Source organism: Rhea pennata, chromosome 2 (assembly GCF_028389875.1).
Source record: "Rhea pennata isolate bPtePen1 chromosome 2, bPtePen1.pri, whole genome shotgun sequence".
NCBI lineage: Eukaryota > Metazoa > Chordata > Aves > Rheiformes > Rheidae > Rhea > Rhea pennata.
The window spans coordinates 35,610,794-35,754,972 of NC_084664.1; the positions used below are offsets into that span (position 1 = coordinate 35,610,794).

The 144,179-nt window shown below is 37.8% G+C and overlaps 4 protein-coding genes, 1 long non-coding RNA gene and 1 other non-coding gene across 13 annotated transcripts in view; 4 read left to right on the forward strand and 2 right to left on the reverse strand.

Annotated features, from left to right (window-relative positions):
- Window positions 1-5,271: 5,271 nt before the first annotated feature.
- Window positions 5,272-9,783, reverse strand: TOMM7 (translocase of outer mitochondrial membrane 7). Its single transcript, XM_062569213.1, has 3 exons — window positions 9,553-9,783; window positions 6,864-6,912; window positions 5,272-5,493 (listed from the first exon to the last, which is right to left on the reverse strand). The coding sequence occupies exons 1-3, from the start codon at window positions 9,653-9,655 to the stop codon at window positions 5,478-5,480; spliced, it is 168 nt and encodes a 55-aa protein (XP_062425197.1). The 5' UTR covers window positions 9,656-9,783; the 3' UTR covers window positions 5,272-5,477.
- LOC134136918 (uncharacterized) lies at window positions 9,758-28,698 on the forward strand. 4 transcript variants are annotated; one of them, XR_009957580.1, is made up of 7 exons: window positions 9,758-10,004; window positions 15,806-15,844; window positions 18,721-18,900; window positions 21,930-21,995; window positions 25,780-25,913; window positions 26,643-27,933; window positions 28,553-28,698. It is a non-coding gene; the product is annotated as an uncharacterized LOC134136918 (long non-coding RNA). The 4 variants fall into 4 exon arrangements; XR_009957578.1 differs by lacking the exon at window positions 28,553-28,698 and having other exon boundaries at window positions 9,758-10,112; window positions 26,643-28,536; XR_009957577.1 differs by lacking the exon at window positions 28,553-28,698 and having other exon boundaries at window positions 26,643-28,536.
- Window positions 16,072-16,159, forward strand: LOC134137653 (small nucleolar RNA SNORD93). The gene has a single exon (XR_009957741.1). It is a non-coding gene; the product is annotated as a small nucleolar RNA SNORD93 (small nucleolar RNA).
- An 11,095-nt stretch (window positions 28,699-39,793) lies between the features above and the next one.
- HYCC1 (hyccin PI4KA lipid kinase complex subunit 1) lies at window positions 39,794-86,756 on the reverse strand. Of its 3 annotated transcripts, XM_062569220.1 has the most exons (12): window positions 86,668-86,756; window positions 65,366-65,445; window positions 63,311-63,412; window positions 59,574-59,753; window positions 56,134-56,214; window positions 55,592-55,707; window positions 55,186-55,281; window positions 51,204-51,320; window positions 50,403-50,490; window positions 49,685-49,844; window positions 44,699-44,993; window positions 43,756-43,842 (listed from the first exon to the last, which is right to left on the reverse strand). In XM_062569220.1, the coding sequence occupies exons 2-11, from the start codon at window positions 65,414-65,416 to the stop codon at window positions 44,725-44,727; spliced, it is 1,260 nt and encodes a 419-aa protein (XP_062425204.1). In that variant the 5' UTR covers window positions 65,417-65,445; window positions 86,668-86,756; the 3' UTR covers window positions 43,756-43,842; window positions 44,699-44,724. The 3 variants fall into 3 exon arrangements, with proteins under 3 accessions (XP_062425201.1, XP_062425203.1, XP_062425204.1); XM_062569217.1 differs by lacking the exon at window positions 44,699-44,993 and having other exon boundaries at window positions 39,794-43,842; XM_062569219.1 differs by lacking the exons at window positions 44,699-44,993; window positions 59,574-59,753 and having other exon boundaries at window positions 39,794-43,842.
- A 23,917-nt stretch (window positions 86,757-110,673) lies between these two features.
- Window positions 110,674-136,945, forward strand: KLHL7 (kelch like family member 7). The gene is made up of 11 exons (XM_062569221.1): window positions 110,674-110,868; window positions 114,829-114,931; window positions 115,831-115,924; window positions 117,147-117,271; window positions 119,149-119,324; window positions 121,885-122,059; window positions 123,505-123,647; window positions 128,978-129,218; window positions 132,087-132,288; window positions 132,599-132,696; window positions 134,342-136,945. Exons 1-11 carry the CDS (start codon window positions 110,749-110,751, stop codon window positions 134,623-134,625), a joined length of 1,761 nt encoding a protein of 586 aa, XP_062425205.1. The 5' UTR covers window positions 110,674-110,748; the 3' UTR covers window positions 134,626-136,945.
- Window positions 136,946-137,187: 242 nt separating this feature from the next.
- NUP42 (nucleoporin 42) overlaps window positions 137,188-144,179 on the forward strand; it is a 10,548-nt gene continuing 3,556 nt past the window's right edge. Inside the window, exons 1-5 of one of the 3 annotated variants that reach the window (XM_062569222.1) lie at window positions 137,188-137,314; window positions 138,174-138,429; window positions 139,782-139,876; window positions 140,304-140,380; window positions 142,452-142,538. In XM_062569222.1, coding sequence (XP_062425206.1) covers window positions 137,200-137,314; window positions 138,174-138,429; window positions 139,782-139,876; window positions 140,304-140,380; window positions 142,452-142,538 — 630 coding nt within the window. In that variant the 5' untranslated portion in view covers window positions 137,188-137,199. Of the gene's footprint in view, window positions 137,315-137,694; window positions 137,890-138,173; window positions 138,430-139,781; window positions 139,877-140,303; window positions 140,381-142,451; window positions 142,539-144,179 lie in introns of those variants that run through there. The other 2 variants (XM_062569224.1, XM_062569223.1) reach the window with 2 other exon arrangements.

Consider the following 144,179-nt stretch of genomic DNA (forward strand, 5'->3'; position numbering starts at 1 on the left):
GGAAATTGTTGGAAGAAAACTCATTTTTGACACAGGGAGATGTTTAGGCAATCTTCTAATCTTGCTAGAAAAGTGACTGCTTTCCAGTTGCACAACTATTAATTGCCCCATTTGGGGGTCTCTACAAGAATAAAGTGAATCCTAGGAAAGAGAATTAGAACTTAAATGGAAATTTCTGTTTATCTCATTTTCCAGACTGATGACTGCTCATTACCTTACAATTACTTGAACTTCTTAAAAAAAAAAAAAAAAAAGATTTCTTACTCAGAAAAATACAAGAGTAAATTTCCTTTTCCCCTAGATAATCATCCCCTTTGCCTTACCCATCTCCTAATCCTGAATTGACATAAGTATAAGCAAGAAACAATGCAGGCAACCCACAAGCTTAACCAAAAAATGGTTATTTGTATTGCATACCATCACGGAAAAGTATTTAGAAATTGCAATTAACTAGTCACTTGTAAAAATTAAATTAGTCATATGACATTTTACCAGGATGTGGTGTTTATTCCCACGGTGAGAAAAGATGTAATGAGCTTTATTTCCAAAATTTATCATGACTGTTACCATAGCTTAAATTCCAAGTCTACAACAAAATATACCCCAAAATATCCAGGGAACATAGTTTCTGTTTTAGGATCTTTTCCTAAGATTTTCCTACTTTTCCTACTGTTAAAAAACAATGTATTAAAGCTCTGTTTCAATTAAATGATGCAATAAAAATATATTTTAAGAAACACTTTGTCATCTACACTAATTTTGTAAGACAGCTGTACAAAGACAAGATGCACTGGTTTTATATATACTGATACAGGGAACTGCTGTAACAAAATGATGAATATCATTTGGGTTTGCAAAGTTTTTAATGTGTTCAAAATCTGTAGGTTTTAGGTTAATGAAACTTTTGCTGAGCAATTATTTCAAGATAAAAACATGTATCCTTTGTTTTGCAACTGTAATGAGATACATTACAGTAACTTTATACTGACTACATCCACTCCGGGAACCAGTAGCAAAAACAAATATTTGTTCCAAATTCCAACTTCATGTTTTGTCCTTGAAAAGGTTTTGTCCTTGAAGAGGTTTTGGAGTAAAACATTAGGCTCCGCTGTAAACTATTTATATTGAAAGACAAGATCTTGCTTTATTCTCTCCTACTAGTGAATATGACAATGCACAGCACAAGAGGTCTTCTCACACCATACTACCATATACCAAGTTCACAAAACCCACCCAACTCACAAGACTCCCTCAGCATCGCACACTAAATATCACAATAGCACAGCAGTCTGCTGCTCCTTGCCTGATACATACATGTCTTTTTCTAACTTGTAACTTTTTCTTACTTCTTAATTTTCACTTCTAAAAATCTTGGCTGCTTTTCCTACTCCTTAGGCTTCTTCTGCTCAAACAAGAATTCTGTTTATTCTCTGTTTTTCTTTATTCTCTGTTTTCAAGGACTTATCCTTCGCCTTTCTTTTCCTTTTAGGCTAACATCTTTCTCCTCCATTATGACTTTGGTTACATCCACACCCTAGGACAGTTTTTCAGAGATGCAAGATGATGCTATGCTGAAATGGCTGTCACAGCAGCAGGTTGAAGAGTAATCCTGCCCAATCCCAACAAGATTACCCAGTCATACCAGGCTGTAATTCACTTTCTAACTCTGGCTAGACACAATGAATAGCAAAGCAATTTATATATATATACATATAAATGAATTATGACTCAAAGGTAAAAGCACCATCAGTTGTGGTCAGTATGACAGTGAGTGAGTGACGTATGCACAAGGCAGGACACCATATAGCTCTTTGCCCATCCTAACCGCCTGATGTTTTCTTAGCAATTCACATGGGACAGGCTGGAGAGATGAGAAACAGTACTCCAGCCCATCTCTTCAGTTCTGGGATGAGGACAATTTCTTCTCCACAGATACCTTCCTCAGAGACCAGACAAGCCACTGTCTGGTGTCACTCTTGAAGAATGAGGCCAACAAAGGTGCTGGCACTCTGGACAAGGAGAACTGTTGTCTTCCACATGTGATAGGACCCTGGGCATGGGATTGCAGTTCACTGCAAGATAGAGAAGCAAGAACAGGGCATTTGCCTCACTTAACATCTTTAAGTTGCAAGTACTTTTGCTTCTGGCAACGAGCACAGTAAGCTAGGAGCCACTGCAATCTTCGGTCCTCCAAAGACTGATCCAGGGGGAAATATTCCCCAAGCCTCACACAACTGTTCAGCATCAAGTACAAGAGGCTCCAGTGACAACCGGCCAATTGGGGTATTTCACCTGATGCTAAGTTAACTAGACATACAATCCACCCTCATCTTCCAGGCAGAAGACCTGCAGTTGAACTGTTCCTATGTCCAAGTAAGGTCTGATGAAAATATGTCATAGTGGGCATATCCTTCATGGGAATACATGGGAAATAAAGTAATCACTAATGCTTTCATGCATCTCAGACTGTAATCTTGAGCTCAGCTGTGGAAGTCACTGCTTGATTTTCAGTAAGTGATATTCACTTATTATTTCAACGTTAAAGTTTATATGTAGTTTCAAAGGACTGAGTCGCAAAGTCATAAAATCTATATGTGGCTAGAAAAAACACTGTTTCACTTGCAAAAGATCTTTTCATCAATACAGTCAAGCAGGGAAGCTCATGTTTGTTTGGCCTTTTTTAAATGCCTCCCATTCCAGTGAAACACAACTTTTTGAAGTTCTATTGGAAGAAATAGGAAAAGCAAAAATTAAACGTTAAGATACTCAGAAGAAGACTTAACTTCAAGCCCATAGCCTGCATTTTTTCACAGCTCTGATACATATTTGAATCATTTCACTTTACCGCAGAGATCTGTCCTCTCCCCCTACCAGCACCATAAAAAAAAAAAAAAAAAAAAAAAAAAAAAAAAAACTTTGCTAGAACTGGCATATTCCCCAGTTACTTTACAGACTTCTTCAGAGCAATCCATTTAACATAATCTGTCAAAAGACACTGATCAGTTCTTAGGAGTACAGCTGAACTTTGTAAAAATGACAGTAACTAAAAATAATTCAGATAAATTCAGAAGTTTGCAACCAAAGGCTCCTTCAGTGAACTTTGAAAACAAAATTTCTCTGACTCTGTTTTTGCTACTTACGATTAGTTACCAAGATTTACGGTTAATGTTTATTCTATTTTTCCAGAGGAAAAAAAAAGTTTAAAGCGTTTCATTCATCTTTTAACTACACAGAGATTTGTATTGAATGAAACATTGCTTTGTTGTGTAAATATAAGAATTTTTATCCTACCTACTGTCATTCAATTTCATTTGGCTTATGTGTACTATAAAGGACACTCCTCAAATGTTGGGGAGTCTCTAAAGGATAAACTCAAAGGTTGTATGCTTACGACTTTCTGAACCATATTTGATTTTTTTTAAGAGAACAGTAATTGCACTTATTTCCACAATAGCAGCAAATTATTAAAAATTTGCTATCCTATGTGTTTAAAATTTAAAAATGCATAAGCAGTATTTATCAAATAATTTTAAGTCTTAACTGAACTACAATTACCTTTAAGGGAAATTTTTAACACAACGAAGTTATAAAATCTGGCCCCATGCTTGATATATCCATGCTTTTGTACATACTTTTAACACAAAATACAAGAACACTTCCCTATTGTCTACTCTTGCCAAATACTATTATTCTTGGAAGGCAGCCAGTGAAACCATGTGGTGGTTAAGACCCACAAACCACATCCCCAAATATGTGACAAAAAATAGGGAATATGAAATATACTTTTGCAGGTGTTTGGGTCCGTCTACCCACTGTTTCAGTTTGGCCACTGTATAACCCTTGTGAAATGCAAAATTTGGCTTTGAGAAATCTGAGTTACTTCACATCAACTACTCTTATGATATTCTACTAGACTCAGTGGAAGAAAAGATGCTCCTGATTATGATTAAAACTGTTACCAAGTACCAACAGATTTCATTATTATTGCAATGAGGATCAGTCCAGAACAGAAATCAGAATCTGAACTCCTTTCTTAACTTAAGACATACAAGCAACTACATTAAACTGAAGTTACCATTAGGAAAAAAAAAAAAAAGGTACTAGAAAAGCTACACTATCAACAGCATGTTGGGTCATAACAAGAATGTTCTGCATTCACTCCCTGTTCCGTCCCCCAGTCAGTGGTCTATTATCATCAGCTATTTCACTTATTTTCATGACATATGATTTAATTACCGTGATTAATGGGATTTTAAGAAACATGCTGTTTTGCAGTAGACTTTATGAATGTTTTCTGCTCCCTCTTCATTTTTTAGTTCTTGTCTTCCAATATAGTTTTTCCCCTTTGCTCATTTCTCTTTCTTTTTATTCATGTTTTCCCTTAAATATAGTAATATTTTACTAAGAATTTTGATAGATGAGAAACTGAGGAACATCCTATTCCTTAAACGTTTAGTTAATGAAAAGCTGTCTGAAAATGTATGGGGTTAAAAAATAGGCAATCAGTTGCTATGTGAGTGTTTGAATTTCAGTGTTAAAAGGAAGAAATAAAAGTAACAATATTCTGAAGAATAAGAGTTTGGAATACAAATTAAGTGTATATCTTTCTTAGCATACTTGTTTTCATTCTTCACTTGCACATAAGTAACTTCCTCTTACAGTATGAACACTGTATATCACTGTCTGCCTCATATCTACATGCTTTAAAATAAAAATGATAACAGGACCTGTTTAGAAACAGATGTGACAGTTTTGTTTCCAACTCCTCCCCAAATTATGGTAAATTTAAATACTCGGTTTTTATACCGGAAGCAGTATGAACTAGCACTCCTAAAGTAGCAAACTGACTTTATTCAATTCTGAAACTCACAAATAAAGTAAATTTGGCAGAAGACTGTACCTTGGATTTTTAACTATGTGATTATGCTAGAGGAAAAAAAATGCATACAGTTTACATCTTTAAGGTATCTGGAGAGGAACAAATCCAAAAGAGAAAGATTTAAAAAAACAAGCCTGCATAGACTGAACAGTTGCAGGGGCTTACCAACATTCCGGCAAAAAATACTGGAACAATATTAAAATATTCAAAACATTAGCTCAGTTTTTTCATTACTCTGAAGATAAAGAAGAATCTTTACCTGAAAGATCATCATAATGAAGATAAATATGGAGGTTAAACTTCACCAAATTTAGAGAAAACAAACTTTTATCCATTCTGCAATAAAGGAAATACTAAATTATACATATGTAAAGACTTTAAAACAATACATATTGATTCAAACTGTATTTATTTAATTACATTGTAATGTAAATAAGTTAGGTCCATATAAACTCCATTTTGTTGTATGTACAATCTATGTCTTTAGCAAGCTATTTGAGCCAGCTGATGTAAGTTAAGTGTCCATCTCATCCTCTGGAATGTACATATCTTCAGACATTTTCTCTGTCCATAAGCTGCTTCTAGAACAGCACAGCCTTCATCCCCAAAGTAGACTGAAAGCAGAGGGAAGAGGTAATGAAAGTCAGATTTGCAATATGTGTTTGCTTTTAAATGAGTATTTCTAAAATACAAGTCAAGAGGAACAGCACTAACAAAAACATAAAGAATAAACGCTATCCACAAAAAAAAACTGAAATAAAGCTATTTATAAAAATAAATTTAAGCTCACTGAGAGCTTGATCATGTGCCCAGAAAATCAGTATCTGTAAGATTTGGACTAGATCCAAACACACACTTCTGGGTATTTGTAGATTTGATTTTTACAATAGCTAGCTTGAGGTTGTCACAGAAGGAGATAATAGACCTTGTCACTTTGGGCACAAATATGTAATTTATATTGTGCAGACATGTTCCTTAGACCAAGAAAAAAGAATCTCAAACTACTAGGAAAGCTAAACATACAAACATTAAATAATTCCAGTAAATCAGCTCTTAAGACAAAAGCAGATTTTACTGAAATTGTAATATGATCTTGAAACATTTTTCTCATTTTCACAGAACAGTTTTCTACCTTTTTTTTTTTAAAAAAAAAAAGGTTCCCTTAAATCACTGAGTCCTGAGAATGGTATTTCTACAAATTTTAACTGAGAAAGGTTAAAACAGGTAACATACGACTTGGCAAACAATTCAGACCATCAACCACTTATCTTAGCAATACTTGCGTTTGCACAGTTATTTTAAGCACAAGGAGTCACACTTTCTTCAAAACTTTAATGTTACAAGTTTGACTCATGGAAATTCTCCAATAAAACTAAAATACCACAAGAATTCAAGTATTACCGCCTCTTTCTTTCAGGATTATTTGTTAGTGCTGCAATGTCCTGGTAGCAGTATCTGCAAACACACTTTTCAGAACTCATGACAATGACTAATAATGAAGGTTATATCTTGAGGTCTATTAAATGCCTTGATAACATATTACTCAAGCTGTATCCCTTTATTTCATACAGTTGACAGGCAGCATTACTAACATGTTTGCAAAGAGGGAAGGGGACTGGGTTTTGTTTTAAATTCACAGTAGAAAACTAAATAGTTAGTTGTATGTGCAGAAGGAAACTTGCATAAAATAGTTGTACAACAGATTAGAAGGACAACTTCTACTCAGAAGGTACAGTTATTAGAATCCACACAAGATTAAGAGGAAAATTCTAAGGCCTTCTCAAAAACTTGTGTTTTGGTGTCTGTCTAGTTTGGATTTCTAAAGAAATAAGAACTGTGACAAGGTGTGCTATCACCCTTAACAATTAAAAACAATGAATGAAGGCAACCTTCATAACTGCTGTCCAGTGTGAACAGCCAGAGACAACACCTAAATCTGACTATCTGCATTGATTTTGCATGCACATTAAGAACTGATACATACCTCAAAATAGTTGGCTCAGGCATTCCAGGATCTGCACCTCTCCTAAAACCTGAAGAGAAACATATATTACACACATATACCTGTATACATACAGACTCCTATGCAGTTAAAGCAATAACTAGTTATTCCAACCCACTAAATTGCATTAAAAAGGAAAACCAAACAGAGAACTGCAATTTATCAAGTTGTACACAAATCTATATAAAAATTATACATTCTTGCCAGTGCAGGGAGCAGAGAAAATAAATACAAAGGTACTGATTTAAAAAGAAAACATTGTCTGACCTAAAATTCAGAGACAACTGCACACACGTGCACAATGACACCTGATGTAGAATTTAAAGTAATATTTCAAGATAACTTCATTTGATTCAGGATGAGAGAATTCTAAATGTTATTCAAACCATGAAAATAGCAGCAGCAGAATTACACACCTAAAATCTTTCATTCTTACTGGTATTTCTTGAAAAAGCTGTCGAGCACCAAAGTTGGCAAAGTTGGCTTAACAACTCACTAGTGCGGGGGGGGGGGGTTGGAATGTTAATTTCAAAGAGTTCATTCCCACTTAATGACTCAAATACTAGATTCACTAAAGCAAGTGTCTATGAGGCAAGTGATTCTAGGTTCAGTGTATCAAATGTCTGTGCCTGCTGGACTGTAAATTAAAGTCCCGAAGTAGAATAGTGCATCTCATATAATTCAACACACACGCTTATCCTTCCAATAGAGAAAAGGATGGTATATGTAAAATTTATTATTTCTCTCGTTCTTAGAAAATAAATAATCAGTGACAGCTTGCCTGAAATGCAGGCCATGAAGGTTAATGTAAAAACCTCTATTAAATTCACAGGCTCTGGGTTAGCCCTTGAAAGATAACCCGGTGTGATTTAAGACTATTAAAAAAATCCTGTCTATTATCCATGATTGCCATACTTTTCAACAAAATTGCATAAAAATTCATTAAGTTTTAATACGAGTAGTATTATGTGCATGTGAAACATATCTAGAGAATGCTTCTGGCTATTTTTTTCCTAATACTTTCTAATCAGCAAGCCATGTTTTAAAAAAAACTGTACTGATCTAATTTATCTATGTAAATATGGAACAGCAAACTTATTTTTAGAGGTACGAGGTTAAACCACTACAGCTTTTTCTTTAAAGAACAGTTTCCTACCATAACAGAAATACATCAAGCATGCTGATATTGGTACAGCTGCAAGCATGGTAAGATGTAACTTAAGTAGCTCATTTAACTTCCTCTATTGTCCCTTCAGGACAAAGAACAGCTTTCTCAGGCATCATCAAAAAGTTAAATCAATAGATCTACTTCAGGAAAAGCAAAAATAGGCCACAAAACATTGCTGAAATTCCCATCCAAAAATGATCAATTCAAAATAATCATAAACAAAAACCAGAAATGTAATTAAGCTTTAAAACTAACACAGCCAGTTAGTTTTATCCATAATGCTTTAAGTGACCTCTTCTACTTGCAGTTGTTAAAGCAGGTACATAATAGTTTCCAGTTTGTTATCTGTTAATTGAACTACCAAAGGCTTTATACACTGCATTCCCCTCAGTTAAAACAATCTGTCAGTTTTGACTGTTAACACATCAAGCCCCCATCGCACTTCCATGTTTGCACCAAAGGCAGAGATACCTGGTCCTGGCCTGCTTCTGGATATTTTTCCCTAGAGGCCCAACAGAGTTAGGGCAGAATGCAAGCCAGACTGACCACTGGGATTTCTTGTCATAAAAGCAGCAAAGAGAAGTGGCAGGCGCGTTACATGTATGCATAGCTGAAGCAGGTCAAGCTCTTTAAGGAGGAGAGCTGATGGCATACTGCCCAGGCTCAGCAGTGTAATTCCCATGCGGTTTGCTGTCTGGGCACCACTACCGCATGGCAGGAGTGGGTAAGATATATCCTGGGTGCCAGACGTGACATACAGGCATCTTTGGAACGACGCACAGTGGAGCGCAGGAACAGGACCCATGCCACTTCGGGACAGACCGTAACCCGTCCCCAGCTGGAAACTCAATCTCAGCCAGAAGCTGGCAACCTGCTCTGCACCCACAAAGCGGAGCTCCAAGCCACAGACCATCAACAAGAAACACACCAGCTAACATACTGAGGCTGTCAATCGCTAATGTAAGATTAAACTTGCAGCCTCGTTTGTTTTTAAGACTTACTCTGATGCGTGTTCACCCCACTCCTGAAAGGGGTGAGGATCTCTAAGCCCCCCTGCCTACAACCAGCGCCCAGGGCCCTTCCCTCACGGGAAGGCAAGCACCGCAGGCCAGAGCACGCAGGCGCTCCTGGCGCAGGCTCAGCCAACGGGGAGCAAAAAGGGGCAGAGAGACCCTTTCAAATATATATAAATAAATAAAACCACCAGCAGTCGCTGCCAAGAGCCAGCCCCCCTCCCCCTGGTCACACGCCGCCACAGGCGTGCATTCAGCGCCCACCCCCGCGCGCGCATGCGCGCTAACAGCCGCACAGCTCCGAGCGGGCAGGGACCGCGCGGCGGCGGCGCCCTCCCCCCGCCTCCGGGCGCGCGCGCGGCCTCGCGGGCGCTAACGGCCGCGGGGGGGGGGAGGGTGGCGCGCGCCCTGGCCTCAGCCTGCCCCACGGCCGCCGGGCGCCTCCCACCCCCACCCCGCGCGCGCTCAGGCCGCCGCGCCCGCCACCCACCTAGGTAGAGCACGACGGGGATGAAGCCCCAGCGGATGGCGAACTGGCCGCCCTTGAAGAGCTGCTGCAGGCGCTGCTTGGCCTCCTTGCTGAGCTTCGGCATTCCGGCGGCGGGCGAGCGAGAGAGGGGAGGGGTCGGGGCGGTGTCGTAAGCCTGCGCCAGCGGGCTGTGGGCGGGCGCCCATCCCGCGGCGGCGGCGGCGGCGGCGGCAGGGGGCGGTCCTTCGGGCCGGCGGGCGAGGAAATGGCGGCGCAGGGCCTGCTCGCGCCCCCTCCCCCGTGCGGCGGCAGCGGGAGCGAGCGCACGGGCCCGCCACCGCCGCCGCCGGCGGGCATGCGCCGCACGGCCGTTGACCCGCGCGTTGCTGGTGTCCCCCGCCCCGAAGGTGATGGGCTGGGGCCAGGCGCCGGAGTGTGGCACTGGGCCAAGGATGATGGGGTTACAGAACACGGTGAGCATGGGGGGCTCTTCTTGTCTGCCCTGTAGGACTTTTTATTTATTCTTCTCAGGAGGTCTCAAGCATTGCTCACCGCCTCTGAGAGCTGGGAAATGTGCTTTGGTAAGTGAAAGGTAACTCGTTGGCGGCAGGAGATGATGTGCTAAGACAAAAGTCTTGAAGTTTCAGAGTGAAATCGGAAACCTTCCGCGCTTTTGCTCCCCGACTGCGCCGTGTCCTCAGCGCGCACTTGCGGTTCTGGGGCTTGGAAGTTCCCCCAGAAAGATGAGGGAGGGGGCGCTTTAGTTTTAGACCGAATATCTAAAAATGCCAATACAGGAATTAGGGGTTGTAGTCTTTCCAAACTCAGAGCCCAGTTAAGTACTGAAGCAGTTTATTTTCTAACTTCTAAATGAGTGTGTCTGGGCTCTGCAAGAACTTCTTGCACTCCTTAGCTGCCAGTCTGTCGTCTGACACCACTACTTGTGGGACATCGTACCAGGTGGTGTCTGTGCCACTGATTCAACCAGTTATTTAATGTCTGCACTATGTTTCCATTCTATCTCGTAGTCTGTTGCCCTTCGCCATAATGCCAGACCTAGATCTAGATCTTCAGATTCTTAATATTACTGAAGTGGCTGCACTGGCAGTCTGTATCAAGTCTGCTAACTCCATATCAAACTCCTGTCATTATAGTTTGGAGGAGATTTAATTGCATATAGGAACTCTGGACAAAGTTCTTTCTGCCAGGAAAATCACTGCTGATGATAGTGCAGAAATCCACTCAGTTTTGTTCATAACCATATTTTATTGACCAAAGTTAAACTTCTGTATCTCATGTATTGCCTTGCTTAAGGCAACTTCTAAGTTCTTAACTAAGAACTTTCAGTTCTGTAGCCATTTCGTAATACTGTAATTTTGTAATATTAACAAAAGCTTTTTTGGCTTGTAGAGACAAAAATTCCAGGGGCATAATAAATAAATTTTTCCTCTCTTTCTAATGCATGGGTGCTCATTCTGCCTTTCAGATAAGATCTACATGTGGGCTTACACCCTGCTGCTTGCTTTTCAGGTGCAGACAGGTAGCAAGCTGCAAGCCATGTGAATGACTTGGGTGACCTCAGCTTGCTTTTGATGCCTGTTTTCTTGCATAATACAAATGTGGAGGAGAAAGAGTATTCTAGTGACGTGGTAGCATAAACATGCTATCATGTTACAGAATGTAGTCTTTCCTCCTATAAGTGAATGTGTGTGCACTGTGCTTTCATATACATTAGATTCACGATGGGATATAGCAGTATTCTGGTCATATGACTGACATATCTAATGATATCTGATAGATAGAGCTGAGGTTTAGTGTCTGACAGTGGCTTCATAATAAACTAAATAGCTTATCCCTGAACAAAAGTTAGACACCAGTGCTCTAGTTTGTCAGTAGATGAACATCAATATGAAGCTTGAACCGTGAGGCTACATCTTCCCTGAAAATAATACATCTTTATAACAGATCACATATGACATATGTATCATATCTCTTGTTGTCTCATGCATTCTCAGCTATTAGGGGCCAACAAAATGTACTCTAAATAGTGCCGCTCATGGAAGCATATGTTGTGTTGATTGACTTAACAAGAGTTAGTTGTACTTGATTCAATTTTCCACTGGTCAATTTTAGTTTATTTTGGTTTTTTTTTCAGTAGCAGGTAAGCCTCTGGGATAGATATAAAAATTCTGGCTAGATTTCTTCCTTTTACTATAGCAAGCAAAGTGTTCCCGTTATCTTGCAGTCAGGGCTTTTGCCAGTCCATTGCTTAGCAATCAAGATTTAGTTAGCTCAAAATAGTGCCCCTGTATTCTGGAATACTTTCAGGAGCAAATCCAGAATTTATGAAACGTACTAATGAAAAATTTCTCTGACAGTCTTAGGTAACTAGTAATATAAATAATTCACCCATAAAAGGCAGAGCTGTATCTGAAGCATTGGTTATTTATTGTTTCTTTCTGGTTGATATCAAATGTGAACTAGTACTTACCAATGTAGTCACACATTTCTACTCTGTCATATCTAGCTTAGTACTTGTAGGTCAATGGATTGCTATGTCTGCACTCCTGAAATTACGTACCATATAACTAGGCATATTTTTTTTTCAGAGATAGTCTTCTATTAAAGCTGAGAATTTTAAGTTAAAGTTGGGATAGTGAGTATTTCTATCCATAGGTTTCCATTAACTTTCAGTTTCTGGATGTATCACTGTTATCAAACATTTCAATCTAATATTCATGAGTAGAACTGTGCAAACATTAAAAATGTCAAAAATACAAAAAGCAAGTCTTGCCTCAGTAGAATTTTACTATATTATTGGCTATAGATGCTGTAGAATTTTCCTACCAAATTTAAGTGTAACATGGAGAATTTATGAATCAGAGTAAATCTAATTGAGTTTGGTAGTTTATTCATATTGCTATTTTCTTGTTCTTCTGACCTACCGTAGTGTGTGAGACACATTCATTTGTAAGTAGTGGCATGTTATCTTAAATGTAAAAGTGGCATCTCCTATCCCAGAGTGAACAACTTTTATAAAATATTCTTTAAAGATCATGAAATATATAGTATAATGGCATGTGTCACTTCTTTCGGAAATCCCAAATCCATTGCCATTGGATAGCTTGAACAATGTAGAGCTGTCTACTCTTTGCCCATCAGAACTGCAGACTCACATTTTGTGGGATTTTATGGTAGGTCCTGGATTTAATACAGAATTTTGCAGTAGTCTTTGGTTCAGATATTTTATTTCCTATGCTTGTTCAACAGTTATGTCATGGCTGTTTCCTTAAGAATTAATATAGACAGCTCTACCAGTCCCTGTATAGAAAATTATTTATACTGAGTAATAAATTTCCCCTTAAGCTGATGATTGCCATACACCTCTACCTACTTAGTAACATCTAACAATAGAATTGAGCTTCCAAGTGGATGAACAGAACAGATTTCTCTAAATATTGTTTACTTGCAGTCCTGTCTGTAAATTACTCAAAATAATCAACAGATGAAAAGTTCTCATAGATGTGAAGGGTCAGTTAGTTTGTTGGGAAATAACTTAATAGCTGGATATTCTGACTAGAAGCTTCAGACAGTTATGATCTTCTAAACAAATCCTGAAGCTTTCCATGAAGAATGTGTTCTTATCTGCTACTAAGCAGGCAACTTAGGGTTTTAGTGGGGGGAAATAAAACCAATATACCTTGCAGATTTCTTTTCTGTCCTTTGAAGTAAGAGTAGTGGTTGCTGCAGGAACCTATGTCTGAGCTGTTTGTGTTGAATGGGTTTTCCTAGGTAAGGTAAGACTAAGTCTTACCTGTTCCCACAGTGTAGTTATGTGCACAGTTTATTCTCTCTAAACAGGCAAAAAACAACTGTTCATTACAGTTCACTGCTTGGAATCAATCTCTTGTGAAATATCATCTTAAAATGAGACCTTACTATACTGGAATTAGATTTGAAATGTATTTTCCTCAGACTTGACGCAAGTATAGCACAAGATTCAGAAGGTAAAATATACTAAACAACTGATCCAAATGGTTAAACAGCTCTGTCTCCTTTGAGTTGAAATTGGTTTAACAGTGTCACACATGATACAATATAGTCTTATTGTGGATGTTCTTGAGAAAGGGTATTCACAGAAGCATGCCGTGTGTATACCACGTCCTTCCCCTCTCTTTTCCTTCACATCAAGACAAGGAATTTTTTTCTGAACACAGAAACTTTCCTTGATAGATCTCCTTTCTCATGTCTGCTAATTTTAATGTTTGGCTAAAAAAGTATTAGAGTATTTGCCTTATTTAACCATTAAAACCAGGAAACTGATAGCATGAAAATTCATTTTGTTTGCAAGAGAAGTGTGGCAAAGAAATGTTAATGCTGTAGCTAAAAGCGCAGAGATCAGGCATTTTATATGCCAATAAAACAAAGTCCATTCTGATAAGGGTTGCTGTAAGGGCCACTGTCTCTGACAGGCTCAGGGATTCTTCCTGCCTCGCTGCTGAAGCCCAGCCCAATGGTCCTAGAGACCTGGAGAGGGAGGACTCCCTGTCACACTGCTTTCTGATTTTTAGGTTCAACCAGTAGTGTGACCAAGTGTGTAACACACACACACACATACAGAGCCAGCTACATAGGCCCCTAGAAATAAGGCAGTGTCTTCAGCAACACCCACATACAGGACCACCAGATCTCACATAAAACATAAATACAGATAGCCAAGTCCCCGTCCTCCTCTTCAGCTGATCAGAATTGAAGTTCACTAGTGAAAGCACACATCATCACTCTCTAGATTCAAACATGCACAGATATGTTGAATATCAGTATGGCCCCTCTGTCCATCTAATATCCCTGCCCAGATCCTGAGCTCTCTTACCTGCTATATGGATCTCCTTGCTGGCTAGTCCAGCTTGATGCTTGTGAGCAAACAGATGAACACACTCACCTGCTTGTCTCACAGGCACCCTCACACTCAGATCCCTTGAATATCGGCACACATCCTCTGCCCATCTAATAGCCCTCTGCAGACCCTAGGCCTCCTACTCATTAGCCAGTCCAGCTTGAACTTTGCTAGCAATTTCATGCACACATACACCTATGCACATCAGGTCAGGTGAAAATACAAACATTATGGAGCACCCACCCCCCCCACCCCCCCCCGTGTAGCTGGCACCCAAGCACATGGGTCCTACGACCTGTGGTCCCTGCTCCAGCTGCTGACACTGAGTTCTTCACTTCACTTGGCCCTATCTACCCAGTAGCTGGCACGATAAACTCTGCATGGGAAATCACTCGATACTTCATTATCTACTTACCGCTCTTTTGAGATTTCCCCTTCAATTTACTCTAAAGAAATTTCATTAAGTCCATCTACTTTGAAACAAAGTTTTGAGTTTGACCCTGTATAGCAGAAAATTACCTTTTAAAGATACTATAGTAGATAATTCATACTTGAGGATTAACTGTAAATTGCTATAAGCAATACAAGAACATAAGGAAGCAAGATGTATCTAACAGACATTACAGGCTGAAACTTTCCAAGGACAGTAAAAATGGTAGTAATCGTTACTAAACTTTCTTGTTTACTGTATTATTATGACAAAATTTCCTATTTTTATTGTACTCTAGAAATGATGGCCCTTTTTTCCATTCCTGTTGAGAATGGACTTTGTTTTATTGGCATTGAGTTCCTATTCATTTAGTCAAATAAATTCCAACTATTCTGCAGTACCACTGATCTGGAAAACATTCCCTGTCAGTTTGTAGAGACCACATTTCACAAAGAGACAAAAAGAAAAGGAAAGCACTACAGTCAACATAAAAAAGACTAAGGTTAAGGTGCTGTTTGGGAAATGTCAGAATTCTGCAATGTCTCCTTCTCTATCGATTCTTATAAGAGCTACATTACTTGTCGATGAATATATGTGAGTTGTTGCACATACTGTAATTTCAAAAGATTCAGGGACTACAGAACAGTGATGCATATAAAAGCCTTCTGTCGAGATTAGTAACTTTTTCTGTGTAATAGCTGTGTGATATTTATGGGCCATGGTCCAGTGTTGGATATTTCTGGGGAAAATGGTATTACCAAAATGCCTATTTAGAAAATTAATGAATGGTCATAGTGAGGGGTAGAAACAAAAAAACAACTGAGTAACTTTATATAATTTAATACAATAAGAATACTATTAATTTATTTAACAGTGCAGTGCAAATGAGTATTTAATATGGAGTTGAGTACAAAGACAAGGTATAATTGCGTTATTTTTCATTACAGCTTCTGAGGCCAATGAAAGAGAAACAGCCATCTGATGAGGTAAGACAACATTAAACAAAACCTCATCATATATTTTCAGACACTTTTGAGAAGCGTCACTGTTGTACTTGAAAATTTAGTATTATCTGTAGCACAATTTTAATCTCGTTTTAAACTTGACTTTCCCTTTCTCCCCATCTTTGCTGAATAATGAAAATTAACTGTTAAAGATACTGCTACAGTATAAGTAATTATTCCATTTTTTAGATGCATGTGTTTGGGATATTTGGCCAAGGATGAAAACAATAATCTGATTGCCTGCATACTTACAGTGATATGCACAAGTCTGATGGATTAAAGGATTTTCTGAGGCCAGAACTAATATGCATATTTACTCACTCTATGTTTTTAAATTGAGCTTTCTTTTTAGCATCCAAGCAGTGAATGTTTCAATACCTTTGTAAACACTAAGGATATTTAAATGTAACTTTTTTCAATTGTCAGCAAATCTAGAAAACTATATTTCTGATACTGAAGAATACATTATCGTAGCAGTACACATCTATAAAGATTTTACAGGACTTACATAAAGGGCATATTTTAGACATTTTTTTTCTGTGATAGAAATAAGATCAGGAAAGTAGTGAATATATTCTAATTCCCAGAACGCTCTTTGCTCTTAGTATACTTGTTTTTATACCACTTTCAAACTTTGTATATTGTATTAAGTTTATACAACTTAAAACAGCTTAGAATATAAGCCTTTGCAGTCAGCTGATAGCATAGCCTGTGAGAATAAGGTATTTCTTTTTTCTATTATGAAACATGGAATTGGAGCATTTGGTAAACAAGAATTCTAATTAAAATCCACATTCAGGTTCCTTTCTTCAGTGAGCTGTTGTTTTAACAGTCTTTCCTTATTATCTGCAAAAAATAAGTATGATACTAAAAAGAACTTTTTCTGACAGTGAAGTATTTGAAAATTGTAACTGATTGCTGCACAGCAGTAACTTCACTAATCTGCGATGATCCTTTTAAATGCACTCTTTTAGTCTCTACACATAACAAATGAATGAAAGACACTACTAATTATCTCCTGGTAATAAACAAAGAAAAAACAAATAGTAAAGCAAAAAGAAGGAACTCAGAGTTGAAATATTTCAAATTGATTTGGAACAGGTCTGCGTAGATTTCTGCAGTTGGGTGTTTTTTTTTTTTTACGTTGAGTCATTGTTAAAAAAAAAAAAATTGAACATTTTGGGTTAGTGTGTGTTTCCCTAAGTATCCATCCATTTCCTTTGGCTCCTTGGCATCCAAGGAAGGGTGTTAGTTAAAATGAGAATTTTAAAAGAAAAATGTAACTAGATATTGTTTATGAGCAAAGCTTTAATTCTGATTTCAAAGAAAGTCTGTTAGTACTGTCATAATAGTTTCTGACAACTCATTTTGTGCAGATTACAGGATATAGTTGCAGAAGAGTCCAGAGCACCATAGGAAGAGTAAAAATTATGTATTTTTAGAGCTTGAATAGGATTACCCAGTTAACAAAGTAAATGTGCCAGGTATATGTGTAACTGAATCTCTCACGGTATATCGAAGTGCTGACCAAATTAATTATTTTAGGCTTACTTTAAAATATATTTAGCTATATTTAAATATTTACATTTGTGATAAAATACTTTATTATTAGAAGAAATTCAGTTTGGGTGAATTGACTTCTTGAATTTAAGGACAAACCTTTTGTCATATTCGTAATTCAGCATAGCTTAAAAATGACCTGCAAGGAGGAGAAGTCTCCTCTTAGACATTACCTATGCTTCAGACTAAGGATGGCATTCCAGAACTGTCCTTCAAAACTTGAAGTTGAACCAGTATGAACAAAAGCATTGAGCATTTAGGCACTGTCCTTATTTTTCACCTTTCAGTAGTTCAGATTTCAGTGTAAAAATTCTTCTAATTCTTCAGGACAGGGAAGATTAGAGTCAGTAATTTGGTATGACAATAAGGAGTAATGAAAGTTTCTCATAGATATGAGATGATGATCAGGGAAGTCCTTCTTCTACCTCTACAAGTCATGTTTAGTGTTGTCAGGATTAAATGAAGCACAACTTTTGGGTAATGAAATTTTTACTATTGTACTAAAATAGTTTCTTAAAATGCTATCCCTTTTGTCTTCTATACATATTTTTTTAGCCATTGTTTATTTTAGCATAATCATATGCCATCTTTAGCCCAGACACATGTTTAGATTTTAATAGTTTTGAACTATTGCCAGCTAGTCACAAGAGTATAGCTTCTCTCTTTATAGAACACCTGCTTTATATATCGGTAAGCTTGTCTTAGATTGTTTCCACTAATGTGTACAACGCAATGACTTTTCAGAAGACTATCCCTTGTGTTTCAATGTGGGCACACTGCTTTTCAGTTAGGATTATTAAAAAACTGAAGCAGTTAATCTCTCAGAAGGACAGTCATTTTAAATGCTACTTTTTTGGAGACAAGCTTGAGAGGGTGATTTGTAACCAAACATATTGTTTTGGTTAATTAGATTTCAATAGATTTTTGCATATCTTCCTACCTAAAGGAAATAACAACAGTAAGGACCAATGAGTTGTGTACTTTTCACTGCCTCCTATAAAATGTTATATTTATTCTTGAAGATTTTATTTTGGATGATAACCATTTTAGCAAGGTTTTTAGCAGATAGCAAATGCAGAGGACATTCAGGAACCTTCTGAAAGTTCCTTATCCTCTGCTTTATAAAGTCTGTTGGCAGACATGGCACAAACTGTAAATCTGATCCTGATGTTCAGGCATTTGAAAGGCCCCCAAAAATGACATATCTCTAACACTTTTATCCTTTCCTTTCCTTTCTTTTTTTTTCTTGTATATTAAGTACACTTCAGAAGAAATCACATTTTTCTCCTTCATTATAGGTTTAGGTAGCAGTTGCAAGAGATTAGATGCTGTTATGGGTAATGAAGTGTGAAGATGACAAGATAGATAAAAAGGCTTTTCAGCTTGATCATATCCTCCACTGCATGATGTTACAGATTTTGTACTCCAGACACAAATGTTACCTTGGAGTTGAAGTTACAGTAGACGAATCTACATGAGTAAGTATAACAAAGGTAGCTTTTTTCAGTTACCATCCTACTTAGAATATAGAAAAAAAATGAGTCCTCATGAGTTAAGAGATGAGTTAATTGCATATGGAATTTGAGATGGAAAGTTCTCCCTAAAATGAACAGAAGTTTATCTTCTTTCCTTACATATGTTAGGTAGAAGGACTGCTTCTGGTGACAGAATACTAGACTAGATTAATACTGATCGCTTTTAGGATTTTATTACTTGACTGGTATATGTAGCATTATATATTGGAATTGTTAACTGTATCATAACAAAATATTTTCTTGTAGCTTCCTTCTATTAAATGGCTTTAAAACTATTGTGTAGAATGATTGCTTCCTGTGCTGTATATTAGTTCTAAGAACTGTGATATGAATGATAAGCTGATGGGCTTTTGAAAACCCGAAGAACAAGAATCTGCTGGAGAAACTAGATGAGATTAAGCAAAAGTTTACAAGTTACATTGCTACTATAAAAAATAAACAAGAGATGCTAGCTTCTGTTAATTTAGTTTCTCTTCTCCATTGCAAAAACACAGCATCGATCCAAAACTTACTAGCAGTGTTTCGTTAAAGCCAGTGGAGGGCATACTTGAACTGAAAGCTATTTTGGTTACTCTCAATTACAAGAATTTAAAGTACTAGATAATCTGTCAAGCTCAAAGCTGATGGCAATCTCACCAGTCATCTGCTATTCTAATTACACTTGTGCTGTATAAAAGCTTCTTTACAATTGCTGCTTTGAGAAAATGAGTGTTTTGCTATGTCACAGTAAGAACAGTGAATGTTTAAATAAAGAGGCTAATATGGAAGTGGATGAGTCAGTGTATTAACAGCTGTGTGTTATTCAAAGGAGAAAATCCACACTGCTTAATATTTTATTATGTATGTCTTAAAACAGTTTTTAAAGCTAGTGAATATCATTATGCCCATTTTATAGAGGAAGAAACTGAGGAGTAGAGAGGCAGACTGCAAGTTATCTATCTCAGTGACCGGCAGAGGCAAGAACAAAATCCAGATTTCTAAGATCTAGGCCAATATTCAAGTACATCTTTGCATAAATAATCTATGACAGGCCTGACTGTTGCAAATGTTATGAAAATGACCACTAGCAGCCCAAATTGCTGGGCTGAGGAGCTTACACCAGTGAAATAGAGAAGGTCTCACAGGTAGGTCACAGAGCTCATGAAACTGTTGGCTAAGCCTATTCTGAAAGCAGAATATTCTCCTCAAGAAGTCGGGTGACAATCAGATCATATGACCAAGGATCTTCAATAAAATCGTATTTTATTATTAAAACAAGTGATCTACATTGTGCATGTATTTGTCATTCTTTAAGTAAAGTAACACACTGTTCAAGGAATGAAAAGCCTGTCTTTTTAGACCTTTAAAACCGTTCCAAATACAGTACTAGGAAACATATGGTTAAAAAATCGTTTTGTATTCAGACGAAGGATTAAGATACCCTAATAGACTGTTCTTCATTCCCCTCATCTTTAATTACTAGAATTTAAAATTACAAGAGGAATATTAGGCTTCTTGTAAATGTAAATGTACCAAGGCCACCCTATTTACTGTACTTATTGTCATTAGCGCTCATGGGATTCATGTGACTCATCATTAAATACCCTCCTTCACTGACACTAAGTTGAACAGTTAAAGATAGGTACTGTAATTTTATTTTACAAATATATCTATTCTGTTTTCTTTCTATACTGTTTGTGAGGTCAGTATCCATTCAAACAGCTTTTTAAATTATAAAAATACACCAATTTTTATGTATAAGCGCTAGTCTAAAATTTTCATTCTGTTTCTAGGAAAAACTGGAGGCATATTGTTATGAAACCTTCCATGCCTAAGACTTCTATAAAGTATACCAGAGAATGGTGGTGCATATTGGTGTTACATATTAAAACCTCCATTTGTAGAATGAGTGAGCACATTGCACAACGCATTTTGTGCTTTTTTTCATGTTGCTAATTTGCAGTGGACATCTTGATTGGCAGTGTGAATTAGTCATTGATGCGTATGACTCCAATGAAAAGGACTACATTTAAAACCATAAGTTAAAATATGAATGAGTGGGCACTTAAAATTTGGACTCAAAAATACTGCATAACCTATCACTGTGTTATTCATTTTGATATATTTCCAGCTAAATCATGTTAAAATGGGAGTCAGAAATATCTGTCAGTGATTTAAAGTAAATTAAAGTAATATAACAGTTACCCCAAAACTTATTACTGTAAACTCAAGAAATTCATTTAAGATTAACCTTCAGAGAAAGAAATCCAGAGACAGAGACAGAGGTTTGCAGGGAGGACCTTCAGACAAGCTTTTCTATGACCTATCATTGACTCTTCAGCTTTATTTATATTTAAAATTTCCTAAGTATTGTGAGAAAGATATATAAGTTTCAAAGAGTATATTTGAAGTTCCTTTAGAATTTTTGATGACTTCTCCTTGTACTTTATAATTTTACGTCTCAGTCATCACAAATATTGACATATTACAAATACTCATCACATTCCATAGTTGTCAGAGGCCTGAATATGCAATTATCTCAAAAGGGAAGAGAGAGTCATTTAACTTTCTGCATAAGGTCTCCTCTTCTCAAAAAGACCAGTAATTGAAGACATTTATTTAAGATTATAGTAAACCACTGTATTTCTTTGCTCAAGAAGAAGCATAGAAGACAACCATTTCATTAACTAAAACTGTTGCTTGAAGAAATGTGACTCCCAGTGTCAGACTTCTTTAGTTACTTCCTACCTGAGAATTTCCAAAAAATTATTTCATATTCTCAGGACAAATGATATAATTATGGAGAGGATGCATGTTATATACAATATTTTAAGTCTAAAACTTTAACTTAATTTCAGAATAGCACCACATCTTCCATTCTGTATTTTCTAGATTTGTTATATTTCAGTGTAAGGAGGCTTTAGCTCTTTTGTTTAATTCTATTTCTTCAGTCCCTTGCAGCAATACTAACATTCTCCTCTTCCTCATTGCAGTAGTACAATGTATTGGAAGAACTAATACATTAAACAGTAAGAGGACAGCATCCATCTCTACACCAGGTAAATCCAAGCTCACAGGTGGCTTTTTTTTTACCTTTTGCTGCATGATAAAAAATGACAAACTCTTGTTGGTAAAATTCTTATGTTAAAACTATAGATAAATCCATTCTGCACTTCTGAATTAAAATTTTCTTAGCTTGTAAGCTATAAACGTATTTATGTATTATGTACAAATAAAACAGTGTTGGTAAAGCAATTGTGCGAAATAAAGTGTGTATGAAAAATAATGTTGAAAATGTCCTGAATATGGGGAAAAAAGAGGGGATGGTTCCACTGCACCACTTTCATCTGTTCAGTACACTGAGTGAAAGGAATTTTCCTTTGTAATTGTTGTCTGATCATGTCTTTCAATTAAAACGGTTAACCATTATTTTGTGCAGATAAGCCAGTGCTTTCTGGAGATGGAGGATGAAGTTTTTCTTGCTGTAAGCTTCACAGGTTTTACTGAGTGGCACTACCTCCATGCTGATTTTTTCTTCTACCAATCCTAGCAGGTGTATCTTCTCTTTCCCTTATACCCAACTCTCCCTTTTATTTGCAATATAGAAATGAAATATTCAGAAAAATATCGTGATTTAAGTGTAGTGATATTACTACCTCAGAAGCTTAGGGTGCCATTGCTATGTACACTTGTGTTTTTTTTCTGCTGAGCAAGTCCAACTCAATTGCATAGGGATTTGCAGTTAATGCAAAATAATTGTTTTAGATCAGTAGCTCCTGCTGCAGGCAGATGGGCAGATATTGCTGTATGCCTGTGACAAAAACTAAAATAGTATTTCATTGGCAAAGTAGTATACTTAGTTTTGGATAAGCATCACTTAAATTAAAAAAAAAGACCAAAGGAATCTAAATATACCATGGACAAAGCTTGTACAATCATACTTGATCAAAATCCATTACTTTAGTGATGTATTTTTAAATATGAGAGTTTTAATTACAATGAAAAGATACTTCTGCAACTCTTGAAATGAAAATCTGATACTATTAGGATGCCAGCATCCTTAAATAGGTCTTCAAGCTTCCTTCTTCCATTCAGGAAATTAACCATGTTTATATTTACTGTAACATCTAGCAGGAAAACACCAATGATTTCATCCTTATTTAGAACTTTGTCTACTAAGTGTGAATAGCCTCTGCTTAAATTATCTTAAAATGCTAAACACTTGACTCATTCTTGACATACTTAAGCATTCAACAGTCCACTAAAACTTCTGTTACACCTTCTGGGCCTCCATATATAGGAGGTTTTTTTCCTCCCAGTTGGCTTCAAGGCAAAGGTACAAGCACAGGAAGTTCTGCCTGAACGTGAGGGGGAATTTCTTCCCTGTGAGAGTGACAGAGCCCTGGAACAGGTTGCCCAGAGAGATTGTGGAGGCTCCTTCTCTGGAGATCTTCAAGGCCCGCCTGGATGCAACCCTGTCTAACATGCTGTAGGTGACCCTGCTTGAGCAGGGAGGTTGGCCTAGATGATCTCCAGAGGTCCCTTCCAACTTTACTGATTCTGTGATTCTATGATCTCTGTCTTATGTCAGCAACATAAGAAAAACTTCTTAGCCTCTGTATCACAACTGAATCCAGTTACAGGAGGAGGAACAAGATTACTGAAAGAAGAACTATCAAGATTCCACTTCTAATACCAAATAGCTAAAATAGCTATCACTAGTTTTTATAATAACTAACCAATAAAGACTAATTAGTCACTTTACTGTGCTGTCCTATATTTCAAAGTGTCTGATACTACCAAGTAGTAGTATTTTCTAACATTGGCTGCTACATGCAGACTCAGCCCTCTGGGTTCCATATCCAGTAATTAGCACTAGCAAGTCTCAGCTTCAAGATTTAAGGTAAAGTCAGGATCTTGGCTCCTGCCAGTGTAAGTTCCATTGTTGGGCACAACCATATGCAGTAAGACAAGAACTGACCTCAGGAAAACCTGTAAAACATGAAAGTGGTGAGTGGATATATAGTATCCTCTTACATACCCTTTTGTAGGAATAAAAATGTCAGTGAATGCATGTATTGGGCTGCTCTTCATTACTTCATATGTACTTCATTATAGTAAGTCTGTGCTTCAACAAATGTAGGGAGGTGGAGCCCCCAAAATTCTAGTTTTCTTCCGCTAGGTATCATACTTATTTTGACACTGACAAGCTTCAGTTACATTTCAACAGAGCATGTTGCTGCATGCTGTCAAACATTTTGCAGCTGGGTGGCATTAAATGACATAGTCTAGAGAGACTGTAACTCCTAATAAAAGGGATCAAGAATCTAAGAATGAATCTACAGTTGTAGAGATTTGTAATGTTAATGATTAGAGAAATGTTAAGGCTGGTATGAGTAAAGTATGAATAGAGATATGTGTAAGCACCAGAAGGAACAGCAGGATAGTAGGTTAAAAGAATGGCCTGTATTGGTAACGAAGCAGACCATTCCCAGCAGTAAAATGGAGGAACTGTTCGGTTTATGTCAAGACCAACAGATGTGCGCTGTGAAAAGGTCATGACACAGATGACCTGTCAGCAAAAGACACTGCGTTCAAACACCAAGAGGACTGCAAAAAAGTTGCAGCATGTCAGATATATCTTTGCTTTCCTGTTAGCCAGTCACAAAAACACATGTTGAAAACGAGGGAAAACAGACAGTAGGTGCAAGTGAATGAATTCTATGAGAATGAGTGTGAGTAAGTAAAATCACCTTGCTTAAATAAAGATTTTGCGGTTATGTGTCACTTTCCCCTTCCATAAAATCTAATAGTGAGCTTTGTCACACTAAATTCTGTACGTTACAGTAATGTGCCACATTATTCTATTGAGGTCCGTATCATAACTTATTCTATTCATATTGAGGTCCATATCATAACTCTGCCATAGAGAGGCAGAGATTTTCATGACTTGATCCATTCTTCTAACTAACTGTTGTATTAATTCCTAGTTGTGGCATAATAATAAAATGTATGGAAGTCTATTTGCACTATATAGATGATTGTTTCCTTTTCTCCCCAAATTTTTCTAATTGCCTGTTTTGCTCTACAAACAGGGCTTTGTACAACTCATTCTGTGGGGTTAAAGCTTCTCTGAGGACCTGCGTGTACTACTATAGTAAAATAATCATAAAATCATCATTTGCTAGTTATTGCTAAAGAACAGTTATTTCATAGAAAAACACAGGATTGGGGGAAAAGGGGAGGATAAAGGATTTAAAAATGTGGTTTAAATCCTTAAATAGTATGTGAAAATTAGGAAATAAAATGCTGGCCTGATATGAGTATAATATAGACTTGGCACGAGTTGCAGTCAACTCCAAATTGGTAAAACTGTTGAATATTGGCTTCCAGCAATGCACACCAATCCACAGCGCTAGAGAAAGAGACTGCTAGAAAGATTCGGTTATAGTTAGGCTATGCTGTAACATGCAGAAGTGGAAATCTGCATGTGTCGTTCCCTTCATGATATTTGCCAGGGTTCATATCAAGTCCTCTAAGTGACATGGCTAAGGCAACAAACTACACTGCCTTCTGAGCTCCCCAGTAAAAATCTGGCAGAGAAGCAAGTATCATTGTCCTTTGCTCTCATCACAGTCATGTGTATCTTGTTCTCTTGAACGGGACCGCCCGGAGGTCAGCAAGGCTCACACCCTTGTAGTGTCAAAAAATACAAAAGCGATCCTCTGAGAGGATGAAACATTAAATGTTACCTAGGAGCAAGCTTTATTTGATCTTAGATACTAATCACAGAAAGAGCTTAGAAGTTTGCTCCTACACAATTACGTATTCTTTCAAATTTAGCTTGAGCTTTTGCAGAAAGCAGAAAGACTGTTGGTAGCTCACCAGCTGGTTGGCCTCCACTGTCCCCAGAGACTGCGATGAACCACCCTAAGTGTTGACTGACTGCACTGCACTTGGAAGGCTTGCCACGACTGGTAATGTGATTACCACTACATAACAGACTGCCTTACAGCAAGTGAAGGAAAGGAGGGCAGATGCTAAGGAATCAATGCTACTTAGAAATTGATGCCAAGCAGTATTAACTTTGGCCTGATAAATGTGAAAGCTTTCAAATACAAATTAAGTTTGGGACTAAACACTCAAATGCTTTGCTATTGACATCAAAATCTGAATTCTCTACCCAAGTAAGATGTCTTAAATCCAGAACAATCTCAAAATTGTCTTCTCTGGAGTTCCTCTAGATTTACAGAGATCAAAAGCAACAGCAGAATTTCACTCCATATTTATTCCTTTTCAATCAATGTTAGAAGGCTTGCCAAGCTTATGCCTTGATATCTGTTTGGCACATATTATAGCTCAAATCAAAAGGTGAACTAGGGAAAAAAAAAAACGCTAAAAGAGCTTGGTTTGCCAAGAACCACATCTGCCAGAGATTGTACATTGTAAAACTGGGGGGAGGGAGTAACGTGCCAAAACAGCTTTAATCCTCCCTTGCCCCCTCACACAGCTGGGCCTTTTGTCATCAGGTTAGGTGACCTGAGGGATACTTGGCCTCATGGTGGCCACCAGCAGTTGCCAGAAATAGGATATAACCTGCCTGCAAGGGAACATGAGAGGTACAGCTAACCTGGGTGATTACAGAAGTTGCTCTGCTGGCTGTGTATCAGCTTAGGACCTACCATGCTCCTTTTGATCTCTTACAGCCAATCACAAGAGTTTCTGTCCTGCTTTGCCAGACAAAGAAGATTATAGAAGTCTAGCACAGAGAAGAATCCATATACTAGATCATCACCAAGGATGCAGAGTCTTAATTCAGCCATTTCTAATTTACGGAGACTGTGAATTACATTGTTGAAGTTTAATGAAGCTGTGAAAGTAGCCAAATGCTCGCAGCCGTGCCACATGTGCTTATTCTCAGTTCTGTGTGAGCTCCGCAACATCTGCAGTAGGTAGCAAGGCGATAATGAGTTGGAATGAGAGGTGTTGCATAGGCAACTACCAAAATGTATACATCTGTCAGGGTAACAGCTCTGTTTTGAAGTTATCAAAAAGGGGTTTGTTTAAAAACAAACAAGCACATCAGGCAAACCCTATCGACTTCCTGAAAGCACCATGAAACAGCCGAAGTATCCATCTGACATAAAAAAGAAGCTGGCCCAGGCACCAGCTTGCAAGTAAAGCTCAAAACTGTCAAAACTCCAATAGAAGCACATGCTGAGGAGAGGAGTGAAGGGGTTTGGGGTTTTACTCTAACAGTGGAGGAAATGGCACTTTATCACCTGCTAATCCTTACATGTTAAATATAGTTTGGCCAATTTTAATTTCAAGAAATGGATCTGAAAGAAGCTAATTGAAAGACAGTTGCCACTTAACGTTTCTATTTTGAAGTTCATGTGAAGCAGTGATGCAAAAAAAACATCACGGGCAGATCTTTGATCACAGGAGCAAGAATTTAGTTGCATTCACAGACATCTTAGGGAGCTGAAAAGACTGACCAGGAGATGGAACAGGAGACATTATGAATGAGCAGCACAAAAAAAATTATGTTCCTCAAGGAGAATTATCTAATAGGTAAAATATGACTGGGTGCTAAGAGTTTGTTTTAGTAAATGCATTTAGAGTTGCTGCAGTTACTCGAAACAATTTTCAGGAACCAGTTTTCCATCAAAAAATGTTATTTGTCGAAATCAACCCATTCCATAGGGAAAGCTGTGATTTCAAAAACATTTTTAAGGAAAAATGTTCTACTATTAAAGCACTGTGTGTCACACTTCTGTTTCAAATTAAGCAGATGTAGTTGCAGTGTTGGTATTACAGTAATTTGTATTTCCTTTCATACACTTTATATAGAACATAGAGACAATTGAAAAGATACATACCAGTGCTTCTGACATAATTTTTCTTGTAAAAGTCCCGATCAGGAGTAGAGCAATTCAAAATGCTGGTATTTCTGTGGAAGAGAAGTTCGTGCTCTCCAGCAGCCCTTTACAGAAGGTGAGCATTTCTCAGACTGCAAGATCATGATCGGTTCTGGCAAGCAAAATAAAAACGTGAGAAAAAGCAGCGCTGGTCAGCAGCAAGACACTGCTTCCTCGTTAGGCCAAGAAACTGCAGTTGTTGAATCTATGTCTTGACATTAAAACTATAGAATACCTTTAATTAGTGGGAGCAGATTCATCCCTCAAGAGTAAGGTTTAAATTGTGACAAAAATTGCTGTTTGTTGTCATTTGCCTTACCGCAACAGTTTCTGCCAACTCAGAGGTAAAGAAATGAATCTCATAAATGCCATGGAAAGACTGCATTTTCTGAAAGCTTGTGGTCGTGTGATGAGAAGAAATAAATTCCTTTTATGTCAAGCCTTAACACTGTGACTTCTGTGTGAGTCTTCAGTAGCATTAGTACTTGTCTTGCACTTCTTCTTAACCTATTCACTTGGTATATTGCATGTCCCTCCTTCATAGGAAATAGTAATTGTGCCTTATGCAGAGTGCTTCAAATATAATTTCTACAAGCAATATTCAGAGTGCATTTACAGCTGCCTATCCAGAAATATAAATATCAACACCAACGAATTATTCTTATTTCTTTGTTTTCTGTTGCTCCAATTTCCAGCTAAGTCTACAAACAGCTACATGGAGGCAGCCACCATTACCCCAAAAAGAGCCATCAGGAAGAGCTTATATCGATGTAATTCTGTGAAAGATATGTACATTGCAAAACACCACACTCAATCTCTGAATAAAATGGAAATGACAGAATTGTAGTTTCATTTTAGCCTGACAAAGCAAATTATCCTATAAGTAGATAAAGAAAAATGCAGGAATTGGGATGTATGAATGCTTACATTTTCAGTGCAAATACCAAAATTTCTGGGCATGCTGCCCTGAACAGTCCGATATTGGTGAACATCAGCCCTCAGACAGATTACTTCAAGAAATGCACATGCTTCTCAGAAAGCACATTCGTCTTGTCCTTTTGGAGCAGAGAGTCCCAGGATGGTTCTGTTCAGTCCCTAGCTTTGCTGCTTGTAGCTTCATACAAGGTCCAATGCGAGAGGGAGCCACAACAGCAGCCAAATACTCCTTAGAGAGCAGGCTGTTATGCCTTAGAGGGTGTACGCAAGTGTTCACCTGTGTAGCGGCCGCCACATGACTCAAAAGTGATCCTCGGAGATGCTCCAAAACTGGATCCCCAGCACTCAAAAGGGAGGACCAAGCAGAGCAAAATGATTGGATCTGCATGCTTGCCACTGCAAAAAGTGCACAGCTCATGTGTGTTGGAAGCTCTGTTTCTACAAGGTATCACAATGCTGGTCTGAAAAAAACAAATTTGAAAACCATTAGCCATTGAGTTTTAAGTAATATCTGCATGCAAGCAGTGTATTTACAAAACTGCGTACCCAGAGAAGGAAGGGTAACTCTCCCAAAGGTGAGTACAGTAGAAACTTAGGGTCAGCAATGAAGGGCAACATACTGCTCTTAGGGGCAGCAACAATGTCACACTTACTGAATTCAGAAATCCAATTGTTTGCTGATAGAGAACAGGGTCCACCTTCATTTTGGATAAGTGAAAATAATTTTTAGAAAATTACACATCTTAACATTAAACAATATAAATAGTGCTGGAACAAATCAAAACTGTATCTGAACTATGCTGGGCTCGTTCAGCTAAGACAGTAAGGCGGTTCATTATGTTCCACATACTTCAGCATTTTCGGTAAGCTCCTAATCTACTGAAATCAGATCAATTCCGAGCTGTCCTTTTGGAGCAAACATTTCTGACCACAGTTTTCATGAGGCGAATGTACTATCAAGGACTCTGGTCTAAATGGATAACTATTAATTTTCCTTTAATTTGCCATCCACACTTTTGCATCTTCAATTAATGTGGGAGCTAGTGCTCATATTTAAACATCTAACTGCTGGTTTCCAGATATAGATGGGTAAATGAATGTTTAAATTGTGTGCTTTCTGCTCTAGTTCAAGGTAGCTGGACTTTTTTTTCACCTACAGAGGACCAAAGGAGCAATTCTGTAATTTAAAATAATACCTATTTGCCTTTTCAAGAAAATACCTCCCTTTTCTGAGCAGCTTTTGTCTTAGTAGGGCATAAACACAGACATATCACAAGCAACGCTGTCTAATAACCTGGACTAATAATAGTCTTCCTGCTATCACAAAACCCCACACTTTCGAGTTGCCAGCATTACTGAGCTGTCTGAAGCAAAAACGGAAGACACAATCGGTCTGTGTTGGAAACTGTCTCCCCTTTACAATTAGCCTAGTTAGCAGCATTAAGCCTCTCTCAGTACCATGCAGTATTAGCATTCGTGCTGGATACTTAATGTTGTATTCTGGTTTATTCTCATTTTGCCTGGGTGAAAAGTGCCTACTCAGGGGAAATTTAGAGGAAAACCCAATAATATATTCTAGTGTATATGCTTTATTATCCTTTTCAAATATTCTAGTAGCTATTCCATTATCTCTAGTTCACAGCATCTGCAAATTGCTGCCTCGGGCTGTGTCACTGCAGAAAATTGGCCTCTCAGGTTTAAGCCTTGTCTTCATTCTCGCATACATTTGTCATAGCTGTATCTTCACAGACCAGTCCTCAGACCTGAAAATACATCAGGAGAGGTAGAGGAATAACTTCTACGTGACACCAAAAGGGCATATTTGAAACATTCAGTTGCTAAGCAGCATTTTAAATCAGATACAAACGTATTACCAAGTCAAGGAGAAACTTGTAAGAAAAGCAGCCCTTCAAACAATGCATTTTGCCCATTTTTCAGTAGGCAACAAAAACTGCAAAGATTACAGATTGAAAGTCGCCAATTTCCAGATACCTGGAGAAATCAGTTCAGTTTGGGATGGCTCTGCTTAGATAAAACAAGTGTACTGAACAATTGCACTTGAAAACAGCTCTTTTCCCAGTAATTCTGCTCCTACTCGTAGTGAATATTGCTGCCACTTGCTGTATTTTCTTTTATAGCAAGTAGCAATAGTTAAAAGATTTTACACGATAATATAATGGACTGTATGTTAGATTCTGGTAGGACATCCAGCCTAATTGTAATTCCTACACTTTGAGTGAGGACTGCTTTTATGCAACACCGAAAACCAATCAGACTTCTGTAATGCATTTAGCACTCGGCTATACGGTTTTCAGATACAGTTAGTGCAGTGATCAGTAACATGACACATTATTGTTATGCAAGAGCAAGTGACATATGGCCAAGTATCTACACAGTGTAATTAACCACTAATTTACAACAGAAAGAAGATAGACTATTGCATTTAATTAGCTAGACTTCTTTTTGACTGGCAGGTGGCTGAGTGCTAAGTACTTAATATACTTTTTGTAGATTTTGTTCTCCACAAACATAATTACTGCAATTAACATGGATCAACCACGACAGCAAAACTATCATTTCATTCATGCAGTAGCGTGCAAAAAACAGGAATTTATCAGTTTAATTAGGCAGCTAACCAACACTTCCCTTTTATCATGCCTTACTTCATTAGTCAACATCACTTAAAGTATTTAGCAGAAAGACCAGAATTTTCATAAAGTTCCATATAATTTTATTCAGTTGATTATGTCACTGTCCACATAACAGGAAAAGAAATTTTCCCCAAGAATTAAAAATTGAGGGGAGTTCAATTCATGAAACTTCCATGTAGACCTGCCAAGTGCAGCAGTATGGGAAAAGTGAGATAAAAGTGTTCTGTTTGCTGTTTAAGGAGAGACAGTATTTTGTCACGTGCTGTTTCTGAGGGCTTGTGCTGTGTATTAGTCCATAGGAAACACCCTCACCCTCCTTTTTGACTTTTTTTCTGTTTTCTGTATGAAAGCCTGCTATTGTAGATGCTCGGTATTTTACTTCATTTGACATTTTGATTTGCCTGTAGTGTAGAGTAAAAGAGGTGACTTTGACAAGGCTAGGAGAGATTTTGCTAGCTGAAAGCTTGCCCACTGTGTGAGCTGATTTTCAGAGAACTGTAACAAATGTGGCCAAACTGGATCACTGTGAGGCATCTTCCCTCTGACCGTCAGAGGGACTTGCAGAGTGACTTGAGGTGGAGTCCCAAGTGCTCCAGACCTTTGGGCTGTAACCCTATCATGCATCACATTGTACACCCAAGCAGCTGAAGCCCCCAAAATAAAAGTTTGATGCAGGTACTTCTTTACCACACAGCACAGCAAAAAAGATGGATGTTTCCATTAGGTTTGGTTGAAGCCTCAAGGAAATTTAATCTGTTGTGATAATTGAAAGCTTAAAGGAGATCAGCCACTGACCTTGTGCATCACTGCATTGCTGTTCTTAGTATAGGAGTCCACTGTATTCAGACCACGTACCATGGCATCTAAATTAAGCTATGTAGGTTATTCTGGGGTCTGTGGTGAAGAATGATAAACTATTTAAAGTACATACTACCCAGGACTGCCTGATCATTCACTTTTGGTACGGAGAAGCAGTTGTGACACTAACTGCAGGTTGTATCCTTACTGTACTTTTAGCTTTGGCCTTTGAAACTGCATTGCTATACCCTTTTTCTGACTGACCAAGGGATGGCCATGTCAACCTCCTTCAGAACTATGGAAAAACATTTTCTTATAGTTGCTAATCTTGACCTCCTTTCCTGTATCTTCCCCCCTTTGTTCTCATCTCTCTCTCTCTAGCTAAGGAATCTTAACGTGTATTTTAATTTCCGATGCAAAAGTTGAAATCAGTTTTGTCCTCTGGTAATTTAGTCTATCCCAAAGACTTTTTTATCCCACTAGATTTCACACTAGTTCCTTCATTCAGTTCCTTACAGGCTCTCAAGTTAATCCATAGGCTCTCAGTATGGTTTTTAAAATAGTTATATGCCTGATGCCAGCTTTGCACACAAGATTCCTCTCCTTCTTAAGATGCAAATTCTAGATACTCTGTCCCTTTGAATAAAGTTTCTTTGAATATTAGTTCTCCTGCTTTCTCTAAAGCCAATAACCTTCACCGTACAGCCATTTTCATTTTCAAAGTTTACCCTTTGGAAATAAGACTTGGAATTAAAGGACTTTTATTTTTTATCCTTCTGTTTATTTAAAAAAAGAAACAAGTTATTTTCTATAACCACAGATTTGTAAATCTTTGCTGCTTCCTACATAACATACGTGGTACAGTGGCACATTGTGTAGAAATACCAAGCCCCATCTGAACAAGGTGGCTTACATACCAGAAGCACACTCACATCAGCATAGTGCCCAGCGAGGGCTAGCTTCTTTTTCCAGTTTCAGTAATCTACTCTGCTTGGCAGTATGCAACATAAAATTACCTAAAGTCTAAAGCAGCCTCCCCCCCCCCCCCCCATTCTTAGTTCCAGGGTATTTTGTTGCAGTCTGTCAGCTGTAACTTTAAAGTAATAAGAACCTACAACTTTTGACAGAATTTGTCTTCCAATCTATATCAAAAAAATCCAGGTCTCTCCTAATGATCGTTCATGTTAGTAATCATAGAATCAGTGAAGTTGGAAGGGACCTCTGGAGATCATCTAGGCCAACCTCCCTGCCCAGCAGGGTCACCTACAGCATGTTAGACAGGGTTGCATCCAGGCGGGCCTTGAAGATCTCCAGAGAAGGAGACTCCACAACCTCTCTGGGCAACCTGTTCCAGGGCTCTGTCACTCTCACAGGGAAAAAATTCCCCCTCATGGTCAGGTGGAACTGCCTGTGCTTCAATTTCTGCCCATTGCCTCTTGTCCTGTCACACAGGACAACTGAAAAGAGTTTGTCCCCGTCCCCTTGACACCCTCCCTTCAGGCACTTGTACACATTGATAAGATCCCCCCTCAGTCTTCTCTTCCCCAGGCTGAAGAGGCCCAGCTCTCGCAGCCGTTCCTCATAGGGCAGATGCTCCAGCCCTGTGATCATCTTTGTAGCCCTACGCTGGACTCTCTCCAGTAGCTCCATGTCTCTCTCGTACTGGGGAGCCCAGAACTGGACACAGTAGTCGAGATGAGGCCCCCCCAGGGCTGAGTAGAGGGGCAGGATCACCTCCATCTGCTGGCAACAGTCTTCCTAATGCACCCCAGTCTCTCTGTATGGCAGCACAGGTGTGTCAGCCACTCCTCCCAGCTTGGTATCATCTGCCAAGATTACAAATCTCTGTCCATATTTATATCCTATATATTTACATATAGGATATTTATATCCTATATTTATAAAAGCCAAGGCTTTTAGCAAACTTTAACACTATCCTACTAAACTCTTTTTACAACCCTTTACCCAAGAGATTTTAGCCTGATATTGTCATTTCTTATTTGTTTACCTGCCACATTATTAGTGTACAACACTCTTTCGCCAACCTTGCATTTATCAGTGCCTTTCCTTAGTGCTTCTCCATACCCCTACTCCATTTATAAAAGCTATTCCACTGTGTTACTTCTGCAGTAGCCAGCTTTGCATGAAGTGGTCTCCGTTACTTTGTCCTGGTATGCAAACTGCTGGCATTCCTGAAAAAAACAACTTCTAAGCTGTGTCACTCCAGCCAAACCAATGAGGCAATCTGCAATTTTTTCTATCAAGATCTTGCTCAGAGTCAGATCTGCACCTCACTCAAGTGGCTAGATCGCCTCCTGTACTGCCACAACGGGCAGCTCTGATCTGTAAGTTCTCCGTCGTGCCAGGCCTGCCCTTTCCACGTTACCTGTGAACCGCGGCTGATTATTCTCGTCGGTTGATAACCACAAATATTGAGGTGCCTCCACAGCCTCCAATCCCTCATCCTTATTGACTCCATCTTCATATCAGACCTTTATGAGGCCAGATCTGACCAAAAGCCTTTGCACTATCTCTTCCGTAACTTCTCTGAGATAGCCACCTCATGGCTAATACATTCTCTGGGTTCTCTTAATACCATTTTTTCCCTCCAGTTCAAGAGAAACATCAATAGTCAGCCTACTGGCCACCACTTTACGAAAGCAAACATTCTTCAAACTCCCCTATTTGCTACCCTTTTTTGTTTAATCCTCTGACAAAAACATTCCAAAAGCTCTTGACACTTTGGCGCCAGGTAGCAGTTATGTTTTCTTTGACATCAAAGCATGACAAGAAAAATCATCAAGGCTTAAACATAGAGAACAGAGCACAGCTGTTAATACTACCCATACCTGCCCTTCTCTTCCCATGTTCGGTTATTTCAAAATAAGTTTCCTGCATTTGTTAGTGAAATTTCCTGCATTTGTTAGTATGAAATAGCACTCAGGTTCCTCTCCATGGAGACAGAGAGACACAAGATTTAGATGGAGGGAAAGGACAGTGCATTGTAACACAGACCTGTCTGATGGGAAGTTGCCTGCCTTTGTAAATCAGGCAGGATAAATAGGAGAAAAGTTTTCCTCCAAATGCTCTCAGATTTACAGTCTCCTTCATTTTGCTCAGCTTCTGCATTCATTCAAGACTGCCTACAGAGACAGATACCAAGGAAGTGTACTAACATTTTGAACTGCTTTTAAAGCTTCTGTTCTATTCTCCCATTCACCTTGTTTCCCACAGCTAAGTACAAAATGTGCTTTATACAATGTGTTCCTTTTTTCAAACATGAAACAAAACTATCCCTCAGTGCTTGTACTGTACAATGCCTGCTCTTAATAGAGTAGGAAGGAATAATTACAGGGATTATGAATTTGGTACTGAATGTCAAGGCATACTAAAGCTGTGCAATGTCTCAAAATAGAATAAAAATTCTATACCTAGGGCACTAGTTTTCTGCTTTAAACTAAATTATTTCATCAAATGCTTTAGAAATGGATCCACATAGCAACTAATTTTGACAGCATATATAAGAAGTTACTCATCTCACAGTTACCAGAATGCTTCATAACTCATAGTGCTCATAGGCTTCACAGTTTTTTTGGTCCAATTTTGCTCCCAATGCACAAAAACATTCATTCATTGAGAACAGAGTTTGTATATCATGCTGCAGCATGTACAGTGCAAGCTAAGGTTCAAGAAAAAGATGGATCACATGCTATGGGATACAGTGCAAGCTAAGGTTCAAGAAAAAGATGGATCACATGCTACGGGATCTTAGAGAGCTGCATTGTCCATTAATTTATCTTCACATTATTTGTCTATATGCACATTTTGTTTTGAGTAACATCAAAGCAGTGGATTAGTCCATTTAGAGGTGGGCTCTCAGTGTTTCAGGAGATCAGCAGCTCAAACCGTGCTTGGGCTCAATATAATACCAGTCTGAGACTTCTGAAATTGTCTCTCCAGCGGGCCTTTATAGAGACGTATCCAGCCTCGTGCTTTTCAGCACCACAGAGGTCTGTCCGTGCAGAGGCAGGCTGTTTGTAAAATCGCAGGTGGGAGACTGCTCTGTCCTCCAGCCTCACTGCTACAGCCGCACATAGAACTTGCTGCAGTACAAATACTTCAGAATTCGCCTGTGGACATTGCAGTGCACGGGAGCTTTGACAGGAAGGCTGTCCCGAGCTAAGACTGAAGAAGCAATGAAGATCTCTCTCTTGTCATTCAGCGAGCAGAAGAGTACTTACATACCTGAAACACATTAAAGTTTGTGCTAAATTCAAGGACAATGTTTTTTGTAGCTGGGTAACTATGTAACAATGTAAGTTACAGGAAAAGGTAAGTTTTCATGGATAACTGAAGAATTTTAAAGTTATAAATTTGACACAGTATGCAAGGTAGTCAAGAAGCTCCTTCTCAGGCTGTGTAGTTAAGAACCAAGCCTCTGATTTGTTAGAGGATTCAGCTGGAGCACATATAAGGATGTTTTAATGATCTTTGAATGCTCTAACTTTAAATCATTAAGCCATTAAAGATTCTGCTTACTTTAAAGCGGGATAGAAATAGGAATGCTATAAAGGGATTTGTGCTCCAGTTCTTTCCTTCTTCCCTGGTTTAGACGTTTAGAAATGCAGCTATTTCATGTTTACTCAAACAGATTCTGTTTAAATTGTAGCTTCTAGCATCTGTCCCCATTATTCAAGCTGATCTTTAAATCCTAGCCAGCAGAACTATTAAATCAGAATCTATTCTTCCTAGACTTCTCCTTCCTGCTTGGAAGGCTTTTAGTAAAAATAGGACAGCTACTGACATTATTCAGAGCTATGATTTAAAACCTTTTTTGTGTGTATTTTGGCGCAGAACAGAGAGAAATGGGATATACAGATTCTGTTTAATAGGAAACAGTAACAAGGATGTTGCTAAGCTGGTTGTTCAGAATTAGAGGAAAGTGAGAGACGGGATGAATACTTTCCAGGTGCCAGAGAGGATCTTCCTATCTCAGAAGGTGGTGTCTGTCTATCTTTATTCAATATACAAGGAGCTCCAACCTCTCCTATAGTGCTACAACCTCCATACTTTGACTGAAGAGGAAACTATAGATACAGATAATTTATATCTATAGATCTATTTAAACAAATCGCTGTTCTGTTCCTACTTCAAGAGGAATCAAAGATGATGATATGTTTCATGTATGAGCAAAGTATCTATTCAGTTGAAACACTGAATGTTTGCTCACTGTTTGGTTCCATATTTGTATTGCAGTGACATTAGAAAATCCCAGCCAGATTGAGAACTCCCATATGCCAATACTTGATACCATTTACCTTGTTGTGTGTAGTTGAGATAAAAGCTGGTATTTCTTCTCACTTCCTCTGAAATCTATCTTTTCAAACTAGAAAGATCTACCATTAAAATCTGGACCAAGAAACTATATACAGAGAACTGCCTGCATTAGTCAGTGTTAATGACAGTAAGTGCTGTGTGACTCAGTCTAACCTCCACAGTCTGCAAGTCTTTTTATACTGTTAAATTTCAGAGGAGTCAAGCTAATGAATCAAACACCGTGTGAAATAAAGGCTTGTTGTCATGCAGCGATTTCTGGAATCACTATGACATTTTTCCCACTATCCTGAAGTGGCCAGAAGCAGCCTGAAGTACCTGGTAGCTGCCTGTCATGAGAAGATCTGTATATTGAAGTCACCTTTAGTGTAAAAACAAAAAAATAAGTAGCACAAGCTAAATACAGACCAGGTTTGTAGAAATAAGCATCATTTCTATATCTTATATTACCTTCAAACATTATTCTCAGTATTGACTGCCTAGCAGACGGACTTTTATTCTCATCCTTTGAGGGCTGTTTTTGTGATACTATTATGTTCTTTTGTGCTTCCCAGGCCATTTCAGGAAGAGAAGGGGTATTCAAATTGAGATTTTATTTCATTAATCAATGATTATTCCTACCTGAAACCATGTAAGAGCCCATTCCAAGCATTCTCTTTCATCCACTGTAACTGGAAATAGCAAATCGTATGTGCTCCCTGGACAATCACAGGAGCAAGTCCAATTCATACTGGTCAGAAAGCAAAACTCTTACTGAGTTCAAGTGAAATGTTAAAAATCTGGTATCTACTTTTTCATCAATTCATATGAAGATGATTGAATTTTGCCTGTTCAAAAGGACAGGTTAAAGTTTGACATTTGAGCTGAGAAAGTGAAAAAATTCCTAGAGTTTCCAAAACTGAAGATCTCCCACTGCTAGTATCTGATACAGCTCAGAACCGTGTCTTTGCAGATTCTGAGCATCTCCAGGCTGGAGTCTCTACAACCTCTGAGCAACCTATTCCAGTGCTTATTCAGTTTCTTCCTTATACTTAAATGTTTTTTCCAGTATTTATTTTGCGACTGGTGTAAAGGTGTAGAGAGCAGTTTTGCAGAAGCCCCTCCCTGGGGGGTCCTGGTGAACAAGTTGAACACAGGCCAGCAAATGAAGCAAAACAGAGAGCTGGGATTGCTAAGCCTGGGGGTGGATCTTATCAATTTGTACAAATACCTGATGGGAGAGTATAAAGGAGATGAACCTAGACTCTTCTCAGTGGTGTCCTAACAGGACAAGAGGCAAATTAAAACACGACTGAAAAATTAAAATACACTTTAAAATTAAAATAAATACTAGAAAATACATTTAAACATAAGGAAGAAACTGAATGAGTGCTGGAACAGGTTGCTCAGAGAGGTTGTAGAAGCTGCAGCCTTGGAGATGCTCAGAATCTGCCAAGACATGGTTCTGAGGAACCTGCTCTAGTTGACCCCGCTCTGAGCAGGAAGTTTGGACTAGACCATGTCCAGATGTCACTTCCAACTTCATCCACTCCACTCTGATTCTATGAAAAGGGAACCCTAGCACTATTTCTATGTCAAAGTTGAGGGGACATATGCTTTCTTCTTATGCAAGATTGAAAGAAAACCTCTTGTAAAGTCAGTAGTAAAACCCTAAAATGGGAGCCAGCACAGAGTTCCCACCAATCACATCATTCATCAGCATCAAAGACTACTTCATCTCATCATTCACATTAAAGACTTTTTTGCAGCTGTCCTCATGGACATGTCAAACAAACATAGTAGAAACTGCTGGACAGAAATGCTAATGAAGACGTAGTTTACACAGCAATAATCTGCACTATCAAAAATAAAATACTGTTATATTAAACCAACATCACAGCTATCAGAATTACACCAGTGGTGATGCATTATTGACAGGACAGTCCACTTCTGACATCAGCCAGTTTACAACTCATCTGCTTATAGATATTTGTGAGCCAGTAAGCGTTTATCAGCCAAGAGGTTGAGTCATGGTGTCTTAACTGACATGGCTGTATTTGCGGAGCCTGTGTGTAACATGGGTATCCAGCATGTTTTAAGTCATATATGGTCAATCTTCAGTGACTTCTGAATGTGTATAATGAATGGCAAACAATGTAGTGCTACCTAATGTGTATTTCAGCAAAGTCTGTAAAAGAGAGGCAAAGTTTGCAACTGTACAAAGTATTTACAAAAGTATACAACTTCAAAAAAAATCCAGTTTATTTCATCAACCATAGTATTAAACACAAAACATCACACAAGCTTGTAGTTTATACACTAGGAATGTAAGTTTTCATGTACAATTAAAAATGAGTTTTACTCTGTAAAAAAGTGAAATACTGCATTACTAAAGTGTCACTCAATAAGCTGCAGAATACAAGAAAGTGTGGCACATTTATTTATCTCAGGCTCTCAAGTGAAGACTAACAACCATAAACTGATGCAGTTATTTCAGAAACTTTGGTGAATGTTAAGAAATGTACACATCTATTTAGCTGTCTTGGAAATATAGTTATACAAATACAAAAGGCAATATATTACACATCTATATATAGCATTGTAAGCCTCAAACATTGACAAAAGATATCAGATAATGAAGTTAGAAATTTCTAAAATCCTCAGAGAGGTCAGAAGAGACTTCCTTAGATAGAAAGGGGCAAAAATCATAATATATTTCTGTATCTGTCAAATCTTGTTGGAAAAAGCCCTTCAGAAAAGCCATTGCAGCCCCAGAGGAAGTGGTGGGAAGACATACACTCTTTACACAAATGCTACAGATTCTCAAAATGAAAGCAGTTCTACTCAGTACTTTCAGAACAGTTTTGCTAATGGTGTTGTTCAAAGCCATCACTGGATACAGTTCCCTTTGATTTAAAAATGTAAGGTCAGTTTTAAACGTTAGCATTAAACAGCTTCTCTTTTATTATAAATTGAGATGATTCACTCCTATTTAACATTCATTCTGCAGAACACTGCAGCTACGTATGACATTTGGAACATATTTATCACAACTACCTTCTTTGGGGTAGAGCAGAATATGCTATGTTTTAAGATAGTTTCCTTACACCATTAGAAGGCCCCCTGCTTAATATACACTTTTCATTAATCCGTCTAAAATGATCAGATAATGCTCAAAAACAAAAGAGCTTCACAATTTTGTAAGTAGCAGGAAATAATTACTACCACAGCTTCCTTCCCACCTCTACTCCAATCCTACACTAGAAACAGTGCAATATTTGTCTTCTGGAACTCAATGGGTATTTGGACAAAATAAATAATTTGACCCCCTTCTCCTCTCCCCCCTCCTTTTTTTTTTTTTAAGAAGTACAGTTGAAAGTTTATTACTTCATCAGAAAAGAAACTCAATCTCAACATATGATGTCAGTTCATGAAAACATTGAAAACATACTCATTGTATAAGTTGATCCAGAGATTAATGCACACATATTTACATGAAGCCACGTGTATAGAAGCAGCAGCCCTTTAGTACCAACAAACTTCCCTTTAATCATTTTATAAAAAGATATGAAGCCTCATGTAATTTCAGCTGTACAGTGTGAGCTCTCATTTTGGATTCAAACCAGACCAAGATTAGAATAATTGGCTGTATAAAATAAAAGGATAAGCTAACTACTATAACACTGCCTGACTTGAGGCCAACAGCATTGTAAACGTTACACTACATCTCTGTATTTTATGGAATTTTAGATGCTTCAGAAAGCTAAAGTGGCTAGATCTTCCAAGTATAATAAGCATCCTTTATACGAACATTCAGTCTGAAAGTGTCTACTATGGAGATAATTGTGATCTTAAAAAAAAAGAAAGAAAAAGAAAAAAGAAAGAAAGAAAAACACTACTTAGAAACAATAGTTCCTTAATGCTAGCTCATGATTAATACTGTAACAAACATTTGTCAACTTTAACCTTATTTTTTCTTTTTTTCAATGTAAATACTAATATATTCAAAATATTCCTAAATACTTTACTGCAAGAGCAGATCAGGAGGCAGATTTAAGTTCCATAGGTTATTTGCTCATAACATCTAAAACGAATCTTAAGAAAAGCTCTACATTCAGAATAATGCGTAGTACTAAGCAATGTCAGCTATTAGCTGCCTGAAACTCTTCCATTTCCTGTGGTTATGCATGCTCCAGAGACCATTTGTATTAGTCTATTTTCGGTAACAACTTGTTTAACACCATCAATTACACATCTTCATCTCTTTTCATTAATTAAAGAAGCTACAAACCACTAGTATAACATGAGCTGTTTAGGTTACTTGTGCTTCAGTTTAAATAAAAAGGGAATTCTAAACTTACCCCTAGGCAAATAAGAAAGCTTACTGAAATTTTACTGGTTGCTCTATTACAAGGCCTTCTTATATTCTTGGCAATAAGGGATTGCTACCTGTGGAAATCTGGTCACCTAGGAATAAACACACATTGCATCTTCATCCTGTTTCTCCACTCATATGTGTTCTGTCAGATAGCCACTACTACTGAAGTGCTTTTGTCAGCTGTTGCTTCTCCAAATTTCTGCATAAACAGTTTTAATGCAATTTTCAGTTACAATCTCAAGGTTACAGAAGTTAGTAACAAATGAAGTCATCAGACTACATGAAGGTTTGAAATTAAGTAATCTCAAACAGGCAAATGAGAATAACAACAGATATATGAGATTAGCAATTATAATGCTAGTTACATTTAAATTATAATTTCCCTTTGTGTTTGCAAGTTATTGGAAGTACACATCCTTTGGTAGTATTCTCTTAGCCTCAAGTAACAAGTTCGTTAAACACATTCACACTCCTGATTTGCTTGATTCAGTGCAAAAGGTTCACTTATTTTCTACATGATACCGTTACATGAGCACATTTCTTCCCCATGAACAGAAATACTGATGACAGTGACTTTTCACTAAGTAGCTTTGTGCCCAATATTTAAGAATCTGAAAGAAATAGAGACTGTCAGACTACTGGCAGTCTGACAAGTGACTATTAGAGCAATTCATAGGAACTCCCATCCACAAGTGCTGCTACTGTATGACTTCTGGCCCAGTTTTGGAAGTGTATACACAAACTATAATGCATCTATAATGCAAACTAGTAGGTATACAAAGTATTGCCATGTGAACTAACTACTGTTACAAAAGCTGACAGAACACTGATGTTTCTAGTTTTACCTCTAGGTGTAAAGGCAGCTTTCTTATGACTAACACAAGAAAGTGTTATGTTGTTACAATCCTGTTGCAAAATTTCATGCCCACATCACAAGGCTCCTACTAAATAACCTCTGCAGTTTTCCTTATGCCCGCTGGTAATGAAGAGTAAAATCTCAAAGGGAATCTATTTGTTCCCATACTGTGCATTTGTAGAAAGCCACACATCTTGGTCAGTGGCTAAACAACCAATTGATGTTTGTTAAATTGGCGTTACATGAAGCTGTAAACAAGCAGGGGTATAAATATAGTAAGAAGTCAAAGAGGTACTTTCCAAGCTATTAGAAGTTGATGCAAAATAATTAGAACTGTAACTACTCATTCTTATTGTCAAATGGGAGCCAAATATAAGAATTTATGAGCTTCAGGTTTAAGATGGTAATATATAGCATATTAAGGAGCTTAATGTATGGTACCCCCATCAGCATAAAACCCTCAGATTTATTACTCATACTGGCCAATTTAACAATGTCAATCTGTTGATAAAGTTACACTAATACTAGGAGGTCGCTGTTGACTGGGTTGTTTACTTGAAATAGGAAGATCTGCTCTTTCTGCTCCATATATCAGTTTTTCCTCCTGAAGACTACAAGCCGAGAACCTGTTTGCCTCTGTACCAGATACACCACCACGATTATTTGGAACTGTGACACCACTGACCTGTTCAAAGGATTTACTAAAAACAGTAGTGGTAGTTCTGGCCAAACTATGGCTGCCAGGTTTAGGCAAGGATTGGCTAGTTGTCAGTGTCAATCTCTTCAGAGAGACAAGCTCTAGGTTCTCACTCATGGCTCTCTGTGTTTGTTTCCGTGACAAATGTTCTCTGCAGGTTTCCCCTTCTTTTTCTTTCCCTCCAGCTTTGCTTCCTCCAGATCTTCGTTGGCTCTTCCCTAAAAGGCTCTTGCTGTTGGTGCTGTTGCTGTTCAGTAAGGCAGACTGACTTGTGCTAGAAGTAGCCCTAGAGTAAAATCCTTCATCAGTTTCAGACACTTCTATCAGTTCTTCTTCAATTGCTAAATCACTATTATCTGCATGGTAGAATAAGGAAAAAAAAAATTAACATTTGACTTTCTCATATTTAATGATTTTATGATTACTAGATTTTGATATTTACAAGCATGAAGCTTTAAAGTAACAGAAGAGAGCACAAACAGAAGACAGAACACTTACCTATTAATTTAAATTTTGGAATACAATTCATTAGGATACAAAGTTACAGCAAATAATGCTGCATTAATTCAATCAAAAAGCATGCCCACAATCTCATTTTGCAGTGATTTTGAAAAAAAATGCAGTCTTGTTAATTCATGCAAGAGATTAGAAACATATTAGAAGATACCACACAAAACTAAAAAAAGTATAAATTTTATTTTGAGCAAGTGCTCCCATATACTATTTTGCAAAGCTCAATAATTATAAAGATATGTGATCAGTGCCCCAGAACACCTAATATGGCACCTGCACATTTAGCAACTCGAGAACGCTTTAGGACTGAAAGGTCACCTTCTGCATCATAGATCTGATGGTACGAGTTGGAAACTCGAGCACAGTGGAACATGAAAACTCCCATACACCATGAAAAGTGAAATTTGGGGAAATCTAACATACAAAGCAAGACGCTTTTCATGTTCATTTGGTTAGCTTTCTTCATTCCATTGATCACTGGATTTTATAAACCCAATAAATATGCTTAATAAACTCAAAATAATGTTGAGTCTCACAGTGTAATTGCTCCAAATTATCTACTTGTAAGTACATCATTGTCTGCGGCACAGACAAATCTGTGTGCAATACATGCATCTGCGTTATTACACATGCAAATATTAACTGCATACTTTAATTCTCCAAACATGCAGCAGTGACCCTTTCAATCAACAGCGGTACCTTAGAGTGCAGCTACAAGTGCTCTGCTAAAACTGCACTCTGCCAGATGAGTTTATTCCATCCTCCATCATTTTTCTTACAGATTTTTGCCTCCTGATTTCTGGTATGCCTTTGCTGTCAGTTCTAGGATCTGTAGCTGTTTCCTGTACACCCTGCAAATGCTGAACATCATTCTCTGCTAGTGCTCTGCTTTTTTCCCCATTCCCGGTTCTCTCTCCAGCCACATTTGTGACACTAATCTCAGGTATGATAAAGTTGCCCAATTCAGTAGCATCATTACCATTCTCTGGTTGTTCTAGAATTGAAAATGGATAAGAAACAAAACAAAACAAAAAGATGTCTGAAACAAAACATGAAGCAAAACCCCATAGAAATAGATGACTAAAGTTATGAATTAAAGCAGATGTTCACATATTAACCTCTTGTTAATTAGTACCATTAGTGAGTATGGAATTTTATTTAATTTTTAAACCATGGACTTTAATCTTCCACTGTTTGGCCTGCACCCACATACTGAAGTCCCACACTATCTTTCAAAATTGAAAGCTCTAGGATCATCATAAAAACATATATTCATAAAATTCCAAATATCTAAGAACTCTTCATATTTGACTACCTTCTCAGTATCAAAGTGCTAAAACAAAACTGTTTAATGTTGTTATTTTTATAATGAAATGGTATATTAACTTCACGTGTTACCATTTAAGACCAGAAATTCCACTTTCAGTACATGTGCAGTGTTACAATGCTGCACAATGGTCAGCCTGATAACTAATAGTTGAATCTCCAGGCCAACTCAACCACACTTAAATTCCCATTTTCTTTTTTCATTTCAAAATCAGAAAAATATTTACAATTAGGGAGTCTCTCCAGTTACTATAATCAACTTGCTCAGATAAAATCTGAGGAGTTTTGTTAAAATTTTGCCTCTACTAATATTAAAACATAGATATCTATCTTCTCAGCCTTTCTAAACCTCTTATGCAGGTTTACAATTACCTTCATTTACAATAAACTTATCTGTGTCAAACAAGTCAGTTACTAAGTAATTCAGCAGAGAACAGGGAAACAATGCAACTTTCTGTGATGCTGGGAAAAAAGGAAATTAAGGTAAAAACAACACAACTTTGCTCTAAGATTACTCCTTTTCACATAAGGAAGTCAATGGCAGAAGATATACAAATGCTAATCCTGGCTAAAAAAGTGTTTTAAGACATTCCAAGATTCCTGCAAGTGTGGCCAAAAAGTAAAATAAATAAATAAACAAATAGATAGATAAATCACATTGTTACTCAAAGCATAAAAATGACAACTGTGTGTAAGCACAAGAGTTTTAATAATAAAGATGATAACAATGCAGTAGTTCCTATAAGGTCCTGTTAAAACAAATCCTGACCCAAAGACCACTGTCTAAGTTAGATGAAGACAGGTTTCAGAAGGATAAACTCAGGGCAGTGGAGGGGGGGGGGGGGAAGTGTGTGTGTGTGTGTGTGTGTGTGTGTGTGTGTGTGTGGGTGGGTGGGTGGGTGGAGGGGAACACCTTATAGGAATTCCTAGTATATGCAAGTAACAAGTTACAATCCTAGCAAGCTGTCAGCTTCATAGTGTTTGAGGTATTTTCAGAGTTTTGTTTTTGTTTTTTTAAAAAAAATAGATTTCAAAATAGCGATAATTATTTTGCTTGGTATCATGCCTTTCTAATTGCAATATCCTATTCTGATACCAGTACTTCAGTCATCCCTGCTGCATTCCCACACGTGTAGCCAATCAACTGGAAAACAACTGAAGAATTTTACTCAATACAGTTATACTAAATGTTTTAGTTAAGAGCTATTAACTACTTTTTGTTAAAAGAAACACATTTTTCTCAGAGTCTAGCACTGAGCTATAGGAAGAAAGTAACTAGAAATAGGATACTGGGTATCTCATCCCCAAGTAACACTGTTGACCATAGCATCTACAGACCTGTGGCAGTGGTAAGACTATGAAATCCATGTCCTTCAAAAATAAGGATGGGATGTATCTATAAAAGTTTTTAAAATATCTAAAAACAAGCCTTCAGCTTCAGAGGATTTCTTTTTGAAGGTAACACTGCTTCATACTAGACAACTCTGAGGGTTTATTCTTCTGAGAAAGAGATATTAATATTCAGTGCTCAAGCCAATGTAGCAAAAGAGAAAACACCAAAGGACACTGCTAAATAGCGTATAGACAAAATTGAATAAATGTGTCACCTTGAAAGCTACTGTAAATATAGTGTAACATTTGATGAAAAACGTATTTAGAGTCAAGTTCTAAATGCTTTGTTTAGTACAACCAATTTTGGTAAATACTTTTAATGACTACTAGCTGCCAAAAATTTGTTCAAAAGATATTTCAATCATAATCTACCTTATTATGAGTGCTTCCAAACAAGCAAACTACTCATCTAGATTGTAACTGAATTTTAACCACCACAAGCTCAAGCTGCAGTCTTTCTACAGTTGTGTCAACATTTTGCTTTTGAATTATTTACAAAAATATCAAGCTTATATCCCAACATTATCATTCATTCTGGATTCCTAGAAAAGTTTTAGCACCTCTCCAGAGAGTCTGAAAGACTAATATCTCTAAACCTTGTGCAGTACTTGAATGTCAACCATTGTAATGGGGAAAAACTAACATTTAGTCATTCTTCTCTAGTCAACGTCCTTTTTTTTTTTTACTATTTACCCAACATCATCTTAGTTCTTTTTATTCAGTCAGTTATGTCAGAGTATTTGTACATGCATAACGCATGTACATGCATTTGTACATACGTGCATTACGCTATATAGAGTAGTTTTTCTAGTAGCTCTTTTACTAGGCAGTGTTATACAAATTTTACATTAGTAAGGAGAGTGTTACTAGGGCTCGCTTTATTTTCTCGTCCTTGCTTCCATAAATAACCTCTCATTTAAGTGTTCATGTGCTTTACATACTGCATTATTTTCCTTTTTTTTCCCTCCACTTCCGAGTGGAAACAGAGGAGCCACTCAAGGCTTGTTTTTAAACTATGAGCAATACAAAAATTGATGCTCAATCAAATCCTCTTTTTTAGGTTTACAATTTAGAAGCAAAATAACTGAACAGAAAAAAATAACTTGTGGATAAGTGGTGGCCAATATCACTATAAATCCTATTTATTTATGAGTAGATGGATCCATTTTGCAAATCTTTCCATTTACTACATCTGCCAGTAGTTCAAAACCACAGTACCAATTTGCCTTTAGAAAGTGTCCTTCTAAGTAATAGCTTGAATAAAAGGGTTACATGCAGAGCTGCCTACAACAATAAGATTAAACATTAAGTTGATCTTTTCCCAAAACACACTTGGATTGAGATTTTTAGCAAGGGTTAGCAAGATCTAGTGTCTGCAAGTGGAAGTAATTTTTAAAAATTACTAGAAAAAAGCACATACTTCTCAGCTGGAAATGTGGTTAGCCTGTAGTAATCAGTAGTGTTTATTTATTTATTTATTCATTCTTAAATACAAACAGTAATGGAAAATGCTATCCTTGCTCTCAAGGGACTTGGGGGTTAGGTTAAGCTCAGCTGGTTAGAGCATGGTGCTAATAATGCCAAGGTTGTGGGTTCAATCCCCATATGGGCCACTTGCTTGAGGGCTGGACTAGGTGATCTCCAGAGGTCCCTTCCAACCTTACCAATTCTATGACTCTAATATTTTGTTTCAGGGAGTCTTGTAAGTTTGATCTTCTGCGTTACATGGACCACTTCAAGTGCCACATTGTCTCCTCCGGCTTCCTAATCTCTGTATAGGGCTCAGTTTTTTGAACCACAAAAATAGAACCAACAAATTCATCCCCTCACCCACACACTCTAGGAGAGATAACAATGATCAAAGAGTGACAAGGTTAGTCACCTGACTTGTACCAACTCCAATATTCATTTTAATTCAAACAAACATCACCAAACACGAGCCTTGTTACTCTATCTGCATGCCTACCCTAAAGTTCTTTTTTTCAGCAGGGATTATTGGGCATGGAAATTTGTCATTAGGAATTCTGAAGTCAACATACAATTCATTCAGACTTTCAAAGACTGCGTGTGTCTATACACACACACATATATATGTATATACATATACCTATATACACACACATGTAATTTTCTCAACACTTAGCTGAAATATTGCTAGGTCCTTTATGACAAGGAATGTCACAATATTTTTATAAATGCATTGCCTATATACTGTAAAATTTCATAGTGTGCATTATACAAGAAATTTTTAGGATACAACTTTAAAAACCAGAATATTTTTTTAATAAATTCAATATAAATGTTCACTCACTTCCTTAACCAGTGCTCAGAATTACTAGCTCAGGAGAGCAAGCAATGAGAAGTTTTGTTCTCTTGTTGATCCACTGTTCTTCATCTGAAGTAGGTAGAAGTGAAATACAACGTTTCTTTTTGCAGTACCATCTTTTTTCCACTTTTCACCACAGACCTGCGTTCAACTTGTTAGAATCGCTTATGTTAATCTGCCCTAAAAATAAAAATTTATCTGACTATCTTCAAGTCCCAGTTTCATTTAAGTAATTTAAGACAGATGAGGTTTTCTGGTAAGAATACTAAATATAACGATAAAGCTGTTAAAAATATGTTGGCTTTGCTTCAGGTACTACACATTACTGTTCAGAAGAAAACAGGAATATCAGGAATTTCCATTCACCAGTTAAGAAAATAAACTCCAAAGTGCTGTTTGCTTACTAGCAGCAGCAGAATGGCATGTCTCATTTCATACGTAATTGGTTTTATCATTGCCTCAAACCCAGATTAAAAATCTGAATAATTCTCTTTAGAAAAGCAATCTGACAGAGAACTAAGGTACAATATTCACTCACTGAAGGCATTTTAATCAACAGTGAAGATGTGCAAAATCCAAAACTTCAGTATTATTTTAAACAGGACTAAAAAGCTCAGTTCATTGCAAATAATGTTTCTTACCATGTCTTTTCCATCTATGCCCTCGGATAGACATGCTAGTCACAGCATTTCTTGATATTCTAGATGAAGTAGGTGTAATTTCAACCTGAATGCATCTTGTACCTTCTTTACTAGATTTTATGGCACCCTGAGGCAATGAAGCTTTTATTGCATTAGCAACCTAGAACAGAACAAATGCAGATATGTTCTAGAATAAATGCAGGTAAGTTCATAACAGAAAGATCCAAGTTTTAGGAGAATTATGCAATGGGATTCTTATTACTCCAAGAAGAGTACTCTTTATTATTTCAATTTAAGTTCAAATAACCACACTAACATTTTGCAGAGGTTTGGGGAAAAAAAAAAGAAAAAAGAACCAGTTGCAACTGCCTCTCTCACAACTAAGTTGTATTTAAAATCCATCACGCTATTTAAAGCCAAGTTTCTAGTTTAAATGTGGCTATTACTTAACACGAACTTCAGCATGTTTCTGCATCTTCTAAATCTTCAAGGTTTGGAAGTCTTTTAATGTAAACTGATTGTACACTAGGAGATATAATAAAATAACAACGTATGTTAAAAATGTGTGTTTATATACTTACAGGTTCAGCTATTAACATAAACACAACTACACAGACCTTGCAGGCTTTAGGTTCCTGGCATGATGTTGCATAAGGGTGTATGTTCAGAAGAATTTACTGGACTAAAAATTCTGCTAGAAGTTGAAATAAGCACCTACCAGCAGAGGTTCTGGATATAGTTCCAGCTGGGCTCTATACAAAATGTCATCCATAGCTTTACGAGCCAGGTCCCATTCTCCATTATAACTACAAAAATAAATTTTGTATATAAAAATTAGCACCTATCAACTGATGATCCTTCTTGGTCACATGACATCCATAGATTTAGTATTCCTTCAAGCTCAATTTAGAAGTTAAACTAATTATTGTCCATTTTGCCTGCTATCTAGAAAACTAAGAGGTGTCTAAGCTTAGTTTTCATTTACTACCCTGAACAGTTTAAAAATGACACAATTAGTTGTTGATCAGCTAGTCATGACATCTTCTGAACTTCAAACAGGACTGTTCTAACATTAGCAACACCAGAATATTTAAAAGGTAGAGTAGTCTTAATAAATGTTATTTCAGTTAATAAGAGAGCTTCACACATCAACATGACTATCAAAAGGTGAATGACATCAGCACTTCAAAGCAGCAGTGTTCCCCTCCCCTTTAACTAGCCTGATGTCACAACTACCCATGTAGAAATGTAGGCAGTAAACAACAGTTAGAATAGGTTATTCAAAGACTTCCACATCACCAATTATACCCATTACATGCTATTTCATCCCTCTTTCTCTAACGTTACATGGGTTAGTTCTGCAACTAGTTAGCTGAAGTATGTTCTCTTCTTCATGTACTACTAGACATGCTCTTATTCACTAGGAAATAAAACATCTAAGGTCATATGCCTACATGAATGTACAAATTAAGCTGACATTTCTTTTTGCATGTGTATACAAAGAAAAAAAAAAACTCACAAGGCATAATAAATCCCTGTTAGCATTTGCACCATGAATTCAGAAGAAACTGGGATCCTGCTATTTACTCCCTTGTACTTTCTCACTTGTTGGCGAGGATATCCACAGACACAGATTCTAAAGAAATCAGCAACTATCATTAGTAAATAATGTAGAAGCACTTTTACAAAGCTAAGAGTTTAATACACATTTTAACTACAATAGACCCACAGAAAAGTATCCAGCAACAATTCTGCTGAACTAGACTACTACTCATTACGGAAGAAGAATACGCCCTCTACCGGTAGAGTTCAAATTCTTCAAAATACAACAGATAGAGGACATCCTAGTAATGATCACATGCAATACTTATATATTGCAATTGAACAAGAAAAAAATTGCAAGTAAGTAGTTCTGAATTAAAGCATTTGCTGCTGAGCAAAAAAAGTCATACTTAAGGAAATGAAAGTAGACTATCTGTTATTATTATTCATAGAGAGATAAGTGTGTCATTCCATATACTATAGTTGCACACAAGTTTCAGAGCAAAGAGAAATTTTATTATAAAATCCAGTGAAAGTTAGCTTTAGAGATCTGTTTTGACCACAGAATCTGATGTAGAATTGATTCAAAACCATATAGAAATCAAAGATACTGAGGGGTTAAGTATTAAATTCATTGACTTTTCAAGATAGCCAGCTTCATATTACTGAACTCTTGGAAAAATCTTTAATGATATTAACCAAAGTATTCCCTTCTCCAAAGCAAGGACTTAGACTAACTTAGGAAGTTTAGTATCAGAAAGCTTCTTGTGACATTTTCTGACACAAGAAAAATTTAAGAGAAAAGAAAGAAGAATTTTTTTTGAGTTCTTGTAAGATTGTATTGCAGTATTTAAGTTACATTTGTAAGAGATTGCAGGACTCCCTCTCCCCACTTTTTTTTTAAGGAATACTAACTTTGCCACTAACTTACTGTGCATTTTTCTTCTCCCTCTCTATTCTGCAACTCTCCTTTAGATATTTACAAACAAATCCTCCCCCGCCAAGATCTGCATGGCTCAGCAACTTTCCCCGTATGTACCTGCCACCTAGTACAAGCTCAATTTGACCCTTAAGACATGTTTCACTGTATTTCCAAACAAACCAAAAAAAAAAAAAAAATGAAGACTTCATCAAGAACAGCAGAGAGCCATGCCAGTAACATGCAAGGAAAGAAGAACACTGAAATGTTTATCATGGAGCAAGATATCTACTCCACTATATGCACATCTGTTACTGAAGAGCAATTCCATAAGCCCTAGGCTTCTGTTGCCACTTATCAAGTTGGTCAACTGCTGCTCCGAGCATCAGTATTCAATTAAAATTATCACTGATACCTACAACCTTAAGTATGAATTTCTCAGCCTGGCACGAAATGAAATTTAAGTGATTGAATGCAACCGTTTAAATCTATATTTCTGGAAAAAAGAGTTTATCTTGCTTTTGAATTTTGATTTTCCAGAAGGGCTAAACACTTTAATTTGTAAATAAATGCAAGTTTTCCCTCCAAATTCGATATTGGTGTTGGCCAGAAGCATACACAATTTAAGTACTTCCTGCATAAACATTCATGTTATTACCTCCTACTTTATTACTGTTAGGAAAGGAATATATTACTTCAGGTTATATTGTGATTTGTGTTGAACTACTCAAATAGCTTAAAACTTTAAATTTTTAGAAACTAGAGTGCAAATATGCAATATTAATCTGTACAGAATTTTGATAGCTAGCTAAAACAAAAATGTTATCTCCAGTTAGGGAATCAAACTGAATCTTCTGATAAAATATTTTTAAGATGCTAGAACCACCACAGTTCATCCCCTCGCATTTTGTTTTGTCCATATATGGTAAAAAAAATGAAGCACAAATGCTCTTATCTAATCTTCAGATGACATGAGCTAGTTACCAAAATTAACCAAGTTGAACAACCAAAAAAAGTATACATATACATGCATATGTATACATACATATGCAGTGTCTCAGGTTTTTTTGTTTGTTTGTTTGTTTTTTTAAGATATGCATCTCCCATCCCATATTACCCCTGTTATCCCCTAGAAGAGGCAAGCTGGGCTAAAGAAAAAAAAAAAAAAAAAAAAAAAAGAAAGAAAATCAAGACAACATTTTAGTTCCAGATATTCCATAATTTCTGCCAATGATTTGGCTCAAAGCTTACTGTTATAGTCCACTAAAATAATATGCATTCCAGCATTAGGTAAAGCTGGGGGATGGAGGGAGTGATCTAGTTAGATAAAAATGCTAATTTAGATTAAAAAAAAATCCAACTAGGTCATCCTACTCACAATAGGAATGTGATCTAAAATTTAAACACTGACAAGGTTACAGAAAAAAAAAATCTTAATATAGCCGTGCTATATTAAGATGCCAATATTGATCAATTTTTAAAAGCTTACTCTAACCTGAGTTGCTTCCTACAAAAAGAGACTTGAATGACATCAGAACTGCTTCACCTTCCATCAGAGTAAGATAATGTTATGAAAACAAACTATCACTGAATGCACCCAAATGCATAAAAATGGATTTACAATACTTAAGATTAGCTCAAAATATTTTGTGCTGCAATTGTTATCACACAATAAGTTTAACCTTTATAAATAAAAGTACTAGAAGCTTGTGCTTCTTTAGAAAAGTACAAGTCATAAAAACTAAACTGGACTTCTCTAGAAGAATAAACCTTCACTGAACATTACTTTCATACAAAACAGATCTTCCAATAAGAAGCCTATAATCAGTACACCGCAAAGCAGTTAAGAGTTACTCTACAGATCGAGAATTTTGTCAGCTCCACATCCAAAGAAGTGGAGAGACACTTTCATCCTCTTGATACATTCTCTTGAATCTCTAAATTGCTGCCAGGTAGAAGATTTTTTCAGTGAGTGGAGAAGCATGGATGCCAAAACAGGCAGCGAATGAAGAACTAAGGTAAAAGTCAAATACCCTAATATCAAATCATTCCATATCCAAAGTTTCAATATTTCTGACTAGGAAAAGACTTGTCTCCAAAAATATCTGAACAATTTCCTAGAAGGTAAAGACTTGTTTAAATTATTGATGCCAAATATAATCCAAACCTAGTCAAGTAGAATAAGCAAGATCAGTCTACAGTCCTTAGATGCTAATTCTCTACCTTAAATTTTAGATGACTATATCTAACAAATTTCTTCCTGGAAAGACTCTTAAAAATATTTGTGTGTTCTCCATTAGTCTCTCATCTCCTCCAGAGAGGAAAGGATCTTACAAGTATCCGTTACTATTTTGTGTTTCTGTGAGGAATCAGACCTTGGAGTATTGACTGAAAGTTGCTATAGTTGATTTCTGACTGTATCTTGGTTTTCCTGGGCTAACAAAAACAAATCTAATCTTTTCCTTAACCGAAAGTCCACAAAATTCTAGAGATCAACATGTTCAGTACCATTTCTCCTCTTAAAAAAAAAAAAAAAAAAAAGTGATCAAAAGTAGACATCACAGTTAAAGCAGAGGTAACTTGTTTTAAAAGTAGAAAAGTAGCATCAGGTTTTGGAAATACCTAAACTACCCGCAAGAATGAACTTACTTCTAGTTTCAAGATCTGCTATACTTTCAGGTGAGTTTCAACTTGCACAGCATTCAAATATTTTTAATAAGCTTGCAATGCAAGATTTACCAAGATTTTAGAAAATATTTTTGATTTTATTTTGTTAAAATACCTACAATTAAAAACAGACAATTCCCTTGATTTGATTTCTTTTCCAACTTGACAGTACTAGATATAAGTCACATACTTTGGGATCTCAACCTGAAGTCACATAAGAGATACTTCAAACAGAAATAATGCAACTGTAAACACTTAGGAAAAAAAGACAAGTTTAAAAAAGTTCTGAAAAGCTTCTTGTAAGAAAAAAAAAAACTCAACTTGATCACATTTCAGGTTGACAATTTAAGTATAATCAACTTACAGAAATTACCTTGAACAAATTTGACACAACGACTGAAGAGAAACTGCAGGCATGTAGCTTAAGGCAGCATTGTAACAAAGCAGAAGGAACGTCAGTACTTCGAACCTGGAGTTTACAAGGAACATTTAAAAAAGTAAAATTGGCAGTCTAATCTTTAAAGGAAAAAAAAGTTTACACTGAAATTTGCAAGAGTTATTTGAAGAGACTTAGTACTATATTTCAATAACTATTGGTAATTCAGTAGTTTGGGTCTGTAAATTGTTTCTCCCCTTCATGTAGTAATATGGGCTCCTTTTCTTTATGTATCTATGTTTAAACATGTTTTAAAAAACCAGCATATACCTTAAGTATGTAACTATATAAGATGTTAAAATTCATTAATATTCTCAAGCAAAATCTTACTATATGGTTTCACCTGTTCTGAGCTGTTAACATCTCCCTCTGAGGATGAGGTCCACTGTATACCACTCTGGACAAACCATGCTGGGATAAAGCTCCTTCAGTGAGAGCCATGGAGCCAATGCTGGAAGGCTAAAAGAAAGAAAAGACACAAGTCAGAACTCAAAGCCTTACAACAATGCAAGTTAAAAACAGACAACAGATAGTCACTGTATTTGCACATGAATTTTCAAGGGGCTTAAGGTTACTTGACTATTTATTAGTCTTAGGTTTGAGAGATGATTTTTACATCAAAAAGGGTGTAAGACTTGGGAAAAGAAACAAATAAACAAAATTAACAAATAACAAATAAACAAAAATATTTATGTATGGATGTTATGCAGCTATTATTATTCAGACTTGAAAAGGCCTCAGAGATGGCAGTCAGCAGCAGTCAATTACGTTACTATGTCATCATGTGAAATGTCAAATTCATTTTCACTTTTATTCCTAATGAATAGGCCCCAAAAAGCTGTGTTTCACAATCAGTAACAGCTTCATGTTTTAAAAGTCACTTACTTCATGATAGACTGAAGGTTTGGACAGAGACGGAATTGTGAAACTCAGCACTTTGCTATGACCCTGCTTGTCAACTATTTCCTGCAAAAGACAAGATGCATCAAGGGTTGCACTGCACTACAGAAACCAGGCATTCAAAAGTGTTAAGTGCTAGAAGTGAGTGAATGGATAAGGAAAATAAACCTATTATAGAATAGACAAGGATACTGCCACAATCTGAGTTACAAACCAGAAGTTACCTCCTTATTTGTTTCCTAACATAGTGGTTTGGTTTTGTTTCTGAACAATAATTGCAATACCTTTGCTTTTAATATTCAAATGACTTAGCAAAGGGTATATGCAGTTGCACAGCTATTGGCTACCTTAAAAGAGACTAACTGGAAATCAATATATTTAAATAGCGTTACCATATTTTTAAATATACCCTATTTGCTATTTGTCAAGATTAATGCTTTGTAATTCTGTTCTGAAAACTATTCACCCAAAGAATAATGGGTCTGCAAGCCACTTGCTCCGGAAACATTTTAGCTCTAAAACAAGTGCAGCCTCATACAGATTAATAACAGACATCAAAATATTTGCAAAAGCTCAAGTTTGATAATTATATACTTGGAGAAGAAAAAAAGAACCTAGGAAAAAAAGAATGGATGCAAAGCTTTGCAGAAGCTGAAAAAGATATCATCGCAATAGTAGGTTGGTAGACTTCTCACTCCTAAAAGTGAGTCAAAGACTAAAGGGTTAGGCCAAAAAGATGCACCAGGCTATCACAGAAGAGCACTGAAGTACTTCAAAGCAAAAGTTTCAAAAATAAGAAGTTCTGAACTCCAAGATTAAACCAAATCTGCAAGAACACTATGCAGCACCAATAGGATTTACAAGAGAAAGGAACGGCAATTACCACAGCTATAGCAGAGAGTACTTTCAAGAAGGTAATGGTACATAGAGAAAGCAACATTCCAGTTTGTGGGAAGGATTATTGGCTGCACCTTGAAGGTTTGGCTTGCAGTTAACCTAACTTCCCCATCAAGCACACACTCAGGATCTCAAGGATGTCAGCCAGTCGCTTATAAAAATTTCAATATTCACAAAGAAATTCTATACACATTGTGTATTTAGATAGAAGGAAGTGGAGTCAGCAATGGTATATACTATCCTCTAGTACTGTTACTAGAGTGTTTCCAGAGTTCTGCAATGTAGTTGTGAATTCTGAGTGCTATCATCCAATGTTTTTTTGTTTGTTTCAGTAATGGATTTCATATATTCAAAGGTAGAGATTAGAGAGGGGCTTCAATAAAGTGCCTCTTAACAACCCCTTCTTAGAAGTCACTAGGTTGAAGGACTAATTTCACATACTAGTTATTAAAACTCATATCTTGAAATGGAATACAAAGTGTTAAAGGAATACTGAAAAGTATTAAAAAGGCATAGAGAGCTGTTCAGTCTGAATACAGTCATACAGCTCCTTCATATCTCCACATAAGCCACTTACCCTTTAATTTTGCCTTAGTGTGGAAAACAGTTCCCTGAATATTTGGAAGAGGAAGGAAGCTGGCTACACCCAAACTTTAAAATATAAAAATGCCAATGTTTTGACATTTAATTTTAATCTAATTTATAATTAAGTTTCAGAAGTAAATTTCACGATCTAGAGTACATTAGAAAATCTGCAGCCAAGAAAGCTAAAAATCAACTGCATGCACTACCTGCCTCTGTGAAGCCTGTTCTTCAGTTACATCTCCAAGTTGAAAGTAGAACAAATTAACTTGTGATCTTAACTTCAGCAGCAATAATTCCATATCCCTGACAACGTAGTGAATTTACAATTATTCTAAGCAATATTAAATTTTTCAATTTGCTTCAGAAAGAGACTGCAGGACTCTGTTCAGAATGTTAATTTCCCTCAGATTCCAAGAGATCACTGCACTTATTTAAGGAAGGGTTACTACCTAATAAAGTAAGTATCTAAGCAGATCACCTATTACCTTTCAAACCTGGTACACTGAAGAACAATACCATCCCTATGTACCATCCAACCAGTATCATATTGTTTAAATTGTAAGCATTATATAACATTAACAGAGGCAAAGAAATCAGCATCAATAATTTAGGCATTACTTTAACATAAGCTTTCACCATGTGTTAAAGCAGAGCAAGGAAAAATAATCACTTCCAAAAATCTCATCAGTATACAGCTTCCCACAGAAACTTGCTGTAAAATTTCTCTGACCTCAAGCAACGGGAGATGAATGACTATGGCAATAATTGATAAAAAGCTGTTTAGAGCTAAGAGAAGAGGTTACTGGACTGGTTTCAAGCTTAACCCTAAATGCTTTTATCCTAGGAGGTATTACAAGTAATTATAGACACATCTGTTTTAACCATTTCAGATGCCTTTTCATGGAAATAAAGGAGTGAATCAGCTTATGGTGCTTAAGAGGCACCATATGCTTTTCAGGAATGTTTTTCTTCTCAGCTATAACTAAGAACATAGAAAGCACGTACAGTCTGTATTCTGCCAAATGAAAAATTGAATATAAAGGCTCAGGTCTTTTTAAGTAGGCTCCTGGATGAAAATGTTTGCATTATCTTGGCACAAAGCTATTTGAGGTTGTTCTGAGAAGGGGGGTGGGGGATGCCTTCTCCATATTTTCAGAATAGGAAGAGGAGACTTCAAATTTCATCACTGTTTCGCTTCCAAAAGGCCTTCCTAACACATTCAGAACATGCAAGCTGCACCAAAAAGAACGCCAAAAGACTTAACACTAAACTTTTCAAAATAGTCATAGAAAGATTAAATGCATTCAGCTTGTAATAACTAAAATATGATGCTCTTAAAGGTTCCATCATAATTCTGTTTTTCAAAGTCATAATTTAATAAAAATCAGTATTTTTTCATATAAATATGAAAAAGATCTCATGTTAAGGTTATTAACAAAATGAAAAGAGACCTTTAAATTCTCAAATCTGAGCAATTTGTTCAAAAATCAAGGACCAAAAATGTGCTAAAAGCAACATTTCTGCAATTCCTCTAATAGTCAAGATATCCTAGAAAATAGAGGCAACTACTTCAAAAGCAGTTCCTCTAAAAAGTCTGAGGGAACATACATTTAACGGCAATATCTAGGAGGGAAAAAAAATTGTTAAGAGTCTTCTGGCCCCTTCAACTATTAGTGCATTATACTTCAAGAACCAGAAAAAGAACAAAGAAAATATTCTCCAAGATGAAAGAATCTAAGTTTATGTTATAGATTTCAGACTAGCACATCACTTTCAAGAATTAAACTGTGCAACAGCGCTTAAGACAGTTCCCTCTTTAGACACCTGATCACTTCATTTCAGTTCTGAAACAAAACTTCTCATTATTCCCCAGCAAAATATATAGTATCCCCAAAAAGCACATTAGTATTTTTAGGCCTGAATAATTACGTGCAAATACAAACCAAGTTGTAAACTCCTAGGAGAAGAGCCTCTATGCAACCACTGCTTTGCAAATCTCTGCTGGCTGAGACAGCAAGATAGCACCACATCAACTCTGGTAGAAACTGCAGTGTAAACCGCAGTAATTGTTCCTCACCACTGCGATAAAACTCGAAGAGTTGATGGCAAACTGGCTCCAAAAGCTGAAATATAAATTACAATTGTTAAGACATAAAATATTACAAGAAACTGCACCTTCCTTGTGCGGAAGCAAAATTGATGAATCCTTTGGACAAAATTATATGACTATAAACTTTACATTTTAGCTATTTGGATGTGATTGAAGTAGTAATTGCCTAAGTCACACATTACATACTTTTCATCCCTTACAACTTCCAGATGATGATAGTGGAGTCTTCCATCCCACCTGAAAGAAGAATACCAACAGCTCCTTCCTCTCATTTTTGGCTCACTTTCTCCAGCCTCAAAGGGATAAAGACTGTACTGGTTATGACCACAGCTCATATCATGCCCTCAATATGTAAGGGGCAAGAAAAGTACCTAAATAGAAGCTCTCATTACTCTAGAGCTCAAATAGTGCATACAAAAAATGCTACACACTTTACCTGAGTGAAAACAGCATAATACCCATATTCAAATTATTACAACTAGGTAATTAAATCTTCATATTCTTATTTTAATCTTTCAGAAACTTCTATCTATTTCTAGGTTTAACAGACAATGGAAGTCATCAAGAAATATTCTAAATCACATATTTGCAAATAACAAATACAAAGACTCGATCATCTAAGACACTTTTTTGAAAAAAAATCTAGAATCTTGATGCATTAGTAAACTTCACAAAATGAAAATCTGAGATTCCAGGTGCTTCTAACATTTTCTGAACCAATTCTAGCTAGTAGTTGTTAAAAAAAAAAAAAAAAAGCATTACATAAAATGTGACATTTCCAAGCTACAAATCTCTGAAGGACAGAAGGATTCAAATGTAACATATCTAAACAAAGAAACCTAATCCTTTACCTGTTTAAGTACTAGAAATCTGGAACAACCAAAAACAAACAAGTATTTTTTAATCTTTCAACATATGTAACTAGTCTCTGGAAAAAAAATCTATGAAAAAATTATGAAAATCTACAAAGAAAAAAAAGCAAGCCAAACTAAATGACTTGTCAGTGTAAAAACAGAGTATCAGTAATCCTGCTGGAAAAGGTTACCAGTGCAAGTGATTTCTTCTTTCAGTTTTTATTTTTCAGACAATCTGCTTGTTTCATTTAATGAAATATCAGTTTAGAATGACGTAGTTGAATTTTAAAAAGGATAGAAACAGCTATGACAGGTATCCATGTTCACATCATTATCTCAATTGAGACAGCTTTAAATCAACAAGTTTAAATATGTAAATCAGTAGAGGAACAGTTTTTCTTCCTCAAAACGCCATTACAACATCATAAAACCTAATATCAAAACACATTGATGAGTTGTTGCCATTTCAAAATACAGTTTCACACTAGATCAATTGCAAAAGGTATGAAAAAAACAGACTGAGACATGTTTTAATGCTAGAACAAAAGAATACTCCAGCAATTTCATCCTTGCTCCTTTCAAGTTGCATCCAAGCATGTTAGACAATCCAAACACTCACTCAGGCATTTGCACTAGGAAGTAGAAAGGGTATTATCTAAAAGCACAACAGCACTTTATGCATAAAACAACAAAAAATCTTGACTTTCTGAAGAAGCAAAGAAACCTTTTCAAAAAGAAATTAACGTTGGACATCAAGTGTCTACCCAGTGAAGTACCACCTTAAATCTTCATACCTACTGGAGACTCTCCTAGTATTGAATTACATTTTTCTCCATCATTTACGGCTCAACAATCTCAAAGCTTACTAACAAAGCTACTATGAATTGGCTGTAGCATATAAGTAGTTCATTTTCTCTCAAATTTTCTCTCTTAAGTTAAGCCTTTGGAAATGGAAAAAAAAGTATATGAAAAGCAAAAATTCTTTTGAAAATGCACAATCATGGATGCAAAGACACATTGCACTCTTCAAATGCTAGTAAATAAATAAAATCCCCTAAAGGTGAGATTAAACACAATTAAGGTACAGATAATTGGTATATCAGAAGCACATATACTCAAAAGGTAAAAATAGAGGTGGAGGGTTGTTTGTCTATTTTTATCTCAGCAGCATTTGTAGGGTTCATACACTGATCCCCTCCCTTGGCATGAGATAAGAAAAGACAGCACATGTCCTAAACTACAATGTAGGTTATGGTTATACAATGCAGGTAATAGAGCTAAAAAAAACACAAACAAACAGCACAGTTCAAAGAAATTAATCATCTTTTCAAGTGTTTGCTTTTAGGTATTTTCACAATGTAGAAAGCTTCAAGCAGTGCTTTCTGCAAAGTGTCAGCTGCTCACAGAATTGCCCAAATAATGATTTTAGGATTGTTCTCTCAGGGCCTCACAACACTTTCACATGTTAACATTGACTTTTTATTTCAATTCAAAGTCTCACTTAATAGAGAATTCTTTGATACCTTGCCCCAGAATTATTCCAAGAATCTCCTGAGTAGAATTATCAGGGCCCTGGCCACCCTGCTCCTAAGGTCCCATAAGAACCTTGATCACAGCCAGAAGTAGTAAGAAATCAAAGAATATATCAATGTACCATCTGAAGCCTATGCACATAGAGACTCCTCAAAATACATATGACTATGTAATGTAATCTTGAAAACCAGCTAGGCTTGAGTCAGAAGTTGAAATGACCCAAAATGCTTTTCTAAGCAACATAAAGAAAAGTGATGGTATTTCTTCTCTACTGGAAAACCTGAGAGTTTCTCTACCAGCAACCTCTCTAAAGATGTACCTGTACAGGAAGTGTTTTACCCTCTGTCCACTATTTGGCATCATTATAAACTTTGGCAAGGTTCCTTGTACTATGTCTTTTCAGAAGAGGAATGAAGGACTTGGAACAGTTTTCAAGTAACACTGTTTTCAAATAATTTTGATTTTTTTGAGCATGCCTTCTCAACTCATACACAAAGTTTTCTTAGATGGTAGAAAGGGAGACAATATAGTTACCAAGATCCAACCAAAAGCAGCTCAGTCTGTTCTGATCTCACTTAGACCCATTAAAAGTACTGCAGTCATGGGGCATGGAATATCCTTTGCACATGTGCAGAACAACCCCCCAACCCCCATCCCCACGCCCAAGAAAATTCTGAGGAAGTGAAAGGGTTTTTCTTTTGCCATCACTTCAGCAAAAGCACATCTGTTGTACGGATGCATAAATTTATTAGCGCTTAGAACAAAGACCCCTAACACCTACACAACAGTGTGAAAGGATTGCAAGTCTACCTAACATTATCAGAATTCTATCTGTTACAGCCCAAGAGGACAGTTATAGAGTCCCATTCAAGAGATACTGAGTTACAGAAAGAAAGAATTCAGATAATCTCAAACATTTTCTCAATTCTTTGACATACTCCTCAATTCTATACTCAAGTCCAGAAGCTTTTGTGTGTGATCTACAAGCTTAGCCTTGATTTGCATGTAACAATAGTTTCAATCATGCTGTCATTGCTAAGAACACATCCCAATAAAATTAGAAGTATTTTGTAGTAGTAGTTCTGAACAAGCTAGCTGGAATATGATTAACTAGCAAGAAAGTCTTTATTCTGCAGCCATTATATCAGACATGTCTTATATCAGGGACATCTGATATACGCACCTCACTTTGTGGCTCCTGAATTACTTTGTAAAGAGACGAAACCAGAGCACTCTTGTCTTTCAAGTTTGTAGCATAACTGGATATGGATGCTTCTGGCAGTGTCTGAAATATTTATTATAACTATTAGAAAAAACAATTTTAGTATTAAAATATAACAGCTATTTCAACAACAGTCTTCCATCACAAGTTTCTATTATCATAGTTTACAGTAAAATAAAGCTTGTTTTGCAAAGACATACTCAATATAGAAATCACCACATTTAAAACAACAAAATTGCTAGAAGACATGTTACATTTATCGTTATTCTGCAGACAGTTCCATACAGAACGTAATTAAATCGGATGGGAAATAGATGAACAGTTGCAATCCTGCTGAGCACACAAAAAAATACATGAACAAAACCAGAAAAAACTTCCCACTCCATTTTTGCTGATTTTGAGCGCACGCAGGCGTTCACTGTAAAACTTGAGTACCAGTTTGCAAACTGCTACAGAGTTTTCTCTAGTCTGACTGTACAGAGCCAGTGACCATTATTACAGGATACATTGGTCACAAATTCAGGCTGACACTTCAACAATAGTTTGAAACAATTGCAGGATTATCTAATAATTCAAGACAAATTCTAACAGAGAAATAAGATTGGACTAGAATCCATATGAATCTATAATACGGTACATTGCATTATCTCTACAATTATACAGCATACTCAAGGTATTCTCCCTGATACACAGACAGTATATGAATCTTTTGGTTGAGTTTCGAGATTACAATTTGACTATGACCAGAAGTTATAGTTTAGTAGGCTAGAGTTACACAATTAAGCTTGAATTTTTATTTGTCAAATTTTTTAAAACTATTAAGTCAAGGTGTTACATAAATCCACTTTTTCAGCCGTCAGAGAATCAGAGTCTTAAGACTAAGGCTCAGAGTAGAATGGGGCTGTATGACTCATCCCCTATTGCAAGTAGTGCCTATTTAGTAATTGTACCCAGAAACTTGTATCAAGTTTCAGATAGAAAATACTGAAGCACACCACATCAGAATAATGACAAATTTACTCTTTCTGATTTGCATCATTTTGCAAGCTGAACAGCAGCATTTACATACTGATACCATGCTGGCAAGGTTACACTGAAGTAACAACTACAGAAATTCTGACTTCCTTGCACCTAGCTTATCCATCTGCCATTGTAGGTACCTGACCAAGTTACTCATCAGGGCATGGTAAAACAACAGTTCCTTACTTCAAAGTTGTCTTTAGCACTGCTAAAGAAAGAACTCAAAAAAATCAATACTAAAAAATATCCAGCTACTGTTTGGTATGTCCAGATGTTTCTCCTGAAGTAAAGGCAGATGGAAGACAAATGGTGTCTGTATTCTGCTTTATTTCTGAAGTCTTCTGTTACATTGTTTTGCCCTCCTTAGAGCCAGGCCTGGTCTAACACAACAATGCAACAGCTGGCAAATGCGAGCTGCAAAGGAATTAAATCGGCATCTGCCTGTAAATGGTATACAAAAAAAACCAGAATGATCAAAGTCCAAATAGGATATGAGAGAAGTCACAGTAGTTCATCAACTAACATGAACAGTAACTATCACACAGTTAAATTTTGAATGATAAGACATAAAGAAGCCATTCTGGAAAGAAAAAGTGTGAATAATTTGTATATTCTGTAAAAGGTAAATGGCACACAAATATTTGACAGACCAGTATTTTGGGTACAACTTGTTAGGCTGTAGTTCTTCGTTCTCAGCAAAGAGTCAAAATAAAGCAAAAAAGTTGAAATAAAGCACTGTGATAAAAATTATTTTACCATAGCCCATTGCAGATTCCCACCATTCATCTGCAATACACATTTTCACTGTTCTGTATCAGTATGTAAACCCCAAGACAACAAGCAAAAAAAAAGAATCATTTCAAGTATAGATTTGTATATTTAATGTGATAACCCAAGGTTAACATTTGTCTTCATTTTCTACAGCAGTCAAGCACTCTTTCATACTGTTACAGCAGCAACTCAAATACTACTACTGAATATCTGATAATATATTACCTTGAACTCCGATAACCACTCCTCCACAACCCCTGTATCCACAGCTAACATCTTCCAACATCTGTTCCAACACCTTTAGCCTGAAAGGATAAACAGAAACAGTTAGTAAAAACTACAGAATTATTGCATTAAATAGAGCTGAATAAGATCACGTTCCAGTGAATATTTAAGGAATCTTATCTTGCTATCACTTCTTAACATTTCACATGTTGATATTACTTTGAACTTTTATTCTGCCTCACTTAAGCAAGCTGCTGGAAGCATTGAGCATAGGAGTCAAAAATCTGGAGAAATAGCATTTTAGCAACAGAAAACACTACCTGTTCATTCTCAACTTTTTCAGCAGAATTCACAGAATCCTAGTTTAGGTTCCTGCAACTCCAGACTTAGGAAGGGATATTGAAATAAAAGATGGAAGGAATGCCCTTCATTCTTCCCCAGTCATGGTATTTGCAAGACAACTAATGGGCTGCCTCAGCATGGAGCCCCAGATGGATGCACCAGCCTAACAGTCCACAAAACTTCAAAAAAAAAAAAAAAAAAAAAAAAAAAAAAGATCATCAGCACTAGGAGTTGAACACTACAGATTTAAAGTGGGCTTTTGAAACCCACTTCTAATCTACTTTAGTATTACCCTTAGTATTTTCAAAAACATTTTTAAAAACAACTGCTTTTTGGAACAGCTTATTTTGAAACAAATAACAACATATCATCAAGATACAAAGCTATTAAAGGTCAAAAACAGCAGGCCATGGGCAATACTCCAAGGACTTGTAAACTAATCAACAGTGCACATTGATTTACCCAAACTGTGATGACTGATTTTAAACAAACAGGGATGAAATTAAATACTTAGCTTGGGGAGGGGAGGAGCACTTAAGTGTTCAGTCATGTTAGATATCCCACGAAGTCTGGTTTTGCTAGTTTAAAATTAGTTCTGAAGTAGTGATACCCAGGTATGGAGTTTGTTCAGGAATGACAAGCACCAGAAAGGGAAGGGCCTTCTATCCATCACAAATACAAGCATTTGCTTTGAGGTCCAGACTGTAATGGAATATATCCAGAGAATTTTAAGAAGCATAAATAAAGGGAAAAGAATTAGACATGACTATAGTGAGAGCTCACCGTAAGCCCTCCAAAGCAAGGAAAAATAAAAGCTAAGTGAGGCTTTACTTAAGGAGAAAGCTACTGAAATCTTTCAAGGCATTTCATGGTGAGGAAATAACTATTCAGACATGTACTGGAAAAGGAATAAAACAGGACAGGGTGTCCTTCAACTTCTTGAAACATGTTAATACACAGTAGTACAAGTAAGCAGCAATAAACTTGCCCCCTCACTAGCACTTTCTACCAGTTCTTTCTTTTGAAGTAGAAAGTACATCACATACCAAATTAATGATTATTCAAAAAAGGAAAAAAAAAACAGCAGAATAAGAAGATTTTTGAGAAAATAAAGCAGGCTTCAAATTCTCCTCAGGTTTTAAGCAAGATTTCATGGCCAGCAGTTATACGGAAAGCATAGTTCAGGGGGACTGGCAGTTTCCTCAAGAAATAGTCATGGGAAAACAAGTACAGATTATTCCAACAAAAACAGAGGAAGAAAACCCTCAAATGATAGCTTAATTATGAGTTCAAGTCATGAGCTCTTCAAATGATCTGAAATTCAATAAAAGAAGCATATAGAATGCTAGAACCACCTTAAGTTATTTAGAAGTACAAAATAGTTACGGTTTATACAGACATAATTTAGAAAGGCAGGAACACAAGATGAAACCACTAAGAATACACACAAAATATATTGAGGAAGTAACTCTGAGAGCAATCAGCAAATCACTCTTTATTCCCTCCTTCAAACTGAAGGCTTCTTTGGAAGATAAAATATCAAAGATTCGCGTCTGGCTTAGGGGTTCATTGGTTTGTTATCTTAATCAAAAACACAAGAAAAAAACCTCTTTGCAATTAGAAAACTGATGTGAGTATTATCAGCAAGAGCAAGAACTCTCAGTATTACCAAGAAAGAATTTACACTACTAACTTTTCAGATGACCTCAGCCAGGTAAAACTGGAAGTCCTTGGGGAACTGACTAGGGCAATCTTCTCTTACAACCACAAGACTTGCAAGTCTGCACTAAGACTAGGAAGAAAAATATACCTGACTACAAAAAAGGGGAACAAAGCCTAAGGAATTAAAAGACAAATAGTAGTCATTTAATTTCTGGAAAAAACAACAGTAGTAGCAACAGCAGTAAGGTACAACGAAGTAGCAGTTCCATAAAAAGGTTTCTCCTCAGCAGGTAGCAGGTTGGGGTAGTTCAATCAAAAGGAACATCCCACAGTCAAGTGAGGAAGGGGTGGACCAGGCCAGCAAGCAAAGGGTGCACAGTGATGTGGACAAGAGACCTCAAACAAGGAAACAGGGCTGAAAGGGGCCCACTTCAAATGTAAACACATAAACAATGAAGTGCTTATAGACAGCATCGCAGGGAAAACTCTCCTACCTTCTCTGTGAAACCCGCATGCTACAGTGCCTCTCTGAAATGCCTGTACACTAATGCACCCAACACAAGGAACAAATAGGAGGAATTCACAGGCCTGTGTGCAGTTGTGAGGCTACGATCTTACTGTGATCAGAAACATGGTGGGATAACTCATACAACTGGAATGCTGCCACGGCTGGATCTTTAGGAACAATACACCAGGATGGGGAGGACAGTCAGATGCCTTTTATGTGAAAGCAGTCAAAGAGCATGGAGGTTTGCCAAGGGACAGATTGACGAACCAACTGAGGTCAGGATTAGCAGGCAGACTAGCATGGGTGATGTTGTGGATGACTGCTACAAACCACCTCATCAAGATGAAGCAGATGAGGCTTTTTTTTTTTTTCAGACAACTGTAGTAGCATCATGTTTGCAGGCCTTGGTCCTTTTGGGGGACTTTAATCTTCTTGGTATCTCCTGAAAGGGCACAAGCAACCCACCAGTTTTCTGAAGTGCCTTGATGACAACCTCCTAACACAGCTGATCATGAAGCTGATGAGGGCAGGAACTCTGCTGGACCTCAAACCCACAAATGAGAAAGAACTGGCTGAGGGTACAACTCTCAGGCACCAGCATGGCTCCACTGACCAAGAGATGGTAAAGGATCCTGCAAGGAGGGAGCAAGGCAAAAAAAAAAAAAAAAAAAAAAAAAAAAAAGATCAAAATCCTAGACTTCGGGAGAGCAGGCTTTGGCCTACTCAAGGATCTCCTTGGAAAAAATCCACAGGAAACTGCCCCAGAGAAGAGAGTCCAGGAGAGCTGGCTCATTTTCAAGCAACACCTCCTCCAAGTTCAAAAATGAGCCAGCCTGATAAGCACGAAATCAACCAAAGGTGGCACAGAGCCTGCTTGGATGAACAACAAGCTCCTGTCTAAACTCAAACACAAAGAACTGAACAAGAGGTGAAAGCCAGGACAGGAGACCTGCAAGGAGTGTAGGGACACTGTTGAAGCATGCAGGGATGAGGTTAGGAAAAACAACACCCATTTGGGCATTGAATCCAACAAGGAATGTGAATGGCACCAGGAAGGCCTGTATAGGTATATCAACAGCAAAAGGAAGGCCAGGGAAAATGTGGGCCTACTGTTGAATGGGGCAGCAGCCTAGGTGATAAAGGACACAGAAAAGGCCAAGGTCTTCAATGTCTTTTTCACCTCCCTCTTTACTGGTAAGACCAGTCTTCAGGAATCCTAAGGCCCCTGGACCAGAGGAGAAGCTTGGAGCATGGAAGAAGTACCCTTGGTGGAAGAGGATCAGATTAGAGAACATTTACAGACACTCGACATACACTAGCTTGGTGGATAAAGAAAAAGCAGTGGACAATGTTTAGCCTTAATTTAGCTTTAGCTTTCAACTGTCTTGCCCATAACACTCATCGACACTATACTGATGAAGTAGGGGCAGATAAGCAGGCTGCATGGTACATTAAAAACTGGATTAATAGCCACACTCGAAGGGTTGTGATCAGCAGCACAAAGTTCACCTGGAGGCCAATCACTGGTGGTGCAGCCCAGGGGGCAATACTTGGGGTAATACTGGTGCCATTCAGAGGGACCTCAACATGCTGGAGAAATGGGCAATGAGGAAACTCACAAAGTTTAGAAGGCAATGCGAAGTCCTTCCCCTGGGAAAGGATAACCCCATGCCCCAGCACACACTGCAGGGCAACCAGCTGGAGAGCAGCTTTGCAGAAGACCCTCCCGAGGGGTCCTAGTGAACAAGTTGAACACAGGCCAGCAATGTGCCCTTGTGGAAAAGGCAGCAACAGTCTCCTGGGCTGCATTAGGCAGTGTCTCCAGCAGGCTGAGGGAAGTGATCCTTCCCCTCTGCTCAGCCCTGGTGAGGTCACATTTGGAGTGCTGGTCCAGGTCAAAGCTCCATTACAAGCACAGATGCCTGTTAATACTGAGCATTCAAAGCCAGAAACCCATAATTAAGATGTCCAGAGGAGTCCTAGATACATGGATCCATAACCAGCATCACATTATCAAATTGATGAAATAATTTTCACCTAATTCTACTGACCCATTAAGTATTATTTTCAGATTAAAGACTTCCAGAGAACAGAGGATTCATTTGATCAGTAGAAGTAATAAAAGTATCCTCAGCTGACATTATCTATTGCACAAAGGACAATACTTGATGCTTTATGTACGTAAAGCAAGTCTTTCTGGCATGCCAGGCAAAATCATGAACATTTGACATGAAAAGACTATAAAAAGACAAACCAAAATAAACATGAATAAGTTTTGCTGATCGGGTCTTTGTTTCTTAAAGCAGATGAAACATTCTATCAAGAGTTAAGATAGTTCAGATATATAGAAGACAGACTGCCCTTATTTTATTCTCCTTGAAGAGAGAAAGTAAGATGCTCTGCTAGATCGTTCTCTCCCTAGGGGAAGAAAAAAAAAAGTGCATGAATTCTACACACATTGGGTATGTGAGGTCTATGAAAATAGGCTAACAATCTACTGTTTTGTAGAGGACTGATACATTCTGTGCTACTTAGACAATAGATCAAGCTGGGCTGCAACAATGTATAAACTGTCCTGGCAAATAGATTGTTCGAAAGGCAATACTAACATGTTCCCATGCAGTTTTTCTGCAGTCTCTAGAAAGCTCACATAAGTAAATAAATAAATAAATACAATAAAAATTGATATTTGAAAATTAAGTAGGTTAAAACAGGGCTTAAGTTATAGCATCTGTTAACATTTTATGGGACAAATTCCAACAGGATTAAAAAAAAAAAAAAAAAAAAAAAAAAAAAAAGTATGCCCGGATTACACTTCCACTTGAGTGGATTCAGCTGCAATATATAGGCCAGAATAAGCATTAAGTGCCCCAGTCACTGTAGAACCAAAACAGTAAGAAGTGCATAAAATGGATGCACACTACTAAAAGCAACCACACTTTAAAATTACCTTGAGAGTGTACTTTGTAAATATGTGACTACCAAAACCGTAACTAAAACTCAAGCAATACAGCAAGCACTCCACAGCATCTTCCCCAAAAAAGAGTCTGGTTTCAAGCTACATCAGCAAATAACTCTATTTGAATAAACTGGCTTTTTTCCCTGGCCTCTTCCTGTTGGTCTCCTGTGGGGAGCTCAGACAAATGGAGCTTGAGAATTAAGCGAAAAAACAAATTGCTTTTGTCCATACACTGCCCACAAATCAAATGTCACTGACTAAAATTCTTCAGCAGCCATGAACATCCCCACCCTCCTCATGCCAAGAGTTTAAGACGTAGAGGCATTTTGATGTCCTGATAGAAGACTGTTGCAGAAAAGAGGATCAAGTCTCAAACATCCAAATGATAACACAAAATCATCTATGATGAATTTCAGTAACAGGTCACATAACTGTGTAACTTTTTTTTAAAAAAAGACATCTGTATGCATTCTTAGCTTATATCATATGAGCTAAAGCAACTTCAGGCAATCCTTTTTCATTACAGGTTATATCATATTACTTCCCATTTGCCTCATAATGAAAGCATGCACAGCTACTGCAGCTCAGCTAACACACGGCAAATTCATTCATGTGTTTTAGTCTCATGAGTTAAAAGGACTTTAGAGTATTTTTCACAAGAACCTCACTTAGATTAGCAACAAGAAATAGAATTTACATTAAACAATAAAGTAACAAACCAGCTTCCCTAATAGCTGACATTTAATGTAAGCATACAGTTATTAATGTAAACATACAAGCCATACAGCCCTTAGTAATCTCTAGTATTGAGCTCCAGCTTTTAGCAACTTCCAGCTCTAATATCAACAAGAACAGAATAAATTTAACTTATTATTTTCCACTCAAAGTCTACAATCCATTTTGATACAGCTTGAGATAAGACCATTCTCTGGATCTGTTCCCAAAGTAATAAGCAGAGTTGGAGAGCTGTAAATTAATCTTGTTCTATTCCAGTACTATAACAAAATTCTCCTAACATGGGAGATATCAGTTCCTGCTTTGTTTCAAGATCAGTGGTACATCTGGAATAAAACATCAAGCAAGTCCAAAAAAACTGAAAAGTGAGTCTTGTTTGGAAGAGATTTCTCCCAAGTCTCTCTAAGATTTTTTCTTCCCTTTATTAAAGGGATGCATATACATATTTTTATACATACACATATATGTGTGTGTATATATATGTTTATGCATCCCTTTATTATGTATGTATATACATGTATGTATGTATACAGCTTATACACTAGGAATTTACTTAACTTGTGTTCAGTGTAGAAGAAATAGTTGTAATGCATCAAGTTCATGGACGCCAAGCCGAGATGAATAACAAACTTACTAATGGATCCATCTACTTAGATGACCTCAGTCTTCCATACCAGTACTTGAGGATTTTTTTTTAAAATGTAATTGTAGTCTAGAACTACATTACATATAAGTTGTTTGTTAAAAATAAATTCCCATAATAGGAACCTTCCCCGGTCTCTAGTAAAGCTACCTAACCTTTGCAAAAATTTATCCACAGAACATGTGTGTAGAAGAAATCTAGATCAAGTACAAGGAGGCTGGACTTGGATAAAGAACTAACTCAGAGTCCTGTGAAAATGCTTCACAGTATTAAGCATTAGCTAGTGGAAGTCAGAAATGGGGTGGGGGAATATCTAGGAGCCAAAGACCGCTCAAGCCCTGTCCTCTGGGAACAACTGAAGAGAAGGGAGAAGTACACATTTTATCCTTATCCTATCTGAAAAGCAGCTGCTTGGAAGTTTGTACTATTCCCCTCCCCCCCCCGGGGGGGATCTTATCAATATGTATAAGTATCTGAAGGGAAGGTGTCAAGGGGACGGGGATAAACTCTTTTCAGTTGTCCCGTGTGACAAGGCAAGAGGAAATGGGCAAAAACTGAACCACAAGAAGTTCTGCCTGAATAAGAGGAGGAATTTCTTCATCGTGAGAGTGACGAAGCACTGGACCAGGTTGCCCAGAGAGGTTGTGGAGTCTCCTTCTCTGGAGATCTTCAAGGCCCGCCTGGATGCAACCCTGTCTAACATGCTCTAGGTGACCCTGCTTGAGCAGGGAGGTTGGACTAGATGATCTCCAGAGGTCCCTTCCAACCTTACCCATTCTGTGAGTCTGATTTTATTTGCTAAAAAATACATTTTTTTCTTTGTCTTTGGTAAAATAAATCTGAGGGAAGTCTGGGGCAGAACATTAAATTCTTTTATAAACTACAAGTTAAATTTGTCACCTCATCCCTGAAATAAAAGTTCACTTTGCTCACAAGGTAAACTTATGAGCATTCCGTTATGATGCTCTAAACTCATAAGAGACCACAGTACATGTGACTTGATCTTATGTTCTACAATAGTTCATTAAAAAAAGCAAGGAATGCCTAACTAAGACTCAACGTTTCCTACTCTTTGAAATAGAATAAAAAACCTCCAATACAATTGTACCAGTTCTACATTATGCATCATGTCCACTTAAGGATTATAGTCTATACTTAAAATTTTTGTTGCTGAACCCCTTCCCCTTCCAGCTCCTCTTGGAGGCAAAGGCCCTGGTAGGCCTCAGAAGGTGAAACAGCACTCAAACAAATGTATTCTTGACTGCACTGCCAAAGAAGAGAACATTTTCCTGATGTTAATAGTGATAGGTTAATGTTTCCTGATGGCAATATTATTAAAACAACATTGTAATTTGACCATTTTTTTTTTATGTATTTTCAAATAAGGTTCAACCTATCCTGTTCAAACAGATATTGACTGTAGATCAACTTGCAAGTTCAAAAATAGATAGCAAATTGTCTCTTGAGGAAAAAAAAATGCTACTCTGGGCTGTATAAACCACACCATCAAGCTTTTAGGAACAACAAAAGCCAGGTCCGATTTCTTGACATTCTTCAAACTTGCACAAAGAAAGAAACAAAAAAAGGTTGTTTGAAGTCTAAAACAGTCATATGCTCTATTCAAATATGCAATGCAAGCAGTGCTCAAAGACTCCATATTAAATATTCTCTTATAATTCCTACCTTAAGTGTAAAAGTAGGCAGTGTCAACAAGACATCTATAGGTGCACTAATAACAACTGACTTGGGCTCAAACAAATTCCCCAAATGACAGGAGACAGCTGTTCAGTATCTCCCAACAGAAGAATTAACATACATTAGGTGAAGCTAGAGGTAACAGGCTCAAAACAAACAGAAGAAGTTACCAAAAACATAATGTATGTTGAGTCCCATGTCAGGGTCTGACGTCCCACAAGTTTACATGAATGCACCTAATAAGAAAGCCTGGACACATTCAAGGAAATAGAATCCATCCATAACTGTTAAGCATAAAAGCAGTTCTTCTAGTTCAGGAAGTCCAAACCGCAGTTGCACCCCCAAGAATACTCTCCCACCTTCCCATATCACTATACACCCTACTTTTCTCCCTAGGCATCTGTTAACTGCCACAATTAGACAGGAAAGCTTAAGAAACACTGGTCAGATCCACAATGGTCAGTTTTACTACAGCCTTCTTCACAACTAGGGTAGTAAACCTATACCTAGACATCAAGTTTGAACATGTTTGTTTCCACTGGTTTGTAAAAGTTACCAAGTCTTAGGAACTGAAATTGTAGTCAATTTGAATTTCACGTTGCCAAGAGTGTTCTTCTGTTCTGCTTTCTTTTTTCTTCCAGTCCCTGAGAGCTAGAAGAAAGCAGCTGATTTGCAGCTTGCAGTTTAGATGAGAACATGGAACATTAGCCTTGAAAAGTCAGAGGTCAACGGCCTTTTCCATGACATACACTTAAATAAGATTTCCTGACCTTGTGCATTTATGCTTCTTGAAAGATTTATACTTGGCATATGACAAAGTGATAGATACCCACCCATCAAATGGAAAAACTCCTCCTAAATGATATCCAAAGTTTCTAAAATCATGGGGCTAATGCAAGGACAGTATGCTTCAATTTCAGTTTTGTCAACAGCTTGTCTAACACCCAAATAAATAAAAAATTTCCTTAGGGAAAACTGTACATTAGGTAGACCATATATACACTAAAAAAAAACAAACACACACACACACACACACACAAATGTGGTTATTTCTTAGCACTACAGAATACTGATGCTTTGCAACCCAGAAACTTATATGCAAAACACTTGGCATATAACTCAGCCATCTTCCAACTCTGTCAGTAGGGAAAAAAAAAAAAAAAAAGCAACAGTTGAGGTCACAAAGCTATTTACAATTCTGGTAAATAGTCATCTGGGAACACAAGATCCAAAACATTGCTGGTGAAAGCTTTCTGAAGCAGAGGGTATGATCCATATAAGCATACACTTCAGAAGATTTTAAACCTGATCTTTGACTCCTGGCACTTATATTTGCTTAACTTCAGATTAGAAAGCAATAATTATAAACCACCTTTGTACATAATTGACCTTGTATTTGCTCTTTACCAGCCAGCAGATAAACTCTTCAAAGACAACTAAATGAACCATATCACCTGAACAACTCAGTGAGGTACAGAAATGATATTTCACATCAGTACATTCACTTGCATTTATACAAGTAATAGCCAGTTCTGCATTGTTAGAGCTGTACAAAAGCAGTCTTAGTACAGTGCCAAACTGGAATAAGGTGACAGTTCAGAAAAATTCTATAGTATGAATTTTTAAATCCTACTTTACCATGCCTTCTTTGCTTCCTTCTGCACAAAAGCACACCATAAGGACTGCCACACTGGGTAACTGTGAGGTCAGTTAAAACTGACTACCTGTATGACAACTTAGCTTGGTTACATCCCTGTCTCCAGCTTTCAGAAACCTTACCCTGTTTCAAGGTATTTCACTTGCAGTATATCAAGTGAATGTTATTTTTTCTACTGTCTGTAATATATCAAGTTACATTTATCATAAGAAACTAAAATAAAAGTTATTAATTTTAAAACACTTGCTCTTAGCAGCTGAAATATTTGCTTCCTCTTTTGTTTCAGCCCACGCAAACACTCATTTACAACTTACGGTATGTGTCATTCCTTAAAGATTTAAGCCAGCTACACTCAGATTAAAAAAAAAGTACCTGGTTGAAAAATCTTTTCTTAAAATACATTTTTAGTTGCACAAGACTAATATAGCTAAGAGTTTAACACAAGCAAAGACAAATGAAAGTAAAAGCTGTAACTACCTGCATCATAAGGAAATAGGATTTACATTATAGTAACATTAAAGGGAGCACATCCACAAGCTTAATAAAACATAGCTGAAATGAAACACAATTGTGTGAAAGCAAACAGTGTGCTAATACTACTCAAGTAGCCTCACACACACAGGTTTTTCAGTTTTTGCTTTAGCAGTAAAGTTACATACTATTAAGATAAAGGTATTTTCTTTGTACTGTGATAAGAAAGAACTAAAAAGCTTTAGTAAAAACTGTTTTGTATATATCAGCACTCCTGTAACTTATATCAAGAGTGTCTAAGAGCAGTCAATACCACAGCATATGACTCAGTGCTCTTAACACTTTCATAAGGGAACACAGTGCTGCAGAGGTTATCCATTTTCAATTAGTATTCTGTATAAGATTCCAGGCAAGCTATACTTACTGTTCTCACACTCTCTAGTTCCACTAAGCCCAAAGTATGCTATATTACTATGAAGTCAAGAAGTTTTAAGAAAACTCAGAAGATATTTTAAATTTAAAATAAGTAGAATAAACTACAGAGGAAGAATAAATAACTGCAGCTTTTGGGGGATTTTTTTTTTTTTTAAGTGCTGCCTTGAACCAACTGCTTTTTCAAGAGAACAGAACAGTATTTTTGTAGCAATGCCATGAAGTATAGTCTTTGCCTTGCCTCCTCAAACTTCCGTGCTATGATAGAATAGCTTTACTAGCAGTTATCAGGGAAATAAATTTAATCTGGCTGTTTGTTTCTGCAAGCTAACTTTAAAAATAAGCTTCCCAGGGGGGAATTGCAAGTCTTCAGATTAAGAGTTTTCCTGCCAAAACTTTCAGCCACAAATCAAAAGGAAAGGTGTCAAATAAGTCAGCAGTTGGCATGACTGACAGTGTAAAGCACACATAAGTAGATGCTGCCCAGTGGCTTAAGAATAGCACCTAAAAAAAAGCACGCACAGAATTGAGAAGAGACTGTTCTTCATCATTGTGCATCAGCTACTACAGGCAAAAGACCTATATGTTCTACCTTCACAACATGTAGTTTTGACTAGAACAAGTAGAACAGTCTTCATCTGGCAAATAGTTCATGAGTGACTCATAACAAAAGGAAAAAGACTCAGTTCACAATGTAGGGACAGAGTTCAAAATGTAGGGACAGGAGTCTTTCACCTTCCAAGTGTTTTTTCAGCACCAACCTTAAGAATACAACAGTGCACCAAAAATTCCCAACTCCACTGGTTTAGAATAAGATTTCAAGAAACTCTGCCTATTTCCTACTCCCATTCTGGGTATCTCCATACTTTGAGAAGCAGAGATGCCTACTCAAGTCAGAGGGTAACTAGGACGCTACATGAGCCCCAGGAGGCCCAGAAACCAAGGAATTTGAGCCAGCTCTTGGGACTTCATTTCAACAAAATCTTGCTTCCACCTCCACAAAACACAGGGAGCCTGCACTGAGTATTAGGTTACAAGATTTACAGGTGCTTCAGAAGTGACTCATTTTTATTTGACTGAAAATTAGTTAAGTTACAAATTCTCAAAGCACTTTAAAGTAATATTATTAACACTGAAACCATTTAAAGAGAATTTTCATCACACAATTTTGAAATCATACTCTTTGCCAGATCTTTGTACACACCCAATTAAGAGTTCACCCTACAAACTGGACTCCTACTTTGAGAGTTTTCATAAGTTTTAATGTACCTACAAATATGAACTACCCTCTCAAAGCATCCTCACTCGTACCTTGAAGTCTGAAATACAGCATTTGAAACAAGCGTGAAACTATACTTTCAGTGCAAGCCCTGGGATAGCTCAGTGATCTGGATGTCCCAGAAACAAGCTTTAACGAATAATGTTGTATACTGTAAAAAATAGACAGGGTAGGTCTGCAACAAAGAGTAACCACATCATTAGGCATGATCAAATATAACTGCAATGGAAGGGTTTGATTTTATTTCCCCCTCCCTGAGCATTTATTTTAAATGAGTGCTATGATATTTCCCCTCATCCAACTCCACCAGCTCAACAGGATTAGCTTCCTCAATTAAGGTATTGTATGCAAAATATAGACTCCCATTCTACCATTTCCCCAAAGATCCTGGGAGAAGAGCACAACAACTGCTATTATGAATATATCACAGATGTTACAACAAGAGAGAGGTTTGCAGTGATCCACAGACATCTATTTTAGAGGTTTCTTTTAACAAGGAAAAAAAAAAAAAAAAAAAAAAAAAAAGCCTTCCTCCCTAAAACACTACATAAAGCTGCATTTTTTCAGGACAGGGGTATAGCAGTTTCACTTTGAGCAGCTGATGAGTGCTCTCTGTTAAGTTACAGAATTCAAATGATCTATCAACACATGCACATCAGTAATGTGATACTAACTAGCTTCTGTAAAAATACCTTCTATCACACACACAGTAGTTCTCATCTTCTTCCTCATCATCTCTCTTCCACAAGGCTGTTTTACTCACAAAACTGTACACTAGCTTGAAAAGTATTTCAGAGCATCTACAGAGAACCCTGTGTAGTTTACATACATTATAAACAATAGAAAAATATGATTAACTGAAATTTTTAAAAATTAACAGCACTACCCACACTTGAGTTTCATTCAGAAAATGATACATCTAACATATTAAATGCTCTATTGCCAGATAATTTCAGTGCTCTACTGCAGACAACGTATGATCAGTTTGAAGTCTCAGATAATTTACTACCCTATATTTCCTGCTCTATATTGAAATTAAAAGAAAAAAAAATAAAATCCCAAAAGCATAATAGTGCCAATGCACAAGAAAGGCATTAACTGTCTTACATTACAGGGCATATAGAACTAGATTGGGTTCAGCCTTGATGAAAATCTCTTCAAGTAAAAAAACGTTCTCACTTCATGAAACCATCTAAAGCTCAGAATATTAGTTAATCTAAGAAAGAAGCAAATCTAACAAAGCTGAGGTTATTTAGGTTAGGAATTCTTCTAGATGGACTCTTATCTGAATAATTCAAGTACAGACTTCCAGGATAAATTGTATCACCAAGTAATTTGCCAGGGTAAATTTGTATCACCAAGTAATTTGCCAGGGTAAATTTGTATCACCAAAGTCATAACAACAGAACTTAGGTGGAAGTTTCTAATGAATTTATGTTGATAGTTTACACAGCAACAAACAGCTTAAGACAGAAAATATGAAAGTATGCATTCAATTTGCTTGTCCTGCTTTTTTTATTTGCATACTCATTAAACCTCAAGATTTTTCCTCTCAATACAGACCGATTTTGTAAAAGCATTATTTAAAAATGCTATGTAAGTAAGTCTAAGAGTAAGTAATATACAGTTAAACATTCAGAGCCTGTGCGGAAGCACAGATTTGGCTGTTTAGAGCCTGACAAGTATTTCTGTAGCTTAACAAAATAATCAACATTTGTTTATGCACTAATCTGAAGTATATGACCTTGGAACTTGATGTAGTGTGTTCTGCTTACAAATGGCAAAAGTCAGTTGAGCTGCAGACATGAATACAACAAGACATGGAAATTGGTCATTGACCACATGTATTTTTAACGCAATGGACTCAAATGAACCAGAGCTGAATGACATCAATACAGCTTTACAGACCTAAGAAGCAAATGGTTATGTTCCTAAAAACTATCATATCCACAGTTAGGAGGAGCTGCAATGAACCAAGAGAAAAACAAACAAACAAACAAACAAAAAAAAAAGGCAACTCCCCCCCACACACTATCAAGAGAGTAACTCGCACTATAAAATCTCAGCAAATGCACACTTCAATGATATGATCTTCTGTTCCAAGGAGGAACTGAGGGGAGTCAGGAGTGGCAGAATCATACCACACAACAGGATCAGACATCTAGCATTTAAAAATCAGTAGGCACATTTAAGGAACAGCTTAAAGAGTAAATGTGGCATCTTTCAGTTCCTGTTAGTTTCATCATCCAATTAACATCCTATCTGCACTTTTCAGTCAGTTCTTCTGGCTTCCGTACAAGTGGGCACATCTTCTTAAGGATTCCTTCTTCCTCTGAGGCCAAGTATATCCTAATGCCATGCTGCTATTGAATTTATACACATCTTGTGTTTTACCACCTTGAAAAGCATTTATGAATGATGCAGTTAAGTGACTTAGTCCTTCGCTGGATTCATTGTGGCTACATTCCTTTGCTAGAACAGGACAAAGTATCTAAGACCACTAAAAGGTAAATAAATCAAAGATTTCCATGATTCTCTTAAGGAATAAATGAAGATGTGCATTATGTACAAATAACACTACACGGTTTACAGATTTTTTCCGGTTAAGCTAAGTTTCAGGGTATCAATACTGATCTCCTGTTATAGTTACTGCTTGCCAATATGAACAGTTTGGGATAAAATATTACAGCGCAGATAACTATCACACTCAAACAAGAACTTTAGGTAACCAGTGCAAATGCACATGCTACAGGTACTCTTAATATTTTGGCATAAGAAAAAGGACAATTTTTAAAAATCATTGATAAAAGTCAATGCAGCAAAGAAATTAAAAGTAGCAGAAATAATGTCACATTAGAGATTTGCTAAGTAGTTTATATTAGCAAGTGCAGGAAGAGTAGTCCTGCTTTAAGTTCTGTTGCTGAAGAGACAACAGAACTTGAAGTCAAATCTTTAAGGTACCTTGACCATTTTCAACCAATTAGAGATGAAACAATGGAACCTATACACTAGAAGCAGTATCATTAAATGTTTTGCGAAATAGATGCTTTCTTTATGTTTCATAAAGTAATGTGACAATTTGATCACCTGAGGTATAATATTTCATCACAGTACAAAAACACTACAGTGAAAATACTTGCCATTTACAGTAATGATGCAAAATGCTGCTGAGCAGACTAGTGATTTGCTCAGCCAGATGTGCCAACTAACCACAAGCTGTAGGAGAATATTCAGAATCTCACTGCCAAGATCCAGTCTAAAAGTGCTAGAAGGAACGCTAAAATGTTGTTTTAGTACCAAGAGCAAAAGAACTACCTTCTAATGTAACTCCTCCCTATACTCCCAGCAAATTTCCCTTCTTTACCTCAACAAAAAACATACAAAGTTGCAGTGTGGTTTTTGTGACCTACTTCACCTTTGGATAACTGCTACATAATTTCCTTCACCCACAAGCATTGAGGAGTGTTGCTACAGAAAAAGGAAAAAAAGGAAAAAAAAGGCTTTATTTTTTTATACCTGAAGACTCTATGGCCTACTTCTGTAGACAGGTTGTATTAATATACTATAACAAGCATGTTTTACAAGACAAATTGAAATTTAAAATAATGTGAATATTTTCAAAGGGGAGAGGCTGGCACTAAAAACTTTTAACACAGTTTAACATTTGTTAGGTAAACTCAAAACTTTTTGCTGATCTCAATCATTTTCTTTAAATATATGAAATATTTTAATATTAGGCAGAATTAAAATATACAACAATTGCTTTTAAGTATGATAAAAGACTTTGAATAATTGAAGACAAACAAAAATGATCACAAATTGGCTTTTTCCGTTAACCAAATATTCATGAACCCCTTAAGATATCCATCCCTTATTTGGGTAAAATACTTGCACTGTTGGACAGCTTAATTATTGAGTATTAGATTTATTTAATTCTCTATCACTCACCAAAAATTTTCCCACTAGAATCTACTGAAGTTTTGCATAGACTGTAAATTTTAAAACAATTGCAATAAAATATAGTACAATACCTAATCATGGTGTTTAGTATGAACAAAAATATTAAAATAGTATGCACTATTTATCAGGTTGAAGTTAATGCCTTGCTGAAACATAAATATTTATCCACTGCAAACAGCGGGAAACCTTATGAGACAGCATGGCTTTAAGCACTGAAGTGAGTTAATTAGTATCCAGTGCAGCTTCAGAGCATACTATGCTATTTTTAATTAAAGGTTAGCTTCCAAACAGAAAACAACAAAACGCAAAGGATACTTAACCTCTTAAGGCAGCTGTCTTTAATAGATATCAGAAGTGCCCAAAACAAAGTTTCCTCCACTAAATTTAGAATGAGAGCTGTTATTCCAATCAGTATGGAAGGCAAACACTCAGCGACCTGCGCATCAGCAATAGGTGTTTTACAGCTCAGTTGTTATTGCCTTTACCTTAATTTCTTTGTTATGCTTTATTTGCTACACCACATTTCTTATCATCAGGAGTCAGAGATGGAAGAACGCAAGCAAACACCTGTTTTGGAAAGATAACCCATTTCCAGCCTTCCTCCTAGTAGCCAGATGATACACAACTGACTCTCCTGCAATGCTGGTCATTTAAAATAAGTTAAGAGATGTATTAAAGCATGCTGTCACTCTTCGTGGCTTTCTCCATACTCAGGACTGAAAACTATCAATTATCTGCTCAAATTCCACATGCTTTTTTGAATCCAGTTCTAGTAAATAGTCCTAATAACAACTATTTACAAACCCACTCCTCTTACATTTGTATGACATTTGAAAGATACACTGAAGCCTTATAAACAGAACCAATATTCTCCAGTTTCTGGCACCACTACAACAATGGGCTACATACATACAGGCAATTTCAGTACTCACTTCAGCTGCAAGATATGCTGCTTTCATTCATTATCTTCCCAGTTGGAATATGTCAGACTATCAGTGCACATCCCCCAGTTCACATGGGGATGAGGCCAAAGAAATAGCTGTAAATAACAGCCACCTTACCAGACTAAGCTGACTTACTATTTTTACGCTGCTGGTCTCATACATGGTCCTAATTAGGACAAAGGCTTCACAACAATTTCACAAGAAGTATAAGAAAACACTTCATATCTGGCACCGTTTGTGATGTGTTAGTTGTACTTTGAAAGTTATGGCTATCTGATCTTTCAGATTTTATTTTCTATTCAGAAGAATTTGAGTGAGCATACTAGCAAAGTTCCAATACGAACTGTCAGAACTCATACTGCTTACAGTAAGAAATGCAGAAGCAAGTATTCTTCCTCTCAGCTTCATAGAGGATTTTTAAAATTTTACCAATGTTTCCAAGTAACTTTTGGTATTTAAGATGTCAGCTATTTACAAAGATGATCAATGTATGAACTAAGAAAACACTTGACAGGAACACCAAATTTGAATATCCTAGAAGCTTTGAACTTGCAGCAATATGTAGTTGCCATGCATTTGAAATATTTCCCCAACTTCCATACTTTAGTTCTTCTTGGTTTTGGCTACACTGATCTGACACAGATTTCAGTCCTCATCCTGACACTACCTTGTTACCACCTTCCAAGATTATTTCAAGAAGTATTTAACAGAAAGTAATCCAATTTAATTTCCTATTAGCAGATGCTAATAAAACAATGCTTTAAGTCCAGTACCTAGAGAATCATTTAAAGACATTCTCCTCTCACATAAAGCATAGTGGAGTACTAAATGCGTATAAGCATGGTGTAGTCTCCTAATACCATGGAAAGAGTCTTTTAGAGATTACACACAGTCACTTAAGTGATCAGAATGTAAATATACAATTGTACAGTCTTCATTTTTTTAAAAAAGCCTAAGGAAATTGGATATTAGTTCTCCTAACTTCAAAGACAGAGTATGCACAGTGAAGGTCATTTTCTGTACAGTGTAATAAGATCTCCTGCTTAAACTTCATGCATATTACTTCTGAAAGACTGTCTGCTTGATAACGAGTAGTAACATAAGTAATATATACATGCAGCCATATGTGAAAACCCCATTTATGCTAACAAAACTAATCACACAAATTCTACAGCAGACTTCTAAGTATAAGCTTCAGGCCTAGTCTTGCATTTGCTAGATAGAAAGTACGTCAGGTTAAACGGAGAGGGTATTTGCCTGAACAAAGGCTTGGGAATGAAACCTGGTAATCCAACTAATGGATTTAAGTCTAATCTGTTCCTGACAAAGCCTTTGTATGTTTGCAGAGTGACCAGGTGATCTTTAGAAGAGTCCAAGTGTACTGCCTTGTAATATTCTCATCAGTTTAAACATTTTAGCCTCACGTAAGTTTCGTTTGAAAGCCTCAAATGAGGCCTCCAAAGGCCCTAATTCCCAATGGAAAGCCTGTGAACCATGATTTTTCTCTTACAACTCATGCAGATTCCTCAAACTGTGCATCTTCCATACAACCTGAAACTAAACAGTGCCAAGTCGGGATTTAAAATGTATATTTGTTTTTTAATTAAAACAACCAGGCATTGGCCAGCATCTCATAACTAATAATAGGGTAAATCTCCAGAAAGAGCAAGGCAATTTTAGTGTAGCATGTGTTAAAATAAGCCACAGGTCAGGAGAGAACCTAATGCTAACCTTATGGCAGCATTTAATGAAAACGCATTTCCTGACATGAATGTGTCAAGAGGGTAATCAATACTAAAAGAGTATTGAACCAACCAACAAACTGGTTTTGGTATTCAAAATAGTACACTAACATATACTAAGATTTAGACTTTAACTCCGTGTCTTACTTTAAGTTCAATACAAGCATACCATTTCTATCAGTACAGAGAGTCTCTTCTCACTGCTTACAGTTAGACCTATAATATAGATGGCACATATCATTTACAATGCCTAGCCTTGCAATAACTTAAGCACATGCTTGTTTGCAGTACATATCCTTACAAAATTAGAATTCAAATGACTTAACTATCCAGCTATGCCTGTGAACATGACTACCATGGACTCTCTAAACTGAAATAAGACTTCCTATTTGTGAGACTATGACAAAATTTCACCATCATTCTGCCGGTGAAAACCTTTTTTCCCTTGTCAGAAGTATTTTGAGCAAGCTTAATTTGTATCTTAAAACAGTTGAACACCAAAAGCAAGTGAACTACTGTAACTAGTAATTCATCCAAAGCAATACTGAACTTCAAAATTGTCACACTCTCCCAATTAGAAATCCTGTCACCCTATGCCATATAGATATTACCACAAAAGAAGCAGCTGAATTTTGCATCTCTACAGGGTATTTCCATGCTATCTCCTTACACTGGAGGAAAATCAGTCCAAGAATAGACCTAAACACACAACTTTAAAGTATATTATTCTTACTCAAAATGTTTCATTGAATAAAGTGAAATAGATTGAAAGTTGATTTAATCAAGTTTTATAACACTACTTACTTCTCACAACATAAAAGAACTTGTTGGGAGGTAGAGAGAACAAGGCAACAAAAGCAAGGCACTGTTGTGGCGAAAGGCATTCTGTGAAAAGCACAAACTTCTGAAAAGAAGCTTTTCATAAAGAAATCTTTAGCAACATTCTTGGAGAGAAAAAAAACAGAAAAGCCTTTAAATGCAATGCAAATAAGCAAGTACCAATGTTATCTACACTCTGCTACATAAAACTGCTTCTGAAGTATCATTTGCTGCAAAGTCTTTTAAAGAATCTGAGTTTTTAACTAACAAAACCATGTAATAGCAACCACTTACTATTCTTTTTAACGAATTAGTATTTTATGTTTAAAATATCGAAAGATCAGTGCTAACAAGGTGATTATAATGCTGGAGTATTCAGAATCTTGCTTGTGAAGGCAAGACTTTTCAGGAGCTTTTCAAGACAGAGTTAAAACTCATTCGGAAGGGAAACAAATACGATGACTTTCAGGATTACGGAGAATGAAACAATCCACAGGGCGTTTCCTCTTCGTTTACCATTACATTTAAAACGCGAAGCACAAGATACGTTACCTCAGTTCAATGTGCCTGCAGCTAACCAATGCAACCTACACAGACCCAAGCTCCTGCGGGCACTTCCTACTTCGGAACCTCGACCGCAAACTCTCGGCAATTAGAGCTGTTGCTGCCACCTCTCTCACGTACCTCCTCGAGCACACTGAAGTCTTTGCAGCAGACAAAACACACGGGACAGATGAGTTAAAACGCGTGCATTTTACCGTGCACCGCGAACAGCACGGCGCTTAACTGTTTCTTAAATCTCCCCATGAGCAGCCACACAGCAGAGCGAGCAGAAAGTCTGCTCTCGGCCACCGCGGCGTCCCCCTGCTCTGGGGAGACGAGCAGGAGCAGCTTCTTTGTCTCCTCGGCCGCCGGCTGCCAGCACTTCAAACTGTCTCTTCCAGGTTTTGCCAAGTAACACGAGTATTTTCAGTGCTGTCAGCACCGACCTCCCCCCCTCCCCGCGGCCGCCCCGAAACCGCGGCTCTCTCCCTCCGTCCTCGCCGACCTTTGTCTGGGAGAGGAGCAGGGGGCGACTCCGCACGTGCAGAGCCGCGCGGGCGGCGGGACGCGGCCGGGGTGCCGGGCGCGCACCGCCGCGCGCTCCCCCGCCTGCCCGGCGGCGGCGGCTTGCGGGGAGGCAGAGCGAGGGGCGGGGGACCCGCTCCCCGCGGCGGTGCCCTTCGGCCGCCGACGGGGCGCTCCGCGCGGCTCTGCCCTCCCGCCGGCTCGGCCGCGCCCGGCGGGGGAGGCGCCCGGGACCCCGGGCCAGGCGGCGGCCGGGCGCGAGGCGGCTCTCCTCAGCCGGCCGTTAGTTGCCCAACGGCCACAACCGTCCCGGCGGCGCAGAGGGCTGCTCCAGCCCCGCGCGGAAAAAAGTTCCCTCCGCGCCAGCAGCCGCTCCCCAAACTCACCCCGCCCGCCCAGCGCCGCCGCCGCCGCCACGGATGCCGCCGCTCCCGCTCACGGACTTACTCGCCCGCGGGCGCCGACAGCGGCGAGGGCGGAGAGCGGCGCGCTGGCACCGCCCAAGCGGCCGCTGCCTGGCGGCGGCAGCAGCCAACGGAAGAGCGAAGCGCAATCACGCTAGCCAATAAGGTGGCAGAGCGGACGGCGCCCGCGCCCTCCTTTCCCCCAATGGGCGGTGGGTGCCGCTCCGCGGGCGGCGGGGGGGGGGGGGGGGGGGGGGGAGGGCTGAGCGCCCCGCCGCGCGGTCAGGGCAGTCCCGGCGGCGGGCGGGGCGGGCGCCGCCTCCGGGAGGTGCCGTGGAGCTGCCCGCGGCGCCTCAGCGCCTCGCAGGCCCAGCAACGTGAGAGGCGGCGGCAGCCCAAGCATCGCCGAGGGAGCTGCTGAAGACGAGTCATTGTTTCCCCATCGGTGCTGAATCAGAAACATGACTAAAGCACGCGGCAGCACCCCGCGAGCGGCGGGGAGGGCGGCAGCTCTCGGGGCGCCGCTTCCCCAGCGCCCCGCGCTCCTTCGTGTGGGCCCGGCCGCGGCGAGCGCCTCGCCGGCCGCTCCGGCCGGCCCCTGCGACGGCGCTGGGCGGGAAACGCCAGGCTCGTGGTCAGAAGTGACCGTTAGGACCGTTGGGAGTGCTGCGCGGGAGGAGCGCCGCGCCGGAGGCTGCCCGAAGGCACTCGCGGAGAGCTGGGCACGCGGCGTCGCAGAGCTGAAACGCGGGCCTCGGGGCGGGGAGTTGCGCGATTTAGATCTGCCTTTCACGAGCAAAACGTTTGGGGTGATTGCTTAAATTCAAGGCCAGTAGTCATGACAAGATAAATTTATTTTACTGCTGTCCTGCTAAACAACAACCCCTCCCCCATGCCACCTGAAATAATTTCTTGGAAAGAAAATAAGGATTATGATATAGAGACTAATGAGAATGTAAAACAAAATTAAGTCTTTAACTTTTACAGCCCTGACAAAGAGATGGTTATACTAGCTGTAGTGACAAATCCTTATGTGACATTTCTAGGCACTTTAAATGAGAATACCTCGTAATTTAATTTAAAAGCGCCTAATTTTTATCTGTCATGTCTTTTTATTATTTATTTAGACATTGTATTCATACCAGCCCTCTGAAGATGGAGCAATTACAGGCAAGCCTAACTGCCCTTCTGTCTATGGCCTTTTCCTATCATAAAAGCTTTCCCCTTTTTGTTTTTTGAAGTTTCTTTTACTAACTTCCTACTTGAATTGCTCCAAAGAGTTAATTTGAAATAAAACTGAATGCAGTGTAAATTGAATGCAGCTGCTTTTTGTTTTAATTGAAGTTTGGTTTTTAATTTTTGTTATAACTGCATTTGCTTTGCAACTATGTTTTGAGGATTAAGTTTTAATCCTCAAAAGCACATGCTTATGGTAATCTTCAGGATTAATAAAGATTAAATAAATCAGTAATCTAATTGCTATGTGATGAAACTGAGGCAATGAGCATATGATTTGGTCAGTGCCAAAATACCACATAATGACAGAGCCAAAGTTAGATCTACCAACACATACCATCATTACACATGGTCCCATACAGTTACTGATTTAAAAGCCATTCTCTTTTGTACCTTACTAGTCTTAATCTTGTGCTACTCCATGCTGGTAGATACCTGTGCTGACGCACAAGTTTGTTAATTTCTGTGGAGCCTGGCATTTCAGAAAATGGAGGGCTCTATGCATTTATTCAAGATTTCCTGGCCATCCTTTACCTGTACTGTGCTGTATTTCTGTTTGAGCTATTTTTACTATTTTATCATTCATTTCCATATGTATTTCTATTTCCAAATTTGCATATCCATGATGTATTGGATACATCATTTTATTTTATTACTAATAAAATGTATGGGTTATTTTCAAGGCTCATTCATAATACAAGTTATAATACATTGAAAAGATTGCTTTTATAATACAAATGTCTTTCTTGTGAAATCATTTGTCCTTAGACCATAACACAGTGGGAGTATTATAAATTCATTCTGGCATCAGTTTTTATGACAATGGATAAATAGGTCTGTTTTCCTGAAGAGAAAGATGACATTAGTTTCAACAAGAATGTAAGGGAGTTTTATTATTTATGGTAAGATGAAGAGAGACAGTTAAAGTGTATAATCTTAAGAACAACCAAATGGAACTTTATGAGTGAGATTATAAATATTATCCTTAAAAGGAATATACATCTGAATTGGAGCCAAAATGTTTCTCTTCCTTTTCACTCTGTGTATCAGATATTTAAGTTTCTTTTCATTTTCACTTCTATTTCTTCCAACAATACTGCAGGCATAAGCAGCTCCCTTCAGAATGTGTTCCCCACCTGCTGGTTGTACCTCTTCCCAAGATCCTTTCTGTTTCTGTGACCAAGCAATCCACTGAATTGCAAAAACCAATTCAGTTTGAAGATAACCAAGCCAAAAAAATAACCAAGCCCCCCCCCCCCAAAAAAAAAAAAAGGAACAAAAAAGTATTTTAACATGATTCTGTTCCCTGATTGGCTTAAATGCTCAGTCCTGCTACAATTCTGGGAGCAGGGTGGACTCAGCAACAAATGATAGAAGTAGAGATGCAGCAGTGCAGAAGTGGTTTAAAACCAAATTTGCTAAACAGTATTTTATTGTCAATCCCAGCACGTGTACAGTGTCAGGCAGGAGAATCACTAGAGGATGTGAATGCTGTATCCTGATACTGATGTGAGTTCTGACACAGATGACATGCTAAGTGATCCTTTTAGTTGCAAAATGATGTACTGAGATCACACTGTCATTAGTTATTAATTTGACTGTTCCTGATGCATTATGATTCTGCTAATTAGTGAAAGTAATGAATAATTACAATCACAAATAAAAGGAAGGCAAATATTTCAGATGCAGCATGTAACATCCATTGACATTTCTACAATTTCAGGTCATGTTATCAAAAGAAAATAGCATATATTACTTCCACAGATATTAATACTTAGACTATTTTGGTGCTTCAAATGTTCTTACCACATTGGCCTTAAATATTATAAATGCCCAAGATCGTATGCATTTTCTCTTTTACTAATATGGTTAATATTTCTATGCCTAAAGGAGCACATCATTTATTGCCTTTTAGCCTTTTATGTGTGACAGGATTTTTTGCTGTTAGAAACCCATTTCAAATTGCTCTATAATGAGGAGGCCACAGAGAATTAGAACTTTTGTTCCACTTCCCCAGCAGCCCAGGCTGCTCAGTGTTCCAAAAACAGTTTTTCCAGAAAGTCATTTCCTTTACATTTCATAAAAATCTCATTTCTCAGGAAAATAATTCAGAATCTACGACCTGTGTGTGTTTGACTGTTTTTGGTCTGTGCTTTTCATTTTAATTTCTTATAAATAATTCAGAATCTACAACCTGTGTGTGTTTGACTGTTTTTGGTCTGTGCTTTTCATTTTAATTTCTTATATTCAGATTGCAAGCTATAATGGGGTTGTAAGCTTCTTTAAAAATAGAAATCATTGATAAATAAATACTTTACAGTAATCTCTGCCATGTGACCATATTTTTAAAGCTCAACTCAACACACAGTCCATCTTAAAAAATCTGGACCTTGGGAAAAAAATAGCAGTTATTTCCAGTCATCTGATCTCATAACAAATCTGTAGCCTATGAGACACTGAGAAGAACACTATTTAGAAACAGAGACAAGACTGTAGAACAGGGGTTTTGTTAGCAGTCTGTCGCAGTCGCAGGGTCACAGTGACTGTAATAAATGCATGCTGGTAGACGAGCGGGAGTGCCTTGGTAGAGTAGCCCTTCTGTTTAAGTTAGGAATAAAATTTATTTCAGAATTAAGAGTGGTGCTAAGTCTTGATTAGAAATTCAGCTAACATTTTCAAAAACATCCAGGACTCATTTCTCCTCCTATAAGGCTTTTGATCATTACATTAATTGGGACTACAAGCAAGTGTCAGTTCATTCGCTCAAGTCAGTAGAGTGCCAACAGCTTTGTATCAAATGCAAAAGTGCTTGGAAACTACTAATCTGACATACTACACAACAGTTTCAGTAACAACAACAAAAAAAAAAAAAAAAAGAAAAAAAATGTGCAGTGTTCAGAAAGTAATGTTGACCTAGGAGCAAAGCAGATATTCTGAAATTTCCTTTTAAATTGAAGCAAAAAGTCAACACTTGCTACAAAACACAGATTCTGCAATTTTTATTTTAGGAGATCGGAAACAACTGACTGAAGCAAAATATTTTGACATTGTCAGATGTTCATTTTGACTTACAGTTTTCCTTTTAATATTACAGTTTCAACCATGAATAAAATATTTTGATAACTTTCTCTTGAAAATATAAATGAAACAGATAAAACTTTTTACAGAAACATTTCAAATTCATGTTTTGACAAGAAATTACTCTAGTGGAAAGCTCTTTACCACAGCTTCCAACAAAGTGAAAAATTTCTAACATCTACTTGACTCTGAAACACTTAAGACCTCACATCCTAGATTTCTTATATTATCACAAGATATCACAACCCTCAGTTTCTTTTCTTATCACAAAACTCTTTAAATGAAAAATGATCAAAAAAGGCCTCAATAATCTTTTTATTGATCATCTGACCGAATAGAGGTCCTTCTTTTAAAAGAACTTAAGATTAAACTTTTAAGTCATACATTGGCATAGAACTTTAAAAAACACTTCCTACACTTAAGTAATTACAAGTTTTATTTATTTTACATAAGGACAGCTTCTATCTTATGCTTTTTGTTGACCCAAACATCTTCTGGAAGAAAGATCTTAGGTTTCCTTTTATAATTTTTCTTGGTAAATCTTATACATTAGTATAATACTGTTACAAATTCATTTGCTAATATTGTAGATAAATATTTGTTACAAAAACACTACAGTAGAATTTAAAACAAAGTAATTATATCTTTCTGCCATTCAAAGGCTTTCCAAAAGTTTAAATTCAAATAGCTTAAATTTAAAAACAACTTTGACTTGATAGAGCTTTTGAAGGCCATTTTTTTAAACAATATGCTCCATATCAGTCTCTTGCACTAAGGAAGGATGTTCACAGCATTAGAGAGTAAAACATAAAAACTCCTCTGATTTTGATTTTAAGGAGAAGCTACTGTAAGGTATCTGATAACAGAAAGAGCTATTTCTTACTGTACCACAAATGCAACTTCCAAAGATGCTGAAAGGTAAAGTTAAAAAAATATATAACAACCACATGCTAACAAACATAAATAATGAATAATCTATTCTTACTACATGAAAGCTAGAAATCCATTACTTCTTTTTCACACTTCCCTGAGAACACATTGCATTGGGGCTGAGGTAAACATTAGTGTCAAACAGAGGTTAAAAACACATATGCAGGTTTGTAAATGCAGCAGTTGACAAAATAAGCTGTTTTGAGAGGAAAGACATAAATATTTCATCTAAACAGTCCAGAATCCCAGAAACAAACAGCCTGGGAAAGGCAGAAGAGGAGAAACACATGGAGATTGCTCTTGTGAGAAGTACAGCTGACCACCCAGCACCATAACAGAATTTCAACAGGAAAGACTGCACTTGGGAGCAGGGCTGGAGGAAAGCAACAGGAATCCAGCACAGCGCAGAGCCACCCATGAGCCATGCTGCCTATGCTCTTTCTGCACTCTCTCTGCTAGATGAAATGCCAAAAGGAGGCCTACTAACCACCAGGTATTTTATACAACGCCCCTACTTTCCCATTAGCAGCGCAGTTAAAGAAAGTATCACAACCACTTTAATTATTACAGCTGAGCCGGATTTCCCCTTCTTGACCACAACTGTTTGTGGTGCCGAAGTGGGGGCCCTTCCTCTTTGCATAAACAAGGAGAAGCAATGGGAGCTGGTGGAGAAACTGAGAAAGAGAGGGAGGAAGGATGAGAAAAAAATGATGTAAGGGAATTCAAGGATTATTGCACTGTCAGTTCTTCAGGCCTTATATGCTCACTAATTGTTATTCCTATATAAAATTCCTTTCCTAGCCCACATCTGCCTGAGCATGTTGATGGTTTAGTGAGTGCATATATTTATGTCCCTCGTTTTGCTATCAGCCTATATAAAAAGGAACAGCTCAGTTTACAGGGGCAGTCAGACACCCTGGCCAGTCCAAAAGCTGTTTATCCCTTTGAGATAATGTTTACAATCACACTGAGTTAGCTCATGAATTGCCATAAACTGTGGCCCACCTTGCCTTCCAGGGCTCCCCAAGGCTAGCGTTTGAGAAGCCCTTTCCCCCGCGCCCCTGTGACCTGGCCTCAGGGCGAGCAGCAGAGCAGCTGCACAGCTCCCAGGCCAACCTCTGGCGTGTGCAGGGCCAGCCTGGTTGCACTCGTCGCTTCCTCCCTTGGCCTGTGGTTAGCTGATGCAAAGGGTGGGGCTGAGCTCCAAGCTACCAGCTGACGTTTCGTTGTTGCTTCCTCTTTGGTCGCACTTGTAAGCTTTGCCTTTTAATCACAAGACCTAGAAACACATGCATGCACGTATATATATAGTGGAAGCTCACCCTTCTGATGTAATTCCATTAGCCTCCAAAACAGGGCGTTAGACCTAAGTCTACAAAGTGTGTGTGTCATCGGCTAGCTGAGGTAGAGGCCTGGTGTCCTCTTCGGACATCCTGGCTCCAGGCCTGTCAGTAGACCCTTAGCACACATGCGGCGGCTGGCTGCATGTACAACCAGTGGAAGCAGCCTTCAAAAGCAGCGTCAGGATGTCTAGACAACAACATTTCATTCACCTGACTCCATCCTACTCTCAGTTGCAGCTCTTGTAGGATGAAAGAACTGGCAGTGATCCAAAGACTCCGTATTTCATGCAGTTCCCTTTGGAACAGCTAAGCGTTTAGCTATATTGCTAAGGTTTGTAACCCTGAGGAAGGATGATGTTTATGTTAGTGTGTGTGGGATAAGAAATTATGGGGTTAACCTGCAACAAGGGTAACAGAAGGTAGGAGGATTTGTTCTACCTGTAGTGAAGCACAGGAACAGATTGCTGGAAGAGACTGTGGAATTACCATCAATTCAGTTTTTAAGAACAGTTTAGGTATCCTTGACCCTGCTTTAAGACAGAGATGTAGAAAGAATTGAGTGATCTCTTCACAAGTTACTTCTGGACTGTGATCAGCCACACTTACTTTCTCCTCTCAAAGTAATGGGTCACAGATTGGATGTCTTAAGGTTTAAGTGAAAGCCAAATTGCTAAATTACCGTGTGTGAAATGTTTTTAGAATAGCTATGAGAACATTGTTAATGGGTATATAAGTATTCTGAAATAGGAATATATGTGTAATAAAAGTTAGACTTTTGAAGCAAAATCAGAAACTGACATGAGGCAGTTAGATATCTTTTTTTCTACCTTTTCTGACAGATCATTACTAAATTCATGTCCTGCTTTTATAGTTGATGTCTATGTATTTCCAGTTCTTAAAGTGTTATTATGTTTTTTTTTAATTGTTTGTTGTTTTTATTACGAGCTTTGGTAATAAACGACCCTAAATTTCCTGGGAATGAAGACATGCTTTCTCCCCCCAAATCTAGGCTACTTTGACAGGGCCCAGAGGAGATGGTTAACTTATAAACAAGTGTATTCTTCCCAACCTCTCATCATTGTTTTTATTTTAATAGATGTTTGTGGGGCTTTTCTGATATCTTTTTGTGATGGTTTAACTTATTCTAAACACTCAGTCAAATGGGTGTCCTCACTCTATCATCATCCTCCCTTTGGATTACAAATCTTAGTGATACAATTGAATGCTTAGCTTTCCCAGGGGAAACTGCATGAAATATGGAGTCTTTGGATTATTGCTGGTTCTTTCTCTATCAAGAGAATCAGCTGCTTTGTTTTGATTAAATATTTCAGTTTTCTGCAAGTAGAGATCCTCTCAACTTGGTCAAGGACAAAATTCCAGCCAACTTTTTTTTAAGAATGTGAACAATGAAAAAAATCTTGTCAATAAGACTTTCTTTCCTCTTGGTGTGGGAGATCACAGATCTGGTCTGATCATTTTTCCCTAGAATTTATAATGTTGATCACAGAGACATGGTTCAGTCTCAATGACCATATTAAGGAGGAGAAGCAGACTCTTAAGTTAATCAGACCAGCTACTTTCTTGTTATCTACTTTCCCAAAGCCTAACATTTTAAAGAAATAAAAAAGTATTATTCATAGGGCTATTATCTAGAGAAAAAAGAACACTCAAATTATGGACTTCTTATTTGATATAGTTGCACCCTGTTGATTTTTTAAGTCACTTGCATTTCAGCTCAGCAGTTTCCTTCTTTCACATGGCTCAGCTTGTGCTCTACTCTATCTGATCACATGCATCATAATATCACTTTGCCATCAGAACACAGGTGTAGCACTAACTGAATATGCCATATATATCTATTATATATTGCAGATTTATTCTAATATTTAATTTCACTCAAAATTTTTGAGATTTCCAAGGCTGGAAAAGACTTCTATTTTTTTTCTATGCCAGAACTTCATGATCAAAAATACCATTGTCTGAGAAATTCAGATTAGCATTTAACAATAACATAGGTACATCATTTTTCAAATTCTTTTGTAGGCAAGTACCTTCCAGCTTTGCACTCTCTATGCATGGAAAAACTGCCAGAGACTGACTTGTCCCTTGTCTGGCTCTAGGGATTTTTATTCTATTTGACAGACTAAAATTATACCTATTAATATTATAGGGTTGTGGATTTACTCACCACTAAATAACTCTTGTAAGACACATTGCTCTCTCAAACAGCTGTGAATCTTAAAACTGACAAGGCAACCAGCAGGTCAGGTGCTGATAGGTGTGGAGAAAATCATTACTGACAAAAATGAAGTAGGAGGGTTTTGGTTTTCCTGTGGAGAAATTACTTTTAAAGAGGACTTGAAAAAAGGTGTGAGACAAAGCATGTGATTGCCTTGACAAAAGGAGGCCACACAAATGAAGCTATATAGCTGAACAGAACCAGCAGTTGTCAAACTGAGCATTGCACATGCATGTCTGCGTGTACAGATCTGTATTTACAGACATCTTTACCACGCAGAGACACCCCTGCAATAGCCACAGCTCTGTGAGCTTTGACTCGTGAAGGAATCTTTTAATAGTCATCATGTTTTTCAGAGCATTATAGAAATGAAAGGCTCTATAAACGCTAACCATGGAGAGAACTATCTTGTTTTGACAGTGAGTAGATCTACCACAACAAAGCTTCTCCCCGTACTTGGCACATGAGGTTTCCTCACAAGTATTCCCAGCAGTATTTTCCATTGTCATGATGACATCTACTGGAGGGGAGAGGGTTGAACACAAGACTTCTCCATCCAAGTGTAAACGCTTTTAAAATGGGCAGGATTGGTGCAAATGGATGTACTGAACGCTTCTATTGTATTGAAAAGTGTGGAAAGCAACATGGTGATGCTGTTATTCTAAATATTTTAAATTCTGGGTTCCTCAGAAGACACATGATAAAAAAGGAATTAGAAGAAATGACTCAAAAGTTATCTACAATGCATAAATCTATAGATTAATAGATCTTTTTAAATGGTTAGATGAAAAAGAAATAAACTTATTAAGTATATCTTCTATAAGTAAAATACAAATAAGCACTAATTTCAGAAAAAATGTATGCTATGGCACTTTAAAGATATGTAACTGAAACATGAGTTTTCGTAAAACAAATAAGATATCAGAAACTTGTTATGCAAACCAGCATAATTTGTAAATGAAAAATGTGAAGTGCTTTCCATGTTGTTTTTAATTTTTTTCTACCATAACAAATACAAAGTTATGTATGTTTACTATATTTTTAATGAAAAAACAGTATATATTCTTGCTACATTTTCACTTCCTATTTGCAAATGTAAATATGTCTTCATATTAGCTGAAAAAAGAATCAAGAGTTAATGTTTTCTGAAGCATCTTTTGCTGGAAATTAGTGTCTGCAATTTTTTCAAATAAAGCCAGAGTAGCCAATCATTCCAGATGCCTTCTCAAATAAAATTTTGAAGGAACATGTGTTTGTTTTCTTTTAAACCCATTTATCACTGCTAGACTATGGCTGCATCTTGGCAACCTTCTCCCAGCATGAGGAGGTCCACTGACTGCACAGGGGATGACATGTGCCAAGTCTATCTATTGTCCTCTTGTTCATTCTATTCAGTCCCTTTTCAATGAAGAGGAGTAGAGAATTATGTTGGGGCAAATGACATACAATAGCAAGGGATATCTGCATGCTCAGTCCGTGTCTGGGATGGAGAGGGTGCATTCAGATTCTGGCTGTTGCTACTAAGTATGTTTACAGAATTATTTCCTGGGAAAGAAGTACACACACTGAGCCAGATTTTACCACCAAGCAAAATAAAAACTGTCCTCATCAAATAAACTTGCAGTCTAACTGCACAAACCCAGGCTCAACAGGAAACCTAAAATAAGAGTTTAATTTAACAGAAGAAGGTTGTTTGTCTCCTGGGGTCTTCCTTTTCTTCTGCTGTAGCAATAGAAATAATAACTGGTGATTGCATATAAGTGGATGGTCTGAAATTAGTGAATTCTTCAGAGAAATCACAATACACAAGGTCAAGAAATTTCTCCATATGCAGGAAATGCATTGGAATAAGATAGAGATGAAGATAAAAGAGGTACATGAAGGAATTATTACAATTGTCATTGGTGATGAGAAAATGTGGTGGAAAACGAAGAAAGGAGATAGCTGAGGCAGGCTAGGGTGGGTATCAGCAGGACCTTGAAGGCAAGGCCCTAGATTTTAAACTTGACAACAGGCAAAGAAGTCACACAATATTTCGAAGTGCATTTGCTACTGACAGCAATGGAAGATAACATAGAAGAAACAGGAAAGAAGCAAAGTATGTGGCTGGTAGGCAAACATATTTCATATGTGTTGAGCAGTTGCTCAGTCTACAAATGCATAGGAAGTCTGATATGCCCTTTTTCAAACTTCCTGTGCATGCTTGTCCTGGATTTCAAGATGTCTGCAAATCAGAAAAGCACTGGCAAAATAACTTGGCAGCAGATGGCTGCTGAAAGCAGACACTGCCCAAGTACTAGGATTGGCAGTCTGAAAATATGTTGTCAGTGCTTGGCAGCTTAGAAACATTAGAAACATGCTGAAAGGTACTAGTCACACAGCTGAAAGAGCACTTCTCCCCCAGTAAATAGTCCACCTCCATTTAAGAAAAAAAAATGCTTAAAGGATTTTACAAGACTTCCTCAAACAACTCCACTTAACCAACAGTTAAATTAAATCATGCTTTTAAGAAACACGAATGCCTTTTCTTTGAAGGACATCCCCAAATTAGCTGCAAGAACTACTAGTACATGCAGGACAAGTATTTACCACCTCCTTTTATAAAACACTACCCTTAGGAGGAGTCTATGCATCAAAAAGGAGGAGAAGGCGGTAAAAGGTGAAGTTATAGATATGGAGTAAGAAGATACAGAGAGAAGCCCATTTTCCAAATCTTTGAAATGGGGGAAAGGTATCTATAAACACTGCTACACCTGAAAATACCTCTGACCTCTCTCTGAGCACTTCTCTTCCCACATCTCAAGCCTCTAACTATCACTCTTTTTCTTCACTAAATATTGTATTGCTTCTGCTTTTAGATAGGGTTCTGTCTGCACTTTCCAAATTATTGATTATGATTCCCTTAGTTCTTCATATACAACTGCATATCCTATATTTCTATTTTCTCTAATGACAATAATGGCAATGAATGGCTAGCTAAAACCTACTATCTTTTACTTGCGTATGAAAGCCTTTTAGATAAAGCGTATCTTTAAAACAGTGATGTACACTGTCTACACATATAATTGTTAGGGTTACTATCCTCTTGATCAAGGAAGATTGGATTTATTTAAATTCTTTTTGCAGTCTTTCTCCTTCTGTTTCTATCAGCCTCCACAGGGAGGTTCTGATAGGTGATACTCTCCCCCATGCCTTCTCAAAGGGCTTATGACTGTTTTGACTTCTTTTGATCTTCAAGGTCACAGACTGAAGTTTGCTTCTCCTTGGAGACTGCATGCAGCGTCCCTGAATCTAGCAGTTTCACCCATTATCTTTTTAAATGTGCACTTGACTGTTCTTATGTGGGAATCAACTACATGTTCTTTGTTTGCTCTTCCCACAGCTTCAGACTAAGCTAGATCAAGATAGGACATTCTCTGAATTCAGCCTGTACATAAAATATTTTCCCTCAGCGATCCAGACATGTGTCTTTCATAGAATTGTTGCATCTCAGTGCTAAGAATTTTATTACCTCCCTTCATTTTTGTCAGTTTTCCATTCTAAGTATTCCAAAGGATGGCCATTCATACCGCTGAGATTCAAGATCAGATTAAAGTTTGTTGTGACTGCACAAAGAACACTATCAATAGTCCCTGGTTGCTTATGCTGTATTATGCTCAGGTCAGCTTTAGAAAGTTGGCCTTAGTAATCTATAAATACTTCACCGTATAACTTAAATGAAGATAGAACTGTGAAAATTCTTATACTTTCAATTTCTTACATACACAAATGTCAGTGCAGAAGCTCATATTGACTAAAATAAAAGAAAAAATACTTTTTTTTCCCTAAAAGATCATTTTTGCTTTTATACTGTTTCAACATAGTGAACACAATCTCCTTGGAGACATACAACTTAAATGGGAAGAACTGGAGTGCATTTCCCATGCAGAAGCCATGATTAGTAAATAGGATCTAGACATTCTGATCTAACGCAGACATAGTCTATCAGAAACAAATTCTTGGCCCAAAGTTATACAGCTTGCTCCACAGTATGTCAGGCACGGCAGCACTGTCTTAGAAGCTGGTGCAGAAGCCACTGGAGATAAGCAGCTCCTTCCTCATTCCCATTTATGGTCTTCTTTCTTCTCAGGAGAATATAAAAAATTACTCACTGAAATCAACAGTGACCGTTCTTAAGCTTGAACTTCTATAGTGCTGTTTTCTGCTTAACTCAGATCTGTGTAACTTAAGGTCTAAGTCAGCAGGACCAATTTTTAGGTGCTTTGAGAGATCAAGACAGTGTGCGCTGCATCTTGTAAGATTTAGGTTATTTTGAGCAGCCCTTTGAACATCTAGGGCCTGTACCTCTCTGGCATAATTCATAGCCCCCATATTCTGGGATATTGTTCTTCCTGGGCCCCTCTCTCCTCTGATTCCTTTGTGAGATGAAAAGCTTTATTTCACCATTTACAATCTCATACATTTCCATGATGTAGTTAGTTCATCCAAGCAGACTCAAAATTGCTTCATAAGGCAAACAGCTGCAAGAATCATTTACATTACACCAAAGTAGCACAGCTGCTTGAAAACACACTAATGCTACACAGGACAGGGAAAAATACACCCACCTAAAGAAAAAACTCAGGAAAATTTTAGGTGGACAGAACACAACTGCATCACTATAATTCATCCAAAATCCACAGTGAACTAGACTCACAGCATTACTAAGTGGTTATACCTCTGTTGATGTCAGTGGATTTGCAGCTGTTCACAACAACATGAATTTGGCCTTGGATTCAAAAATCCTATTGTTTCTGGGAGGAGGATAGAGAAAGGTTGTTTGGTTTAGATAAAAGCAGGACGGCAATTGTGTCATAGCCCCACTCACTGCCCAGTGGAAACTGGTAACTCCCCTACTGTATCCCAGCTGTATGCATATTACTGCAGAGATATCTACATGTTACCACTACCAAGGAAATGAGATATCCTAGGCCAGTGCGTAACAGGTACTGTCTGACCTGTACACAGTCACAAAGATCTTCATTAATTTCTTGGAATTACACATTATTTTCTAAAGCGATAATAATATATGCTCTTGAAAGAGCAATGATACTGCTCCCAGCATCCTTGCCATGCTCAGCCTAGCTCTCAGATGTTAGCTACTATGAGTAAATACATAATGTTGCCATGAAACTGCAAAGCGTAGATTTTGTCTCAGGTTTCTGGATCAGGTGGAAGAGTGCACAGCACATAGCATGAGGAAAGGCTGCTCCTGGCAACATGTACTCAGTGTTGCCTGGGCTTGGAGCCAGACAGTCTATAACCCTATTCTACAAGTCTGTTCCCTTTAAGTCTATCTTGTAGCCCTCCGTCTAGCGCATCTCACAACCCTCTCTCTGCCATCCTCTCTGCCAGCCCCGCCAGGGATCAGTTGCCTGAGTACCAAAGATCCAGAGCTGAACTCTGATACGGCCCAGCTGCACAACCCTGGCTGACTGCTGGGTTGTGACACAAAGCAGTGAGAAAGTCTGAAGGGAATAGAGCCAGGCAAGATAAAGAAAGGTAAAATTACAGAGGATTGCTGAATGGGGATAATTAAGAGCTTTAGTAGGACCTAAGAGGAAAAACACTGACAAAGGAAGGCATAAAACCCTAAAGGCAGGGAAACAGGGAGCTACAACTGTCACTGGAGGACTTGATGAAAGAGGACAACTCAACAACGCTCAGGGTGTGTTCCAGAAAGCAGCCAGGCCAGCCCATCTCCTCTCAACTGATGCCTGCTGGGCCAGCTTCAGGTGCCTTTCTGCAGGAGATGAGCATATGATCACCAGTAGCTTGGTAAATCCTAGCTATCTTTTATGTGCATTAGCCAATAAATAATTGCTTTATACTTACAGGTTGTGTTTGTGCTGACTAGAGTCTTTTTGCACAAAATGCCCAAATGCCGCTGTGTAACCTTGTAACTTAAGAGGGTTAGTTACAATTTGCTGCAGAGCAGCTTCCTTTTGAAACTGTTAATCATCCTTTTTCTTAAATCCAGCCTCTTCCTACCCACAAAATAAATATTTGGTTAAATGAGCATGACAAATACATCAGTGTCATTCCAAGATGATTCCTCAAAACTAGTTATGCTCAATAGCACACTGCATTAGTAACACCAAGGATCACTACTCCTTCAGCAGTGATTTGGAGTCCAGGCTCCCAGACTCTGAATATCTCCTACCTCCAAGGTATATAAAAAAAAAAAAAAAAATCCAAAATGCTCAGCCCAGTGGGTCAGTGGGGGGAGAGGAGTTAGAGGTGCTAGGTATTTTTTCATTTTCTTCAACTAAATAGAAAAATCACTCAACTTGTCTGTGCAGTCCTTCTCTTCACTAACCAGTACTTTTTAAGTTTGTAAGTTCCCTTCTAAGCCACAGATAGTGACTGAAGTTGGGCATATCATTCACTTCTGTGCAAGCTCCATACCGACGTGTGTTTGCTACCTAGGGATGAAGGGAGCAACAGGAACTATTTTAGCAGACAGGATGGAACAGCAGCAATACCAGCAGAGCATTACAGCCCAATGGGCCTGTTCTCCACCCTCATGGGGTTTCACACATTAGGTCATGTAAAACAATTTTATTCCTCCTAAAGGAACTGTGCTGTTTGCTTACAACCTGATGGCCACTCCATCGCACACCTGCAACAAGCAGGCTCTGACACATATTTACCCTTTATCAAACCTTTTTACATCTTGTGTTACCTCTCAGAGTAGGACAGCTAAAAGGAACTGAGAAACATAGCCACCATTAAGTCCATGTACAAATAGAAATATGTGAAAATCTATTCTACAATAGCTTTTTTCATGATACAGAAAGAGACAGGAAAAAAAAAACATTCCACATATGTGAACACTATCTTATGCACCAAAATCCATAATGAATTCTCCATTTGCCTTCAGGTTCTCGTTAGAATTAACCTCAAGAAAGTATCTCTTACATTCAAACAGCAAGCGTTTAACAAGCAGCAAAAGTTTTATTAAACAATCACACGCTTATGCTTCTTATCTTACTTGACATAATCCAGAACAAATCATCACTGAAATGGCATTTTAATCTTCATGTGATGATGGTCTCAGTTTCAGCATCAACGTTCAACATTAATTCTTGTTGTCATTAAAAAAAAAAAAAAAAAAAAAAAAAAAAAAAAGACTGCTTCTAAGGCCATTGGGCAATTATGTTAAGTAACACAATACTGTTTATAATTAGATATTTCATCTGGATATACCTGACTTGGTTCCAAAGGAGGTGCCTCAACTGCACGTCTCTTGAGGATGACTCATACATTGTTTCCTTGAAGGCATCCAGTTCCAGGCAGCATTTGAAATGGAAAAATGGAATTGTTTTAAAAAGGAAATATAGAAGTATCGTCACATTGCATTAGTGGCAATCCTTTCTTCTCCTTCATGTTGGTCTTTAAATGAGAAGCTCATTATTTAAGTAGAAGGGATTCAGGGATATACCTTGTTTACCTTGGAAAATGAGTAAAAAATTGTGATTTGGAACTGTTCAAACCAAATTTTGAAATTCAACATTTGTGTGACCTCATTGGTAGCTAAGATGGCATAAACTATGTGCAACTGCTATTGTTATGCTCCTTTTCCGTACCTCAGTTTAACTTTGGGTAAAGCTCACAGAGACAGTTAATTCAGATAAACTCACTCCTTAGCTTCATTGCTATGACCTTAAAATACTAAAATTTAAAGCTGCTAAGGTACAAATTCACATCGAAATTGTTTACTTTCAAAGAGTTAAAATACAACTTTTTACTGGAGGATCAGGTAATATTTATTATTTTGCCGAAAATAAATTTATGGACTGTTGAAACCTTAGTTATGGAGAGACAGACATGCTTTCTTATGCAAAAAAGCAATTTTAGCTATTGATTGGACTACTGCACAAACAGCTCTACTACTCCCTAATTCTGTTTCCAGTTCTAACTTACTGTAAACTTAAACATGTTCAGACACTTAAATACATAATGTCTGAATTCTCCTACTTATGAAATAGATCTCTTAACACTGAGAGCTGTACCCAATATGAGCTATTTAGATAGAGTTGATCCTTCTTCTAGGTTTCTTACAGGAAAAGGCTTGTTCTAAAGAGGGGAACACAGCATCTGGAGGCTGTAGCTACTTGAAGCAAGGGCAGATGTGCTGGAAAAGGACAGGCCCCTCCTATTGTATATCATCATTTTAAGGTTATGGTATTTAAAACTCCCTGGAAAGAATGCATGTTAAAGTCTTTATCAAGTAGGTGGACAACAAAGTCTAGAGCTTTCGCACTGTCCCAAAGTTCAGCAGTACAGACTCCACTGGCCCAGCACCTGGCAAGCTCCCACAGGCCATTTCCAGACTGTGCTACTGGCACAAAGTAAAGCCAGCCTCAAATCCTTATATTTTGGAGACTGGTTTGCTTTGTTTTGCTGCTCAGCAAATAATACAATATTTGCTGAGCAATAACGTATAACAGTAATAACAATAATGTTATTACAAGTAATTACAGACGTTATTATTTGTACAATATAATTACTGAACTGGCTTGGAGACACTGACACAAATATTATTTTTTTTTCCTTGAGGAAGGGGCAGAGAAGTAGATCAGATTAAAGGGATTCCAGACAGCATAAATATTTATCATTATTCAGACTGGAAAAGCCTGCTTAAAGTCTGGAATCAGTTCCAAATATTAAGAAAAACTTACCAGATATATTCCATCTATGGCAAAATTAAATGACATAAGAACTTTCTGCAACACATCCTGTGGCAGAATTAACTTCATCCCACCCATTGGCCAGGGACAGCCAAACACAGATCCAGAGAACCCTTTTCTTTCCTTCTTGTGTTGTTTATCTGGAGATTATTTTCAGAATATTTACGTGCATCTGTCACAGTTGCCTCCTTTGGCTGGCTCTGACAATAAATCATTCAAGAGTGAGCTAAAATGGGAGTGCAGACAGTGGAAAAGGACCATGGCCTGACAAAAGACCAGTATCAACCTGGGCTGCTAGGACAAAGCTGTGCTCAGTCATTAACCCCTCATGTGCCAAAACTCAACACTGAAATACAGATGAGCTATATTTCAACAGCCCTGTAATTAAATAACATGAAATCCAACTGGGAAGAATGCATGATGTATCTCCTCAAAAACAAGTACTAGCCTGTATTAAATTCTGGATATTCAAATTGCTGTCTAAAGTTGAGCACTCTAAAAACTGAAAAAAAAGTGCTCCTGGAGCAGCTCTATTTTTTTTGTTTCTTGACCCAAACTTGCTGCTTTGAGATAAGCATTCCTGCTTGAATTAATACATTAAAAATTTATCAGAAAACAGAGCAGCTATATAGTCTGAAAAGGATCACTTCAACTGAGGTTTCACTTGCAAAATATTATGTGGTCTAGGTTTTCAAGAAAATCAAGAGACACCTGAACTTTTAATGCAAAAAAAGGAAGCAAAAAATTAATTTCCTGACATTGCGAACAAGCACGTTAAGTATAAATATATTTTAGTCTCTCTTCCCTCTGATTTAAAATTTTTAATGCAACCTACATATCTATCAGAACAGAAGATAACTTGGAGTATCAAGTGATGTTGCAAGCCACAGCTGAGAGAGTTTTAAGAGAATGACAGTTTCCCCTTCCATTAGCACTGGAGTCACAGGTCTAATGATGACAGGAATAAAAAATAAAATCATTCAGAAAAAGGAATGAGACTGTGCAAAAAGCACACTTGCAATCTAGAAACAAGCAACAAGAAAGTCTTAATTCAAGACAGTAAAACAACTATTCAAACCATGAAATCAGAACGACTTCTAATAAACTGTATGAGAGGGAGCATCCCTGCCCAGCCCAAGCAAATCATTCAAACAGAACTCCCTTCACACTGGCACAGCTCAGAAGTAATCACAAAAGGTAGGACAAAAGTTTTTTTTCACAGAAGAAGCAGCTGGCACCCAGTAAGAACATGTTTCTAAAAAGACAGTTAAAAAATTACTGGTCAAAACCAGAATATTGATTTCAGGAAGTATAAGTTGTCCAACTGCACTTGAGAGTACAAGGCAAAATACACTACTTGATCTTCCTAACGGATGGAGTCAGGTGTCCTGGCTAACGCTGTGATAAGCCCATTTTCTCCTTGAAGTTCATGCCTCCCCTGAGTATCAATGCTGTGATTTGTCCTGGCCCTCCTTCCACAGTAAAAATTCTTGTATGTAGCTGTATGGGGAAAAAAGTTGGGGGGACATAAGGGCAGCCTTGAGCTTTTTAAAAATCTGTTTTGGGTTAAGATGAAAAGAAGTAAAAACTTTACAGTTTGGAAAGTATTTTGCTGCTTTCTTAGATAATTTACACAAGACACATATGCAGTTCATTTCAAAGAGTCAAACTTGCTGATAATCCCTTTCTTAATACTATCCTCAACTGAGCATCTCGTTTCATCTTTGATATCATATGTCCTTTAATTCAGTGGTGTCTAATTTGAGTGCTTGTCATTGATCTTTTTGTTCTCTGCTGTAACACTTTGGCTCACATTTCTCTAATCCACATTGTATCGATTGATTATACATTCAAGGGAGAAAGGGCTTGAAAAGCAGTGTTCATTAAACATATGAATAGAGTCTGATCTGAGCAATCTTTCCTCCATACTGAATGTGCCACTTCTCCTTCAGTCAATATACACTGAACAAAGCCGGTTTCCATTCCCAGGAGTCAGAGTCTTCTGTCCGACTTCGTCGTTTCATCCACGTTGTCAGATATATTCATGATAACAGCAACACCCATCACATCCATCAGTCAGTCATGTCAGTGTAACTAGAGGGCACTCAACCTGCCACAAAGCCATCTGAAGGCATTTGAATCTTTCACAATACTAGTACCAAAAATAGAATCATAATACTGCTAAGCATCGCAATAATATTAAATCTTTTTGACAGGATCACAGTGATTTTCAAAGGAGATGGCTTGATGCAGGAAAGAAGGATTTCTCTCTCTGCCTCCTAGTCTCACTAGGAGGAGAGAGGGGCTCCCTTGGGAGTCTTCATTTCATGGTGACAGCTGCACTACAAGATGGCAAGAGACATTCTCCATCTCCAGCACAACTCTCTCTCTCTTTCCCACTTTCCTCCTAGAATTCACAACTCTCCTCAGCTTCCCTGCCCTCCCAAACATGAACACTTTGCCTGCAAGAGGTACTGCTGGCTAGAGCAAAGGAAGGAAGGGAAGGATGGCCAGAGGCCTTGCAAGCAGTACTGTCCCATCTGAAGGAAGTGGCATGGGAGAAGGGCGAGTAGACCCAGGCCCAAGAGCAGAAGAAAAAGATGTAGAATAACAGACGTATCACTATTATGGCACTCATTTCCATGAGTCCATATCATTGTGATGTAATTTGAAATCACATACATTCAGATTCAGAACTTTTTCTTCTAATTTTGTTTTGTGAATTGGAAAAAACAAGGAACAAATGAATAGTTACTGTTTATAGACAGCATTTTACACCTTACTCATGCTAACATAAGGGGAATTAACTTGAAGGGGAACTAATTTCAAAGTAACTGAAGAACATTCATTCTGCCCACAGAAGTAAAAAAAAAAAAAAAAAAAAAAAAAAAAAAAAAAGTTATAAATATTTCAAGTTCAGGTTTCAATCCAGCAAGGAGCTTTACATGAATAATACTCTGGGTCCTTCTGAAACTGTACTGCAGAACTAGGCCTTGTTGATCTTACAAATATTAGCACAAAACTATTTTTATCTTGGGAACAGTTCAGCTAGACTACGGATTAGAGATTATTAGATTAAGCAAACAACGTTCACTAAAACATTTTAGGATATCCAGCCGTGCTGCGTAAATGAGTTTAGTGGTATTTGTTGATAGCTCAAAATGTAATCTGATACATTTTTGACACCACAGTCAGCATGATTTTGTTTGTGCCAGATCAACTATTTCCCTGTCAAATTCATAAATAAAGTAAGTAATAAATGAGGAGGGATACAATTTTTAATTTTAACTCTGGTTTGTGAATTGGAAGATAAGATAACATTAAATTGTTAATGTTTATAGGGTGCTTCAAGATTAGCATTGTTTGGAAGAGATGCAGCATTGTTAGGCTTTCATTTATATTATTTTATCAATTTATGCTACAAATTGCTGATTTCATTTAAATGATTTTAAATTAATTTCTCAGATTTCCCAAGGAAATTTCACTTCTACTTTTTCCCAATCCTCAGCTCAAATTTCTGAATAAGAGATTTTGTCCCTGATATTATATTATTTTCTGCCATCCCTCCAAGATTCTGATATCTTCCTTACACTGAAATGTAGGACCTCAATACATGCCCTTTTTTCATCTTGACCTGTTCTTCCTTTATATTTTTGCTTAATTACACACAGCAGTGCATGCATACACTCATAGACACACACACAGATGCTAGCTGGTTTTCATCCAAAAAGGAGTACAGCTTTCATCAAAAAAAAAAAAAAAAGAAAAAGAAAAAAAAAAAAAAAAAGGAATCTCATCCCAGCTAAAAGGACATTTAACCTATAAGTATTTAAATCTAAACTAAATCTAAAACTCTCTCTAAATGTAGTACTGACACATGTGCAAAGTAAATTACAGCCAAGTCAAACATTCTTTGCTGCAAAGGAGAAAAGGCTGTGGTTATTTCTGTTTTAGATGCTTTTGGAGTACTTGGAAGCCACATAAGCACACAGACAAACTGATAACCACTCTTACATTACCCTGTTTGCTATACACTGCCCCTGGGTTCACCAGGGTTACTTCACCTAATGGTTAGAATGATTAGCATTAATACATAGCACTAGCCATTCTGTGACATACTACATGTCCAAGGAGATGTCTGTCACATCAACAGGCAGAGAACAGGATGTCCTTATCCAGATCAGCTTCAAATGAGGGGCCAACCACTCCCAAATATAGTGAGCAGTTTCAATGAAATTTCAGCCTGAGGGTAATTCAGGCAATCTCCATACACAGTAATGCACAATGTAACATAAGGCCAGGTCCTTTGGTGAGGTTTTCACTACCTATAACAAAGCACTAGACGAACAGCTTGTCAGAGATGGCCAACTGCTCCACAAGAGAGGGTGAGCTGGGAGTGGAGCCAGGAGCAAAGCACAGCACCAGGGCAGGAAGAGCAAGATGCCAGGACGCAGAGGAGCAAGTCAGAACCAGGATCAGGTCAAAAGGCAGTGATCAGGATCCGACACAGTTGGGTAGTCACCTAGCAAGTCTGCAGGGACAAGCTAGGTCCAAGGGCAGGCCAGGGAGCCTGGTAAGCAGGTGTGGGTCAGGGTCAGGACTGAGGAGCTACAAGACTGCGTTGCAGGCACAGCTGCTACCCAGCTGTGAGACAGGAGAGGTGGGGGCCAACAGTAAAACCTCTCCTTAAAGGCAGTTCCCATGGGAAAGGAGAAGTGGCCCTGGCTTTACGCTTTCTTCACAACACCTCTTATCAGTGAAGGTAGTCACCTTGAACTCTGCAAGTTAAACTCCTTAATATGATAGACTAAACTCCTAGGAGGGGAGCACTCAGGGCTCTGACACGGCCATTTACGCATATCCCAAACATAAAGCTGGCATCTTATGATTGCTTTTGACATGAAATTAAAACTCTGAAGGTAGATTTTTTACACTGTGAAATTCAAAATTGGCCAGACGCACAGCCTGTTTTCTCTGCTTCTTGCTATGATAGCACTACCAAGATGTGAGATAAGAAGCTACTACCGTGGCAAGAGAGCTGTAGCCTTTTCACTTCTCTCTTTACTGTTATCTAATAAGATACAGAAAAGCAAGATATAGGTCTGTCAGTGTGACTAGCCACATTTCAATGAAGTAAAGGATAAATGTATTACAAGCACATACTAATTCTTACCACTGCATGGCAGAATCACATGATTACACAATGCACAAAGTACATCTTATTATTTACAAGTAAGAGGTATCAAGACCAAAGGAACTAATTTATTTCATTAACAAACAAAAATTCATTTTATTCCATGCACAAATGTCTCTCCCTTCAGTTCAGTTTTCAGCTGTTTAAAAGTGTGGTATCTATGAGATTAAAACTGGAAATACTATATAAATGCACAAAAAAAAATAGAGCGTTGCTTGTCATTACTCTATTCCCAAATATGGGACAAAAGCAATAGACAATTTGGCCAAAATATTATTTTTGAAAGGTGGGGCAGACACAATCACAAAGAGAGAAGTGATTTATCTTTGCTTCACGTATGTTTCCTTCCTCAGTCCAAATAAATGTGTCGCCCTTCTACCTTATCAAAGGGAGACCAACCCAGGTGGCATTAAGGCAAGGGTTGACAGGGGTCTCCACCTGCTCATATACAGAGATGGTCAGCAGCGACCCCTCCAACCCGAACTGTCCCTTGAGCAATGCAGCTTCAAAACCCCTCACATAAGGCAAGAATTGAGCCCAAACTGCTGTTTCAAAATAGGCCGAATCTGAGCCTTTGGGGGAGAGGCGTGCACCCACCGCTGACAGAGGTCAGGCACTCGCAGCCTGCCCTGCTTTCACTCCTTACATCCCAGAGCCCTGAGCTCCACTCGGGCAAAATGAACATTGCTCATGGCGTGAAATGGCGCTTTCACAAGAAAACACACCAAAACACTGTATTCACACTATCTGCACTGTAAGGCATAGGAGTTTTTTTAAAGCTAACTAAGAATCAGTTAGTCAGAGAGCCCTACGGTGTCTCCAGACCAAAGGGCCGTAAGAAAAAACAAGCCGTGCCGGCCGGAAGCCCAGGCCCCAGGCCCCAGGCCCCAGGCCCCCTCCGCGCACCCCCACCGCGGCGCGGCCTCTCCCCCCCTCCCTCCCCGCGTGGCACCGCGCCACCGCCCCACTGCGCACGCGCAGCCTTCCCCCCCTCCCCCCCCCCCGCCCGCAGCGGACAGGCCCTGCCACGTGACGCGCCGAAGCCCCTCCGCTCTTTGTTTCTCTCGCGCTGGGGCCGCGCTCGCGCGCCGGTTGATGGCGTCAGCGCGCCGCGCCGCGCCCCGCCCCTCGCGGCACCGCCGCTTCCGCCGCGGGCACCGGCGGGCGCAGAGGGCGGCGGCGGCGGCGGCTCGGCGTGTGGGGGCGCGCGCGCGGCTCCCGGGCGTGGCGGGAGCGCGGTAGCCGGCCGGCGCGGGCCCGGTGCACCCCCCGCGGCGGGGGTGGCGCGGCCGCGGTCTCGGCGGCGGGAGCATGGCAGCCTCGGGGGCGGAGAAGAGCAGCAAGAAGAAAACGGAGAAGAAGCTCGCAGCGCGGGAGGAGGCGAAGCTGCTGGCGAGCTTCATGGGCGTCATGAACACCATGCGGAAGCAGGTACGGCCCTCGGGCCCGGGGCTTGCGGGGGCAGGCGGCCCGCCGGAGCCGAGCGCGGGGGCGAGCAGCGGCCCCCAGGACCAGCGCGGAGGGTCTGAGTTTAGATCGCACTTGCTGGGCCTCGCTGCGGATGCCGGAGGCAGAGGGACGCTGTGGACCTGCTTCCTTATCTGGCATCCTGCCTCTGTTAGGGCACAAGCCAAGCGGCAATTTTTTTTCTGAGTTCATCGCGTTAGGAATCGTATTTGCATAGGCGTTTTCCAAGAAAAAACGAGAAAAAAGTAATTTTGTTTCTTGCACTTCATACTGAGTATATCGGACTCTCTCACTAAGAAGCCAGTAGTTGTGTAGGAGGGTAGGTGGAGCAGCCTAATTTTTAGAAATTTTGACCTTTTGGGTTGATCAGCCTCCTAGATCAACAATCCAGTGATTATCAAAGATGGCTCTTCTGCTCACCAGTAGAGCAGCAGTGGTAACCAAAGTCATAATTAATGCAAGTAGTTTTCTGTTGAGCTGCCTGAATGGGAAGAAGTACTGCAAGGTGGGTTTTTTTTCTCTTAAAAAGCTCAGACTGAAATATATGATACAAGAGCAGAATAATAGTCTTTGTAACTCCCTGGGTGTAAAGAAATGTTTCTCCTTTTCAGAGGAGCTTGTGTGAGGTGGAGCCAGAATCAAAGCTGACTCTGGAACCAAATGTTCTAGAACGGAGTGGGGACTCCCTACATAACACTGTTGCATGTTAAGTCTTCTACAGCATATCTACTTGTCTCCCACTGTTAGGCTTGCCAAGGACTCATCCCATTTTTTTAGTGTGTATGCTAGCAGTATGGGTCCTGGCCTAGTAGGTGGTATCAGGGTAGTGATTCTGCTTTTGTGGATCACACTGTCCCTGTTTTCCCCTCACTAATGTGCCATTGGTTTGTGCATACAAAACATGCCATCTAACTAAGCTCCTACATGTGGAAAACCAAATTGGTTTAAATGAAATGTTTGTGATGATTTCTGGTAATGGAGTAATGGACATAAGCCTATGATGGCAGCCACTTGCTGTATGTGGGCTTTGTTTCTGTTTATTGGGGTAAACATACTCCAAGGTATAGCTGAGTTTGTAACTCAGCTGTTCATAATTTAGCTCACATGCCTGTCATTGCTGACAGGGGGTGCTAATTCCTGTTATACTTCGAGCAGATAGAGGAAATACAGCCCTCTTTCAGATGCATCTACAGCCACTAGCACGAGGAAATTCCAGTTCTTGACTATGTCTCTGCTCCAAAAACATGGCAACATGTTGTTGTTCTGACCTGGTCATTCAGTGTAGCAGAGTGCCAGTTCTGAACTAGTTACATGTGACTCTAAACAGAGAAAGAGGCTCAAACTCAACTGCTGTGAAATTTGTGTGTGCTTTTGGTTGTCTTGAAAGCTGGTACACCAGGGCAGCACCTGCTGCTTCAAACTTTGCCTGCTACTTGAGTTTCTAAGAAACTTCTGATCAGACCCAGACAGTGCTCACAATTCCAGAAATTCTCACATAGTTCCTGACACCCATGCTCCTTTCAGGAGTTGTTCATAAGAGAGGGTTGGCTATTAGTGGGAGGGAGAGAGGGAGAAGATACAGGATAAAAATAGGAAGTCAGCTGGAGCCAGAGGAAAATGTACTAGTTCAGCAGACTAGCTGTGCTGAAATCTAAGAGGATTTATAGACAACTCTCTTCTTGTATGTTGGTAAGTCAGGGACTGTGCTGTGGTTATAAAACCCAAGTGTGCTATGAGTTAAAACTTTTCATTTGGTGGAAATACATAATGCTACACATGCACATTGTTTTATCTGCCTTTATTTAATGCTGTAGGAAGGTGGGCTGAAAGTACAGGAAATCGGGTTGGAAAGTATAGCTAACTTTAAAGAGGCTGTGTAAACTGATCTAGAGGCAGCCTCCCTACACAGGAGATTTTAAAGTAAACTGTGGGTGTACATGCACTGATGAGACAGGTGAAATATTGCAGGCAAGCATGCTCACTGCATAGAGAGCGTCTTGCTAAACTCTGTAATAAAATGGTACGTATCTGTGTGGATTTTGCTGAGCTATTTGACAGCATGCGCGTAAATGCATAAATACTTTTTGTGACCTTGTAGATGGGTGGAGACCAGCCAGGAGTAAAGTAATGAAGGATAAAAATGCATGAGTTGCAAGGTGTCACTGGACCTGCTCTTCAGGAGGTGAAGCGCCCTAATGCAGACTTGCACTGGGGTGTGTCCTTTGGTTGATGCAACACAGGTCACTTACTGGCTCACTGAAGCTACTGCCTGAAACAAATGGCTACTCCAAGAAAGTAGTACTACGATTCTCAGGAAGAACAGTAGTTGAAATAGAGCAGTTATGTCCAAAGACATCACAGGGGATAATATGAAAAAGATGAGGATAAAGTCTGTTTTGGTTGACAAGTTTTTTCCACATCCATAGAGATCTTAGATTGTCCTAGATACTTCAAATACTGAGAGGTGTGACTTCAAAAGGCACTAAACACATTTTAGAAACACAGCATGGAATACAGCATCAGTTGCAAGTCTTAGTGGTGTTCGCCCACATAGTTTTGCAGTAGCTTGTACTGCTAGTTTTCAACACTCATTTTGAACAAAATGTGCTAGGAATTTCAGCTTCAAAAAAAAAAAAAATCCCTTTAGCTATTCTCATAAGGTCTTTGTTTTGTTTTTTTTTAATGTTAATTCAGTCTTAAATGGTTAAAAGCCATGAATATATAAAGAAGGTTGTTTTCCTGCTGCTCCCTGCAATGTATACCTGTAATTCAAACAATTTTTTAAAAAATGTTGCAGTTGTGTATTTTGTCCAGCATGTGCTTCTAATGAGTGTTCTTTCCTTTAAGGCCCTAAAAATTACTGAGTGAAAGCTTTTCTTTAGTTTATTTAAAGGACTGTTGGCTATTGGCTATCTGTCTGGACTATCTACCTTGTGTATTGTGCTTGAATAATGTTATCTACATGTGTAAAAAAAGTTATAACACTTTATTCAAGTGTTTTTCCTTCCTGCAATAGAAATGCTCTTGTTCTGTGGTTAGTTTTAGGATTGGTTTTGGCAGATGTTTCCAAAATATTTCCATAAACTTAAGGTGATAGTAGAAAATGGAGTCCTGTTTTTAGGAGGCAGTGCGGCTCACTTCCTCTTTCCTGATAAGAGGATTTTGTAAGTGACTCCAATATGGTGTGTTCAGCTCAGTCAGTATGTTCTTAAAGGGACCATTTTAAACTTTTAAAATCTATTCAAACAGTATGTTTTTAATCCAATCCATTACTTTTGCCTAATGTCTCCCAACTTGTAGGCTCTGGCATTTTACTTCCTCTTACTGCATGACTGTTCAAGTGAGAAACTGATTAAATATAAATAGTGAACAAGTGAAGAATAAATATGGTTTTGTCTGAAAGCTAACTAGTTGCTAATCAGATGCGACAGTCAAGCACTTCTATCTAAAAGTGATATTTTTAGGTTATCTTTCTCTTTAAAATGTTCCACTGCTTTGAATCTGTTCACGGCTTTGAATCTGTTCATCATTTTCACTGTGGTTGGAGATGTCACTCAGGTAATGCGATTGTACTCGTGAGATACGCAGTTCCTGTGCATCTTAGGAAAATCAACAACAACTGAGTAGTGATGATAGCTCCTAATGCAAACGCAGCCTCTGTTAGATGCTGCAGAGTGTAGGCTGCAGGAGGAGGTTGATAAAAATGCCCCAAGAAAAGCTTCAGTCAGAGCTCATAATCTTATTAGTGACCAACCTCCAGTTACTGAGCTTGCTTTTTTATTTTCTGATCTCTTTATTACGTGAGAAACTCTTATGAGTTAATATGGAGTAAGAAAATAATAGATTTCTACAACCTGTTTAGAAATGCTTTCAAGATTGTTTTCCTAAAAATGCTGATTGTGTTTTTTTTCCCCCTTCATATAGAAAACTCTCTGTGATGTCATTCTTATGGTTCAGGAAAGAAAGATCCCAGCTCACCGCGTTGTGCTTGCTTCAGCCAGCCACTTCTTTAACTTGATGTTTACTAGTAAGTCTTTTCAAAATTGATTAACTTTTATAGGTTTTTATATCCATATCCTCTTAGACTTGCAGCTGACTAGCTGTTTGTTCTATAAAAATAATTAGAGGGATGAATATAAGCGAAGATTTCCTCAGTTTGTATTTTTCTTCCATTCACCTACGTTCACTCTTCCTTTCATTTTCTTTTTATCTTATGATTAAATCAGTGTGGTTACTACATATGCAAATCCTTTTCTTGTTTGGGGCCCATATACTGTATTAATCTCCCTTTTCTAACCTGCTGTTTGTGAGTCTTTGTTCTCATGACATAACTTACGCCTCCCTATCACTTCCTACCATTAGGCACTTTCATATACAAAGCAGGCTTTCTAGAATGTAAATGTTCTTGGATTTGTACTGTCTTTATAAGTTCAGGTGTGTAGGGTCTGTGTTTACCCAGATTATGGGTAAGGCATAGGAAATTAAAATTATGCTAGAGTAAAATAACCGTGTTTTGTGTTGGCCAGTTATCTGTGGGTGGTTTAACAGTGGTGTGACTGGATGTAGAGAGGCCTGATCTGGCTATGTATTATCAACTTGAATACGGAAATAGTTTTTGGCAGAGCAGTGTGAGCTTCCTTTACTGATGCTAACTTGACAGTTTCTTCACTATAGCCAGTAGCATCTCTGACCTTTTAAATACATTTTTGTATCATACTTTTCATATTACAACCCTTCCCCCTGCTAGTTATCCTGGTTGTCCCACTACTTCCTGCCCTCCCTGACTGCTGTTACTAATTCTGGGAAAACAGAAATTGGCTACGTGCAGTTTTTAGCAGGTTTGATCACTTTATTTTGTGCTGCTTGCAAAATCTACAATGACTGGAATGACTTACTGATGTAGTTTGTCTCTTACTCTATTTGCAGCAAACATGCTCGAATCAAAGTCCTTTGAAGTGGAACTAAAAGATGCAGAACCTGACATTATTGAACAGCTTGTGGAGTTTGCTTATACTGCAAGGTAGTTTGTTATTTAAAATTGCTTGACATTTTTGCTAGGAGTTCTGCCATGTGTAAATGACAATCTTAAAATAATGTTTTTGTAGTTCATTACTATAATACTTCAGTTTCTTTAAAATCTGATGCGACTAGACCTTCTCTGTTGTCCTCCTCTTTTTCCCTTTTATTTGAGAAGGGCTACTTACTGCTTAATTTAGTTAGTAGGGCTTCCTGTTGGCTAAAGTGAGTGGTAGTTGCCTTGAGAAAGCAACTCAAAGCAATTTAAGCTTCTAACTTCAGGGTTGGAGTCGAATGCTATTTCCCATTGCTCTGTAATTGAGGCCCTTGTTGATATCAGCAGGGGTTTTTCTTTATGGCTGTAATAGCTAGCACAGAGAAACATTTCCAGGAGTTACACTTGACAGAACAGTCCTAGCCTGTCTAGAGATGAAAGTGTATTTCCAGTCTATCTGAGATTGCCTGCAGTTTGTTTTAGTTACCTGCAGCGCTGTTTAAAAACAGTATTTATACAGAGCTTGTTCAGATGACTAGGGTTGTGGACAGGCCTTTGCAACAAGCTCTCATGCCTGATGGATGTCAGGCCCTTCATCTTTGTGCTGATAGGATTAACTCTCCTTAGGAAGGCTTTCTCCTTCCTTTGGGAAGAATCTTGCTGTATGCTCCCCCTGCAGTGAGAGAGAATTCCTGTCAGTACCCTGGCCGCATTCTTGCCTCTGTTGGAGCCCAGGTCCTCGTCTATGGGCTCTGGACCTTCTGCTGAAGGCTGCCAAACTGGCTTTTCTGCTTGTGTGCTCCAGGCAAATCAGCCAGAGCTGTCTTGACAACAAGCTTAGATGGATCTTGCTGAGGCTAGTTTGGGAACAGGAGACTGTCAGAAAAGATTCATTCTTTTATGAAAATAGTTAATCGTATAAGTCAAGCAACAGCACTATACTTGAGCTCTCTATAAATGGCCTGTGCTTAAGGCTTAGTCTTTAGAATCTAGAACTGTTGAGTCCCTGCCCCACCCTCCATAAAATATCTAAAATTAAAGCAATTTGTAAATTAAAGCAACTTGGAAAGAGTGTGAAGGAAGACTGCATCTTAAGCTTACGTGGAGAGAAGAATGCTTGAAGAAATAACAAGCAACTAATTTTGCCATTTATGTAAATTGGTTTGAGTGTTTTGACTACAACAAAATAGGAAGTTTTAGTGATGCTAATTTTGCACCTTCTGTTTTTCAGGATTTCTGTTAACAGCAATAATGTACAGTCTTTACTAGATGCAGCAAACCAATATCAAATTGAACCTGTGAAAAAAATGTGCGTGGATTTTTTGAAAGAACAAGTTGATGCTTCAAATTGTCTTGGTAAGAGGAAGGCAGACTTATAAAAATCTTTTCTTAAACATGATCATTCTTGAAAAATGGTCTTTTTTTAAAATACAGTAAAATTTTGATAAACTCAGACATACCAAAATTATTATACCATGAATACGAACAGTTGTTATAAGCAAAACATTCTGGCATTTACCTTTGCCAGTTTTGGGGTTCACTAATTAAGGCTCATCCCATCCTCTCTTGGAGATTCTTGTAGTTTTAGGTTCTTAGTTGTTTAGTAAGGTGGAGCTTTCAGTTGCTATTGCGCTTGGAGATGGAATTTGACACAGTTGTAAGGTCTCCAAAACTAGCATGTCTTCTAAAAGCATGAACAGGATAAGTTCGGTTTACTTTTGTTTTCAGTTGCACCTCCTTTTGACTGAAATACTAAAAGTTTACCCATGTCATCTAATCAGGTGTCTGATATTTATTATACTCTGTAGTTTTAATGTGACCTGCATGTTACAAAACAATAAGTAGACATCAGTGCTTATTGATGCTGTTCAAGATTTGGAACACCTGTCTTTAACCTGATTCAAATAAATCTATGTAAAGGGGTTTTTGTTGACATTTACAATGTAATTCTTCTAGTGACATCTCAATCAGATATGTTATAGATGTTTATAATATCAGTAGGAATAATTCAGATATTCTGCAAAAATGATTCAACTGACACTTCAGTGCAGTGCAGGTGTGGCCCTGAGACACTGATGGCTGGAAGACACTACCTCCTAAGGAAAGTGTCACTTAGGCTTGCTTTGAGGCATATTGAAACCTCTTGTTAAATAGAAAATTAATTACACTAAATTTGCATACTTTGTAGCTGATTTATGCCTAAAAGGGAGATTGAGGTTAAATGAAGTTTTCCTCAAGACATTATTTACAAGTTGAAAACTGTTCTGGCTATAGACTCAGGCAAGCCTACAGTTTATTAATATATATATATATATATATTTATATATATATGTATGTATGTATTGGAAAATAAGTCATAGCTTATTTTGAACCTCCTGGAATTTTGTCAAGCTTCTCTGTTTTTCTTCTGGAAAGCAAGTCATACACTCACATTTTTATCATTGTAGTTTGTGTTTTACTACATAGGGCAGTTTGATCTAGTTGGAGACCCGTGGGCTATGTTTAGCTAGCGGTTTGCTTTTATCCCACCTGCTATCTCCTCCCTAGAAGGAGGACTGTAGTGAGCTGAGCAACAACCTCTGACTAGCTTCATGCTGACTTTCTCTTGCTCATGCCTGATTAATAATGGAAAAATTCAGAAACAATAATTCTCAGTAGTGAGAACTTTTATATCCTATACCAACTTGCAGCAGCATTATCTTGACTTTTTTTGTGTGTTGCTCTGCAGCAGATTTTGCTGTCTATGCAAAATCCTTGTTCACTATGACTTTTGCAGGAACTGAGTTTGGCTGGTGACTGCTGCTGCATAAGCAGTTTAGAGGAGGCCAATAATACTTGGATCCAGTCTCTCAAGCTGCTGTGGTTACTGTGTTGTAGTGTGGCTCAGACCTTGTTAATGTACTGTTGTTGCCTGCTTTGTAATGAGGAAAGAAATAATGAGGAGGTAGTACTGGACAAACAGTTAATATAGGAAGTGCTACAAACTATAGAGTTAAGCCTGTAAGGCTAAGATCGGAGTTTGTATTTGTCTTAATTTGTCTTGACTTGCAGATGAGTTGTAACAGCATGTCATAATAAACATGCAAAAAAAAAAGGTTAGAAATATTTAATTGGGATTATAAGCATCTATGATATGATATTTTTATTCTATTTGAATATATTAAAATTAATTGCAGTTCAAGCTTTGGAAAGCATTTTGGATTTTTTTTCTTAATGTCTCTTTCCTTCATTAGGTATAAGTGTGTTAGCAGAATGCCTAGACTGTCCAGAACTGAAAGCCACTGCAGATGACTTTATCCATCAGCATTTTACTGAAGTTTACAAGACAGATGAGTTTCTTCAGCTTGATGTTAAGCGGGTGACACATCTTCTGAACCAAGATACATTGACTGTGAGGGCAGAAGACCAGGTGAGACCCCAATTTCATAGTAAGAGATCTTTTCTGTCAGTTAAGTACGTTGAATTTCACCTTCCCCATTTTTTAATCCAAAGTTGGTTCAAAGTATGTCATGCCTGTTTGTGCAGTGCATGCAATGCACATAATATATGCTAAACTGTAGAATAAGGGGTGCGCCCTTGCTTGGTTAGAACCCTATATTAATGAATACCTGCATTTGGGGCGTGGGTATTATAGGTAGTTTCAGCAAACCAGGAAGAAGTCGTAAAAGGAATAAGCAAAACAGTTTTCTTGTTCAGGTAATATGGCTGCTGATTCTGTAGTGCATGAACTTGAATAAGCTTCATGTATAGCAGCTCCCAGACTGGGGTTTGTGCATCTGTGGAAGTGAACCACTTCAAAGTGGTAAGCAAACTGCACCTTAACAGCTGTATGCCTTTTCCTGAGTATGGTCTTAGCCCATTTCAGAGCAAGTGTGGGGAGCTGTGGGACTGAGCAACAAGGTGGATAAAAGTCAGGTGTGTTGACAGCAATGGATTGATTTAAGCCCTTATTTAGGGAGTGGATACAGAAGGGTTTAGATGGCTGAAAAGAGCCTGAAGCTTCTTTCATTTAAGAGTTATAACTTCTGGTAGAAGTTACATTACCAGCTGTCCCATTGGAAAGCTGAATTCAGCATGCCACATACCTGAATGCTTGCTTGCCAGCTTGTTCTTCCTGCCACATGAAAACAGGAAGAACAGGCGGTCGGCACTGCAGTCCAAAGAGGTGATTGTAAGATGGGGCTTGTTGCTGGATGCTTCCTGAAGGCTTTCAGTCAAATGTGTTGAAACCGTACTGGAGTCTTGTCTTTCTAGCTGTGCTGTTCTTGTGCTTGAATTTACTTTTGCTTAGGTATATCAGCATGAGTTGACTCATGCCTTTGAAGTGCAACAGAGGGATCTTGTAACCAAGTTCCTGTCAAGATGGTATGTGTGTGCTTTGAAGCAGATGGCCAACTGAAGCTTAGCCAGATGCATAGGCTCCAGAATTAATGCATTTTCTTTGATGCGTCTGTTGCAGTAAAAACCTTCTGTGAAAATAATATTATTGGGGGAGGGAGATAATCTCAGGTGACAAGAATGATAGTTGTGACTGTTAAATGAATAAGTCATAGTTCAAAATTCTTGCCACATACTGGGAAAAGTTCAGACCACAGAGTAGCATTCTCAAAACTAGAAAATTTTCATGCTTTGTTAGCGTGCAGCCAAAACTACAGTAATTTAAGCTGCCTTGATAAGGTGAAAGACATGCTTCAATGTAGCAGTAGTGGTTTGAAAAATTTGTGTAGGTAGAACAGCATGATTAAAAATTCTGTAAGAAAGTGGGATTCTAGAATTTGAAATTGCAGAAGATAGTGATACCAAAGAAACCTTATTTCTAAGCAATACTGGTAGAAAGTTGGCATATACTCTGTAATTTTTGTATTGGCTTAGAGTATATTGAAACTTTAGGTTTTTTTAAAAAAGGTGTGTTAAATAGCTATCTTATTTTCTTCTATGCTAATAATGTTCCTATTGATAAATGGATACAGTTTTTTCTGTCCCAATCACTAATCTGCTCAATTTCCTTAGCTGATAGAATTTAGCCTTTTTTCCCCCCTTACTCTTACTTTGTGGCAATTTTGCAGGATTAAAGCTGAGGTGGTTTAGCAGTCCTTCTCAATAACTTGTAATGTGGAAAAGCACTTTATGGCAGCAGTAAATTCAATTACTCACAACTGATCACTATGATGAATTTCAGCAATAAAGAATAGGTATTGATTGTGTGATTACTTGTAAGGAAAATAGTGCTGTCTTTGAAATGGTGGTATATTAGATAAGCTTTCTATGTCTGAATGCAGCACTGAGGTATCTTAATAGATATGTAATACTGGACTTTCTCATTCATTTTCTTTTGACCCAGAGGAACATCAACAGAAGAGGTTTCTTCATTACTTTCCTGTCTTGTCATCTAACCCCAAGTAAAACCCACATTCTTTCCATTAAATAGGAGATGGAGACTCAATCAGTATGAATAGACTCATAATAATCTGCTCCTAAAGATTTTAAGTGCAACAGTAGCAATACATTTGGAACTACATCGTGTGACCTGATAAGAGAAGCAGGTCATCAGCTCAGAGGTCATCAGTCTATATAACACACACAAAAAAAACCCAAAAAACAAAAGGGTGTTTTTTTGACACCAAACCCAAAGCATGTTAGACGTACCATGGTGCAGGAGTTACCCACATAAATATGAATTGCTGGGTCAGACTTCCTATCTGAAAAGAGATAAAATAGCAGTAGAAATTTTAATGAAAAGTTTGTAGATGGGTTTTTACTCAGTGGTTGTATATTTGTTTTACTTAATGTCTGAGTGTTATCTTATTTTTTTGGAAGATGGTTGTGTTGACACTTTTGGTGAAATCCCAGCATACTGATATTAATATAGGTTATTTTCCAGTGGACAGAAGAATAATTTTGGAACATCAAGGTTTATCTGTCTTAGTGTGTGGTGATGTGTCTTACCTTTTCCTTCTCTTTTGCTTAAGGTTTACGACGCAGCAGTCAGATGGCTGAAGTATGATGAACCAAATCGCCAGCCATACATGGTTGACATTCTTGCTAAAGTCCGATTTCCTCTCATATCAAAGAACTTCTTAAGTAAAACAGTTCAGGCTGAACCACTTATTCAGGATAACCCAGAATGCCTTAAAATGGTGATCAGTAAGTTGACCTCTAGAAGAAATTTTTGATATTTTATGTAATTTTACAATACTGTGGGACTTCAGTTTTTGAAATTTACTTATTTTAAACTAATATGCCATGATAAGATTTTTAAATTAAATATTTATCTACAACTCTATTCCCTCTGGGATGTTGCTTTTAATTGGATGCAAATTAGCAACTTGTCATGTAAAAGGCAGCCGTTCTTATTTAATAGTGATAAGGATGAAAGAAAAAGTCAGTAGTGAGTGACTTCAACTTCATGATAACTAATGGAATGGAGTTTTTGTCATGAATTGTTAGGATAATTGGAAGAGTTAGTGCCTGTTTGGGATAGGATAGTAACTTTAATATTGTTCAGATATGAATTAATAAGTCCTTTCTCAAAATTTTGATATTATAAAGCTCCCCTATATAACTGCTTAACACTTAGTTTAGCATAAGCTGTGCTGTTTTCATCTCTAATGTATACTGTCGGTTGAGGCTAGACAGCTGCATTCTGAAAGTGCTAAAAGTCTCTTGGATGAGACACACTTCCTTAAATGACAAAAGGGAACAAGCTTCCCTCCCTTTTTGACCATTCCTGAAATTTTACTGTATACAGAGAAAATGCCCAGATACTGATAGATATTCTGGAAAAAAAAAAAAAAAAAAAGCCTAGTAGTGGTTGACAAGTCAGCTTTGTTTTAGGGTAGTTCTAAAAAGTGCATGCAACTGTTTTTTTTCAGTCAATGAGTAAGATTCAAATTTATTTATATGTTGGTAAGTATCTACTAAACTTCCCCATATAAATCATACCCTGCACCTAGTTCTGTGTCATGCCAGAAATTTAAGAAATAAATGTATTTTGTGTGTGTTTGTGTTTTGTTTGTGGTTTTTTTAGGTGACTTGTAATGTCACTAGTATTTTTGCATGCTTTGGCAGGTTTCTTAGGAAAAGATTAAGTTTTCGTTCTTACAGTAACTGTAACTGTAGTATTTTGCATTGTGAAGGTAAGAGCAAAAGTGAAGGGCTTCAATGAGATGCCACGTGCTAAAGATGACTTCCAGAAACTGCAAAAAGAAATGGTGACTCTTCATTGGATTGAAGTTCCTTTAAAATTTATATTTTCCTCTTTAGGTTTCCCAGTTCTCCCATTTTTTCTTTGGGTGTACTTTCTTCTGCTAGTTTCAACCTGTTAATTTTAACTGCGTGGCGATAAATTAGTATGTAACACTTAAGTGTTACATGTCCACGTCCTATTTCCACATAGACTAGGAATTTTGAAATGGAGTATAAATCTTGATGTATGTGCCCATCCTTGCGTGCATTTAAAAAAAATGTTTGTAAGCTGGGTAGATGTGAAGTAGAAGCTTCATTCCCCTTTCCCCATCCTTCCCTCTGAAACATCCCTCCCTTTGTATGTATGAGCTACACTGGATCTAGAATGGTTGTTTTCCTGCTAGGTGGGATGCGATACCATCTACTTTCCCCAGAAGACAGAGAAGAGCTAGTGGAAGGTACACGGCCAAGAAGAAAAAAACACGATTATCGCATTGCTTTGTTTGGAGGCTCACAGCCCCAGTCCTGCAGATATTTTAATCCAAAGGTAATCGTTACCTCAGAATGCTTTAAGATTCACTGTTTGTAATCTGCATGTGTTTTATTTGCTGATTGCTATTAACTAAAACCTAAAGATCTACAGAGTGGTACAGGGAAGGATGTTTCATGCCTCTCGAGTATACGGTTAGGAGGGTGTAGTTAATTAGATGCTTCCAAATCTATGTACCTAGATGTAATACCTCCTTTTGATTAGAATGATCACGTATGTGTTTATTGGCAGGATGAGATACAAAGTTATGATGAATCCGTATGGGTCAGTAATTGATTGGTATGTGCATACCACAGCTGGAAGCAGATGAATAAAAAGTCACATAAGCATCAGTTAGGGCTATCTGAAAGTCTGTATACATGTGCATGCACGTATGTGTTTGGAGAATAACACAAGGCAGCTTTTTTTGACCTAAGTTGAAATATTGACTTGTATGATAGTGTAGGTCCCATTTTAGAATACAAATATCTTAGATTTTGTTTGTTTTGGTGCATTTAGTACAAATACCTAGTTGCTTCTAAATCTGAATGGTTCATGTTTTCTTCGTTTTTAACGCTATATAAAGAGAGGAATTGGGAACAAGATATTCGAGAAGTGGAAAAGTGGGTTTCTGCAATGAAAACGTTAGAGGGGCAATTTAGAGCAAGCAAGCTTAGGTTGAAATTTATTTCCATTTTTCCTGAATAAAATTAAGCTGAAGTATACAGGAAAGGGGTATATTTGGGCTGTGCAGACTAGATTGTCTGGAAACCTCAGTTTCTTTTAGAAGGACTATCCATACTCTGTTTTACAAGATAAGCACACGCAAGAATACAGAAGTAAATTGCTACCTAAATATTAGGGGGCTCTGAAAGTATGGAATTACTTACCTGTAATACTTTGTTGCAGAAATTGATTGTTTTAACTCAGCATATTAAATGCTTGTTACAATTTCAAACAGTTTTCTGTGTTATCTGTGTGAGCTGTGCAATCAATGTGAAGCCATAAAATTCAGTTCAGAATTAAAGAGCCCTTAGGATATGTTTTGAACCCATCTGGTATGAATTCAGCTTCAATTTTGTTTTGAATAAGGGACTGTTTGTCTTTGAGCACCATTTAAGTCTGAAAAACATAACCAGCTTTGCTGTCTTAGTTTGAGACACTCTTAACTTGTATTTGCAATAGGAATTACAGATTCCTAAAAAAAAAAAAAAAAAAAAAAAAAAAAAAAAAAAAAAAAAAGACCTGTACATTCATACACATACTCAAGAAAGACATTAAATTACTGCTCTGAGTAGTGGTGGTGGTCGTGGGGAACAAACCAGATGACTTTTTTTTCCCCCTCTGAAGTGGAACAATAAGTCCTTTTTTCTTTTTTTTTTTTTGAAAGGTAAGCTCTGAGTTGGAAGGGCATTCATCCTCTTCAAACGGTCATTTGTTTCTGACACTTAAGCAAGTTGTAATTCACCCAATATGCTCTGACCTTTCTTTTATTAGACTGAAATTAAATCAAAGTGTTCTTTTCTCCTAATCTCCAGTTAGGCATGTTAGAACAAAGCTATTCTAAGATAGAATGGAAACTAGCTTTGAGAATTATTGCCCCAGCCATTAATTGGCAATGGTATGGTATTACATAGAGGCCGTGCAGTCTCTTTGCTAATCTAACTGACAAAAGATTAGGTTCTGTGGCAGTGCGTCATGTCAATAGTAGTTGGAACTCAAGGGATGGGGGATTTATTCCATCATTCATTATGAACTGGTATAAAATCCCTCAGTTATCACCATATATCTTTCTGAAGACTTAGTCTTGTTTGAAAAAATAATAATTTGAATGAACATAGAGTGGGGAACAACAGGCAAAGACTTACAGCTCAAATGAAAATTATGTATGCAGTTAGGTGGCCTTCAGTCAGATCTAAGCTATACTACTGCAATGGAATCTGCTTTTTGGCTGAAAAGACATGTCTGCATATGCCCACATAAAGCCTTATGGGATAAAATTATATCTTTTCTTGCACCTTTTGCTCTGGCATAACACCAAAAAAGAGTTGAGTTCAGAAGGAGTTTTGCAGAATTCACTCTTGATCAAGCTTTCTGGCCTTGCATGTGAAATAATGGGGGATGTGGGTGGCAGGGAGAAGGAAAAAGTGAGTAATTGGAGATCTAAATCCTAATATCATGCCTTTCTTGGATATTTTGCTAGTTCAAAATATTATATGCTTATATACTTCCTTCGCATTTCTAGCTAGTATGTCATATGTTGAATAGCTTCCTTTTATCTCTGGCTCTAAGTTATTTAAAACCTCCTTTTCAGGATGTTTTGCTGGAGTATCTGAGTTTGATCTTTATTATAAATTGTAGCAGTAGCTTCTAAATACTACAAATAAAAGCCCCTGGTTAGCATCTTATGCATGTAAAATAGGAAGTGTTGGGATTTAAGGCTCCAGTTCTGCAGAGATTATGTAACATGTTTAGCTGGCTTGAATTTGTCTCCTTAAAAGATAATTGGACTGTCATATTGCATAAAATAGAACTTTTGCATATACTTTTGCAGGATTTGGACCTTGAGAAAGAATGAAAGTTTTGTTTTGTTATCTGCTGAATTGTCTGATTAGCAGCCGAGTCCTTCATTTCTAATTTTGTTTAAATTATTAAATTTAATTCAATTATGTATCAGTTAAACAGCTCAAAACATGGGTTGTATTTCTTCTAAAAATATATTTTCTCAATGTTGTAAGTGACAGTCTCAGGGATCTCACACAGTAAAACTACTTCAATTTTTTTCTAGTTCTCTCTATGGTTGCTTTGCACACAAAATCGGTTTCTAGTGTAATGCTGATCTTCATTTCCTCATTTGTTTAAAAAAAATTCAAATAAAAATGGATTGGATAGGCTCAGTTATTTGTTGAGACTGTTAACATTAAGTCTGTATTTGTTCTTGTTGCATTGTAACTGACACTTCTATTGTTGCCTTTACTTCAGTAAAAGAGCAAAATGATGCAGCAGGATAGATGCAGACTGGGGCATATAACTCCTGTGCAGCCCACTGGCACCACTTTGAATAGAAATGTTTGTCTTCAGAATCACGTTAGAAAGTCCTATTTGTGGTGGCAGGAAGAGTATCTTGTGGTTTTTTGTTTGTTTTTTCCTTCTGCAGAATGCAGAAAGGAACTCTTTTCTCTCTCCCTTATTCTTCGTAACAGTTTATGTATGATTATGGGATTTTGAGGCAGCAATCTGTGAACTTCTGAGATTCTTGTGCTGTCTCTAGTGACAAGAAATAGCTAGAAGTTTTAACTTTTTAAACAGCACAAAAATCCAATAATAACAAGTAAGACTTAATGACCAGCATTGCTTTTACTTGAACTAGCATGCATTTTTGAGGAGATAAGGAGCTGTATTCAGTAAGCTATTGGTGGCAAATTTGTTAAGCATGTCTGCTGTTTTCCTTGACAAACTTGGAAAGGGAGCAACAAATGAAATTAAGAAAGCTTTAAACAAAAGGTACTTTTTTTTTTTTTTTTTTTTAACATGGTTCATGATACACATGGAATTCTTGCCGCAGAGTGTTGTGGCTCTCAGAAGTGCAGATAGTTTAAATAAGTAAATAAGTGATTAAATAAACTTATGAAAGAAAGAAAGAAAGAAAAAGAAAAAAAGAACACTTTCAGGAGCTCCTAATTGCAAAGATATGGTTTCTGGCTCTGGTCTCCTACATAACAAATTGTTGGAAACTGAGCTCAGTAGGGAAAGTGTCACTGCATACCTACTTTGTTCTTTCTTTCCTCCCTCAGCTCCCCAAAAATGAGACTTGCCACTCTAGGGCTCTGTGGATTTTGACTCTGGCTTAGAGCAACTGTTGTTCTTAAATGTGTAAAAGTATTGAATCAATTCTGCATGATGCAGACTAACAGTGAAGAGTATTACAAGAAAATGACCTAAATTGCCTCCTGCTGGAAGAGGAGGCTTCTGCTGAGTATGCTCAGGTTATGGGAGAGCCTGTGGCTTTTCATATGTTAGAGGTATGAATTGGAACTGCAAGAGTGGGTCAGATCACAGCCCTTACAATAGTAAGGGGAAACAACAGGATTTTTCATAAAACTGCCAGAACTTGAGCAGAAAACACAATCTTACACAAAGCAGTAAGACATTTTCTTAAGGTTTATGCAGCTAGTTATTTTGCCATGCTGTAGTATGGCTTTCCTTTCTAGGATGCCCCAGGACCTGTTTCTCACCATAAAAGGCCACATGCACCTGCCAGCTCTTCTTGATATGGGGGATGCTACAAGAAAAGATTGTAAGATGCTTTGGACTATAACATGCGCTGTCTCTCTCTTTTCTTTGAACCCCCACGCAGGAGTCGCTGTTTTTCCTCCTTGACCAAAGTGTGTGGAGTATGTCCTTGCTAAGAAAATGTAATGATGTAACGTGTTGTATGAACCATTCAATGAAGGTCATTCAGCAGCTTTAGCTAGACCATCCTAAGGTGACACGTTTAAGGTCCTATACTTTTCTGTTCCGTATAGGAAATAAGCCATCCTAATGATGGCATGAAACATGTGAGATACAATTATTCAAGAAATGTTACTTGTGTTGTATGCTATCGTGGTCTATCATCAACTGCTGAGTATGTTCTTAAGGCTTTAGTTAGCATTACTGCCCGTATTTGCTACTTACTGATTTTGCCAGACCATGCAAAATCAGTTTTTAGGCAACGTGACTGCCAGTATTTGTGATGAAGCATCGCGCTGTTTCTCATGCTATCAACTGTGGATAGCTATAGATCATTTGTGTTTTGTTAAATTCTGTAAATAAGCTTCTAGTTGTCATGGTAATAAAATATGTATTACTGAGCTTTTTAATTGAGTTGCTTGTCAATTCAGATATTACCTGTTTCTCCTTTATCCATCGCCTTTGATTGCTTTTATTTCCTGTTTTTTAATTAGAAAGAAAGAATCTGTTATGTGTCAGATGCCTTTTTACATTCCTATAAAAGAAAATGCTATTGTACTTTGACATGCATTTTTTTTGACGTAACAGCAGCAGGAAGTCAATTTTGTTGGGGGGAAAATCTGTTTTTCAGGAAAACTGCACTGTGTGCATACAGGGAATGAGGAAATAGAAATTGATAATGTCATGGTTCGTTTCAGCTAACTATGTCTGTGTCTAAGAATTTTTCAAGAGTACACCTGAGGAATGTTCTTCAATAAACAGTATTCATGTTTGTTTTGAAAAGGAAATGTAAAACTGACCATATCTAAATCTCTATGAAAAGCTCTGTTTGAAAACACTCACTGTGCAGGTAAGTTATATAATCTATTAGACATTACCTGTTCTTTGTAATGCAGGATTACAGCTGGACAGACATCCGATGTCCCTTTGAAAAGCGCAGGGATGCAGCTTGTGTCTTCTGGGACAACGTAGTTTATATTTTGGGTGGTTCCCAGCTCTTCCCTATAAAGCGAATGGACTGCTACAATGTGGTGAAGGATAGCTGGTATTCCAAGCTAGGACCTCCAACACCTCGAGATAGCCTTGCAGCCTGTGCTGCTGAGGGCAAAATTTATACATCTGGTGGTTCAGAAGTGGGTAAGACACTAAAAATCTTTAAAACAAACAAAGCACAAACAAAGATACCTGGAAAGCTTTCTGGTTTTGCATGACTCTTTGTTGACAAGAAACTGCACACTGCTATAATGTTAGCCTAATGAACTTTCCTGTATGTTGGATTTTTCTCCTCTCTGCAATCCAATAATCTATTTTTGTTGTGTGTGGTTTTGGTTTTTTAAGCAGCTTAAATATAATCTTTAGATTATTAACTAGAGCATAAAATACACTGACTTATAAGAGTAAACTGGGGACAAGCAAATATATTTTTGGGGGGGTTCCCGCTCTGCTCTTGGTTTACCTCCAGAAATCCACAGCACTGTTGAAGTGTGGCTGCGATGTAGGGCCAGAACAGCTTGCATTGTTTGTGTTGGGCCTAATGAGTAAAAAGAGAAAAAGCTTTTGATTCTGCTGCTATCCATGGTGAAATCATACCTGGTCCCTTAAAGGAATTTTTCTCAGATCTTTGTCAAGTGACACAAGTTATCCTCTATTAGTTTGCTATTCTATTGGTTTGTCTCTATGGAGGCATACTGCTTTCTTTAGATATTATTACTCATCATATAGTTAAAAATTAGGACCATTGCGAGAGACCATAAACACCCATTGAGAGGGTGTTTTGCCCCCCTGCCCCAACCCTAGTAGCTTGACTCTGATCTGACTCGCTCATACTAAAATGTTGTGGCAACGTTTTTGAGTTTATTTCTGCCTAAATTAATCTAATGTGGTATCTTCAGCAAACTAAAAGTAGGAATATGTGTATGCCATATCCATAAAAATTGCTGCTGTGGAAAAACTTAAAAAGTTCTTCTGCCAAAACAACTAGAGCCATGTGAGTACAGTTTTTAGTAGATCCTCCTGAGTTTTGCCTTACTGCAGAGGAAAGTTAGCAGAAAATAAACAGTGGTCATAATCAGTGATTAACATTGGTAACAGTTACTTAATAAGGTTATCTAAATGTCAAAACTTCCTGTCTGACTTTGAAAACAGTTGGGCAGCTCTGAGGAAACAGCAGATAGACACAGTTCATAACTGCCACCTAGTGTGGTGAAAGCAAAATAACACTTCCCATTACTTGAACCTGAGGTTTAACCAAGGCTGTATTAAGAAACTTGAAATATTAGAAAACTTATTAAATCATTCCAGTTTCCCACATGCCAGTTGATGAGGAAGTATGATGAAGACTTTGATTGTATTGACTTTTTTTTTGCCTTTTTGTGTCTAATATACTGTAATTAATCAGTAGTTGGAGAGTTCTCTTAAACTTTTCCTCATTTGCACATACTCCCTTTTCTTTCCATAAATATTGTTCAAGACAGAATAGTAAAAACTGAAATCAATAACTGAGTTTTTTTATTGCATTTTTTCCAGTGCATTTTTGGAATCCAGTGAACATTGATCATTTATTGGGAAAAGTTTATCCCAATTCGAGCACTTGAGGGAGGCAATTATGTGAGACTGTTTAATTAAAGAAAATGCTGCTGAGTGTTTAGCTGTAGAGAAATGTAAAAAGTTGCATGTTTTTTGCATTGATTTACTAGTTTGGAAAACAAATCAGTATCACTCCACTGTGGAAAATAGGGCTGTCTTCCCTTCCTCCCCACCCCTTCCTACACTGGTGGGAGTACTCTTGTTTGGAACATCTGGCAGAGTTTGAAAGCTAAACCCACTAAATTCTTTTACCATGTTTAGGTTTAGGGCAAATTTTACTATTACACTGACAACATGACTGCATATTGAAAATGGAAGCTCTGTCCCCACCCCATGCCCAGCCCTTTTTTTGGTAAGACAGTTCTGCTGTAGAAATTACTGTCAAGGAGAGATACAATTTCGAAGCAATAAGGATGTGTATTTGCCATCAAGGAAAGAATATGGCCCACTGTGCTGTTCATCATAAGAATTGCATGGTAGAAAGAAAGTAAATGTGGTTTATAGAAACCTACTCCTGTATTTTGGGCCTGGAAATGCAGTGCCATAGGCTTTGAGGGTTCAGGTCTCCAGCTGGTAGTGAGGACAATGAGGGCTGCTTCTATAACATAGTTTTAAAAGTAGAAAGCTGAGAATGAAGAGGGTCAGGTGAAGGCACCTTTAACTGTTCTAGATGAATGTGTCTATTGAAACAAGGGGAGAAGGATCCTGATTCTCTTTTGTGAATAAGTCTTTAAGCTTCCATCCATCTTCTGTGGAAAGATTGCTTTTGACTTCAGTAATAACTTTTTTGAACCCTGGGGGAAGAGGGAACAGACCTTGCATTCCCAGAAAATAATAATTTGCTAGTCCCCAGGAAGAAAGTAAAAAGGTAAAGGGTAGCTATTTTGTGGTTGCTAATAATTTGGAAGTATGTTGTAATATAATCTAGCCATTTGATTCTAAAGTGCAACAACTGTTCTGGGAATTAGGTCACATTGTTTATAGCAGAAATTTATGGGAATCTGTACTAAACTTACAATACTCTGGTTTCATCTTCACATCTAAACTGAATACACTTCAAGTACTGAGGGGTGGCATGAGATGAAAATTTTGTCAGCAACTTAAATGTATCCTTGTTCAGTTTTTTTCCTTCCCCCGAAAAGAATATCTGAATCACTTGTTTAGGTACCCTGATATGCAAGTAAATTTATAAAACTGCTATTTTGGAAGAGAACAAGAGTCAAGAAAAGAATTATAAGTATATGCTTCCACAGTAGTCCCAAGTTTTGAGTTGATTAGCTCTGCTCATAGAGGTTGGAAAGCAGCTTTCCATTTTCAACTAGCATGTAGAGCATCAATTTGATATTTCTGTTAGACTTTTCCTTGTTAAGCCAGTTGCAAAAAACTAATGCCACTTTGGTGGGTTTCTTATTTTTTAAGGAAATTCTGCATTGTATTTGTTTGAATGCTATGATACAAGAACAGAAAGCTGGCACACAAAACCCAGCATGCTGACTCAACGGTGCAGTCATGGAATGGTAGAGGCAAATGGCCTCATCTACGTATGTGGAGGAAGCTTGGGAAACAATGTTTCTGGAAGAGTCCTAAATTCCTGTGAAGTTTATGATCCAGCCACAGAAACGTAAGTATCAATTCCAATACTTGTCACTGGTTTTGCTCACTCTTTAAATACCTTGAAGTATACAGTCTTCCCCATTCATCTGTACAATAAGGAATTTTTCTGTGTTAAGCAGTACCAAATAAAGTATTTGCAGTTTTACTTAAAAGGCTGCTTTTCTTAAGCAGCTTTCTTCCATATTTCACTTTCTCTATTCTAGGGTGAACTTAATTGTTTATATTCTAACAACTAAATTGTGGGTTTTCCTGTGGCATTTTGTGTGTTGTGTTTTTTTGTTTTGTTTTGTTTTGTTTTGTTTTTTTTTGTCTCCTAGGTGGACTGAGCTCTGTCCAATGATTGAAGCCAGGAAGAATCATGGACTAGTGTTTGTAAAAGACAAAATATTTGCTGTGGGTGGACAAAATGGCTTAGGTACTCCTAATTCTATTAGTTTTGTAGCTAGTCTCCCAAAGTTTCTTGAGGGGTGCTTTTGCTAAAAATTCATTCTAATCTATTGAGCTGATATATTCTGAGCAGTACCGTAATTCTACTGTTGTCCCTGTATTGTTGCCTACCTTCTTTCACCTTCCTGCTTCACTCTATCGTGATTATTTTCCAAGCTCTTTTATTACTGATAGTCCTGTCAAATGCAGAAATGTGTCCGTAACCCAGTTCTGCAGTAGTTTAACATAGGAAAACCAGTCATCTGAAAAAAAGCTAACTTTGTTAGTCCTTCATTATACACATTGAGACGCTGTTCCTTGGAGACAGATAAAGGTGTAATCACTATTTTGAGAAATTCAGTCTGAAGACTTGTATCTGATAGGCTATAGCTATTTTTAAATGGTGAAACAGTGAACTTTCCTGACTGCTCTAGATATGAAATGTGACTTGCTCTGTGCCCATAATCTGCCTGTCTACTTGTCTGTTAGCTTAGAATAATAATAGTTTATTTCCTAGGAGAGTTGAATTTGAAATTTAATTACATAGGATTTCTGAAGTGCTTTTGCAAATGAAAAAAAAAAACCCTCAGCTTTATTAATACTATTTATGATGGCATTAATCTAAAATCAGATATTCTAGTTGTAGCTTGCAATTTAATTAGCTACTAGAACTATTCCAACATGATTGATTCCCAGTACAAAAATATCTATAGAAGCAACTATTGTGCAAACAGTTTATCAGCTAGTCAGAACTGCCTTTTTGCAAAATTTTAGTGTATTGACTGAATGCTTATTTTAGAAGTGTTGTGTTATTGATCCAATAAGTTAAAATACTATTTTGCTATTTTTTTCCTATTCTGTAGCTTGATTGACTGATTGTTCTTAGTGTAGTATAATGGGGAAAAATTATGTTTTGGATAAAATATTTATATGTCTAAATCAGATTTCTTGATCTTTGAGGCCTAATAATTCAGGAATGGAAGTAAAAATTCTTCTGTGTCTCAGTCACTGCTGGTAAATAGGAATAATTGGATACTGCAGGCATTGTAAAGTGTAGTTGTTAACCTATTTTCTGAAGAAGGAAATCTTGCACAGTCCCAGTAACTACTTCTCCCTAATAATTCCTGAGTCTATTGGCCAGTTTCTGGCAAAGACTTAGGCCTCTGTGATGCTAAATTCCTTGAAGTTTAATGAAGAGAAACATCCTCTATTAGTAAATAACCTATTTAGTTAAAAGTGCTGGTGACATGTCTAGAATAAAATTTCCTCAGCATATAACGCCCCTTAGAAATTATTAGTTCCTTCGTGAAACAATGTTAGATCAAAGATTGTATTATATGAAATTTATAACTACATCTTACTTCCAATCTCCTTTTTCTCTGCTGTGTTTCTGTATTTAAGAAAAGTTAAGAAGCTACTTTAAAAACCTGTTGCGCTTCCTTCCCCAATCCCCCCCCCCACACACACACACACATACTTCCACACCAAGGAAATATTTTAGCTTGCTTTTATTGTTGTTTGTTTTTAATCTAAACTTTTAAAATCATAACCAAGTTTTATGAAGCATTTGTATGCTCAAGTTCAGCCTAGAGTGTATAATGTATTAAGCAGTTATCTATTTCATTGCTTTGTAGGTGGCCTTGATAATGTAGAATATTATGATATCAAGATGAATGAATGGAAGATGGTATCTCCAATGCCATGGAAGGGTGTAACAGTGAAGTGTGCTGCTGTGGGATCTATAGTCTATGTCCTGGCTGGTTTTCAGGGCGTTGGTCGATTAGGGCACATTCTCGAATATAATACTGAAACAGACAAGTGGATAGCCAACTCCAAAGTTCGTGCTTTCCCAGTAACAAGTTGTTTAATCTGTGTTGTTGACACTTGTGGTGCAAATGAAGAAACCTTAGAGACCTGAAGACCTGTAAGAGATATTGAGGCATTCTTCAAGGACTTGGGGAAAGATAACCATGGTGCTTTGCTTCCATGTTTTATTGAATCTTGTTAAACTGATTAATAGGAAAAATTGAGATGCAGTCTTTGAATTTGTATATACAGCATATTGTATAACATGGATTTTTGTCATGCCCATCTTACTGTCTGTTTTAAGAGATGGGGATGTGTTTTGAGAATCCACTTGCCTAGCTGAGAACATGTGACATCTTCCCTTGGAAAGACTGTGTGGCCTTGTCAAAAGTAGATCCAATCCAATTATTTAGAAGAATTCAAAGCATTTGATGAAGATTTCTGGCTGAATGATACTTTCCAGAGCTCAATTACAAAGATTCTTCCCTTAATAAAGGTGAGTAAATACAGCCCGAGTCATGAGAAATATGAAGAAACATTTCTCATTTACACATACCTGTAAAAATCTTACTAGAATGCAATGAAGATTTTGCTCAGGAAAGACCAAGGAGAGCAGTATAATGGATTAAGATTCCCATTGAGAAGGGGGGATAGATTATACAGCCCCTTTCCTATAATAGCTGCCCTATTTCAGTGACTTTCTTCCATCACTTGCATGACTACATATCAATTTTGAAGTCAGACAGGCATATATATATATATATATATATATATATTTATATATATAAAAATAAATTAGCAAAAAACTTTGCTAATGACTTTTTTGTCAATTTGGGGAGCTTTTCCCAAAAGACTCCTAAGCTGTCACAGAGCCAAACTTTCATTTTTGATTATGTTGACATGGGTGGTGGTGGTGGAGGAGGTCCACAATAATTGTGCACTATATTAGCGAGTTTGAAATTTGGGATTCATTTTCACTGTATCTTCCCAGGCAACTAGACTGTACATACTGTGGATGCCAAACCATTAGCAAAGATGGGGGATAGGTTTGGGAAGGCAAAGTCAATACAACAAATGTATTGATTTTCTTCTTGAAAATGACTGTTTTTAAAATGATATGAACAAAGTCATTAAAGTTATTTTATAGAAGTCTTTTGAAGTTGCATATGGTTATTAATCTCTGGTTTATAAGCATATAATACTGTAAATGATTCTAGACAGTCAACATGGTACTAAATGTGATCACAATCTTTCTTCCAGCATAGAGGTTCAGGCTTGTCAGGCTATTGGTATCAGTACTGTGTACATCTTCCTACATTTGAAAAGCTATATAAATTGATACATGTAAGTCTGTTCTGCTCCCATACTAGGTCATAAATGTCTTCATCCTAATTTTGTCACCGTCTTTCTAACTTGCTAATTCCTTCAGATCTGTTTCTATGAGACTATCAAGTTAACTTAAAAAGTTGGTGCTTACCTATCTATATCTTGTGCATCACTGGTGGTGTGGATTTTTATTCTGTTTTATTTCTGAAGATACTCAAAGTTCTCAAATGCTGTAATTCCAGTTTTAAGTCAGTACTGCTTTGTAGACTGTTTTGTCTCATACTAGCAACTCTGCATGTCTGGTAAACTAGTAGATGCATTCATGGGTTTCATAGTGTTTCATGCAAGTCAGCTGTATATTCAGTAGTAAGTGAATGCTGTAAAACACTATTTTCCATCCTCTTGCCTTTTTCCTTTTTTTCCCCTACTGATTGAGCCATAAAACCAAGTTATCCCTGGTATTTTGAGTATTTATGTTCTAAGATACTGCGAAGACTGGACTGAATTCTGCACTTTTTAGGTTGTACAGCCTGTTTGGATTTTCTTTGTATCTACTTTTAAAAACTTATGAAGCATCTTTTTCTAAATTTCTTTTCAAGAGGTTAATTATTTGCATAAACTACTGGAAAACTTTAGTTCTAAGACCCTCTACTTAGACTATCATGGAACACACATCTAGCACATTCACATGGGTATTTTGTTTGAATTACTGTACTGCTACTTTTCCCAAATCAGTCTACACTCTCTTACTCAGTCCTTGCAGCTCAAACTTTGTGGAAAGTGATGATGCTTCTGCTTAAGTATGTTGGGGGGGGGGGAGTGATCATTAGCAGTTTTATCATGCTAGGGGCCCTAGGGCCTACACTTGAGTCAGACTCATTGTCTGAAGTAGTTGGGCAGTCTTTGAAAATTGTCCAGAATGCAATACTCTTATTTCTTAAATCATTTTATGTATCAAAGCTGTGAAATGAGCTGTCACTTCATTAGTTTATCAATGTAAGAAATGTTTTTTGGAAGCTTATGACTCAAGCAAAATACCTCAGTGAGGCTTGTGACTCAGTATATTCTGATCAATAAATGATTTTTTTTTTTTCCCCTGCCTTTAACCAAGTGGACCTTTGCTACCCTTCCTGCTCGAGTTCTACAACCGGCAAGGCAGCCGGCCAGCGCGGCCGCGGGCGCCTTTACCCCCGCCTCAGGGCCGTTGAAGCGACCGTTGGGCGAGGGCGGGGCGGGCGGCGGCGCGCGCGGCGCTGGGGGCGGGGCGGGCGGCGCCTCCCCGCCGGATTGGTGCGTGCTGCCTGTGTTGCGCGTGCCCGTGACGTCAGCGCGGCGCGGCGAGCGGGCGGCGGCGGCCGCCATGGCCATCTGTCAGTTCTTCCTGCAGGGCCGCTGCCGCTTCGGCGACAGGTGCTGGAACGAGCATCCCCGCGGCGGCGGCGGGCGCTCCGGGCCCCCTGCGCCGCCCTCCCAAGGTACCTGCCGGCCCGGCCTCGGGGGGTCCGAGCCCTATAGCGGCAGCGCCGGGCGGAGCGGCGGGGCGGGGCGGCAGCCGGGCCCCCGAGCTGCCCCGGGGCTCAGCGCCCCCGGGGCTGCGCTGGCAGCAGCCTCCGTGTCTGCTGCGCTGGCTCGGCTGGAGCGCTGCGCTGGGGGCTCGGGGCTCGGAAGGAGGCGCCGTTAAACGGGCCAAATAAGCGGAGAAAACGCGAGTTCTCGACTGTTATTTGTACTAGCGGTAGGCAAGTTTCAGACGCGCGCAGCTGTAACTTCCCCGGTTGTTTTGGTTCTGACTGGACTTGGTTCTTTGGAAGACTTTGATACGCGAGTGACATGGTGAGAAATGCCGTTGGACGGATGGATGCGGTTACGGCAGGGCTGTAGTACGGCTACAGATGCTCCTGAATTTGCAGAAAGAGGCTCTGAATTTGAATCTCAAATATTTGCTTGTAACGTGCACAAATGAAACAAAAGTCTTAAACTTAGAGGTCTTTTCATGCAACAAAGGTACTGCCTTAGCCGTGTTAGCAGGAGCTCCTGGTGTAAATGTACCGTGAGTTAAATTTTATTTTTTCTTCTGGGCTAGTTACTTTGTGGAATAATATAGGCAAAACTGAAATAAGCTCTTTTCTGCAATACTCCTAGCAAGTCTTTTTTGTTGTTGACATAGTGATGTGTGTGATGTAGAGTGCCTGTTTTGCTCTGGTTTCAGAACTACCACAGGTAACTCACTCTTTTCATGTTTTCTTTTTAACCTTCTTACCGACTCTATGAGATTTGTTAACTTACGGTTGTTTCTAATATCTTAAATGATTTAACACTGTTTTTCATTGGAAGGTACTATCAGAGGAGGAGGAGGAGGAGGATGGGGTGCAAGTAACCAGAGATACACTAATGTTATTCAACCCTCCACCTTTAAGTCCAGTACATGGGGTGGCAGCAAAGATCATGGAAGAGGATTTTTTGGATCGTCTGATTTTGGATCGTTGGACAGTGGCAGTAGAAATGCAGACTTTTCACAGAACAGATTTTCTGCATTAATGACCAGTCAAAATACTGATGATGGCTATAAAGATGAAGAGGAGAAACTTCTGTAAGTTACAGTCTTGTCTCATTGACTAGCTAACTGAAAGCATTTAGAATGAGCATTTTAAAAGCTTACTGATTTACTAGAGATAATGTAGAGGAGCTGATCATGAACAGGAAAGCTGGAATATGTAGGGAAGAACAAAAAAAAAAAAAAAAAAAAAAAAAACACACTGCCTCATTTAGTTCTTTGAGTTATGATGGTGTGGGAAGAAAGAGGTCCTTGTTTGGAACCAGAAAAGCTGGGTTGGGTGGCTAGATAGCTACGACAGTAGTAAGGTGTTACAGTATTGAAGTTGTGTGCAGGAGGATAAGGAAGGAGAAATTAAGAGTTCAGTACTTGAAAATAAAGGGTCAGGGCCCCTAAATTAACATTGCAAGTATTTTAAAGAAATTCTTGGGCAAAATGAACTGTTTGGCTTAGTCTTCCTGACCCTTAAGGTAACAAATTACTTCATCAATAGCAGAACTGCTGAAACCTACTTTCATATGTACACGTCAGAGTTGAAGATGACTAGCAGGCTCAGGGCGATTACAGGTCAGGTAGTGAGAAGCAAGCAAGCAGTGTGATTTTCTAAAGAAACAGGGTTGTGGAAGCTGGGAAAATGAGCGGCCCTAGCATTTTTTTTTTCCTTTTTTTTTTTTTTTTTTTTTTTAAAGAGTACAACGATAAAGTACTTAACTGAAAGTTGTTCAGCTTTTCAATTGTGAATGTATATCTTGTTAACAAACATCTGAAATAGTAACAAAAACATTATTAAAATATTTTAATAAAAATAATAGAATACAAATATTTATACTTCTTTATTATAGTTTTCCCTCTTTAACTGTTTACATTTGGTTTTACTTTTGTTGTTGTAGCGTCTATTTCTCTGCTTCTGCCACATCTGAATTTTTATGTTCTTGATTCTTTTCCAAAAGCTTACTTTGAAGACTTTTCTTCTTTTTCTTTTCTACATATATTTATTCATGTTTGTAAAATTTTCTAGTGCTGAGGTTCCAAAATTATATTGTGATCTGCAGCTTCAGGGAAAATCTGTGACAGCATATGCCATTCAGGCATTTAAAAATACTGTTTTGGGGGGATTTTTTAAGATCAGGTTTAATTTACTTTGCAGTCAGATGGTAAAGTAAAATATTTTGAAGGAATATTTGTGTATCTTGCAGAATAAGTGCATTTTTCACAAAGAACAAAGTTCTTAACGTTGTTCATCCTGTATAGTGTCAGACTTCATTAATTTTCATGGTTTCAGGTATTTGAATCTGCCCTTGGATTCAAACTAGGAAATTGTTTTTTGTTGACTTCTGACCATATAATTGCTGCTCCTTTTTTTCTTTTTTTTTCCCCTTGGTTTCTAGTGAAGGCATAGTAAAAGACATGGAAATTTGGGAATCTTCAGGACAATGGATGTTTTCATCTTACTCACCTATGAAAGAAAAGCCTAATGTCTCAGGTAAAAATGTTTTTAGTATTGTAACACCCTGCTCTTAGAACATTTCTGTTAGTGTAGGGCTAACTTCATTTTAGAGGCTAGAAGTTGCTTTTGTCTGCAAAGAACAGCAATGCAAAATAATCTTTGGCAGGTTACAAACTTGTAACTTGTTACATATAAGCAGTATCTTATGCTTTTCCATGCTGTTACACCTCTGTGGAACTGTTTGCAAGTTAATCACTTGCCTTACGATGCGACCGGAAGGAATATTGGATTATGAGAAATTCATTCTGGACATTCACATATTTGAAGTTCTGTGTTCTTTTTATGTCTCGAAGTATAACTGAGTTATTACAAACAATGTATTAAGGCTCATTGCTTTGCAACATTATAGAGGGCTATTGGAAGTACCTTTCTTTGAGAATTTTGATTATACCTTTCCTTTCAGGTTTTCAAGATTTCTCACCAGAAGAGTTACATCTGGAGTATTATAACTGCAGAGCAAACAATGATATTCAGAACTATGTAAGCATTTTAAAAATACTGAATCTTTTACATTAACATTTCAATATAGGACTGCTTAATATTTTTGTATAGCAACTCTGGCTCATTTGATTACCTTATCAAATTCTAGGCAATGATCAGAAGGCCAAAATATTTTTAATTTGCTGTGCACTGAATAGAAAAAAAAATAGCTGCCAGTTGAAATGCTCTGCCATAATTTTCTATTCCTCTCTGAAATTAAAGGTTGAAACTGTCAGATCTGGGTTTCTAAAACTGAATCCCTAAATATGTTGATGCTTCAGTTCCCGTGAAAAGTGGTGGGAATAGACTTCTAGCTAACTTGAGTTGAATGTATGGTCTGTATAAATCTAGACATTAGTTTTCTTATTCTGGCTCCTGATCTTGTGTATTACTTGTGGAAGTCATTTTAATCCTGGCTCAGAACTTTTCAAGCTGTTAGTTTGACTGTTGGTGTAACTGGATATATATTGCTGTAAGTATAATACTAGGGAGGCTTATTTTAGCGTGTGGAGTTTTTTTTTTTTTTTTTTTACATACTCTTTCTAGAGGGAATTGCTGTTGTCATTACTGTTGTTTCATGTGTTTATAATAACCAGAATTGCTTTTTTTTTTTTTGAGGAAGAACAAAAGTTGGAGACAACAGAAACACTATTAATAAAAAGCCAGCCAGCAACAAAGCTGAATTGCTAGACTGTATCTTTTATTCTATCCAAAAATGAAAAATTCTGTTGTAATTTTTAGTTAGATATTGAATGATTATTTAATCCAATTTTTGAAGCAATTATTCAAAATGCATCTCCTTAATTTGGTAAATATTTTATTGTAAAATGTTTTTGAGTAGTTAATTTTTTCACCATGGCAAGCATATTATGCTAACATCTGCTTTTCATATAGAGTTGAGGCTTCTTTAAAAAAAGCTTCAATTAAAGAAATGAACTGAAAAGAATAAACAATCTACTGCTATTGGCTGTTAGAAAGGATTTATAGCATCACGGAATACTTGAATGCAAATTCATGAAAGTTTAAGTAAAGATGGTAACAATAGGATACAAAATATATAAGTACAACATTATCTTATCCAAAGCATGTGTTTCTATTCATAACTTTGGTCAAAATCTAAATTCTTCAGTCTGTTTTATTAAAGAGCTGGTGTCAAACAGCATGATCTTCCAGCTTGTAACTGGACATAAAAAAAATTATTGATATTTGCAGTGGGAAACCCTTTTGAAAGATTAAGAAATCTAGTTACAAAAAGATGAAGCATTCCAGTCTTGCAAGCATTTAGCACATCAGAAGTTTTCCTTATTTTGTCAGTTTTTGAGGAGAATTTCAGTTAGGCTGGATTTAAAATAAAGTTTCTATAATCATAAATACATGAAATTCAAGTTTTAAAGTACTAAAAAATCAGTTATTCAATGACTTACCAATCTCCCATCTAGTACTTTAATCACAGTTATCAAGATAAAGGTACTATTTATTGCTGTATATGTTCTGTACAGTAGTCTGTTACATCGCATTAGAGGGACTGATTTAAATTAATTTTTTTCAAAGGTAAATATTTTGGATGATATTGTTTAAATTACTCTCAATTATTATGTTTTGAAAGTGGGTATTTTTTCTGAAAATGTGAGAAAAACTAAGGAAAGTCACAGGATTTCAACTTGAGTGAATACATAACTAGACAGGCCAGAAATAGGGATTGAAGGGTTTCTTTTATACTTAGACCCTGAAATTTCCTGTTGATATTTTTTTCCAAGCACCTCGTTCAGATAGTGATAAAGCTTGTATTTAGAAAGCTCCAAGATAAGTTTTTTTAAAAAAACTTCGTTATGTAAAGTAGTAACGTTGAGTTAAGAGCATTTCTAAAAGAAATGAAGGAATTCTAGGTTAATAACAAAAATTTCAGATCTCAACTTGAAATTTCATGAAACAAAAATCTTGTCTCTTTGGCTTAATGAAGATTTCCTTTCTAATTCTAGAAGTCTGTTTTCGTTTCTTTGCTAGATCACTCCAGTTCCGTTGTTAAGTCTTTGCCAGTAATAAGAGTGTGCTTGTCTATCCTCCTTTTTAGATAGATTCTGTCCAGCAGTTAGTGAAACAATGGAAAAGTAGACTGCTTCAGTTAAAAACTTTAAATGCATCAACAAGAACAGCACTGGTAAGTGTTACTGCAATATAAAATGTTTCTGACATTATTTTTTTCTTAACTTTGGAAGAATGTGTCCCTTGGATTTGTATTTTGTTGCAAATATGGGTGTTGCAAACATGCTACAAATGCCAATGTTAATTTCTTTTACATAGTGTTAATGAAACTATTTCTTAATGTGGAGATCTCATAATAAAAGTTCCACAGAAGCTTCAGGCACTGTCAGAGGTTTCAGCTATGCTTTTACTAGCCTTATAAAAATAAATGATCAGTACTGCTTTGAAGATCTCAGGTTATTATTTAACAACCAAATATACATGATACTTTTAGGGCATCCTTGTTTGCATCTAACTAGCTGAGACTGAAAATGTTTGATTCTTAGATGCAGCGGCAATTTTAATGGAAGATACATGAAATGTTTTGAAAGTCCCTACTGTGATATGTTATCTTCTGGCACTATCGCCATGAAGAACTGTGGGCATGAAAGTGTCTGGCTAACTACATGAAAACCTCTTGATAATATTCTTAAAACACACCTGGCAACATGATAGAAAAGATGGAAGGAGGAATTACATAACAGAATTATGCCTACAGTTTGAAAACCAACCCATCTCTACTTCTATATAGTTTTTTAGGTGACAGAAATGTGCCTGAATATTTTAGCAGTACCTGAGTCAGGTGAACGTGGAAGTCTATGAACAAAGTTTGGGGTCTTTTATCCATCTTTCTCTGGAATCAATAAAGTGTATTGTATACAAGTTGTATTATAAAATTCTTAGTTAACTAAGGAAGGTAGTGAATCAGGATGGATCCATATTAGCAAGATAGTAGCTGGATCCCAGTTTTGGATACTAGCATTGCAAGCCACATGGAAGTAGCAGTAACTTAAGGTTGGGACCTGGTTATGTACATCTATGTTAAGATGCACATCTCCAGTCCAGTGTTGACTTCTCTGAGGCATAAGCAGCAGAACAGGCAGAGGGGTAGAAGGATAGTGTAGTGGTTTTCACATCTGCTTTATGTGCTGAAGGTCCTGGGTTCAAGCCCCAGTGGAACGAGCACCAGGAAATCTTTGGGAGGTTGGACGAGATGACTTCCAGAGGTCCCTTCCAACCTTGCTGAGTCTGTGAAATTAGACTGTTTTGGGGGGTTAGATTTGGCTCCGTTGGTTAGAGCATCGTGCTAATAATGCCAAGGTTGTGGGTTCAGTCCCCGTATGGGCCACTCATTTGAGGGTTCGACTAGACGATCTCCAGAGGTCCCTTCCAACCTTACCAATTCTATGATTCTATGATTTGTCCTGCAGGCCATCTTAAGATACATAGGATCACTTAGAGCATTTTTGTAATTCCAGAAAGAGAAATTGTTACATAGCTGAGGGAGGAACAGTGTGTTTAGATTAAAAAAATATATATTAAGACATTAAAGGGCACGTGTTCCTGGGAAAGCCTACAAATATTTTCTGAATCTAGATATTTCAGAAAGATAATGCTCAAGAGCAGTTAGAAACCACTATTAAATAATCAGAGAAATGGAATAAATTGATTTAAGTGGAGTCTACACGATGGGCATTCAAGTTTAAGTAATGTGATCAGTGGTATGTTCAGTGCTGGAGATGAAGAAATGGGATTTGCACAGAAGATTAAATGTGCT

Coding starts and splice junctions, on each gene's coding strand:
- TOMM7 (XM_062569213.1), bottom strand. CDS start 9,655: ATGCCGAAGCTCAGCAAGGAGGCCAAGCAGCGCCTGCAGCAGCTCTTC. Junction 6,913..9,552: donor CCCCGTCGTGCTCTACCTAG/GTGGGTGGCGGG, acceptor GTTTCTCTTCAG/GTTTTAGGAGAGGTGCAGAT.
- HYCC1 (XM_062569217.1), bottom strand. CDS start 65,416: ATGTTAGCTGTGGATACAGGGGTTGTGGAGGAGTGGTTATCGGAGTTC. Junction 55,708..56,133: donor AACCTTCAGTCTATCATGAA/GTAAGTGACTTT, acceptor TCTTTCTTTTAG/CCTTCCAGCATTGGCTCCAT. Junction 43,843..49,684: donor GCATAGATGGAAAAGACATG/GTAAGAAACATT, acceptor TCTACCATGCAG/ATAATAGTGATTTAGCAATT.
- KLHL7 (XM_062569221.1), top strand. CDS start 110,749: ATGGCAGCCTCGGGGGCGGAGAAGAGCAGCAAGAAGAAAACGGAGAAG. Junction 114,932..115,830: donor CTTTAACTTGATGTTTACTA/GTAAGTCTTTTC, acceptor CTCTATTTGCAG/CAAACATGCTCGAATCAAAG. Junction 132,289..132,598: donor TATGATCCAGCCACAGAAAC/GTAAGTATCAAT, acceptor TTTGTCTCCTAG/GTGGACTGAGCTCTGTCCAA.